This window comes from Cibotium barometz, chromosome 45 (genome assembly GCF_041138505.1).
Source record: "Cibotium barometz isolate CiBa-2024 chromosome 45, ASM4113850v1, whole genome shotgun sequence".
In the NCBI taxonomy this organism is placed as follows: domain Eukaryota; kingdom Viridiplantae; phylum Streptophyta; class Polypodiopsida; order Cyatheales; family Cibotiaceae; genus Cibotium; species Cibotium barometz.
Genome location: NC_141090.1, coordinates 47,881,173 through 48,025,351, shown reverse-complemented (window position 1 = coordinate 48,025,351; position 144,179 = coordinate 47,881,173). Strand labels below are relative to the sequence as shown.

At 43.4% G+C, this 144,179-nt stretch overlaps 1 protein-coding gene across 2 annotated transcripts; it reads right to left on the bottom strand.

The window, feature by feature from the left end:
- Nucleotides 1-66,660: 66,660 nt before the first annotated feature.
- On the bottom strand, nt 66,661-135,026 carry LOC147612835 (calcium-binding EF hand family protein). 2 transcript variants are annotated; one of them, XM_086783480.1, is made up of 5 exons: nt 134,517-135,026; nt 111,703-111,900; nt 67,398-67,591; nt 67,001-67,302; nt 66,661-66,910 (listed from the first exon to the last, which is right to left on the bottom strand). In XM_086783480.1, exons 1-5 carry the CDS (start codon nt 134,842-134,844, stop codon nt 66,901-66,903), a joined length of 1,032 nt encoding a protein of 343 aa, XP_086639606.1. In that variant the 5' UTR covers nt 134,845-135,026; the 3' UTR covers nt 66,661-66,900. The 2 variants fall into 2 exon arrangements, with proteins under 2 accessions (XP_086639606.1, XP_086639607.1); XM_086783481.1 differs by having other exon boundaries at nt 111,703-111,897; nt 134,517-135,025.
- Nucleotides 135,027-144,179: the final 9,153 nt, after the last annotated feature.

Here is a 144,179-nt window from a genome sequence, read left to right as displayed (position 1 = left end):
GATCCATGTCCTTCTTGGCAACCAACCCAAGCACACACTATAAAGTGGTCATCTTGACAACTAGAGAGAATATCTCATCAAAGTCAGCACCTTGTGCGATATAGGATAAAACTTCCTCTTGGTTGTCGCATCCATTCAATTTTTCATGTTAGTAAATTAAAGAAATTCATATCACATGATCACAAGTGGCATGAATGAGTGGCTCTGACTATACAAATTGATGTGACTAAGTCTTCATTTTCCATGTATCTAGAACCCAACGCCATGTCCCGTCTAAAGAAAGGCACCCCCAGGTGTGTCCACACCCATTTGCATATTCTTCCTGTGAACTCTTTAGTTCAAGGACTTTGAGGCTTGTTGCTTCAAATCTCAGCAATTCGATGACAATTGTGACCATCTCCACTCTGATGAGAAGCAAGGGTCAACCATTTTGGGAAACACTTGGAAGTTGTCAAGCCATTGTTGATAGGAGAATCCATTTAATTAAGGAAAATAATAGAATGAATCGCTATTATCACCTAATAAAACTAACTCCACCATTAAGAGGAGAGACCCCACAAGGAGCTCTTAAATGGTGTGAAGCTCGTAGAAGGTGGGGCAACCATAGTACTAATGAGTACTATAGACAAAAGTGCTATTTATGGGAAATAGAAAAAGCTATGCCATCCAGTCCTAGTCAATCTATAGCTTTGGACCTAGTGAGAGAGCAAGACCCATGTAAGGTGCTCAACTAGATCCTTTGGGAACCACCCCATGAAAGTCGTCTTATGCTGATCTTCTTCTGCAATCTTTAACTGAAAATAGCCTGAAAACCCATCACAGACACTATACCTTTCATATCCAGCCAACTGCATCCAAGATCTCATCCAAAAATGGTAGGGGGTAAGGATCCTTTTTCGTAGCAGCATTCAAAGGCTTGAAATCCACGCATATACGCCAGCTTCCATCCTTCTTTGGACTCACCATGTAGGACTTACCCACTCAGCCGTGTCTACCTGTGTAATGAAGCCGATAGCCAATAAGATAGCCTTGAAGGCTTGGCATTGATCTCAGGACTCCATAAGCTGTCGTAGAGTCTCTTTCTATTGTGGTATAATTCTTCTCTCTACATTGTTCAACTGTCGACTAGCATAAGAGATTGGGAAATCCTTATTATGTTCTCCCAGTTGAGCCAAAATACATCCAATTACAAAGTTTGAAGTATCAATATGGACATGAAAGATTTAGTTCCAATCTCGTGCCCGTAAGATGGGTGCAGACACTAATGCTTGCTTCAACTTTTCAAAGGATTCCTCACACTCGTCAGTCCAATTAAACTCTACAAGAAGAGCGTATAATGGTCTGGCCAGAACAGCATACATGTAGATGAATCGATGATAATAGCCACAATGTCCCATGAATATTTGTACCCCTTTAGGGTTGATAGGTCAAGGTAATGAGACAATGACATCAATTTTATCCATATCTGTTGAAATACCATTGCGAGAAACAATATGGCCCAAAATCTTCACGCATGTGGTGGGGACCAATCTAGGTGGCTTGCCTCGAGCCGTGACTTGAATAGGAAATTTCTAACCTTCTCTCCCCCTTTCAAAAATCATTGTCCTAAATGATTAGCTTTGGGAAGTGTTGACATATTAAAGTTTTGAATTCTCAAGTGGCATCCATCAAGGGAAGACCTTTTTGGGCAACTAGAAACTCTCAAAGGATATGATTATGAAGTCATTTCTCTATCACAGATACTTGAAGCTCTCAACCACCCACTTCTAGTGTCTCATTGTTGTACACAATGCATGGATTCTCCTTATGGTTAGTTTTCACAAGCATAACCTTTGTTTTGGATTCATTCATAATCAACCCATGAAATCCTTTATGCCATAGTTTTATCGTATGATAAAACGTAACCTACTTTCAACCCATTCTTGCATATACATGTATTGCAAGCATGTTTAAAGTAGTCTTTTCACAATGGAGACTTTTCTCGAGTAAATGATTCTCTATAGTATATAGTCACCATGAAAGTAAAATCATGATTCAAGTGTACTCATTATAGAGATTCCTTTACGTTCAAACATGCTCTAACAAGTGCTATTATCCATGGGCTTTTCTCACTTCAAAGATAGATTTTTATTCATGGTTAGGACCTTAGATAATAGGAACTCTAATTTGTGAGGAAAGACATGAATGAATCACATGTTTGTTTTACCATATGAAGGGCACATGGAATTCAAGCCATAACAAGCAATAGAATTTGCTTTTTATTGGCCCATGTAATGGTGAAAAGACCCCATGCTCTATAAAAGAGTAAAATCTCCTTGGAAAAGAAATGCTAAGAGGGCCATCTTATCTTCTTATGAGAAGGATTGTTATTCCTTAAAAGCATGAGGTACAACACGTTTGGCCTAGCTACTATGTCTCTTTAGCAACATGAGATACAACACATTTGGCTTAGCTACTACTATGTCTCTTTAGCATGAATTCCTCTAGACTCTCGATTGCAAAGTCTTTACATGCATGGGGCCTATCATAAAAATAAGAAGCAATGTGTAAGACTATATCTAGATGTGTCTGCAAAATCCCTAATGAATCCTGTATGGCTCGTAATGTAGAGCCAAAAGGCCGCTCTCTATGAATGAAGAAGAAGTCTTTGTTCATCCTATCGGCTTTGGTAATCCAATGAGCAACCGAAGCACGATAGGAGAACTCGGACCTCTTCTCCTAGATCCGCACAAGTTCCTCTGTGAGCACAGCCTAGCGGCGGCGGCCGGCTAGGTAAGAGTCCTCTAGATGCTCCTGAAGGAGACGTCTAGTAGAGGCAAGAGGAAGAATCAAGCGGCGATGCTCTGGCCCGGAAACATCTCAACACAGCTAGCTAGAAGCTGCTACACATGATGCCAAAAAGTTTTTGATATTCTCTATGTTTCTTACTCTTTTTGACACTCAAAATAAACATGGAGTACAGGGATCCGTTTTTGTGACCTCTCATAATGACAAGGTTGTTCTTGCGGCGGATCATCCAAGAACCATTACCAGACACTGTAGTGTAGCCCAGTTCATCTAACTGTCCTGCAGAGATCAAATTCTTCATGATCTTTGGCACATGTCTGACATCCTGTAAAAGAAAAGTAGTACCGTTTTGCATCTGAAGCTTCACATCACCAATGCCCTTCTTGTTGTTTACGTGGCTCTTTTGGTCCTTGTAAGGATGCACATTGAATTTATCTTCTTTTCCCAATGGCTTAGGAGCCCCTTTGTTGTTGGTAAAGATCTTCGCAGCAACCATTGAATGATGTATTACCTCAGAAATAGTCTTGGGTTGCTTTTGCACATTAATATATGCCTTCATGTCTTCGGGAAGTCCTGCACAATATTGTTGCTTTTGCTGGGAGAAGTCAATCTTTTCGAAGATTGTAGCCTTGAGATAAAGATCCCAAAACTTATCAATGTACTTTTGCATTGCTTCTCCTCTAAAAATGGCCATTTGGAAAGAGGAAGCATAAGAAAGAACATGTTGTTGTACAATAAGGCATGTATGAAAGTGAAATGAAGGGTAGATAAGTGGAACGAGGTGCTCGTCATCTTCATGGTGCACCTTCTGTGAAGATTGCTCCTCTTGATCACTTTTCTTTGTGATCAGTTCATTCCTTCTTGAAGAGTTATGCTCTCCAAAAGGGCTTCGTTCATGATTACTTGAAGGAATCAATCGATGCATTTGCATAAGCACCATGGGATGCAAAGAGGGATTGCTCGTCATCTTCATGGTGCACCTTCTGAAGATTGCTCCTCTTGATCAGTTTTCTTTGTGATCAGTTCATTCCTTCTTGAAGAGTTATGCTCTCCAAAAGGGCTTCGTTCATGATTACTTGAAGGAATCAATCGATGCATTTGCATAAGCGCTTGCACCACGGGATGCAAAGAGGGATTCTCTTGAGCTTCATGAAGCTTTTGAACCAAGTACCGAAGTGCTTGAGGTCCTTGGTGAGTCCCATTCTTGGGCTACCTCAAGAGGCTAGAGACCCTGATTCTACCTCTCTCTAATCTAAGCATGAATGAATGCAAAGTTGTTCTTTGGATAGTCACTACACAAGCTAAAGACTCCCTAATCTAGGTTGCCATCCTCTATAGAATAGCTACACCAATGTTATTGGGTCACCATGAGATTGGCGATGCAGTATAGCTTGTGAGCGGGTTTTTGTGATGCAACACATGATGAACACCATGTTTGCAAATGTATCTAAATGTGGTGATATGCATAGCATTCACAAGAGTAAAAACTTGCACAAGACACCACATTGAGGGCCGCATTTATGAGATCGGCCCCCCCTCGAAAGCATTTGTATTAATCAAGTCCATTAATCTTACATCAAAGAAAGAATGCATCGATCTAGCTGTGTACCATGCAGATCAACAAAATCAATTACTCCAAGAAGAGATCTACTTCACATGACAAGAACCAAGAAGCTAAAATTGCATTTGATCTAGTTCTACCACGTGGTAGAGCTGTATCCAACCTAGACCACATCATAGAACTAGAATGCTTTGAGGTCTAGCTTTACCACATGGTAGAGCTAGACCTCAACTGTGTACTTCTTGTAACGTGATGGAACACCTAACGATTTTTTCTCTTTTTTGTCGTCTGTGTCATTGTCTACCGTTTCCCATTCTGACACAGACAATCCTTGAACTTGTCCTTGCTTTCGTTGGTTTCTTTTGTTTTCCGTCTCTTCCTCATCAAGTGCCATTGATTTATCTTTTGTTTCTTCTTTGGCTTACAGGTATCAAGCTCAAAAATTTGTGTCTGATACCAACCTGATACCTTATCTTTGATGCAATCGCTAGCACCAACCCATTTCAAATATTGAGACTTCCCTTGGTCCGGCATGTGGTTATTTCCACTCTCGTTCTCTTGTACAGTCTCAATATGATTTATCCCAATGGTTTCAACATCTTGAAGTTTAGTGAATTTGCCCTCTTGTTGTTTGTGACCTAGGTTTAACTCAACGTGAACTTGCTTTCCATTCCTAAGTCTCATCATTGTTTTCTTAGACTTTTTGGCAAATCTTCTCTCTCATTTGTTTTGTTTTCGTCTTTTTAACTCATCTTCGAAGAGAGTTTCATCTCATGAGTCATAAAATTCTATTCCCTTTTCCTCAGCATCAGGCTCCTTGTCATTTAATTCTTCTACCATGTTTTCATCCTGAATGTCTAGAGATCTCCATTTTGATCGGCATGACCGAAGCTTTTAGATTCTCATTGCTTGTACTTCTGTACCATATCCTCAAAGAATCGAAGAATCTGCTCCAGGTCCTTCTAAGACGATCTCCTCATCGTAATTGCCACTAGTGATGTTAGACTCTTCCATCTCTTGAATCACTTGAACCATCCTCACCCACATGATATCATACCCCTCTTCGTTCACAATGTTTGATAGCATGGACATTTGCGCACACATCTAAGGTAGTGAGAATATCACACCAACCATGAGGCTCTAACTCATGTTCTGGGAACGGCTCTGGTATGTAATCTGATGAGCTTGACGTGTCAGCTCCATCACTATTCTCATTTATTCCACACAACCATAATGGCTTTCCTTGTACTAGCCATGATGGCACTGATTCGTCTTGAGCTACAATGGAAATCATATCCTTGATCGGCGTATTAACACCTTGAAGGAATGATCTCTCATGTCTATGCGAGTAGTGGCACTTGGTTGCCATAGGTAGATGTAGTGTCTGTCTGGTCTTTAGACTGGTATAGCCAAAGAGCTATCACCAGAGTTGGCTGACCCGGAGCTCTCCAATCCACTTTAGCCATTGACTCAAGTCAGTCACACTATGCTTGAGCTTGAAGAGCTTGATGAGAGCTTTCACTTGTGATTTTCCTCACTCTAATTGCCTTCTTAATTAAAAATATAATCCTCCTCGAAGTTCACAACTTGATGAGGTGGAAAGTGATGCCATTTTTAGCATCCATGTGGCTAGAGAGTGGTAATGCATGGGCGAGGGTGATAATGTTTCCACTTTCCTAGAAGAGTGGCAACGATTTTTAGATGAGGCATCCACAGTAGACCTCACATTTACTAATGAGCAATCTATTGCCATGTTGCTTGGTGCATTACCACACCTACTTGGAATGCATTTGTTACCACACAAGGAAGCTTCCCAAATCCCGCCATGTTTTGGGCCGTAGACCTTGAGCTCGTAGGCTCGCCCACCATTGACGAGCAAATCTTTGCATATACATGGCAACATGACGAAGCTTGGACTGTTCGGTGAAGTGCTCTCCACCAAAACCCACATCAAGCTGTTGGATAAAGTTAAGGACTTTATGCGTGTTGCCACTTGGAAGGGGGTGCATGAGTGCATGGGGATGAGAGAGAGAGGGAGAGAGAGAGAGAGAGAGAGAGAGAGAGAGAGACTTCTTGCATGCCATTGCCATGGCCTGCTTCACGACCGCATGAGAGAGAGAGATAGAGAGAGGGAGAGAGATAGGCCTTCCTACGCACCATCGTCGCCTATCTCCATCTCCCCACCATGAGAGAGAGACTGAGAGAGAGAGAGGGTGCGTGTGTGTGTGTGCGCTTATGTGTGCATGGGGTAAAGTGAGAGAGTGAGAGAGGCTTCCTAGGTGCCACGCCAGGCATGGATGATCTATTTAGCTACTTAAAGGCTTATCTTACATAGTGCTTCAATTGCCAACATTGTTAGATACCACTTTTTACCTAGGAGAGCTCTAGGATCACAAGGCTGGTAGAACAATTAGGATAGTGGATAAGTCAAAGAAGGGCTTTGACACACCTCCTCCATGCCAAGGGTTGGATTCTATATATATATATATATATGTCTGTGTGTGTGTGTGTGTGTGTGTGTGTGTGTGTGATAGGGGCCTAGGATGAGTACATGAAAATTCGTAGCTTTAGGAAGAGTTGAGCCAAAGATTAGTAATTGTGGTGAGTTTTTTCCATGTAAATCTTGGTTTGAAAACTCACCACAATTACTAATCTTGCGAATCATAGATCTCAAAGGAAATCCCAAGAAACATCATCGAGAGTTTTTTTCTTAGGGGCAAAAATGCAATGGAACACTACGGCCTTCCATTGCATGCCAAAAAGAAGCTAGCCTCCCATTGCATAGTCCTCCCTTTAGCAACACGGTAGGCGAAAAAGGCCGTGGTATATATAGTACCAATATTTTGAAGAGTAAATGATAAAAATAATCTTTTTTTGCTAAAAGTTTAAATAGGTCTATAGGAAAACCTTTAAAATTAAAAATAATAGATATGTCTCCCTGCAAAGTTCATGTAGGAAGCCACATGACATACAGCTTCGTTAACCTTGAGAGAGCATAAAAGCATGGAACTTGTGATACCACTCCATTTGTGCCTGTTTAAGGCCATAGAGGCTCTTCTTTAGCTTACACAAATCCTTCTGGTTGCTGCATGTAAATATCTTCATGAAGATCACCATGCAAGAACACTATCTTTACATCCATTTGGATAAGATCCATGTCCTTCTTGGCAACCAACCCAAGCACACACTATAAAGTGGTCATCTTGACAACTAGAGAGAATATCTCATCAAAGTCAGCACCTTGTGCGATATAGGATAAAACTTCCTCTTGGTTGTCGCATTCATTCAATTTTTCATGTTAGTAAATTAAAGAAATTCATATCACATGATAATAATCTAATTGATGGTATTATTTTTTTATAGGAACAAGATATAGTAAACCATGGTCTAGACAAGATATTATATTGGATAGAGAAATGACTTCATAATCATATCCTTTGAGAGTTTCTAGTTGCCCAAAAAGGTCTTCCCTTGATGGATGCCACTTGAGAATTCAAAACTTTAATATGTCAACACTTCCCAAAGCTAATCATTTAGGACAATGATTTTTGAAAGGGGGAGAGAAGGTTAGAAATTTCCTATTCAAGTCACGGCTCGAGGCAAGCCACCTAGATTGGTCCCCACCACATGAGTGAAGATTTTGGGCCATATTGTTTCTCGCAATGGTATTTCAACAGATATGGATAAAATTGATGTCATTGTCTCATTACCTTGGCCTATCAACCCTAAAGGGGTACAAATATTCATGGGACATTGTGGCTATTATCATCGATTCATCTACATGTATGCTGTCCTGGCCAGACCATTATACGCTCTTCTTATAGAGTTTCATTGGACTGACGAGTGTGAGGAATCCTTTGAAAAGTTGAAGCAAGCATTAGTGTCTGCACCCATCTTACGGGCACGAGATTGGAACCAAATCTTTCATGTCCATATTGATGCTTCAAACTTTGTAATTGGATGTATTTTGGCTCAATCGGGAGAACATAATAAGGATTTCCCAATCTCTTATGCTAGTCGACAGTTGAACAATGTAGAGAGAAGAATTATACCACAACAGAAAGAGACTCTACGACAGCTTATGGAGTCCCGAGATCAATGCCAAGCCTTCAAGGCTATCTTATTGGCTATCGGCTTCATTACACAGGTAGACACGGCTGAGTGGGTAAGTCCTACAGTGGTGAGTCCAAAGAAGGATGGCAGGTGGCGTATATGCGTGGATTTCAAGCCTTTGAATGCTGCTATAAAAAAGGATCCTTAACCCCTACCCTTTTTGGATGAGATCTTGGATGCAGTTGGCTGGATATGAAAGGTATAGTGTCTGTGATGGGTTTTCAGGCTATTTTCAGTTAAAGATTGCAGAAGAAGATCAGCATAAGACAACTTTCATGGGGTGGTTCCCAAAGGATCTAGTTGAGCACCTTACATGGGTCTTGCTCTCTCACTAGGTCCAAAGCTATAGATTGACTAGGACTGGATGGCATAGCTTTTTCTATTTCCCATAAATAGCACTTTTGTCTATAGTACTCATTAGTACTATGGTTGCCCCACCTTCTACGAGCTTCACACCATTTAAGAGCTCCTTGTGGGGTCTCTCCTCTTAATGGTGGAGTTAGTTTTATTAGGTGATAATAGCGCTTCATTCTATTATTTTCCTTGATCAAATGGATTCTCCTATCAACAATGGCTTGACAACTTCCAAGTGTTTCCCAAAATGGTTGACCCTTGCTTCTCATCAGAGTGGAGATGGTCACAATTGTCATCGAATCGCTGAGATTTGAAGCAACAAGCCTCAAAGTCCTTGAACTAAAGAGTTCACAGGAAGAATATGCAAATGGGTGTGGACACACCTGGGGGTGCCTTTCTTTAGACGGGACATGGCGTTGGGTTCTAGATACATGGAAAATGAAGACTTAGTCACATCAATTTGTATAGTCAGAGCCACTCATTCATGCCACTTGTGATTGTCCGCCGGAACCTTAAGGCCAAGATACTTGAAGCTCTCAACCACCCACTTCTAGTGTCTCATTGTTGTACACAATGCATGGATTCTCCTTATGGTTAGTTTTCACAAGCATAACCTTTGTTTTGGATTCATTCATAATCAACCCATGAAATCCTTTATGCCATAGTTTTATCGTATGATAAAACGTAACCTACTTTCAACCCATTCTTGCATATACATGTATTGCAAGCATGTTTAAAGTAGTCTTTTCACAATGAAGACTTTTCTTGAGTAAATGATTCTCTATAGTATATAGTCACCATGAAAGTAAAATCATGATTCAAGTGTACTCATTATAGAGATTCCTTTACGTTCAAACATGCTCTAACAAGTGCTAGCATCCATGGGCTTTTCTCACTTCAAAGATAGATTTTTATTCATGGTTAGGACCTTAGATAATAGGAACTCTAATTTGTGAGGAAAGACATGAATGAATCACATGTTTGTTTTACCATATGAAGGGCACATGGAATTCAAGCCATAACAAGCAATAGAATTTGCTTTTTATTGGCCCACACATGTAATGGTGAAAAGACCCCATGCTCTATAAAAGAGTAAAATCTCCTTGGAAAAGAAATGCTAAGAGGGCCATCTTATCTTCTTATGAGAAGGATTGTTATTCCTTAAAAGCATGAGGTACAACACGTTTGGCCTAGCTACTATGTCTCTTTAGCAACATGAGATACAACACATTTGGCTTAGCTACTACTATGTGTCTTTAGCATGAATTCCTCTAGACTCTCGATTGCAAAGTCTTTACATGCATGGGGCCTATCATAAAAATAAGAAGCAATGTGTAAGACTATATCTAGATGTGTCTGCAAAATCCCTAATGAATCCTGTATGGCTCGTAATGTAGAGCCAAAAGGCCGCTCTCTATGAATGAAGAAGAAGTCTTTGTTCATCCTATCGGCTTTGGTAATCCAATGAGCAACCGAAGCACGATAGGAGAACTCGGACCTCTTCTCCTAGATCTGCACAAGTTCCTCTGTGAGCACAGCCTAGCGGCGGCGGCCGGCTAGGTAAGAGTCCTCTAGATGCTCCTGAAGGAGACGTCTAGTAGAGGCAAGAGGAAGAATCAAGCGGCGATGCTCTGGCCCGGAAACATCTCAACACAGCTAGCTAGAAGCTGCTACACATGATGCCAAAAAGTTTTTGATATTCTCTATGTCTCTTACTCTTTTTGATAACCCTATAGCAGAAAAATGAGAATGCAAAAAACAAGACGCCAAAGGGTAGGTAGGGCCTTTACTATTGGGCACCTTTTTCATTCAAATTTGAGAAGGAATTTTGTAGATATCAACCTTTAAGGCATGAAAATGGTTCATTCTTAAGTACAAGAAAAGGAAAGTTACTAGAAAACTTTGAGAATGACGATGGTAGTTCACATGATTTTCTTTCGGAAAAGCTGGTTAGAAAATTACAATTAGTACAAAAGCTGATGGGGAGAGGGGTTAAGGCCCTCAAGCTATGTACATCAAGGATGCCGATGTGAGGAGTGAAGAATGAACCATGATGGTGGGGAATACTGCCACTGTATGCACCCCTGAGAGTAGGAAAAGAGTAGCTGGGAGCATGACCAACGATGAAGGAATGCAATCCATCTCTTCTCCACTGTCCCAGAGGAGCCAGTTGATGAATCCCATGTGCTTCTCATCATCACTGTCAATCCCACCAATGCATTATCATTCCAATACTTCAGCGTTCTGGCTAATATGCCCTAGCTGGCTATGCCACAACTCAGTAGACGGCAGCTCGGCAACATAGATAGAGTGTTCATCGACACTCGAAATAAACATGGAGTACAGGGATCCGTTTTTGTGACCTCTCATAATGACAAGGTTGTTCTTGCAGCAGATCATCCAAGAACCATTACCAGACACTGTAGTGTAGCCCAGTTCATCTAAGTGTCCTGCAGAGATCAAATTCTTCATGATCTTTGGCACATGTCTGACATCCTGTAAAAGAAAAGTAGTACCGTTTTGCATCTGAAGCTTGACATCACCAATGCCCTTCTTGTTGTTTACGTGGCTCTTTTGGTCCTTGTAAGGATGCGCATTGAATTTATCTTCGTTTCCCAACCGCTTAGGAGCCCCTTTGTTGTTGGTAAAGATCTTCACAGCAACCATTGAATGATGTATTACCTCAGAAATAGTCTTGGGCTGCTTTTGCACATTAATATATGCCTTCATGTCTTCGGGAAGTCCTGCACAATATTGTTGCTTTTGCTGGGAGAAGTCAATCTTTTCAAAGATTGTAGCCTTGAGATAAAGATCCCAAAACTTATCAATGTACTTCGGCATTGCTTCTCCTCTAAAAATGGCCATTTGGGAAAGAGGAAGCATAATAAAGAACATGTTGTTGTACAATAAGGCATGTATGAAAGTGAAATGAAGGGTAGATAAGTGGAACGAGGTGCTCGTCATCTTCATGGTGCACCTTCTGAAGATTGCTCCTCTTGATCACTTTTCTTTGTGATTAGTTCATTCCTTCTTGAAGAGTTATGCTCTCCAAAAGGGCTTCGTTCATGATTACTTGAAGGAATCAATCGATGCATTTGCATAAGCGCTTGCACCACGGGATGCAAAGAGGGATTGCTCGTCATCTTCATGGTGCACCTTCTGAAGATTGCTCCTCTTGATCACTTTTCTTTGTGATCAGTTCATTCCTTCTTGAAGAGTTATGCTCTCCAAAAGGGCTTCGTTCATGATTACTTGAAGGAATCAATCCATGCATTTGCATAAGCGCTTGCACCGTGGGATGCAAAGAGGGATTCTCTTGAGCTTCATGAAGCTTTTGAACCAAGTACCGAAGTGCTTGAGGTCCTTGGTGAGTCCCATTCTTGGGCTACCTCAAGAGGCTAGAGACCCTGATTCTACCTCTCTCTAATCTAAGCATGAATGAATGCAAAGTTGTTCTTTGGATAGTCACTACACAAGCTAAAGACTCCCTAATCTAGGTTGCCATCCTCTATAGAATAGCTACACCAATGTTATTGGGTCACCATGAGATGGGCGATGCAGTATAGCTTGTGAGCGGGTTTTTGTGATGCAACACATGATGAACACCATGTTTGCAAATGTATCTAAATGTGGTGATATGCATAGCATTCACAAGAGTAAAAACTTACACAAGACACCACATTGAGGGCCGCATTTATGAGATCGGCCCCCCCCTCGAAAGCATTTGTATTAATCAAGTCCATTAATCTTACATCAAAGAAAGAATGCATCGATCTAGCTGTGTACCATGCAGATCAACAAAATCAATTACTCCAAGAAGAGATCTACTTCACATGACAAGAACCAAGAAGCTAAAATTGCATTTGATCTAGCTCTACCACGTGGTAGAGCTGTATCCAACCTAGACCACATCATAGAACTAGAATGCTTTGAGGTCTAGCTCTACCACATGGTAGAGCTAGACCTCAACTGTGTACTTCTTGTAATGTGATGGAACACCTAACGATTTTTTCTCTTTTTTGTCGTCTGTGTCACTATCTGCCGTTTCCCATTCTGACAGACAATCCTTGAACTTGTCCTTGCTTTTGTTGGTTTCTTTTGTTTTCCGTCTCTTCCTCATCAAGTGCCATTGATTTATCTTTTGTTTCTTCTTTGGCTTACAAGTATCAAGCTCAAAAATTTGTGTCAGATACCAACCTGATACCTTATCTTTGATGCAATCGCTAGCACCAACCCATTTCAAATATTGAGACTTCCCTTGGTTCGGCATGTGGTTATTTCCACTCTCCTCCTCTTGTACAGTCTCAATATGATTTATCCCAATGGTTTCAACGTCTTGAAGTTCAGTGAATTTGCCCTCTTGTTGTTTGTGACCTAGGTTTAACTCAACGTGAACTTGCTTTCCATTCCTAAGTCTCATCATTGTTTTCTTAGACTTTTTGGCAAATCTTCTCTCTCATTTGTTTTGTTTTCGTCTTTTTAACTCATCTTCAAAGAGAGTTTCATCTGATGAGTCATAAAATTCTGTTTCCTTTTCCTCAGCATCAGGCTCCTTGTCATTTAATTCTTCTAGCATGTTTTCATCCTGAATGTCTAGAGATCTCCATTTTGATTGGCATGACCGAAGCTTTTAGATTCTTATTGCTTGTACTTCTGTACCATATCCTCGAAGAATCAAAGAATCTGCTCCAGGTCCTTCAAAGATGATCTCCTCATCGTAACTGCCACTAGTGATGTTAGACTCTTCCATCTCTTGAATCACTTGAACCATCCTCACCCACATGATGTCATACCCCTCTTCGTTCACAATGTTTGATAGCATGGACATTTGCGCACACATCTAAGGTAGCGAGAATATCACACCAACCATGAGGCTCTAACTCATGTTCTGGGAACGGCTCTGGTATGTAATCTGATGAGCTTGACGTGTCAGCTCCATCACTATTCTCATTTATTCCACACAACCATAATGGCTTTCCTTGTACTAGCCATGATGGCACTGATTCGTCTTGAGCTACAATGGAAATCATTCCACACAACCATAATGGCTTTCCTTGTACTAACCTTGAAGGAATGATCTCTCATATCAATGCGAGTAGTGGCACTTGGTTGCCATAGGTAGATGTAGTGTCTGTCTGGTCTTTAGACTGGTATAGCCAAAGAGCTATCACCAGAGTTGGCTGACCCGGAGCTCTTCAATCCACTTTAGACTGGTATAGCCAAAGTGCTATCACCAGAGTTGGCTGACCCGGAGCTCTCCAATCCACTTTAGTCATTGACTCAAGTCAGTCACACTATGCTTGAGCTTGAAGAGCTTGATAAGAGCTTTCACTTGTGATTTTCCTCACTCTAATTGCCTTCTTAATTAAAAATATAATCCTCCTCGAAGTTCACAACCTAATGAGGTGGAAAGTGATGCCATTTTTAGCATCCATGTGGCTAGAGAGTGGTAATGCATGGGCGAGGGTGATAATGTTTCCACTTTCCTAGAAGAGTGGCAACAATTTTTAGATGAGGCATCCACAGTAGGCCTCACATTTACTAATGAGCAATCTATTGCCATGTTGCTTGGTGCATTACCACACCTACTTGGAATGCATTTGTTACCACACCTACTTGGAATGCATTTGTTACCACACAAGCAAGCTTCCCAAATCCCGCCATGTTTTGGGCCGTAGACCTTGAGCTCGTAGGCTCGCCCACCATTGACGAGCGGATCTTTGCATATACATGGCAACATGACGAAGCTTGGACTGTTCGGTGAAGTGCTCTCCACCAAAAGCCACATCAAGCTGTTGGATAACGTTAAGAACTTTATGCGTGTTGCCACTTGGAAGGGGGTGCATGAGTGCATGGGGATGAGAGAGAGAGAGAGAGAGAGAGAGAGAGAGAGAGAGAGAGAGAGAGAGAGAGAGAGAGAGACTTCTTGCATGCCATTGCCATGGCCTGCTTCACGACCGCATGAGAGAGAGAGATAGAGAGAGGGAGAGAGATAGGCCTTCCTACGCACCATCGTCGCCTATCTCCATCTCCCCACCATGAGAGAGAGACAGAGAGAGAGAGGGTGCATGTGTGTGTGTGCCCTTATGTGTGCATGGGGCAAAGTGAGAGAGTGAGAGAGGCTTCCTAGGTGCCACGACAGGCATGGATGATCTATTTAGCTACTTAAAGGCTTATCTTACATAGTGCTTCAATTGCCAACATTGTTAGATACCACTTTTTACCTAGGAGAGCTCTAGGATCACAAGGCTGGTAGAACAATTAGGATAGTGGATAAGTCAAAGAAGGTCTTTGACACACCTCCTCCATGCCAAGGGTTGGATTCTATATATATATATGTGTGTGTGTGTGTGTGAGATAGGGGCCTAGGATGAGTACATGAAAATTCGTAGCTTTAGGAAGAGTTGAGCCAAAGATTAGTAATTGTGGTGAGTTTTTTCTATGTAAATCTTGGTTTGAAAACTCACCACAATTACTAATCTTGGGAATCATAGATCTCAAAGGAAATCCCAAGAAACATCATCGAGAGTTTTTTTCTTAGGGGCAAAAATGCAATGGAACACTACGGCCTTCCATTGCATGCCAAAAAGAAGCTAGCCTCCCTTTGCATAGTCCTCCCTTTAGCAACACGATAGGCGAAAAAGGCCGTGGTATATATAGTACCAATATTTTGAAGAGTAAATGACAAAAATAATCTTGTTTTGCTAAAAGTTTAAATAGGTCTATAGGAAAACCTTTAAAATTAACAATAATAGATATGTCTCCCTGCAAAGTTCATGTAGGAAGCCACATGACATACAGCTTCGTTAACCTTGAGAGAGCATAAAAGCATGGAACTTGTGATACCACTCCATTTGCGCTTGTTTAAGGCCATAGAGGCTTTTCTTTAGCTTACACACCAACAAGTGATCCTTGCCTTTACCCACAAATCCTTCTGGTTGCTGCATGTAAATATCTTCATGAAGATCACCATGCAAGAACACTATCTTTACATCCATTTGGATAAGATCCATGTCCTTCTTGGCAACCAAGCCAAGCACACATTATAAAGTGGTCATCTTGACAACTAGAGAGAATATCTCATCAAAGTCAGCACCTTGTGCGATATAGGATAAAACTTCCTCTTGGTTGTCGCATCCATTCAATTTTTCATGTTAGTAAATTAAAGAAATTCATATCACATGATAATAATCTAATTGATGGTATTATTTTTTTATAGGAACAAGATATAGTAAACCATGGTCTAGACAAGATATTATATTGGATAGAGAAATGACTTCATAATCATGTCCTTTGAGAGTTTCTAGTTGCCCAAAAAGGTCTTCCCTTGATGGATGCCACTTGAGAATTCAAAACTTTAATATGTCAACACTTCCCAAAGCTAATCATTTAGGACAATGATTTTTGAAAGGGGGAGAGAAGGTTAGAAATTTCCTATTCAAGTCACGGCTCGAGGCAAGCCACCTAGATTGGTCCCCACCACATGAGTGAAGATTTTGGGCCATATTGTTTCTCGCAATGGTATTTCAACAGATATGGATAAAATTGATGTCATTGTCTCATTACCTTGGCCTATCAACCCTAAAGGGGTACAAACATTCATGGGACATTGTGGCTATTATCATCGATTCATCTACATGTATGCTGTCCTGGCCAGACCATTATACGCTCTTCTTGTAGAGTTTAATTGGACTAACGAGTGTGAGGAATCCTTTGAAAAGTTGAAGCAAGCATTAGTGTCTGCACCCATCTTATGGGCACGCATTGGAACCAAATCTTTCATGTCCATATTGATGCTTCAAACTTTGTAATTGGATGTATTTTGGCTCAACCGGGAGAACATAATAAGGATTTCCCAATCTCTTATGCTAGTCGACAGTTGAACAATGTAGAGAGAAGAATTATACCACAACAGAAAGAGACTCTACGACAGCTTATGGAGTCCCGAGATCAATGCCAAGCCTTCAAGGCTATCTTATTGGCTATCGGCTTCATTACACAGGTAGACATGGTTGAGTGGGTAAGTCCTACAGTGGTGAGTCCAAAGAAGGATGGCAGGTGGCGTATATGCGTGGATTTCAAGCCTTTGAATGCTGCTACGAAAAAGGATCCTTACCCCCTACCCTTTTTGGATGAGATCTTGGATGCAGTTGGCTGGATATGAAAGGTATAGTGTCTGTGATGGGTTTTCAGGCTATTTTCAGTTAAAGATTGCAGAAGAAGATCAGCATAAGACGACTTTCATGGGGTGGTTCCCAAAGGATCTAGTTGAGCACCTTACATGGGTCTTGCTCTCTCACTAGGTCCAAAGCTATAGATTGACTAGGATTGGATGGCATAGCTTTTTCTATTTCCCATAAATAGCACTTTTGTCTATAGTACTCATTAGTACTATGGTTGCCCCACCTTCTACGAGCTTCACACCATTTAAGAGCTCCTTGTGGGGTCTCTATGGTGGAGTTAGTTTTATTAGGTGATAATAGCGATTCATTCTATTATTTTCCTTGATTAAATGGATTCTCCTATCAACAATGGCTTGACAACTTCCGAGTGTTTCCCAAAATGGTTGACCCTTGCTTCTCATCAGAGTGGAGATGGTCACAATTGTCATCGAATCGCTGAGATTTGAAGCAACAAGCCTCAAAATCCTTGAACTAAAGAGTTCACAGGAAGAATATGCAAATGGGTGTGGACACACCTGGGGGTGCCTTTCTTTAGACGGGACATGGCGTTGGGTTCTAGATACATGGAAAATGAAGACTTAGTCACATCAATTTGTATAGTCAGAGCCACTCATTCATGCCACTTGTGATTGTCCGTCGGAACCTTAAGGCCAAGATACTTGAAGCTCTCAACCACCCACTTCTAGTGTCTCATTGTTGTACACAATGCATGGATTCTCCTTATGGTTAGTTTTCACAAGCATAACCTTTGTTTTGGATTCATTCATAATCAACCCATGAAATCCTTTATGCCATAGTTTTATCGTATGATAAAACGTAACCTACTTTCAACCCATTCTTGCATATACATGTATTGCAAGCATGTTTAAAGTAGTCTTTTCACAATGGAGACTTTTCTCGAGTAAATGATTCTCTATAGTATATAGTCACCATGAAAGGAAAATCATGATTCAAGTGTACTCATTATAGAGATTCCTTTACGTTCAAACATGCTCTAACAAGTGCTAGCATCCATGGGCTTTTCTCACTTCAAAGATAGATTTTTATTCATGGTTAGGACCTTAGATAATAGGAACTCTAATTTGTGAGGAAAGACATGAATGAATCACATGTTTGTTTTACCATATGAAGGGCACATGGAATTCAAGCCATAACAAGCAATAGAATTTGCTTTTTATTGGCCCAACATGTAATGGTGAAAAGACCCCATGCTCTATAAAAGAGTAAAATCTCCTTGGAAAAGAAATGCTAAGAGGGCCATCTTATCTTCTTATGAGAAGGATTGTTATTCCTTAAAAGCATGAGGTACAACACGTTTGGCCTAGCTACTATGTCTCTTTAGCAACATGAGACAACACATTTGGCTTAGCTACTACTATGTCTCTTTAGCATGAATTCCTCTAGACTCTCGATTGCAAAGTCTTTACATGCATGGGGCCTATCATAAAAATAAGAAGCAATGTGTAAGACTATATCTAGATGTGTCTGCAAAATCCCTAATGAATCCTGTATGGCTCGTAATGTAGAGCCAAAAGGCCGCTCTCTATGAATGAAGAAGAAGTCTTTGTTCATCCTATCGGCTTTGGTAATCCAATGAGCAACCGAAGCACAATAGGAGAACTCGGACCTCTTCTCCTAGGTCCGCACAAGTTCCTCTGTGAGCACAGCCTAGCGGCCTATCATAAAAATAAGAAGCAATGTGTAAGACTATATCTAGATGTGTCTGCAAAATCCCTAATGAATCCTGTATGGCTCGTAATGTAGAGCCAAAAGGCCGCTCTCTATGAATGAAGAAGAAGTCTTTGTTCATCCTATCGGCTTTGGTAATCCAATGAGCAACCGAAGCACGATAGGAGAACTCGGACCTCTTCTCCTAGATCCGCACAAGTTCCTCTGTGAGCACAGCCTAGCGGCGGCGGCCGGCTAGGTAAGAGTCCTCTAGATGCTCCTGAAGGAGACGTCTAGTAGAGGCAAGAGGAAGAATCAAGCGGCGATGCTCTGGCTCGGAAACATCTCAACACAGCTAGCTAGAAGCTGCTACACATGATGCCAAAAAGTTTTTGATATTCTCTATGTTTCTTACTCTTTTTGATAACCCTATAGCAGAAAAATGAGAATGCAAAAAACAAGGCGCCAAAGGGTAGGTACGGCCTTTACTATTGGGCACCTTTTTCATTCAAATTTGAGAAGGAATTTTGTAGATATCAACCTTTAAGGCATGAAAATGGTTCATTCTTAAGTACAAGAAAAGGAAAGTTACTAGAAAACTTTGAGAATGACGATGGTAGTTCACATGATTTTCTTTTGGAAAAGCTGGTTAGAAAATTACAATTAGTACAAAAGCTGATGGGGAGAGGGGTAAAGGCCCTCAAGCTATGTACATCAAGGAGGTCGATGTGAGGAGTGAAGAATGAACCATGATGGTGAGGAATACTGCCACTGTATGCACCCCTGAGAGTAGGAAAAGAGTAGCTGGGAGCATGACCAACGATGAAGGAATGCAATCCATCTCTCCTCCGCTGCCCCAGCGGAGCCAGTTGATGAATCCCATGTGCTTCTCATCATCACTGTCAATCCCACCAATGCATTATCATTCCAATACTTCAGCGTTCTGGCTAATATGCCCTAGCCGGCTATGCCACAACTCAGTAGACGGCAGCTCGGCAACATAGATAGAGTGTTCATCGACACTCGAAATAAACATGGAGTACAGGGATCCGTTTTTGTGACCTCTCATAATGACAAGGTTGTTCTTGCGGCGGATCATCCAAGAACCATTACCAAACACTGTAGTGTAGCCCAGTTCATCTAACTGTCCTGCAGAGATCAAATTCTTCATGATCTTTGGCACATGTCTGACATCTTGTAAAAGAAAAGTAGTACCGTTTTGCATCTGAAGCTTCACATCACCAATGCCCTTCTTGTTGTTTACGTGGCTCTTTTGGTCCTTGTAAGGATGTGCATTGAATTTATCTTCGTTTCCCAACGGCTTAGGAGCCCCTTTGTTGTTGGTAAAGATCTTCACAGCAACCATTGAATGATGTATTACCTCAGAAATAGTCTTGGGCTGCTTTTGCACATTAATATATTCCTTCATGTCTTCGGGAAGTCCTGCACAATATTGTTGCTTTTGCTGGGAGAAAATCTTTTCGAAGATTGTAGCCTTGAGATAAAGATCCCAAAACTTATCAATGTACTTCTGCATTGCTTCTCCTCTAAAAATGGCCATTTGGGAAAGAGGAAGCATAAGAAAGAACATGTTGTTGTACAATAAGGCATGTATGAAAGTGAAATGAAGGGTAGATAAGTGGAACGAGGTGCTCGTCATCTTCATGGTGCACCTTCTGAAGATTGCTCATCTTGATCACTTTTCTTTGTGATCAGTTCATTCCTTCTTGAAGAGTTATGCTCTCCAAAAGGGCTTCGTTCATGATTACTTGAAGGAATCAATCGATGCATTTGCATAAGCGCTTGCACCACGGGATGCAAAGAGGGATTGCTCGTCATCTTCATGGTGCACCTTCTGAAGATTGCTCCTCTTGATCACTTTTCTTTGTGATCAGTTCATTCCTTCTTGAAGAGTTATGCTCTCCAAAAGGGCTTCGTTCATGATTACTTGAAGGAATCAATTGATGCATTTGCATATGCGCTTGCACCATGGGATGTAAAGAGGGATTCTCTTGAGCTTCATGAAGCTTTTGAACCAAGTACCGAAGTGCTTGAGGTCCTTGGTGAGTCCCATTCTTGGGCTACCTCAAGAGGCTAGAGACCCTGATTCTACCTCTCTCTAATCTAAGCATGAATGAATGCAAAGTTGTTCTTTGGATAGTCACTACACAAGCTAAAGACTCCCTAATCTAGGTTGCCATCCTCTATAGAATAGCTACACCAATGTTATCGGGTCACCATGAGATGGGCGATGCAGTATAGCTTGTGAGCGGGTTTTTGTGATGCAACACATGATGAACACCATGTTTGCAAATGTATCTAAATATGGTGATATGCATAGCATTCACAAGAGTAAAAACTTGCACAAGACACCACATTGAGGGCCGCATTTATGAGATCGGCCCCCCCCTCGAAAGCATTTGTATTAATCAAGTCCATTAATCTTACATCAAAGAAAGAATGCATCGATCTAGCTGTGTACCATGCAGATCAACAAAATCAATTACTCCAAGAAGAGATCTACTTCACATGACAAGAACCAAGAAGCTAAAATTGCATTTGATCTAGCTCTACCATGTGGTAGAGCTGTATCCAACCTAGACCACATCATAGAACTAGAATGCTTTGAGGTCTAGCTCTACCACATGGTAGAGCTAGACCTCAACTGTGTACTTCTTGTAATGTGATGGAACACCTAACGATTTTTTCTCTTTTTTGTCGTCTGTGTCATTATCTGCCCTTTCCCATTCTGACAGACAATCCTTGAACTTGTCCTTGCTTTCGTTGGTTTCTTTTGTTTTCCGTCTCTTCCTCATCAAGTGCCATTGATTTATCTTTTGTTTCTTCTTTGGCTTACAGGTATCAAGCTCAAAAATTTGTGTCAGATACCAACCTGATACCTTATCTTTGATGCAATCGCTAGCACCAACCCATTTCAAATATTGTGACTTCCCTTGGTCCGGCATGTGGTTATTTCCACTCTCGTCCTCTTGTACAGTCTCAATATGATTTATCCCAATGGTTTCAACGTCTTGAAGTTCAGTGAATTTGCCCTCTTGTTGTTTGTGACCTAGGTTTAACTCAACGTGAACTTGCTTTCCATTCCTAAGTCTCATCATTGTTTTCTTAGACTTTTTGGCAAATCTTCTCTCTCCTTTGTTTTGTTTTCGTCTTTTTAACTCATCTTTGAAGAGAGTTTCATCTGATGAGTCATAAAATTCTATTCCCTTTTCCTCAGCATCAGGCTCCTTGTCATTTAATTCTTCTACCATGTTTTCATCCTGAATGTCTAGAGATCTCCATTTTGATCGGCATGACCGAAGCTTTTAGATTCTCACTGCTTGTACTTCTGTACCATATCCTCGAAGAATCAAAGAATCTGCTCCAGGTCCTTCAAAGATGATCTCCTCATCGTAACTGCCACTAGTGATGTTAGACTCTTCCATCTCTTGAATCACTTGAACCATCCTCACCCACATGACGTCATACCCCTCTTCGTTCACAATGTTTGATAGCATGGACATTTGCGCACACATCTAAGGTAGCGAGAATATCACACCAACAATGAGGCTCTAACTCATGTTCTGGGAACGGCTCTGGTATGTAATCTGATGAGCTTGACGTGTCAGCTCCATCACTATTCTCATTTATTCCACACAACCATAATGGCTTTCCTTGTACTAGCCATGATGGCACTGATTCGTCTTGAGCTACAATGGAAATCATATCCTTGATCGGCGTATTAACACCTTGAAGGAATGATCTCTCATATCAATGCGAGTAGTGGCACTTGGTTGCCATAGGTAGATGTAGTGTCTGTCTGGTCTTTAGACTGGTATAGCCAAAGAGCTATCACCAGAGTTGGCTGACCCGGAGCTCTCCAATCCACTTTAGTCATTGACTCAAGTCAGTCACACTATGCTTGAGCTTGAAGAGCTTGATGAGAGCTTTCACTTGTGATTTTCCTCACTCTAATTGCCTTCTTAATTAAAAATATAATCCTCCTCGAAGTTCACAACTTGATGAGGTGGAAAGTGATGCCATTTTTAGTATCCATGTGGCTAGAGAGTGATAATGCATGGGCGAGGGTGATAATGTTTCCACTTTCCTAGAAGAGTGGCAATGATTTTTAGATGAGGCATCCACAGTAGGCCTCACATTTACTAATGAGGCATCCACAGTAGGCCTCACATTTACTAATGAGGCACCCACAGTAGGCCTCACATTTACTAATGAGCAATCTATTGCCATGTTGCTTGGTGCATTACCACACCTACTTGGAATGCATTTGTTACCACACCTACTTGGAATGCATTTGTGACCACACAAGGAAGCTTCCCAAATCCCGCCATGTTTTGGGCTGTAGACCTTAAGCTCGTAGGCTCGCCCACCATTGACGAGCGATTGAAGTGGCAAATAATGTCAATTTTTGTCCAACACACTCCACAGCACACATTTTCAGATCTACTAAGTTCTAGAGATGGAAACTCACATCCAACCACATAGGGAGGTAGGCCTAACATAGATGGAAACTCACATCCAACCACATAGGGAGGTAGGCCTAACATAGATGGAGCTCACCATATCAAAATTCTCAGGTTTCCACCTCATAAAAGACCAAAATCTAAGAAAATGGGGAAAATACGCTCGTAAATGCAAAACTGATGTTTGGAAGGGGGAAAAACATCCAAATTTTACCAAACCGGAACCAAAGCTTATAGGCCAAAGAAATACACACAACCAGATTCTCATCTCGCTGACATCTTCACGACAGCAACCGGATGATACGTGGAGATTGGGGCGAGAAAACCTTATTAAAGGATCTTAAAAGAGCAGCATTAACCCAGAAGCTATATGCAAAGACAGGGTATATTGGAAACGGCACAGTTTTGACCCGCATAGCTTACGAAGCACTAGGAATGAGAGAGAGGATATTAAAGAAATCGTGACCAGCGAGATGATCTAGTGCTCTCTGAAGTGCAAGAAAGAAGGCAAGAGCTGCAAAGAAATATTAGGACCAAATCCGCCACAGCAGAGACTTCCCCTCAAAGACAACAAGAACAACCCCACAAGAGGAGGAAAGTCAGCGAGACGACATGTCATGAAAATCGGTAGAAGGCAAGTAGAAGTGGGTTCAACCCCAGAACAGGTAAGAGCTAAAGGGAAAAGTCCTCTTTGAGGAAGAGGAATATCAGAGGATAAGAGAAGCCATTGAGAGGGGTCAACCTACAAAGAAAAGACAAACTGGAGAAGTAGAACAAACTACAGATGCGTACATCCAGTTTGCAAGGCTCCATAACCTGGGAAGAAAAGTGGCACGAGGCGAATTTCACATTGAAGAAGAAGAAGAGGCGACAACGGAAATGAGGACAAAGACTAGAGCTGACAGGCCGTCTGCTCAGCCAGACACCCCGAATTTCGCTGGACCACCTGGATGAAGTGCTCCCAGAACATGAAAGGCTTTCAGGGGAATTCCCTTACCCTGAGTTGGGAATAGAAGTGGAGGAGCCTACTCAAGGAGATGTTCAAATCGAAGAAGCAGTAGAAGAACCAGCTGTTCAGGTAAGGGATGTTCCATCTAGTCCCACAGTGGTGATAAAGCCTACTAACAAAGATATCATGCCACCGCCGACACCAATTCAGAAAAAGATCACTACTTCAACTTCATCCCACGCACAACAGAAACAATGGCCACAGCCTCTTCAAGCACAGCGGTCAAATTCAATCTAGATGCATGGAATACAACCATGCAAGAGTACCTTACTCACATGATGGATGAGTATATGAACCGCAAGAAAGAAAAAGATTTGACAGAGGTAGAACTTCAATATGTAAAAACAGAGTTGGATGTACTTCGCTCCACAGCCGCGAAAGGCTTGTACTAGAGCATGTTTTGAAAATGTCTTTCTTCACACCATGCACCATAGACATTAATGATCTTAAGTTATGGAATTGCTTGAGCTTAAGTGGCTACTTTAGATTGCCATCGTGGGGACCAGATCTCAAGAGGGCATGGGGGGCTTACTACACAATGACCCACTAGTGACTACAAGTGCATATGAAAGTAGATTTTGAGAAAAGACCCAAGACATTGCATCTCAACAGGGCTAGTTTGAAAAGTCCGGATCAACCAGGGATATCACGCCATCCAAATACGCATCTAAACCCACCTCTACATGAGTTATTTTCCGATATGTATTGTGATACTAAAGGAAAAGAGAGAGAGGGGGAGAGCAAGGCCAAAGTGGATAAGGGACTAAAGAGGGAAATTCCGGTCACGAAAGTGTTTCAAGATGACCCAATAAAAGAAGTTTTCTACGATACGGAGGGAACTTACTACATAACCACTAGAGACCCAATTATTGAACTTCCATTGACACATCTAGTCATAGTGGAATGAAGGATGTTGCCCTTTATGTGAGCAGTATTCCTTGGGATAGGTGGGGGAATGACTATAGAATGCCCATCCGCATCCACCGTTTTCCCCATCTCATGAGGGTGGATTCCTAGCTTTGTGGCCAACTCAATGGATATGAAATTGTGAGTTGAGCCAGGATCAAAGAGAATGAGAGCATCATGCTCTCTTACTTTTCCCCAAGCATAAGAAAGTGGGGATCCTTTGCAATGGCCATCCTCTTCTTGAGCTTCAACCGTTGTAGCTCTAGGAAGGTCACTGTGAGTGTTTCTCTTGGGGCAAGTTCTATAGCCATGGCCTTGCTCCCCACATTTGAAACACTTATTTTCTCTCCTAAACTTTTCACGTTCTTCAGGAGAATATATATATATATATATATATATATATATATATATATATAACACAAGGAAACCATGCTTTAATAAATCTAGTACAAAGCTTGAAATAGCTTGAAATGAAGCTAACCTTGTTACCACCAATGTCGGTTTGAAGTAGACTTGTGTAGCTCGTCTCCCTCTTGATGTAGAGCCTCCAAATGATGATAAATCAGCCCTTAATTTACTGTTTTGCTGATTTGAAGCTAGCTCCGTTTTGATGTAGAAATAGCCCCCGAAATGTAGCTAGTCACAGCCGATTTGATGTAGACAATGTTGGCAATTGAAGCACTATGTAAGATAAGCCTTTAAGTAGCTAAATAGATCATCCATGCCTGGCGTGGCACCTAGGAAGCCTCTCTCACTCTCACTTTGCCCCATGCACACATAAGCGCACACACACACACGCACCCTCTCTCTCTCTCTCTTTGTCTCTCTCTCATGGTGGGGAGATGGAGATAGGCGACGATGGTGCGTAGGAAGGCCTATCTCTCTCCCTCTCTCTATCTCTCTCTCTCATGCGGTCGTGAAGCAGGCCATGGCAATGGCATGCAAGAAGTCTCTCTCTCTCTCTCTCTCTCTCTCTCTCTCTCTCTCTCTCTCTCTCTCTCTCATCCCCATGCACTCATGCACCCCCTTCCAAGTGGCAACACGGATAAAGTCGTTAACTTTATCCAACAGCTTGATGTGGCTTTTGGTGGAGAGCACTTCACCGAACAGTCCAAGCTTCGTCATGTTGCCATGTATATGCAAAGATCCGCTCGTCAATGGTGGGCGAGCATACGAGCTCAAGGTCTACAGCCCAAAACATGGCGGGATTTGGGAAGCTTCCTTGTGTGGTAACAAATGCATTCCAAGTAGGTGTGGTAACAAATGCATTCCAAGTAGGTGTGGTAATGCACCAAGCAACATGGCAATAGATCATTAGTAAATGTGAGGCCTACTGTGGATGCCTCATTACTAAATGTGAGGCCTACTGTGGATGCCTCATCTAAAAATCGTTGCCACTCTTCTAGGAAAGTGGAAACATTATCACCCTAGCCCATGCATTATCACTCTCTAGCCACATGGATACTAAAAATGGCATCACTTTCCACCTCATCAAGTTGTGAACTTCGAGGAGGATTATATTTTTAATTAAGAAGGCAATTAGAGTGAGGAAAATCACAAGTGAAAGCTCTCATCAAGCTCTTCAAGCTCAAGCACAGTGTGACAGACTTGAGTCAATGACTAAAGTGGATTGGAGAGCTCCGGGTCAGCCAACTCTGGTGATAGCTCTTTGGCTATACCAGTCTAAAGACCAGACAGACACTACATCTACCTATGGCAACCAAGTGCCACTACTCGCATTGATATGAGAGATCATTCCTTCAAGGTGTTAATACGCCGATCAAGGATATGATTTCCATTGTAGCTCAAGACGAATCAGTGCCATCATGGCTAGTACAAGGAAAGCCATTATGGTTGTGTGGAATAAATGAGAATAGTGATGGAGCTGACACGTCAAGCTCATCAGATTACATACCAGAGCCGTTCCCAGAACATGAGTTAGAGCCTCATTGTTGGTGTGATATTCTCGCTACCTTAGATGTGTGCGCAAATGTCCATGCTATCAAACATTGTGAACGAAGAGGGGTATGACATCATGTGGGTGAGGATGGTTCAAGTGATTCAAGAGATGGAAGAGTCTAACATCACTAGTGGCAGTTACGATGAGGAGATCATCTTTGAAGGACCTGGAGCAGATTCTTTGATTCTTTGAGGATATGGTACAGAAGTACAAGCAGTGAGAATCTAAAAGCTTCGGTCATGCCGATCAAAATGGAGATCTCTAGACATTCAGGATGAAAACATGGTAGAAGAATTAAATGACAAGGAGCCTGATGCTGAGGAAAAGGGAATAGAATTTTATGACTCATCAGATGAAACTCTCTTCGAAGATGAGTTAAAAAGACGAAAACAAAACAAAGGAGAGAGAAGATTTGCCAAAAAGTCTAAGAAAACAATGATGAGACTTAGGAATGGAAAGCAAGTTCACGTTGAGTTAAACCTAGGTCACAAACAACAAGAGGGCAAATTCACTGAACTTCAAGACGTTGAAACCATTGGGATAAATCATATTAAGACTGTACAAGAGGACGAGAGTGGAAATAACCACATGCTGGACCAAGGGAAGTCTCAATATTTGAAATGGGTTGGTGCTAGCGATTGCATCAAAGATAAGGTATCAAGTTGGTATCTGACACAAATTTTTGAGCTTGATACCTGTAAGCCAAAGAAGAAACAAAAGATAAATCAATGGCACTTGATGAGGAAGAGACGGAAAACAAAAGAAACCAACGAAAGCAAGGACAAGTTCAAGGATTGTCTGTCAGAATGGGAAACGGCAGACAATGACACAGACGACAAAAAAGAGAAAAAATCGTTAGGTGTTCCATCACATTACAAGAAGTACACAGTTGAGGTCTAGCTCTACCATGTGGTAGAGCTAGACCTCAAAGCATTCTAGTGCTATGATGTGGTCTAGGTTGGATACAGCTCTACCACGTGGTAGAGCTAGATCAAATGCAATTTTAGCTTCTTGGTTCTTGTCATGTGAAGTAGATCTCTTCTTAGAGTAATTGATTTTGTTGATCTGCATGGTACACAGCTAGATCGATGCATTCTTTCTTTGATGTAAGCTTAATAGACTTGATTAATACAAATGCTTTCGAGGGGGGGCCGATCTCATAAATGCGGCCCTCAATGTGGTGTCTTGTGCAAGTTTTTACTCTTGTGAATGCTATGCATATCACCACATTTAGATACATTTGCAAACATGGTGTTCATCATGTGTTGCATCACAAAAACCCGCTCACAAGCTATACTGCATCGCCCATCTTATGGTGACCCAATAACATTGGTGTAGCTATTCTATAGAGGATGGCAACCTAGATTAGGGAGTCTTTAGCTTGTGTAGTGACTATCCAAAGAACAACTTTGCATTCATTCATGCTTAGATTAGAGAGAGGTAGAATCAGGGTCTCTAGCCTCTTGAGGTAGCCCAAGAATGGGACTCACCAAGGACCTCAAGCACTTCGGTACTTGGTTCAAAAGCTTCATGAAGCTCAAGAGAATCCCTCTTTGCATCCCATGGTGGAAGCTCTTATGCAAATGCATCGATTGATTCCTTCAAGTAATAATGAACGAAGCCCTTTTGGAGAGCATAACTCTTCAAGAAGGAATGAACTGATCACAAAGAAAAGTGATCAAGAGGAGCAATCTTCAGAAGGTGCACCATGAAGATGACGAGCAATCCCTCTTTGCATCCCGTGGTGCAAGCGCTTATGCAAATGCATCGATTGATTCCTTCAAGTAATCATGAACGAAGCCCTTTTGGAGAGCATAACTCTTTAAGAAGGAATGAACTGATCACAAAGAAAAGTGATCAAGAGGAGCAATCTTCAGAAGGTGCACCATGAAGATGACGAGCACCTCGTTCCACTTATCTACCCTTCATTTCACTTTCATACATGCCTTATTGTACAACAACATGTTCTTTCTTATGCTTCCTCTTTCCCAAATGGCCATTTTTAGAGGAGAAGCAATGCAGAAGTACATTGATAAGTTTTGGGATCTTTATCTCAAGGCTACAATCTTCGAAAAGATTTTCTCCCAGCAAAAGCAACAATATTGTCCAGGACTTCCCGAAGACATGAAGGCATATATTAATGTGCAAAAGCAGCCCAAGACTATTTCTGAGGTAATACATCATTCAATGGTTGCTGCGAAGATCTTTACCAACAACAAAGGGGCTCCTAAGCCGTTGGGAAACGAAGATAAATTCAATGCGCATCCTTACAAGGACCAAAAGAGCCACGTAAACAACAAGAAGGGCATTGGTGATGTGAAGCTTCAGATGCAAAACGGTACTACTTTTCTTTTACAGGATGTCAGACATGTGCCAAAGATCATGAAGAATTTGATCTCTGCAGGACAGTTAGATGAACTGGGCTACACTACAGTGTTTGGTAATGGTTCTTGGATGATCCGCCGCAAGAGCAACCTTGTCATTATGAGAGGTCACAAAAATGGATCCCTGTACTCCATGTTTATTTCGAGTGTCGATGAACACTCTATCTATGTTGCCGAGCTGCCGTCTATACTGAGTTGTGGCATAGCCGGCTAGGGCATATTAGCCAGAACGCTGAAGTATTGGAATGATAATGCATTGGTGGGATTGACAGTGATGATGAGAAGCACATGGGATTCATCAACTGGCTCCTCTGGGGCAGCGGAGGAGAGATGGATTGCATTCCTTCATCGTTGGTCATGCTCCCAGCTACTCTTTTCCTACTCTCAGGGGTGCATACAGTGGCAGTATTCCCCACCATCATGGTTCATTCTTCACTCCTCACATCGACCTCCTTGATGTACATAGCTTGAGGGCCTTTACCCCTCTCCCCATCAGCTTTTGTACTAATTGTAATTTTCTAACCAACTTTTCCGAAAGAAAATCATGTGAACTACCATCGTCATTCTCAAAGTTTTCTAGTAACTTTCCTTTTCTTGTACTTAAGAATGAACCATTTTCATGCCTTAAAGGTTGATATCTACAAAATTCCTTCTCAAATTTGAATGAAAAAGGTGCCCAATAGTAAAGGCCCTACCTACCCTTTGGCGCCTTGTTTTTTGCATTCTCATTTTTCTGCTATAGGGTTATCAAAAAGAGTAAGAAACATAGAGAATATCAAAAACTTTTTGGCATCATGTGTAGCAGCTTCTAGCTAGCTGTGTTGAGATGTTTCCGGGCCAGAGCATCGCCGCTTGATTCTTCCTCTTGCCTCTACTAGACGTCTCCTTCAGGAGCATCTAGAGGACTCTTACCTAGCCGGCCGCCGCCGCTAGGCTGTGCTCACAGAGGAACTTGTGCGGATCTAGGAGAAGAGGTCCGAGTTCTCCTATCGTGCTTCGGTTGCTCATTGGATTACCAAAGCCGATAGGATGAACAAAGACTTCTTCTTCATTCATAGAGAGCGGCCTTTTGGCTCTACATTACGAGCCATACAGGATTCATTAGGGATTTTGCAGACACATCTAGATATAGTCTTACACATTGATTCTTATTTTTATGATAGGCCCCATGCATGTAAAGACTTTGCAATCGAGAGTCTAGAGGAATTCATGCTAAAGAGACATAGTAGTAGCTAAGCCAAATGTGTTGTATCTCATGTTGCTAAAGAGACATAGTAGCTAGGCCAAACGTGTTGTACCTCATGCTTTTAAGGAATAACAATCCTTCTCATAAGAAGATAAGATGGCCCTCTCAGCATTTCTTTTCCAAGGAGATTTTACTCTTTTATAGAGCATGGGGTCTTTTCACCATTACATGTTGGGCCAATAAAAAGCAAATTCTATTGCTTGTTATGGCTTGAATTCCATGTGCCCTTCATATGGTAAAACAAACATGTGATTCATTCATGTCTTTCCTCACAAATTAGAGTTCCTATTATCTAAGGTCCTAACCATGAATAAAAATCTATCTTTGAAGTGAGAAAAGCGACATATCGCTCCGTGGAGACGGTTGGGTGAATTAAATTGATAAGTTCTCTCTTTCCCTTTTCTTTCTTTGATTTCGTTCTGGGCACCTTTTTCATTCAAATTTGAGAAGGAATTTTGTAGATATCAACCTTTAAGGCATGAAAATGGTTCATTCTTAAGTACAAGAAAAGGAAAGTTACTAGAAAACTTTGAGAATGACGATGGTAGTTCACATGATTTTCTTTCGGAAAAGCTGGTTAGAAAATTACAATTAGTACAAAAGCTGATGGGGAGAGGGGTAAAGGCCCTCAAGCTATGTACATCAAGGAGGTCGATGTGAGGAGTGAAGAATGAACCATGATGGTGGGGAATACTGCCACTGTATGCACCCCTGAGTAGGAAAAGAGTAGCTGGGAGCATGACCAACGATGAAGGAATGCAATCCATCTCTCCTCCGCTGCCCCAGAGGAGCCAGTTGATGAATCCCATGTGCTTCTCATCATCACTGTCAATCCCACCAATGCATTATCATTCCAATACTTCAGCGTTCTGGCTAATATGCCCTAGCCGGCTATGCCACAACTCAGTAGACGGTAGCTCGGCAACATAGATAGAGTGTTCATCGACACTCGAAATAAACATGGAGTACAGGGATCCGTTTTTGTGACCTCTCATAATGACAAGGTTGTTCTTGTGGCGGATCATCCAAGAACCATTACCAAACACTGTAGTGTAGCCCAGTTCATCTAACTGTCCTGCAGAGATCAAATTCTTCATGATCTTTGGCACATGTCTGACATCCTGTAAAAGAAAAGTAGTACCGTTTTGCATCTGAAGCTTCACATCACCAATGCCCTTCTTGTTGTTTACGTGGCTCTTTTGGTCCTTGTAAGGATGCGCATTGAATTTATCTTCTTTTCCCAACGGCTTAGGAGCCCCTTTGTTGTTGGTAAAGATCTTCGCAGCAACCATTGAATGATGTATTACCTCAGAAATAGTCTTGGGCTGCTTTTGCACATTAATATATGCCTTCATGTCTTCGGGAAGTCCTGCACAATATTGTTGCTTTTGCTGGGAGAAGTCAATCTTTTCGAAGATTGTAGCCTTGAGATAAAGATCCCAAAACTTATCAATGTACTTCTGCATTGCTTCTCCTCTAAAAATGGCCATTTGGGAAAGAGGAAGCATAAGAAAGAACATGTTGTTGTACAATAAGGCATGTATGAAAGTGAAATGAAGGGTAGATAAGTGGAACGAGGTGCTCGTCATCTTCATGGTGCACCTTCTGAAGATTGCTCCTCTTGATCACTTTTCTTTGTGATCAGTTCATTCCTTCTTGAAGAGTTATGCTCTCCAAAAGGGCTTCGTTCATGATTACTTGAAGGAATCAATCGATGCATTTGCATAAGCGCTTGCACCACGGGATACAAAGAGGGATTACTCGTCATCTTTATGGTGCACCTTCTGAAGATTGCTCCTCTTGATCACTTTTCTTTGTGATCAGTTCATTCCTTCTTGAAGAGTTATGCTCTCCAAAAGGGCTTCGTTCATGATTACTTGAAGGAATCAATCGATGCATTTGCATAAGCGCTTGCACCACGGGATGCAAAGAGGGATTCTCTTGAGCTTCATGAAGCTTTTGAACCAAGTACCAAAGTGCTTGAGGTCCTTGGTGAGTCCCATTCTTGGGCTACCTCAAGAGGCTAGAGACCCTGATTCTACCTCTCTCTAATCTAAGCATGAATGAATGCAAAGTTGTTCTTTGGATAGTCACTACACAAGCTAAAGACTCCCTAATCTAGGTTGCCATCCTCTATAGAATAGCTACACCAATGTTATTGGGTCACCATGAGATGGGCGATGCAGTATAGCTTGTGAGCGGGTTTTTGTGATGCAACACATGATGAACACCATGTTTGCAAATGTATCTAAATGTGGTGATATGCATAGCATTCACAAGAGTAAAAACTTGCACAAGACACCACATTGAGGGCCGCATTTATGAGATCGGCCCCCCCTCGAAAGCATTTGTATTAATCAAGTCCATTAATCTTACATCAAAGAAAGAATGCATCGATCTAGCTGTGTACCATGCAGATCAACAAAATCAATTACTCCAAGAAGAGATCTACTTCACATGACAAGAACCAAGAAGCTAAAATTGCATTTGATCTAGTTCTACCACGTGGTAGAGCTGTATCCAACCTAGACCACATCATAGAACTAGAATGCTTTGAGGTCTAGCTCTACCACATGGTAGAGCTAGACCTCAACTGTGTACTTCTTGTAATGTGATGGAACACCTAACGATTTTTTCTCTTTTTTGTCGTCTGTGTCATTGTCTGCCGTTTCCCATTCTGACAGACAATCCTTGAACTTGTCCTTGCTTTCGTTGGTTTCTTTTGTTTTCCGTCTCTTCCTCATCAAGTGCCATTGATTTATCTTTTGTTTCTTCTTTGGCTTACAGGTATCAAGCTCAAAAATTTGTGTCAGATACCAACCTGATACCTTATCTTTGATGCAATCGCTAGCACCAACCCATTTCAAATATTGAGACTTCCCTTGGTCCGGCATGTGGTTATTTCCACTCTCGTTCTCTCGTACAGTCTCAATATGATTTATCCCAATGGTTTCAACGTCTTGAAGTTCAGTGAATTTGCCCTCTTGTTGTTTGTGACCTAGGTTTAACTCAACGTGAACTTGCTTTCCATTCCTAAGTCTCATCATTGTTTTCTTAGACTTTTTGGCAAATCTTCTCTCTCCTTTGTTTTGTTTTCGTCTTTTTAACTCATCTTTGAAGAGAGTTTCATCTGATGAGTCATAAAATTCTATTCCCTTTTCCTCAGCATCAGGCTCCTTGTCATTTAATTCTTCTACCATGTTTTCATCCTGAATGTCTAGAGATCTCCATTTTGATCGGCATGACCGAAGCTTTTAGATTCTCATTGCTTGTACTTCTGTACCATATCCTCGAAGAATCGAAGAATCTGCTCCAGGTCCTTCTAAGATGATCTCCTCATCGTAATTGCCACTAGTGATGTTAGACTCTTCCATCTCTTGAATCACTTGAACTATCCTCACCCACATGATATCATACCCCTCTTCGTTCACAATGTTTGATAGCATGGACATTTGCACACACATCTAAGGTAGTGAGAATATCACACCAACCATGAGGCTCTAACTCATGTTCTGGGAACGGCTCTGGTATGTAATCTGATGAGCTTGATGTGTCAGCTCCATCACTATTCTCATTTATTCCACACAACCATAATGGCTTTCCTTGTACTAGCCATGATGGCACTGATTCGTCTTGAGCTACAATGGAAATCATATCCTTGATCGGCGTATTAACACCTTGAAGGAATGATCTCTCGAGTAGTGGCACTTGGTTGCCATAGGTAGATGTAGTGTCTGTCTGGTCTTTAGACTGGTATAGCCAAAGAGCTATCACCAAAGTTGGCTGACCCGGAGCTCTCCAATCCACTTTAGTCATTGACTCAAGTCAGTCACACTATGATTGAGCTTGAAGAGCTTGACGAGAGCTTTCACTTGTGATTTTCCTCACTCTAATTGCCTTCTTAATTAAAAATATAATCCTCCTCGAAGTTCACAACTTGATGAGGTGGAAAGTGATGCCATTTTTAGCATCCATGTGGCTAGACAGTGGTAATGCATGGGCGAGGGTGATAATGTTTCCACTTTCCTAGAAGAGTGGCAACGATTTTTAGATGAGGCATCCACAGTAGGCCTCACATTTACTAATGAGCAATCTATTGCCATGTTGCTTGGTGCATTACCACACCTACTTGGAATGCATTTGTTACCACACCTTCTTGGAATGCATTTGTTACCACACAAGGAAGCTTCCCAAATCCCGCCATGTTTTGGGCTGTAGACCTTGAGCTCGTAGGCTCGCCCACCATTGACGAGCGGATCTTTGCATATACATGGCAACATGACGAAGCTTGGACTGTTCGGTGAAGTGCTCTCCACCAAAAGCCACATCAAGCTGTTGGATAAAGTTAAGGACTTTATGCGTGTTGCCACTTGGAAGGGGGTGCATGAGTGCATGGGGATGAGAGAGAGAGAGGAGAGAGAGAGAGAGAGAGAGAGAGAGAGAGAGAGAGAGAGAGAGAGAGAGAGAGAGAGAGAGAGAGAGAGAGAGAGAGAGAGAGAGACTTCTTGCATGCCATTGCCATGGCCTGCTTCACGACCGCATGAGAGAGAGAGATAGAGAGAGGGAGAGAGATAGGCCTTCCTACGCACCATCATCGCCTATCTCCATCTCGCCACCATGAGAGAGAGACAGAGAGAGAGAGAGGGTGTGTGTGTGTGTGCGCGCTTATGTGTGCATGGGGCAAAGTGAGAGAGTGAGAGAGGCTTCCTAGGTGCCACACTAGGCATGGATGATCTATTTAGCTACTTAAAGGCTTATCTTACATAGTGCTTCAATTGCCAACATTGTTAGATACCACATTTTACCTAGGAGAGCTCTAGGATCACAAGGCTGGTAGAAAATAGAATAGTGGATAAGTCAAAGAAGGGCTTTGACACACCTCCTCCATGCCAAGGGTTGGATTCTATATATATATGTGTGTGTGTGTGTGTGTGTGTGATAGGGGCCTAGGATGAGTACATGAAAATTCATAGCTTTAGGAAGAGTTGAGCCAAATATTAGTAATTGTGGTGAGTTTTTTCCATGTAAATCTTGGTTTGAAAACTCACCACAATTACTAATCTTGGGAATCATAGATCTCAAAGGAAATCCCAAGAAACATCATCGAGAGTTTTTTTCTTAGGGGCAAAAATGCAATGGAACACTACGGCCTTCCATTGCATGCCAAAAAGAAGCTAGCCTCCCATTGCATAGTCCTCCCTTTAGCAACACGATAGGCGAAAAAGGCCGTGGTATATATAGTACCAATATTTTGAAGAGTAAATGACAAAAATAATCTTTTTTTGCTAAAAGTTTAAATAGGTCTATAGGAAAACCTTTAAAATTAACAAAAAAAAAGAAAATAATCGATATGTCTCCCTGCAAAGTTCATGTAGGAAGCCACATGACATACACCTTCGTTAACCTTGAGAGAGCATAAAAGCATGGAACTTGTGATACCACTCCATTTGTGCCTGTTTAAGGCCATAGAGGCTTTTCTTTAGCTTACACACCAAGTGATCCTTGCCTTTACCCACAAATCTGGTTGCTGCATGTAAATATCTTCATGAAGATCACCATGCAAGAACACTATCTTTACATCCATTTGGATAAGATCCATGTCCTTCTTGGCAACCAACCCAAGCACACACTATAAAGTGGTCATCTTGACAACTAGAGAGAATATCTCATCAAAGTCAGCACCTTGTGCGATATAGGATAAAACTTCCTCTTGGTTGTCGCATCCATTCAATTTTTCATGTTAGTAAATTAAAGGAATTCATATCACATGATAATAATCTAATTGATGGTATTATTTTTTTATAGGAACAAGATATATTAAACCATGGTCTAGACAAGATATTATATTGGATAGAGAAATGACTTCATAATCATATCCTTTGAGAGTTTCTAGTTGCCCAAAAAGGTCTTCCCTTGATGGATGCCACTTGAGAATTCAAAACTTTAATATGTCAACACTTCCCAAAGCTAATCATTTAGGACAATGATTTTTGAAAGGGGGAGAGAAGGTTAGAAATTTCCTATTCAAGTCACGGCTCGAGGCAAACAGCTCGAGGCAAGCCACCTAGATTGGTCCCCACCACATGAGTGAAGATTTTGGGCCATATTGTTTCTCGCAATGGTATTTCAACAGATATGGATAAAATTGATGTCATTGTCTCATTACCTTGGCCTATCAACCCTAAAGGGGTACAAATATTCATGGGACATTGTGGTTATTATCATCGATTCATGTACATGTATGCTGTCCTGGCCAGACCATTATGCGCTCTTCTTGTAGAGTTTAATTGGACTGACGAGTGTGAGGAATCCTTTGAAAAGTTGAAGCAAGCATTGGTGTCTGCACCCATCTTACGGGCACGAGATTGGAACTAAATCTTTCATGTCCATATTGATGCTTCAAACTTTGTAATTGGATGTATTTTGGCTCAACCGGGAGAACATAATAAGGATTTCCTAATCTCTTATGCTAGTCGACAGCTGAACAATGTAGAGATAAGAATTATACCACAACAGAAAGAGACTCTACGACAGCTTATGGAGTCCTGAGATCAATGCCAAGCCTTCAAGGCTATCTTATTGGCTATCGGCTTCATTACACAGGTAGACACGACTGAGTGGGTAAGTCCTATAGTGGTGAGTCCAAAGAAGGATGGCAGGTGGCGTATATGCGTGGATTTCAAGCCTTTGAATGCTGCTACGAAAAAGGATCCTTACCCCCTACCCTTTTTGGATGAGATCTTGGATGCAGTTGGCTGGATATGAAAGGTATAGTGTCCGTGGGTTTTCAAGCTATTTTCAGTTAAAGATTGCAGAAGAAGATCAGCATAAGACGACTTTCATGGGGTGGTTCCCAAAGGATCTAGTTGAGCACCTTACATGGGTCTTGCTCTCTCACTAGGTCCAAAGCTATAGATTGACTAGGACTGGATGGCATAGCTTTTTCTATTTCCCATAAATAGCACTTTTGTCTATAGTACTCATTAGTACTATGGTTGCCCCACCTTCTACGAGCTTCACACCATTTAAGAGCTCCTTGTGGGGTCTCTCCTCTTAATGGTGGAGTTAGTTTTATTAGGTGATAATAGCGATTCATTCTATTATTTTCCTTGATCAAATGGATTCTCCTATCAACAATGGCTTGACAACTTCCAAGTGTTTCCCAAAATGGTTGACCCTTGCTTCTCATCAGAGTGGAGATGGTCACAATTGTCATCGAATCGCTGAGATTTGAAGCAACAAGCCTCAAAGTCCTTGAACTAAAGAGTTCACAGGAAGAATATGCAAATGGGTGTGGACACACCTGGGGGTGCCTTTCTTTAGACGGGACATGGCGTTGGGTTCTAGATACATGGAAAATGAAGACTTAGTCACATCAATTTGTATAGTCAGAGCCACTCATTCATGCCACTTGTGATTGTCCGCCAGAACCTTAAGGCCAAGATACTTGAAGCTCTCAACCACCCACTTCTAGTGTCTCATTGTTGTACACAATGCATGGATTCTCCTTATGGTTAGTTTTCACAAGCATAACCTTTATTTTGGATTCATTCATAATCAACCCATGAAATCCTTTATGCCATAGTTTTATCGTATGATAAAACATAACCTACTTTCAACCCATTCTTGCATATACATGTATTGCAAGCATGTTTAAAGTAGTCTTTTCACAATGGAGACTTTTCTCGAGTAAATGATTCTCTATAGTATATAGTCACCATGAAAGTAAAATCATGATTCAAGTGTACTCATTATAGAGATTCCTTTACGTTCAAACATGCTCTAACAAGTGCTAGCTCTTAGCATTTCTTTTCCAAGGAGATTTTACTCTTTTATAGAGCATGGGGTCTTTTCACCATTACATGTTGGGCCAATAAAAAGCAAATTCTATTGCTTGTTATGGCTTGAATTCCATGTGCCCTTCATATGGTAAAACAAACATGTGATTCATTCATGTCTTTCCTCACAAATTAGAGTTCCTATTATCTAAGGTCCTAACCATGAATAAAAATCTATCTTTGAAGTGAGAAAAGCCCATGGATGCTAGCACTTGTTAGAGCATGTTTGAACGTAAAGGAATCTCTATAATGAGTACACTTGAATCATGATTTTACTTTCATGGTGACTATATACTATAGAGAATCATTTACTTGAGAAAAGTCTCCATTGTGAAAAGACTACTTTAAACATGCTTGCAATACATGTATATGCAAGAATGGGTTGAAAGTAGGTTACGTTTTATCATACGATAAAACTATGGCATAAAGGATTTCATGGGTTGATTATGAATGAATCCAAAACAAAGGTTATGCTTGTGAAAACTAACCATAAGGAGAATCCATGCATTATGTACAACAATGAGACACTAGAAGTGGGTGGTTGAGAGCTTCAAGTATCTTGGCCTTAAGGTTCCGGCGGACAATCACAAGTGGCATGAATGAGTGGCTCTGACTATACAAATTGATGTGACTAAGTCTTCATTTTCCATGTATCTAGAACCCAACACCATGTCTCGTCTAAAGAAAGGCACCCCCAGGTGTGTCCACACCCATTTGCATATTCTTCCTATGAACTCTTTATTTCAAGGACTTTGAGGCTTGTTGCTTCAAATCTCAGCGATTCGATGACAATTGTGACCATCTCCACTCTGATGAGAAGCAAGGGTCAACCATTTTGGGAAACACTTGGAAGTTGTCAAGCCATTGTTGATAGGAGAATCCATTTGATCAAGGAAAATAATAGAATGAATCGCTATTATCACCTAATAAAACTAACTCCACCATTAAGAGGAGAGACCCCACAAGGAGCTCTTAAATGGTGTGAAGCTCGTAGAAGGTGGGGCAACCATAGTACTAATGAGTACTATAGACAAAAGTGCTATTTATGGGAAATAGAAAAAGCTATGCCATCCAGTCCTAGTCAATCTATAGCTTTGGACCTAGTGAGAGAGCAAGACCCATGTAAGGTGCTCAACTAGATCCTTTGGGAACCACCCCATGAAAGTCGTCTTATGCTGATCTTCTTTTGCAATCTTTAACTAAAAATAGCGTGAAAACCCATCACAGACACTATCCCTTTCATATCCAGCCAACTGCATCCAAGATCTCATCCAAAAAGGGTAGGGGGTAAGGATCCTTTTTCGTAGCACCATTCAAAGGCTTGAAATCCACGCATATACGCCATCTGCCATCCTTCTTTGGACTCACCACTATAGGACTTACCCACTCAGCCGTGTCTACCTGTGTAATGAAGCCGATAGCCAATAAGATAGCCTTGAAGGCTTGGCATTAATCTCCGGACTTCATAAGTTGTCGTAGAGTCTCTTTCTGTTGTGGTATAATTCTTCTCTCTACATTGTTCAACTGTCGACTAGCATAAGAGATTGGGAAATCCTTATTATGTTCTCCCGATTGAGCCAAAATACATCCAATTACAAAGTTTGAAGCATGAATATGGACATGAAAGATTTGGTTCCAAACTCGTGCCCGTAAGATGGGTGCAGACACTAATGCTTGCTTCAACTTTTCAAAGGATTCCTCACACTCGTCAGTCCAATTAAACTCTACAAGAAGAGCGTATAATGGTCTGGCCAGGACAGCATACATGTAGATGAATCGATGATAATAGCCACAATGTCCCATGAATATTTGTACCCCTTTAGGGTTGATAGGCCAAGGTAATGAGACAATGACATCAATTTTATCCATATCTATTGAAATACCATTGCGAGAAACAATATGGCCCAAAATCTTTACTCATATGGTGGGGACCAATCTAGGTGGCTTGCCTCGAGCCGTTTGCCTCGAGCCGTGACTTGAATAGGAAATTTCTAACCTTCTCTCCCCCTTTCAAAAATCATTGTCCTAAATGATTAGCTTTGGGAAGTGTTGACATATTAAAGTTTTGAATTCTCAAGTGGCATCCATCAAGGGAAGACCTTTTTGGGCAACTAGAAACTCTCAAAGGATATGATTATGAAGTCATTTCTCTATCCAATATAATATCTTGTCTAGACCATGGTTTACTATATCTTGTTCCTATAAAAAAATAATACCATCAATTAGATTATTATCATGTGATATGAATTCCTTTAATTTACTAACATGAAAAATTGAATGGATGCGACAACCAAGAGGAAGTTTTATCCTATATCGCACAAGGTGCTGACTTTGATGAGATATTCTCTCTAGTTGTCAAGATGACCACTTTATAGTGTGTGCTTGGGTTGGTTGCCAAGAAGGACATGGATCTTATCCAAATGGATGTAAAGATAGTGTTCTTGCATGGTGATCTTCATGAAGATATTTACATGTAGCAACCAGAAGGATTTGTGGGTAAAGGCAAGGATCACTTGGTGTGTAAGCTAAAGAAAAGCCTCTATGGCCTTAAACAGGCACAAATGGAGTGGTATCACAAGTTCCATGCTTTTATGCTCTCTCAAGGTTAACGAAGGTGTATGTCATGTGGCTTCCTACATGAACTTTGCAGGGAGACATATCTATTATTTTCTTTTTTTCTGTTAATTTTAAAGGTTTTCCTATAGACCTATTTAAACTTTTAGCAAAAAAAGATTATTTTTGTCATTTACTCTTCAAAATATTGGTACTATATATACCACGGCCTTTTTCGCCTATCGTGTTGCTAAAGGGAGGACTATGCAATGGGAGGCTAGCTTCTTTTTGGCATGCAATGGAAGGCCGTAGTGTTCCATTGCATTTTTGCCCCTAAGAAAACAACTCTCGATGATGTTTCTTGGGATTTCCTTTGAGATCTATGATTCCCAAGATTAGTAATTGTGGTGAGTTTTCAAACCAAGATTTACATGGAAAAAACTCACCACAATTACTAATCTTTGGCTCAACTCTTCCTAAAGCTACGAATTTTCATGTACTCATCCTAGGCCCTATCACACACACACACACACACACACACACACACACACACATATATATAGAATCCAACCCTTGGCATGGAGGAGGTGTGTCAAAGCCCTTCTTTGACTTATCCACTATCCTAATTGTTCTACCAGCCTTGTGATCCTAGGCCCCTATCACACACACACACACACACACACACACACACACACACACACACATATATATATATATAGAATCCAACCCTTGGCATGGAGGAGGTGTGTCAAAGCCCTTCTTTGACTTATCCACTATCCTAATTGTTCTACCAGCCTTGTGATCCTAGAGCTCTCCTAGGTAAAAAGTGGTATCTAACAATGTTGGCAATTGAAGCACTATGTAAGATAAGCCTTTAAGTAGCTAAATAGATCATCCCTGCCTAGCGTGGCACCTAGGAAGCCTCTCTCACTCTCTCACTTTGCCCCATGCACACATAAGCGCACACACACACACACACACCCTCTCTCTCTCTCTCTGTCTCTCTCTCATGGTGGGGAGATGGAGATAGGCGACGATGGTGCGTAGGAAGGCCTATCTCTCTCCCTCTCTCTATCTCTCTCTCTCATGCGGTCGTGAAGCAGGCCATGGCAATGGAAGGCAAGAAGTCACTCTCGCACCCTCTCTCTCTCTCTCTCACTCTCACTCACTCTCACTCTCGCACCCTCTCTCTCTCTCTCTCTCTCTCTCTCTCTCTCTCTCTCTCTCTCTCTCTCTCTCTCTCTCTCTCTCTCTCTCTCTCTCATCCCCATGCACTCATGCACCCCCTTCCAAGTGGCAACACGCATAAAGTCCTTAACTTTATCCAACAACTTGATGTGGCTTTTGGTGGAGAGCACTTCACTGAATAGTCCAAGCTTCGTCATGTTGCCATGTATATGCAAAGATCCGCTCGTCAATGGTGGGCGAGCCTACGAGCTCAAGGTCTACGGCCCAAAACATGGTGGGATTTGGGAAGCTTCCTTGTGTGGTAACAAATGCATTCCAAGTAGGTGTGGTAACAAATGCATTCCAAGTAGGTGTGGTAATGCACCAAGCAACATGGCAATAGATTGCTCATTAGTAAATGTGAGGCCTACTGTGGATGCCTCATCTAAAAATCGTTGCCACTCTTCTAGGAAAGTGGAAACATTATCACCCTCGCCCATGCATTACCACTCTCTAGCCACATGGATGCTAAAAATGGCATCACTTTCCACCTCATCAAGTTGTGAACTTCGAGGAGGATTATATTTTTAATTAAGAAGGCAATTAGAGTGAGGAAAATCACAAGTGAAAGCTCTCATCAAGCTCTTCAAGCTCAAGCATAGTGTGACTGACTTGAGTCAATGACTAAAGTGGATTGGAGAGCTCCGGGTCAGCCAACTCTGGTGATAGCTCTTTGGCTATACCAGTCTAAAGACCAGACAGACACTACATCTACCTATGGCAACCAAGTGCCACTACTCGCATAGATATGAGAGATCATTCCTTCAAGGTGTTAATACGCCGATTAAGGATATGATTTCCATTGTAGCTCAAGACGAATCAGTGCCATCATGGCTAGTACAAGGAAAGCCATTATGGTTGTGTGGAATAAATGAGAATAGTGATGGAGCTGACACGTCAAGCTCATCAAATTACATACCAGAGCCGTTCCCAGAACATGAGTTAGAGCCTCATGGTTGGTGTGATATTCTCACTACCTTAGATGTGTGCGCAAATGTCCATGCTATCAAACATTGTGAACGAAGAGGGGTATGATATCATGTGGGTGAGGATGGTTCAAGTGATTCAAGAGATGGAAGAGTCTAACATCACTAGTGGCAATTACGATGAGGAGATCATCTTAGAAGGACCTGCAGCAGATTCTTCGATTCTTCGAGGATATGGTACAGAAGTACAAGCAATGAGAATCTAAAATCTTCGGTCATGCCGATCAAAATGGAGATCTCTAGACATTCAGGATGAAAACATGGTAGAAGAATTAAATGACAAGGAGCCTGATGCTGAGGAAAAGGAAATAGAATTTTATGACTCATCAGATGAAACTCTCTTCGAAGATGAGTTAAAAAGACGAAAACAAAACAAATGAGAGAGAAGATTTGCCAAAAAGTCTAAGAAAACAATGATGAGACTTAGGAATGGAAAGCAAGTTCACGTTGAGTTAAACCTAGGTCACAAACAACAAGAGGGCAAATTCACTGAACTTCAAGACGTTGAAACCATTGGGATAAATCATATTGAGACTGTACGAGAGAACGAGAGTGGAAATAACCACATGCCGGACCAAGGGAAGTCTCAATATTTGAAATGGGTTGGTGCTAGCGATTGCATCAAAGATAAGGTATCAGGTTGGTATCTGACACAAATTTTTGAGCTTGATACCTGTAAGCCAAAGAAGAAACAAAAGATAAATCAATGGCACTTGATGAGGAAGAGACGGAAAACAAAAGAAACCAACGAAAGCAAGGACAAGTTCAAGGATTGTCTGTCAGAATGGGAAACGGCAGACAATGACACAGACGACAAAAAAGAGAAAAAATCGTTAGGTGTTCCATCACATTACAAGAAGTACACAGTTGAGGTCTAGCTCTACCATGTGGTAAAGCTAGACCTCAAAGCATTCTAGTGCTATGATGTGGTCTAGGTTGGATACAGCTCTACCACATGGTAGAGCTAGATCAAATGCAATTTTAGCTTCTTGGTTCTTGTCATGTGAAGTAGATCTCTTCTTGGAGTAATTGATTTTGTTGATCTGCATGGTACACAGCTAGATCGATGCATTCTTTCTTTGATGTAAGATTAATGGACTTGATTAATACAAATGCTTTCGAGGGGGGGCCGATCTCATAAATGCGGCCCTCAATGTGGTGTCTTGTGCAAGTTTTTACTCTTGTGAATGCTATGCATATCACCACATTTAGATACATTTGCAAACATGGTGTTCATCATGTGTTGCATCACAAAACCCGCTCACAAGCTATACTGCATCGCCCATCTCATGGTGACCCAATAACATTGGTGTAGCTATTCTATAGAGGATGGCAACCTAGATTAGGGAGTCTTTAGCTTGTGTAGTGACTATCCAAAGAACAACTTTGCATTCATTCATGCTTAGATTAGAGAGAGGTAGAATCAGGGTCTCTAGCCTCTTGAGGTAGCCCAAGAATGGGACTCACCAAGGACCTCAAGCACTTTGGTACTTGGTTCAAAAGCTTCATGAAGCTCAAGAGAATCCCTCTTTGCATCCCGTGGTGCAAGCGCTTATGCAAATGCATCGATTGATTCCTTCAAGTAATCATGAACGAAGCCCTTTTGGAGAGCATAACTCTTCAAGAAGGAATGAACTGATCACAAAGAAAAGTGATCAAGAGGAGCAATCTTCAGAAGGTGCACCATGAAGATGACGAGCAATCCCTCTTTGCATCCCGTGGTGCAAGCGCTTATGCAAATGCATCGATTGATTCCTTCAAGTAATCATGAACGAAGCCCTTTTGGAGAGCATAACTCTTCAAACTGATCACAAAGAAAAGTGATCAAGAGGAGCAATCTTCAGAAGGTGCACCATGAAGATGACGAGCACCTCGTTCCACTTATCTACCCTTCATTTCACTTTCATACATGTCTTATTGTACAACAACATGTTCTTTCTTATGCTTCCTCTTTCCCAAATGGCCATTTTTAGAGGAGAAGCAATGCAGAAGTACATTGATAAGTTTTGGGATCTTTATCTCAAGGCTACAATCTTCGAAAAGATTGACTTCTCCCAGCAAAAGCAACAATATTGTGCAGGACTTCCCGAAGACATGAAGGCATATATTAATGTGCAAAAGCAGCCCAAGACTATTTCTGAGGTAATACATCATTCAATGGTTGCTGCGAAGATCTTTACCAACAACAAAGGGGCTCCTAAGCCGTTGGGAAAAGAAGATAAATTCAATGCGCATCCTTACAAGGACCAAAAGAGCCACATAAACAACAAGAAGGGCATTGGTGATGTGAAGCTTCAGATGCAAAACGGTACTACTTTTCTTTTTACAGGATGTCAGACATGTGCCAAAGATCATGAAGAATTTGATCTCTGCAGGACAGTTAGATGAACTGGGCTACACTACAGTGTTTGGTAATGGTTCTTGGATGATCCGCCCGCAAGAACAACCTTGTCATTATGAGAGGTCACAAAAACGGATCCCTGTACTCCATGTTTATTTCGAGTGTCGATGAACACTCTATCTATGTTGCCGAGCTGCCGTCTACTGAGTTGTGGTATAGCCGGCTAGGGCATATTAGCCAGAACGCTGAAGTATTGGAATGATAATGCATTGGTGGGATTGACAGTGATGATGAGAAGCACATGGGATTCATCAACTGGCTCCTCTGGGGCAGCGGAGGAGAGATGGATTGCATTCCTTCATCGTTGGTCATGCTCCCAGCTACTCTTTTCCTACTCTCAGGTGCATATAGTGGCAGTATTCCCCACCATCATGGTTCATTCTTCACTCCTCACATCGACCTCCTTGATGTACATAGCTTGAGGGCCTTTACCCCTCTCCCCATCAGCTTTTGTACTAATTGTAATTTTCTAACCAGCTTTTCCGAAAGAAAATCATGTGAACTACCATCGTCATTCTCAAAGTTTTCTAGTAACTTTCCTTTTCTTGTACTTAAGAATGAACCATTTTCATGCCTTAAAGGTTGGTATCTACAAAATTCCTTCTCAAATTTGAATGAAAAAGGTGCCCAATAGTAAAGGCCCTACCTACCCTTTGGCGCCTTGTTTTTTGCATTCTCATTTTTCTGCTATAGGGTTATCAAAAAGAGTAAGAAACATAGAGAATATCAAAAACTTTTTGGCATCATGTGTAGCAGCTTCTAGCTAGCTGTGTTGAGATGTTTCCGGGCCAGAGCATCGCCGCTTGATTCTTCCTCTTGCCTCTACTAGACGTCTCCTTCAGGAGCATCTAGAGGACTCTTACCTAGCCGGCCGCCGCCGCCGCTAGGCTGTGCTCACAGAGGAACTTATGCGGATTTAGGAGAAGAGGTCCGAGTTCTCCTATCGTGCTTCGGTTGCTCATTGGATTACCAAAGCCGATAGGATGAACCAAGACTTCTTCTTCATTCATAGAGAGCGGCCTTTTGGCTCTACATTACGAGCCATACAGGATTCATTAGGGATTTTGCAGACACATCTAGATATAGTCTTACACATTGCTTCTTATTTTTATGATAGGCCCCATGCATGTAAAGACTTTGCAATCGAGAGTCTAGAGGAATTCATGCTATAGAGACATAGTAGTAGCTAAGCCAAATGTGTTGTATCTCATGTTGCTAAAGAGACATAGTAGCTAGGCCAAACATGTTGTACCTCATGCTTTAAGGAATAACAATCCTTCTCATAAGACGATAAGATGGCCCTCTTAGCATTTCTTTTCCAAGGAGATTTTACTCTTTTATAGAGCATGGGGTCTTTTCACCATTACATGTTGGGCCAATAAAAAGCAAATTCTATTGCTTGTTATGGCTTGAATTCCATGTGCCCTTCATATGGTAAAACAAACATGTGATTCATTCATGTCTTTCCTCACAAATTAGAGTTCCTATTATCTAAGGTCCTAACCATGAATAAAAATCTATCTTTGAAGTGAGAAAAGCCCATGGATGCTAGCACTTGTTAGAGCATGTTTGAACGTAAAGGAATCTCTATAATGAGTACACTTGAATCATGATTTTACTTTCATGGTGACTATATACTATAGAGAATCATTTACTTGAGAAAAGTCTCCATTGTGAAAAGACTACTTTAAACATGCTTGCAATACATGTATATGCAAGAATGGGTTAAAAGTAGGTTACGTTTTATCATACGATAAAACTATGGCATAAAGGATTTCATGGGTTGATTATGAATGAATCCAAAACAAAGGTTATGCTTGTGAAAACTAACCATAAGGAGAATCCATGCATTATGTACAACAATGAGACACTAGAAGTGGGTGGTTGAGAGCTTCAAGTATCTTGGCCTTAAGGTTCCGGCGGACAATCACAAGTGGCATGAATGAGTGGCTCTGACTATACAAATTGATGTGACTAAGTCTTCATTTTCCATGTATCTAGAACCCAACACCATGTCCCGTCTAAAGAAAGGCACCCCCAGGTGTGTCCACACCCATTTGCATATTCTTCCTGTGAACTCTTTAGTTCAAGGACTTTGAGGCTTGTTGCTTCAAATCTCAGCGATTCGATGACAATTGTGACCATCTCCACTCTGATGAGAAGCAAGGGTCAACCATTTTGGGAAACACTTGGAAGTTGTCAAGCCATTGTTGATAGGAGAATCCATTTGATCAAGGAAAATAATAGAATGAATCGCTATTATCACCTAATAAAACTAACTCCACCATTAAGAGGAGAGACCCCACAAGGAGCTCTTAAATGGTGTGAAGCTCGTAGAAGGTGGGGCAACCATAGTACTAATGAGTACTATAGACAAAAGTGCTATTTATGGGAAATAGAAAAAGCTATGCCATCCAGTCCTAGTCAATCTATAGCTTTGGACCTAGTGAGAGAGCAAGACCCATGTAAGGTGCTCAACTAGATCCTTTGGGAACCACCCCATGAAAGTCATCTTATGCTGATCTTCTTCTGCAATCTTTAACTGAAAATAGCCTGAAAACCCACAGACACTATACCTTTCATATCCAGCCAACTGCATCCAAGATCTCATCCAAAAAGGGTAGGGGGTAAGGATCCTTTTTCGTAGCAGCATTCAAAGGCTTGAAATCCACGCATATACGCCACCTGCCATCCTTCTTTGGACTCACCACTGTAGGACTTACCCACTCAGCCGTGTCTACCTGTGTAATGAAGCCGATAGCTAATAAGATAGCCTTGAAGGCTTGGCATTGATCTCAGGACTCCATAAGCTGTCTCTTTCTGTTGTGGTATAATTCTTCTCTCTACATTGTTCAGCTGTCGACTAGCATAAGAGATTGGGAAATCCTTATTATGTTCTCCCGGTTGAGCCAAAATACATCCAATTACAAAGTTTGAAGCATCAATATGGACATGAAAGATTTAGTTCCAATCTCGTGCCCGTAAGATGGGTGCAGACACCAATGCTTGCTTCAACTTTTCAAAGGATTCCTCACACTCGTCAGTCCAATTAAACTCTACAAGAAGAGCGTACAATGGTCTGGCTAGGACAGCATACATGTACATGAATCGATGATAATAACCACAATGTCCCATGAATATTTGTACCCCTTTAGGGTTGATAGGCCAAGGTAATGAGACAATGACATCAATTTTATCCATATCTGTTGAAATACCATTGCGAGAAACAATATGGCCCAAAATCTTCACTCATGTGGTGGGGACCAATCTAGGTGGCTTGCCTCGAGCTGTTTGCCTCGAGCCGTGACTTGAATAGGAAATTTCTAACCTTCTCTCCCCCTTTCAAAAATCATTGTCCTAAATGATTAGCTTTGGGAAGTGTTGACATATTAAAGTTTTGAATTCTCAAGTGGCATCCATCAAGGGAAGACCTTTTTGGGCAACTAGAAACTCTCAAAGGATATGATTATGAAGTCATTTCTCTATCCAATATAATATCTTGTCTAGACCATGGTTTACTATATCTTGTTCCTATAAAAAAATAATACCATCAATTAGATTATTATCATGTGATATGAATTCCTTTAATTTACTAACATGAAAAATTGAATGGATGCGACAACCAAGAGGAAGTTTTATCCTATATCGCACAAGGTGCTGACTTTGATGAGATATTCTCTCTAGTTGTCAAGATGACCACTTTATAGTGTGTGCTTGGGTTGGTTGCCAAGAAGGACATGGATCTTATCCAAATGGATGTAAAGATAGTGTTCTTGCATGGTGATCTTCATGAAGATATTTACATGCAGCAACCAGAAGGATTTGTGGGTAAAGGCAAGGATCACTTGGTGTGTAAGCTAAAGAAAAGCCTCTATGGCCTTAAACAGGCACAAATGGAGTGGTATCACAAGTTCCATGATTTTATGCTCTCTCAAGGTTAACGAAGGTGTATGTCATGTGGCTTCCTACATGAACTTTGCAGGGAGACATATCTATTATTTTCTTTTTTTCTGTTAATTTTAAAGGTTTTCCTATAGACCTATTTAAACTTTTAGCAAAAAAAGATTATTTTTGTCATTTACTCTTCAAAATATTGGTACTATATATACCACGGCCTTTTTCGCCTATCGTGTTGCTAAAGGGAGGACTATGCAATGGGAGGCTAGCTTCTTTTTGGCATGCAATGGAAGGCCGTAGTGTTCCATTGCATTTTTGCCCCTAAGAAAAAAACTCTCGATGATGTTTCTTGGGATTTCCTTTGAGATCTATGATTCCCAAGATTAGTAATTGTGGTGAGTTTTCAAACCAAGATTTACATGGAAAAAACTCACCACAATTACTAATCTTTGGCTTAACTCTTCCTAAAGCTACGAATTTTCATGTACTCATCCTAGGCCCCTATCACACACACACACACACACACACACACACACACACATATATAGAATCCAACCCTTGGCATGGAGGAGGTGTGTCAAAGCCCTTCTTTGACTTATCCACTATCCTAATTGTTCTACCAGCCTTGTGATCCTAGAGCTCTCCTAGGTAAAAAGTGGTATCTAACCATTGGTCCCTTTCACTACATAGGTTGTCTTACTCTAGTGGCTTGCTACTCAAGATAGTGGTAAATTCCTCACACACGTGGCATAGTTAATGAAGATACCCACATACTACCCACCTCCATGATGGAAAAGCTTGGATTTATCTTGCCAAACCAAATCGTGCAAAAAATCTTGAACTAGAAAATTTAAAACTAATATGTATAAAGATGTAGAACAAAAGATTGTGCAATATCACAAGGTGTGAAAAATTTCCTTCAGTAGCCCACCCCCTTGTGTCTAGATGGCTCATTTATATACCATCCCCTAGGAGGGTGTGGTGCTTTTTGGCCTAAAATTGGTCTTGGCCTTGCCTTTTCACAACTATAATAGACTATTTGACCGCTTTTGGAGTAACCTTATCTATCCACAACCTTATCCTCTTATTTGGGCTATCTTCCCCTACCTCCGAGTGACTTTGGGTCTTTGATTATTCATTTCAAAGTCATTTCAAAAGACGGGCAAGGATTGGCAAGGAAGACCCACAGATTATCAAAAGATATATCCTAAGCTCTCCAAGAGGTATTATGGTCCATTTTAGATTCTTGAGAGAATCAATGAAACGTCTTTTAGACTCAAGCTACCAGAGCATTGGCATATACATAATGCCTTCCATGTGAGTCGTGATTGGTCTAAGAATACCCATTCACCAGAGCATTGGCATATACATAATGCCTTCCATATGAGTCGTGATTGGTCTAAGAATACCCATTCACACAATGCATTGCTTTACACCCTTTCAATGGTTTGAAATCCCATTGCTGGGATTACTGAACTTCCTTGAGCTTGACCTCCTAGAAAACCCTGCTAACCTCCCTCTTTTGCTTGCCATACATAGTAGTTGCTCCTATATTGATGTGCATTCTTAGAAAATTGACAATCTCATATGCACAAGTCAAGAAAACACTATTTTGCTTGAGCTACTCATAGGTCTTAATGACTACACTAGCACCATCATGTTCGCCCCACCCTTTCCATTTCTTGAACAAAGAAATTCCAAGTCATTTCCATGCCAGTAAGGCCCATGTGTGTGTGTGTGTATTGTTTATGTGTGTGTGTGTGTGTGTGTGTGTGTGTGTTGTGTATGTGTGTGTGTGTGTGTGTGTGTGTGTGTGTGTGTGTGTGTGTGTATATATATATATATATATATATATATATATATATATATATATATATATATATATATATATATATATATATATATATGTATATGTATATATATTTATATTTATATTTATATAAAAATATATACATACATACATATATATATATATATATGTGCCTATTGCTAGCAGGGACATTCATGTTGATGCATGTTCAGTATGGCTATCAGGTTTAGCTAGTGTTGCGTCAGCATTTGGTGGTCTCATGTACGAGATGTTGATCTCGAGACCACATATAGCAGCTACAGTTGGAGCATTTGCTGTCAGTCTTTCAGTGTGACTGATGCTGGCATAGCACATGGAAGTGTTATGCAGGTATTGCATACACACTTGGAGGACGTGTGTGGTATGTCTGGTGGTGTATGGACTTACACGGGAGCAGGACAGCCGGATGCAACGTCAACGAGAACACCTGGCGAGAATGTACTACCTGCACCATAGCCTGTGAAGAGAACCTGTCTGCCAAGCACAATGGCAAACCACTGAGAGAACCACCTCAATGCATGCCTGCAAAGAGCTCCGCTGACCCCTCCTCAGCTATAGCCTGCCAGAGAGAAAACAACACCCAAACTGCTCTCGGCCCCCTGACCCAGAAACGTCCCTGTCTCTGGCGCAATGAGAGCGTACCGCAAGACCACTGCCTGCACTCCACCACAATTGGCTGATTTGAAGAGATGAACGAAGGGGTGTCCATGTCCAATCAACCTAATGAGTTCAATCTTAATGAGTTCAACACTACAAGGCATGTATTCTTATGCGGATAGTGCAGTCGTGATGCTTATTTGTGCTGACCAGCCATTGTTGGCATTTTTGCCATATACATGCGTATGCGTTTGACACAGTGGTCAGAGACAGTATTTTGGAGAGAGATTCAGTACTCAGTGAGACATTGATAGTCTATTATATTCTTTTTTGCCAGCTTATCATTCTATCAGCTTTTTCAGTGATTTGTACACATCTGTTTTGTGTTCATAGGTCAGTTTTATATGGGAGACTCTGTTGAAATTTTTCCAGAATCTGGTGATATAATCTGCTATTCAGAAATGGCATCTTCTTCTTCACAGGAGATCTATATCTGGGACATAGCTATTTTGTGCACATTCTCATGCTTCCAACCTAATAGCTTATATCTAAAGGATATATGTAATTTTTAAATGTAACATTTTTTTAATGTGAAATTTTTTGATTGAATGTGGACACATACATGTTCTAATTATAGAAGACTCAATGTAAAATTAGCTATATATAATAATGTTTGTGAGTAGATAAGTAATTTTATGAGTTAGAGTTAGAAATTTTCTACATATAATTAGAAAAAAATTGTATATTACTATATAAAACTCAATAATTCTATATTGATTGGCCTCAAAAAATTCAATGGTGGTTACTTACAGAAACATGGTTTTGTGATTGGTGACGCAGATCACTTCTACTTGTTCTAATGTGGCTTAGGTCCTCTAAGTCTCATTTCTTGATGTCTTGGCATCATCGAGAGCCTATACTACTCACCCTCATCTTATCACATTCTTGGCTTTGGGCTACCAGTTCCTTCTACCCCACTTGTACTTTTTATTGCATTCTTGCTACTTCTTGTGTGGCCCTTGCTTTAAGTTGCTCAAATTTAGCATTTAACTTCTTGTTCTTCTTCATTTCACCCAATGTCTTTTCTTTTGCCAATTTTAATATTTCATTTAGTCTTTGGACTTCTAGCTACTTGTCCTCAAGGGCTTGTTCTAGAGGCCGTCTGCTCCTTAATATATATTATCTAGTTGGGCCCACATATGTATTTGCACAATCTAGCTATATTTGGGTGGATTTATCTATATACTCTATTGATTGTCTCACTTGATACATTTGGGTGTCTCTTGGATAGCCATGCATATATTAAAACTTGATTCAATTTGGCCCATGTCCAAGAGCCTTGCTTGAGGTATCACCCTGCAAATTGTGAGGACACTCTTGTGCTCTTGAGGGATCTCTAGGAGAGACATCTTTGATGTCAATCTCAATTCTCTCAGGCATTTGAGTTGCCACCATGTGGGCCTCTTTGGTTGCTTGGGCTTCATTCTAAGCTTGCTCAATTATGTTGTTTCTTGAGATTCCACAATTGAATATAAAGATAAAGATTATGCCTCACCCTTTTGTATTAAAATTGTCCTTGTTATCATCTTGAGAACCTCTCGCTCTTTCATTTTTACTTTGGTGAATTGTGCGGGGCTCCTCATTCCTGGCTTTCTTTTTCTTTTAATAAGTCATCATGCCTTCCAAACTTTCTTGTCCTAATTCCATCTCAACCAATTGATGGAGGAATGTTATTATTTCGACCTGGGTCACTTGTGCAGGTTGATATGCAGTGGTTCTTTTGGGTTCTATGTATTTCATCTTTGGCTAATGGTGGCATGGGTAGAGTTTCCTATAGATGTGCCCACCTTGGGGCCTTGCACATATCTTTCCTTGGCTCACTCTCCTCTTAGTAGTTTTGTAGATTCATCATCCATTGGAGGAGCAGCATTGGCCAATGCCTTCAAATGGGCATGGATGATTGTCATTCCCCCTCAAGTGAGTGTGAAAATTCCTCTTAAATTTTTGAAATAAATCATTGCCTAATTGATGGGTTGCCCTTTTTCTGTAGTAATAAGCCTATTATAGTTTTTGATAGACAAGTCTTTTGTCTTTGCCATTAGGCTAGATGATTTGTACTATGGGGATGCATCGACAATGCATGCTGCCCACACATGAAAAGAAGCACATGAGCTACTTAAACGTCAAGCTCAAGAAGAAGCTAAAGCTAGAGTTGCAAAAGCCAAGGAGCATATCAAGGCTTTTGTGTTGACCTCCTCGTATCAATGGTCTCCTTTTATAGCTCCGCACGAGGGGTAGGTGTTGGTGCATTCAAAGCATGGGCCACTATAGTGCATTGACATAGCACACAACCCATATATTCAAATAGTAGCTAACCAGTCACCCTAATTGAAATAAGGAGAATGGTACCAGCCGTGTCGACTAGCAGGCACCCTTGAAGAATGTCCCGAAGTTCTTGAGGATTGGGGCGCCCGCTAGATATCTTGAAGATGAGTGAATCTGTCTGCAAACGAGCTATCTCGGCTTGGAAGCTCACTCTCTCTTCATCCATGAGGGGATGGCTTCTGCAGCAGGGGTAGGTGGAGAGGCTGCGGTGGAGTCCTCCTGGTGTTGCAGGGGATCCCCCTGTGTCTACGATTCGGAAGCGGAAGCTATGGAAGCCATACGCGCAGCTAAGAGAAAGAAAGGAGTGAAGGGGGGGGCTAATGAGGTGCTGTGAGTGCAGAGAGCCGGGAAGCCACGGGGGAGGGGGGGCTGCTGCGTCTTCAGCCAAGGCCGCCAGCCACACAACAGGGTGCGGGATTCAAGGTGAAAGGAGAGGATAAAACGAGCGAGTGAGGGGGGGAGTGCGACGACGAGTTGTATATATATATATATACATATACATACATACATACATACATACATACATACATATATATATATATATATATATATATATATATATGTATGTATGTATGTATGTATATTGTCTGGCCGCCCACTTACTTAGGGCTCGCACAATGGGCTTTACCACCCCAACAAAAAATACTTGTTGAATTCGCTAATGGTAAAACAGAGTTCTCTACAAGAAAGGTCAAGCGCATGCACTCGCATACCAAGAAGGTGCAAAAGGACCTATTATGCTTGGAAGAGAGCTCGCGAGCTTCAAACGTTCAAGGAGGGTGGAAATAATGTGACTTTTGTCACATTTGATGGTACATATGGCAACATGGATAAAGTCCTCAACTTTATCCAACAATTTGATGCGGCTTTTGGTGAAGAGCACTTCACCAAACAGTCCAAGCTTCATCATGTGGCCATGTACATGTAAAGATCTTCTCATCAATGGTGGGCGAGTCTTTGAGCTCAAGGTTTGCGGCCTCCATGGTCCAAGAGATGTATTAATCTAAGCTTTCTCTTTGTAAAAGTTCAAGAGCAAAGAATTAATACAAAGCCTTTCGAGGGGGGGTCGGCCTCAAGAATTCCGGCGCTCAATCTTGTTCATTTGTGTTAAGTTCATTAGTTGCATGCTTGTTTTGCATTTGCTACTTGCTAGCATGTGTGTATGAGTAGCTAAATGAATGCATATGTGAGATAATTGAGTGGATGCATTAGCTACTAAGTTATTCCTTTCACACGCCATCTTCACTAAGGGAGGAAATTAAAAGGAACATCAATACTCAAAGAGCTTGAGTAAATATTTGATATTTGCTAATAGGAAGCTTTAGTGAGAGTAGTTACAATTACAACCTCATAACATTAAGTTCACAATGTTTTCATGTCAAGCTACCTAAGAATTATGTACAAGACCCAAATCAGGTATTACTTGATAAAGGTTATTTCAAAATGTGTTAAAAGTGCCAAGTTACAGCTATTCCAAGGGGACCAAGAACTGATCATTTGAAATAGCAAAAGTGATCAATTTTTGAAAAGATTGCAGCTCTAGATATCCCATATACAGTGGAACACAGCAGTGTGATCAAAGTTGTAAAATCATCACTTTTGACCCAGACGTGTCTGTGTCATCCTGGTGTGTTTGGTGAAATCTGTCCTTACATGCATGTTGTACATGTCTTGTATAGCATAAAAATATATTTTTCATCAAGATTGTACTTGTTTTGACATGTCAAATTGTTAGTTTTGATATGCAATGAACGCACACGGCAACTGAGATTTGATATAGCAAAACTGATCCACTTTGGAAAAGAAAGACATCCTGGGAATCTACTGAACATAAGGGATCACTTGGTACCATCAGAGCTGTAAAGTTTGCAGCTTTGACCCTCCAAAGTGATGCCAAAGTCATTAAGCAATTTTTGTAGCCAAACTGCCTCACATGCTGCCAATGCAGCTCCTCGATACTCTGCCTCTGTACTCGACAATGCAACTGTTGGCTGTTTTTTGCTTTGCCAACTCACCATGCTACTACCCAAACCAAATGCATAACCACTGGTTGACCGTCTATCATATGCACAACTAGCCCAATCAGCATCTGTGCATAACCACTGGTTGACCGTCTATCATATGCACAACTAGCCCAATCAACCTGTCATATCGATGGGTTTACCATATGCATAAAACAACCCGTAATCTGTAGTAGCTTTTACATATCTCATAATCCTTCTCATAGCGTGTAAACACATGTTCGTATAAAAACTTTGCAGTGGTCCTAGCATCAATTTTTACTATGGCTTTTGCTTCTACCCACTTCGTAAGATAATCTGTGGCTACAATGATATACTCAACATGTGTATGGCATGCTGGTGGTTTAATCGGTCCCACAAAATCAATTCCCCATTTTGCAAAAGCTCTAACTCCCATAATTGGTCTCAATGGCATGTCCTCATACTTGGTAGGAGGTTTGGCTCTTTGACATTGATCACATCGTTTGACATACTTTGTTGCATCATGAAAAAGCGTAGGCCACCATAGTCATGACCATAGTATAAGTTTGGCAGTTGTTTCTCCACAGAAATGTCCACCCCCCCAACTCCTGAATGTGCATGAGTCAATACGCTAAGGTAGTCACTCTCACAAACACAAGTCCGTAGGTTTCCATCTTTGCCCCTTTTGTACAGCTGGACTTCAATAATCTGAAAACTCGCTGCTTCTACCTCTATGGCTCTCTTTCTATGCCTAGGTCAAATACTTCACAATGTACGAACTCCAATTGGGTGTTGTTGAAATATAAAATAGAGTCACATGAGGAATGGGTTTCCTTTGTTGACAAATTTTACAATTCCATACGTACTCTTCTGTATCAGCATGAAGTGTTGGCCACCAATATCCTTCCCACAAAACTCTTTTAACCGTATCCTTTCCAGAGACATGTCTACCTCCTAAGCTCACGTGGACATATGAGATAATCTCATCATATTGATCAAGGTCAGGGCATAGACGAAGTATTCCATCTTTTCCTAATTTATACAATCGTCCAGAAAGAAGCTTATAAGGAGCACAATGCTCTAAGGTCATTATCTTTTCACTGGTGAGACTAATGGGGTTAACAAATCCTGTCGTTAAAACTTGAATGATGGGTTCTGCCCATCTTGGTGCTGTCTCAACCAAGAATAGAGTAGCATCAGGAATATCATCATCTATACCAATGGGTGCTTCTCCTGAAGTTAGATGATCAGCCCGCTGATGCATTTTTTCCTTCTTTACCACTACTTCAAATTCAAATTCGAGTAGAATAACAAACCAACGTACAATCCTTCCGGTTGCACATGGCTTGTTCACAAGGTAAAGCAAAGCTTGATGATCTACGAAGAATGTAAATTTGTTGGCCAAAAGGTAATGCCGAAACTTCTTCACAGCATAGATCATAGCTAAGCCTTCTCTTTCCGTGGTGGTGTAATTCTTTTCAGCACGCTAGCATATGAGATTGGAAAGTCCATTTTGTTCTCGCGCCTCGTTGAGCTAAAATATAGCCAATTGCAAAAGCCGAAGCATCTATATGTACGTGGAATAAATTATCCCAATCCGGTGGCCTGAGAATAGGTGCCGTCACACTAATGCCTTCTTCAGCTTTTCAAAGGCTTCTTCACAATCCTCTGTCCATTCAAATACAACAAGGAGTGCGTACAATGGCCGTGCTATTTCCGCTTACATGTAGATAAATCTACGATAGTAGCCGCAATGACCCATGAAAACTTGTATCCCTTTTGCATTGTAAGGTCTAGGTAGCTCAACAATAACAGCTATCTTTTCCGCATCCGTGGATATACCATTCCTAGACACAATGTGGCCTAGAATCTTCCCTTGCCTAACCATAAACTTGCATTTAGGTTAAGGCATATGCGATACACTCTACATTTCTCAAAGATTTTTTTGAAATGCTCTATGTGTTCTTCTCTGTTTATGGAATGCACACACAAGTCATCCATGAATATTTCAAGGAATAATCGCAGGTATTCTTTGAACGCATGGCTCATCAGCCTCTGAACGGTGGCTGGAGCGTTAGTCAAACCAAAAGGCATGACTCTATATGCAAACACTCCCCATTCTGTAGCAAATGCGGTTTTGTGTTGATCCTTGGGATCAATAGATACCTGGTTGTAGCCCGAAAATCCATCAAGAAAACTGTATGCCTTCTTACCAGCTACCCTCTCCAATACATGATCAGTGAGTGGAAGCAGATAGTGGTCCCGGACAGTAGCAGCATTTACTTTCTTTAGATTGACACATACTCGTAGTTTTCCATTCTTCTTAGGTACTACTACAATCGGTGAAACCCATTCTGTATGTTCAATCTCATAAATAAATTCAGCCGCTAATAGCTTGTCAATCTCTTCTTTGATCTTTTTGGCAAAATTATCGTTATATGTGTAAGGACGCTGCTTGGACGGCTTGGCATCCTCTCGCATGGGAATTGTACGCTGCTTGGACGGCTTGGCATCCTCTCGCATGGGAATTGTATGCTGGCAGATCTTTGGATCTACCCCCTTAAGGTCTTTGTAACTCCAAGCAAATATATCTCAATACTCTCTCAAAGTAGAGATTAGCAATTCTTCCTCCGCTTGGGTTAAGTCTGTGGCAATCCACACGTTGCGTGGCTCTTCGCTTGGTTCTGCCATGTCTATTTTCTTGGCGTCCTCAGGGCCATCATAGGAAACTCCTGGTTCCTCAGGTTTCTGTCGAATAGGTTGTTGCAAGACTATTTTTCAATCTTGTATGGTGAATTTCTTGAAGTTTCAGGGGATATTTGTGGTATCCTATTCCTCCTTTGAGTCATCACTCATGGAAGACCATGTTGCTTTAAGCATTCTCTTCCTTTCTTGCACTAGAGCTTTACGCTCCACTCTCGTCATGGTACTTTGTTCAGTCTTGACTGAATGCACTGAAGCCTTGGATTTTAGCTTCGGTTTCCTTTTCCTCTTCTTCTTTGGGTTGTCACTCTCCTTCTCGTTTAGCTTTTGCACTAATTGAAAGCCGTATCTCCATTTCATCTCGTCTTTGATGCAATCATCAGCTCCCAAGTAGTACAAGTACTCGTTCTTACCTACAAAGGTTGGAGGTGGAATAAAGCCTTCTTTATCCACATCTTCTCTTTCTTTTTGTTGTTGTTGTCTCTTTTCCTTGACTTTCTGTTTGCGAAACTTCCGATGACTCTTGCAAAACTTACGTTTCGATTTGTCACTAGGAATACTCAGCAAGACCTCTCTGCCCTTTAACAACAATCTTATCTTATCTAACTCTGATTCAGGGACTATGGCATCGTCATCAGAATCCTTCCCACCATCAGAGGATTCTAAGCATCTATCCTCATCTCCTTCGTCAGCTGAGCTATACTCAAGAGGGGATACTTCCTCTATAGATACCATATCTCCTAGCAATAATGATTTGTTTGCTTCATACCTAGGGGCTTCTTGAGGTTCCTCTGCATAGATCGGTCTTAGCATTCTTACGGGAATAATGTCATACCCATCTGGATCACAGAACTGTGTTTGTCTTGGCAATGCACAAGTGTCTATGGTAGCTAAAACATGGTTCCATTCTAAGGGATCTATCAAGTTCTCAAGAAAAGGTATAGGGATATACGCCTCATCCGTCACACTTCTGTCTATGGTAACATTTCCAGGTTGCAAGTCTCAACAAGATGCTCCACAGATCCATAGATCAGTCCTACATCTCCCTTGCTACTGCTTCCTCTATTTCAGGAATTTCATCTCCAAAATCTGCGGTAGTCAATGGTTTTGACTCGTCTGCATTGGTATGAGGTAAATCATCGCCTTGAGGCATTTCTGGGAAATGTAGAGATACAACTTCACTTCCCTTTTCCATGCTTGGCGTGGCTTCTGGTATCGTCTCTAAAGTAGGCTTCAGAGAAGCAGGTCCTCTTGCGTACATAGGTGGTGGGCCGTCTATTAGAGTCTGAGTATCCCTAATCAACTACTTATGGATAGCCAAGTTGATTGTCTCTTCACGAGGGTTGGGATATTCTTGCAGCTTCTTAGGCAGCTCGGCCAAAGCTGTGATCCTACTATTATACGCTTGAAGCACTGCATCTAAAGGCTCATACACCTTGTCCACAAGGACTGATCCTCTTGAGCTTTCCTCAGACTCGGATGCTTTTTCCTTTTGCTCATTTTGAGTTTTCTCTCCGATTTGTTTCGTTTTCAACATTCCTTCTAGCTCTTTTGGGATAGAGTTTCCTCCATCAGAGCTCTTCTGCTCCTTCGACTTCTTACTCCCCTTGCTGCGTGGTTTACATCGAGTTGATTTCTTTCTCTCTTTTCCTTCTTTGGATAGAACCTTACTCTCAGAGGGTTTCTCAACAACCTCTTTGACATTCTTTTGCGCTTGGGCTCTAGTCACTACTCTTAGCGACACTAGTTCGTTCTCCTCCTCAGATGTCGTGGGTGATGGAATCACTTCAATATAGTTGAGGAGTGCTTTAGCTTTTTGTGCTGCCGGATCCGCAGGCTTCAACAAGCAATCCTTTGGTAGATGGTCAATGCTACACCCTTGGCAAAACCTCTCTATAGGTGGAAACGTAGATGTTGTGCCTATGTTAGCTAAGAGGGGTCGTTTCTTGTTTGGACATTCTCTCGCCCAATGTGGTCCACCACATTCGTAGCATGGTCCTGTTTGTTGCGTGGGGTATAGTCTCTTTGCAGGATATGGTCCTGGATAACCTTGAGTCTTGGTTGGCTGAGATCCTATAAGCATCAAAGAGCTTGGGTCTCCATTAAAGTCATGAACTAGGCTTGGTCCGGTTGGGTTCTCAAAGTAGGGTTCGACAAGAGGATGCTCCACTTCGATGTAGCATGGTTGAGAGCTAACCATCTCCATACCTAATTCAGGATTCTCATATTCCACATATCTAAAGGAAGCTATGCCAGGTGGAGAAGGTTGAGCTCCTAGCACCGGCCGTGCTTGCTCTTGAGCAACTAAGGTTCTCTCATGGTTCGCAACTTGCTGTCTAGGTGCAGAGTTGTTTGCTTGTTCCCTTTGTATCCTTGCAATGTGATTGCAGTCCAAAGTCACATGCGTATAGTTCCATTTACAAAGCTGGCACCACTTCTTTGTTGGTTGATTGCCAACCAATGGTGAGAAGGTTGGGCACTGCTCGGTTTTATGGCTCCCTCCACATCCTCCACCCCACAGGCGTAGGGGCCTGTAGGTATAGTATGCATGTATGATGGTTGGGATCGGTATAGGAAGGTTTGTAGTATTGCCCCATCTTTTTCAATACTATCTCGGCAATCTGATCTGGATTAACTAATGGCACACACTAGTCAGAGCCCTTCCCAGCTACGTTTATCATCCGGATGACTATCTTGGTTTCCCATGCCAGTCATGTCAAAGTTATCATCATAATCCATGGCATCCATGCAACACTCATTGAAGATGACATGCTTCTTTGCGTACAAGTGAGCGTGAAGCGTCTTGTTTCATAAGCCTTCCAGGAAGATAGAAATTAATCTTCCTTGGCTTGGCTTCTCATCGTCAGGGCATCGATTGATGTACTGCTTTAGCCTATTTACGCAATCTCGCACCGATTCTTGATCTTTTTGCTTAAAGGCGTAAATTTGACCTACCGCATTGTGCTTAATTCCCATTTTTGAAAATGCAACTATAAAGCTCTTTTCCAGCCCATCGAAAGATCGCTTTGCCTCAGGCTCTAAAGTCTGAAACCATGATAAAGACTTACTTTCTAGCGTCAAGCCAAATCCTTCGATTTGCGTATGCGTATCCGTGACTTGCTCCGCATGTATAGCTTGCTTAAAAGCTGCTATATGGTCATATGGGTCACCGGATCCGTCATACTTCTTGACAAGCTTTTGCAGCGCAGATGGTCTCACTTTTCTAGAATATTCATCGTCCTGTCTCCTATATGAGTCTCGGCCTCTAAATCTAGGCTCTTCAAATGTCAGTTCACTTGGTCTATGGGGTTCTCTTGGAGGTACATATCTACTTGCTTGTGGTCTTTCTTCTCCCCTAGATTCTCTAATAGCCCCGGGTCTCCTCGTAGGATCAATCGTTGGAAAGACTGGTCCTTTTAGCAGTTGTTCGCATGGAAGGTGCTGGTCGAGCCACACTTGGAGTTCTAGCCCATGGTGGTGCTAGTGTTTCTCCTCGAAAGGCAGATTCATCTCGACGTGCCGTGTCTAAGGTAGACACCTCAATGAAAAGGGGCCTTCCTTTCCATGTCATTTCCCTAACCTCTGGCCATTCAAGGGTTCTAAAGTCGTTCCCCCATCTATCATGAACACGCTTAGTGAAACCATCTAGATGCTCTACAGTTATTGTATGCGTGACTGGAAGCTCTAAGCTCGGGTGCTTAGTGGTTGCATAGTAGGTTTCTACCACATCCCTATACACCTCTTTAATTGGGTCGTCTTGATAGATTTTGATTACTGGAATTTCTTTTACTATGTCCCATGGGTTTTTCTTAGTCTCTCAATCAACTCTCCATTTGGGATTTCAAATGGATTAGCAGAATCTGCCATACCAATGGGTGTGGATGGTCTATTTATGCCAAATGACTCGTTTACGTCCATTGAAATATCACTCTCAGTTCTTGAGAGGCTCTCTGTTTGAGACTCCGAAGATGTCTCGAGAATACTCTCCAAGTTGCCAACCACCGATTGAGTGCTGCTCCCTTGAGTGGTTACCCTAGATGGTACACTAGTGTTACGTCCCCCTAGTATTTTCCCGAGCGTAGGTTCATATGCTATTTTTAGCACGTTACAGTGTCCACTTTTTGAAATTATTATTTTTTTGATTATATATATATATATATATATATATATATATATATATATATATATAAACCCTACCTAACCACTAAATGCAACTAACATGAATACCTTTTTTTAAAACTAATTACATAAAAATAAGAATTATGCTAAAAATACTAATTATGCAGATTACACTAATTAGGCAAAAAAATTACAAAAATTTAAAAAAATGTAAAATATGCAAAAAATGTGGACACAAAATAAAACACATAATTTACAGATTTTTTTTTTCTCTTCTTTTTTTTAAAAAAAATTATTTTTATTTATTTTTATTATTTTATTGTTGTTTTTTTAATTATTTTTTATTTTTTTTTAAAAATGCAAAGAACATGAAAATTAACAAAAAATTAAAAATTAAAAAATTAAAAAATTAAAAAAAATACTAACCTTTTTCTTCGTCGCTCTCTGCGGATTCGCCAGCCATGCTCCGTGCTTATCTTCTTCGCTACCACACGTTTCCTTGCGGCCCTTCACAGCCAGGCACCCACTCCACTACCGGCTACCTTATCTTCTTGCCCTTCACGTTCTACTGCGTGGTTTCGTCGACCATCGCCTTCTCTGCCCGGCCTTCGCCTTCACCTCTTTCTTCACCGCCACCTCTGCACTAGTCGCTTCCTCAGCTCCTCGTGGCCTCTCACGTCCACTCCTTAGCTGCAGCCACCTCAGCTGCTGCAGCCCCGCCGCCACAACCTTCTTTTCTTTGCTTTCGGCCTTCAGCGGCCAGTCACCCACCTGACCCCGCCGTCGGCAGCGCCTGGGCCTGCGCCGCTAGCTTCGTGGCCCTTCACGTTCTGCTAGCCTCGCCGCCTTCGCTCGGCAGCCTTGCTTCGCCGGACCTCCTTCCCGTCCTTCACGCCTCCTTCTCGCCTCCCTTCAGCACCTCGCAGCCAGCGTTATGTTGGTGTCCCTCTGCTTGTAGGCTCCATTTTGCAGAAGGTGCAGTGTATGTTGGCCTGCACTGCGAAGCTCCTCGGATTGTCGCTGGGTAGCGCTCGCATGAGCTCGTAGGCCTTGTTGTATTTTTTGATGTTGGCGAATCATAGAGCAAGGCCCCCCGGCGCACTCGTGCCGACGCCCTTCTCCGCAGGGCCTCGTGGAATACAACAAGGACCTGGCCGCCGGCTCACCTTCGCCTCTATTTTGGCTACCTCACCCTCCCGGCCACATTCGCTTCCTTGCGGCCCTTCACAGCTGAGAGCCTATGGAGCTTGCATAAGCTATGGAAGAGCTTAGCAACACACCCAATAGCAATGCTCCATGAGAGCTACAACCCGTCACAATGCATGGTTTCTTTGTGTGTTTTTTAAAAAATATATAACAAAAAATAAAAAAATAAAATTTGCGACCTTATCCGGTCCCTCCTTTGTCTTTGTAATCTACCTTTTTTTTCTTCTAATCACTAGCTCCGAGATTCCACACTTGTGCTAACCCTAAACCTAAAAACAAACAGAAATAGTGGTAGTAATGCAAGCTTCTCAACCGATTTTGAGTCTTTTTTCCGGCAGCGGCGCCAATGGAGAGACGGAAGACTCTCTCACTTGTAGCATGAGTAATATGATCCGTGTGTAGCTCAATCCAATGGGATTTGCATCCCTTTCAGAGCTAGGGATTCAACCCGTACCGGTGCACAAAAGCTTATCCACAAATGGAAAAAATGCTATGAACACCACTACCTTGACATAGACTTTACACACACAAGCTCAATCTTGCCATAACTCATTCACTCATCATCCCACTCATTAATGCATCCAATACAAGAAGAAAGCTAAGCTAATGCATACACAAGCTCAAAGCATACTTCATTCTCAAGCACTTACTTCCCTAGCAGGCACACAAACCTTGAAGCTTAATGGAACTTGAAATAAACATGCATTCTCAATCACTACTCAAGCAATGCCTTGCCCATGGATAAGCTACAAGCTATGGAGAAGCTTAAGCTTGAATCCACTACCACACAAAGCCTAATAGAGAATCCACAAGCATCAACAAAGAAACATGCACACTAGACAATAGAGATGAGAAGAGAGAAAAACATCATCTTTCTGATGTGTTTCGGTTGCCACTTTAGAATGTTTTGAAGACGCATGATGTTTGTTGGCTTTCATGTGGTAGGATAGCTTTGAGACTTGTTAAACTTATATCCGCTCTTTTGAGTATTTGGATGCATGAGAGATGTGACTTGTATGGTTACTTCTTTCAAGATGCAGTTCTTTTTGCATTTGATTGTTGTTTTTCATTACTTGAATATTTTAAACATAAAGTTTCAATGTGAGCATGTCGTTATAACATCCACATAGATACAAATCTTCTTTTTACCATGAAAATCTTATAGACTAGATCCTTTAAGAGATAATTTCGGACTCATTATCAAGTTGACACTCATGCACATGGAGTATATCGTCTACATACTCATAATTTGGGGGGAGAGAAAGATCCATGTAGCAATTTAAACTCTTGGAAAAGTTGCATAGTAGTGAATATGCAATTTGTTGGTAGAGTTACTTTATACCTTCTTAAGTGTTCAATTTTTCAAATTTAAAGCTCTTTGAGGTTTAAAAAAAAGTCTTTAGTCCAAAGGACTATGTACAAGATCACAAGGCAATGGGTAAGATATGGATGCATGTTTCGTTAGAAAAGTTTGCAAACTTAGTAAATGTGAAAGCATGTGAAATGCAATATGAAGACTTTTTTATCAGATTGAAGCAAGTATGCCCAAGAATGAGTACTCATGTAACGTAGCAATTTTGTGGTCATGTGATGAGTGGAATCAAACCTATGGTAAAATGAAGAAGCTTTTTGGCATGCATGCCTAGTCATTGTTACAAGTACAATGGATTGTGAGGGATTTTTCAAAGATGTACAATGGATCCAAAGACCATGTAGTCTTCTTTGGCCAAGAAGTTTGAAATCATGTTTATTGTTTGATGCTTATTGAAACTTTATCCATTATAGTATCATATTTTATTTTTTTGTCTAATTTTCATGAAATACATCTACTCTTTATTAAGACAATTTACTCCGTCTCCACGTAGTCTAGTCAAACGAGAGGGAGAAAAGGAGTCAAGGATTTTTTGGACTTTTGAAATTTGAAATGAAGGCATACTTTTTTTCACGCTGCTTAGGTCACACTTGGCTTGGCTTGGCCTGGCCGCACAAACACATGTGGATCACCTACTTGTATTGGCTTTCTGAAATTTCAGTTTAGGTACGTGAGCTTTGAATGCAATTTTTAAGGAGGGCTTAGGGCCCTTCTTTGAGAAAGGCATCTTTTGTTGTTGCTCACTCTCTGTACAATGGTGCGACCACTTATGTCGAAAGTCAAAATATGAGAGAGAAGGATTGTGATATATCAAAAGAAAGCCATGTGACAGTTTTCGGACCATGACACTTCTGACCTCGGAGGTTCGATCTAGCAGCCTTTCAAATGAAAACAAGAATTTGAATTTGAATTTTAAAAAAAATCAATCACCAAGGCCTTTCAACTCTCAAAAGGACTACTCCTAGTGCCAAAATCAACTGAACATGATAATAGTTCCAAACTTCTACCATGATTGATGGAATCAATTTGGCAAAGGGGATCTTTACTTATGACATAGACAATGAAACTGTTAATTTGTAGCTCGAATTTCTTGTGCACCTGAATATGCTTAGACCTTGTTTTCTGCCATCTCATCCACTTCTAAGCAGAGTATCAACAAAACCACTACTCAGAAGCAATTCCACCAAAATAACATGCACACTGGAATATCCTCCATATGCTGCTTTTTACCTTACAAAAATTGGATTGGACTCCAACTGTACTGCAAATGTTTCAAAAATTTCACGTAAGAGTAACTGGAACTCTTTCTTGTCAATTTCGCCACTGTGGTCTGCATCACAGATTGAGAACAAGTCGTTGTAAAGTTGCCCAACAAGTTCGCTGGACTCTTTTGCAGGCAAACCCCATTCCATGCCTCGGCTCTCAAGAAGGTGTTTCAATTCGTTTCTATCGAGCTTCCCATCTTTTGTGCTGTCAAATTCATCAAACATTCCATCTGCCACCTTGGAAAAGTGTTCGGCGTTGTCTAGCAGCTGGAAATCATTGCAAGTGATTATGAAGTGTATGAACGTAACAATTAAAATGCATTTTGTGAGTCGCAAAATACCGCATAAAAGAACGAACTTGCCTTCCGCAATTGAGAACCATTGTTTACATTCAAATCTAATGTAACAGCCATTGGGTGTAATGCAAGGGACTCCGCGAAATCTTCAAGGATCTCCTGAAGAAGCTTTGCAAATCGTGCTTGACCTATTTCTTCCTCTCCTCCACACTCGTGCTTTCTCAGAATAGATGACATCATGCTTTCTGCTTCTGCGCTAGCTGCAATTCCCACAACAATGCCGATAACATGAAATCGAATCCAGGAACACTACATTCTTTCCTAATTTGCGGGAGTTCAGAACTTTGATTTGAGATGTTAATCATTACCTATCAAGGACAAACTTTGTCACTTCCAAACAGAAATCCATGGACCCCAAATAGATTACTCTCCATTTCAAGTTTAGACCTATCATGATCACGGAATAATGCTGATTTGATATTGCACAAGCACACTCTTTTCATGTCAACACCGTCGACCAACTTGGGTAGCTAAAATGTGCCAATGTCAATGGATGAAACACAACACATTCACAAACTGAAATTATGCAAGAGAGGTGTGGAGTAGAGAGAAATGAAATGAAATGATATATTAACGTCTTCAAAAGGCCAAAATGACCTATGAGACCAAAAAGGTTACAACAATTGGTGGATCTGATACAATGTCTATGTAAGAAAAGCTAAAACAACTAAACAACTAATTGAAACTGAAACAACAACTATGAGGAAAAGTAAGGTACTAGGAGCTCCTAATGGATAACATCTGGGAAGAAAAACTCCAGTAACAAAGGTAAGCATTATATACATCACTATCCAAAGATGTCTCTCATCGGTCGATGGCGGATATCCTCAATGTCCTCCATGGTGAGTACTCTGACTGGACGTCTCCCATTCCGTGCCAGTATGGTCCTGATCTTCTGTTGTAGTCTCCGCCGGTGTCGAGATGGGCCTGTCATCTTGGGGCGCCTGGACCGCCCCAGCTCTATAGCCCGATCAATCAGTGTACCTCTAGTGCGGCAGTACATAGGATTGGGTCCCAATAACCCTTAGAAGGGCTGTATTGCTGTAAATAAATACCAAGACTAACTTCAGGCCTCAACCCTGACTGTCAACTGACCAAGATGCATGCAGAAGATGGTCTGCACGAGGCTGATTTGCAGGCCTGTGGGCTGCCTATAGACCTCCTGCTGCCTGTGTTAAGGGCTTAAGACTGCAACAGACGCTTGTATTCACCCCAGATGTGGGCAAGACTGCCAAGATGGCAGCTATGAGAAGATGTGCATGCTTATATGGAGGTGGCGGAACAGGCCGATTGCTGATTTGTGATGACCGACTTGGCCTAGTGCACACGTCGTGTAGAAAGTTCCCTTTTCTACTTCTTTCCAATGGGCACCTAGGCACCACGGCCTCCATGGCCCCCAATTGTGTGTGCAGACATTAATTTCCTGTGTGACGGTGCAGGATAGTTTGCATACTGAACAGAAATGGCAGCGCCCCCCCAACACACACAACATGCAATGTGAAGGGGGGTGGATTGTTTGTAAAACAGAAAACCATTGTGCAGGAAATGGAAACACGCACTAACGAATCCAAAAATGGAAGCACAGATTAAGAAATCCAAAAATGGATCGGTCTTCACTGCGAACCTGCATACATGCATGATGGCCATTAAAGACATCCTCATAGAGCAGGAGGATGAAATTGAGGCAATGAGACATGAATTTCAAAAAACACAGAGAAAATGCAACTAAGGCCGTAAAACTGGAGCCAATGAGGATATCCATGTACATGTACCTATACTCCAGCCTCATAGAAAAGTCCATAGTGTACTATGGAATTTATGTACCTGAGTATCCTCCTAGCCACGTATCCAAGTGCATAAACTGACTCACCAAGATCAAACTCCCAACATCATGCCTATACTTCTATATCTGTAGCCAATTTTGGATAGCCCAAGTGGTGAAGGTGTTTGCCTAGGAGCAGGAGGTCCTAGGTTCAAAACCCCACAAGGTGCTTCCTCGGCAGCATCACCTACAGGCAGATAAAAAGTGCCTACTAGCGGTGAAAAATGGTAACTATGGGAGGATCTTGGGCCTAAGACCAGTCAAAAAAAAAAAGGCCATAAAACTCGAGCTCCATGCTCAAATGCAGAAAGAGCTAGATGCTTTTAAGGCAGCATGGAGCACACAGAATGCTAAATGTTCAAAAACAGAGAGTGCAAGAGAGAGAGAGAGATATGGAGAAAACTATGCTGAATATACTGAAGCAAAACAATCCCAAGCAAGAGACACTACAAGTCTCATAAGTGAGGGAGCAAAATATGTACAAGACTGAATGAACAATGAGAGGGCAGCACCCACTATTTATAGTAGGGGTAAGCTGGCCGACTGGAGCTACAAAACAGGCCAACTGGAGCTACTGGGCAGGCCGACTGGAAAATGCCAGAAAAGCTAGGAAAAATCCCAAAAAAATACTAGAAAAAGAGGTGGCCAGTCCACAAGCAAGGGCCATGCAAAAGGGACCAAATGGGCACCATAAAAGAGCAGAATATGGGGATGAATGTGCTAACACCCCCTCTTAGCACCAGATGCTGAACAAACTCCGAGAATCCGAAGATGAGGAGTCACGGAAGCCTGAGAAACCGGCTTGGTGAACAAATCTGCAACATTCTCCACGGAAGGACAATACTCCAAATGCAAATCTCCAGCAAGAACCCGTTCACGAACATAGTGATACTGAATATCTCAATGTGTTTCGTACGAGCATGAAACACAGGGTTCTTAGCGATGGCGATGCAACTTTGATTGTCACACCAAAGAAGCGTAGATCCGTGGTAGGAGGACAGCCGAGCTCCTCCAATAATCTTCGCAACCATATCACCTCACATGCAGCATAACAAACTGCACGGTACTCCGCCTCGGTAGAGGAAAGCGCCACAGTAGGCTGCTTTTTACTGCTCCAAGAAATGGCTCCAGACCCAAGTGAAAAAACACAACCAGTGGTCGAAAGCCGTGTAGCTGGATCTCCAACCCAGTCTGAGTCAGACCATCCAACAAGAGTGCGTCCTTGGCGCCAAAATCCAGAGTGCCACGCAAGTACCGAAGAACTCTGAGAGCACACCGCCAATGCTGTTGAAGGGGTTTGGATGAGAAGGAACTCAATAAACTGACTGCAAAGCATATGTCCAATCGGGAGTAGATCAACCATACCAAACAACCGACAAGAACCCGATACTGTCCCTGATCAGTCCCTGGAGAACCATCAAGTGAAGAAAGCTTCTCACCAATATCCATAGGAGAAGATACTGGTTTGCACCCACTCATCTGAAATCTGTCGAGAATCTCCCGAGTGTACTTCTGCTGAGAGAAGAAAATGCCCTTCGAGGTCTGCCAAATCTCAAAGCCAAGAAAATAACGCAAGAGGCCAAGATCCATCATCTCAAACTCTGTCTCCAAAGCATCCATAACAAAACGGATCTGCACAGAATAAGAACCTGTAAAGATGAGGTCATCAACATAGACCACAATGATAACAATCAACCCCCTCTCAAGGAGGATATAAAGGTTCGAATCTGCGTGAGAACGGCGCAGGCCGAGCTTCTGAAAGAACTCATCAATCCGCTGGAACCCAAGTCCGCGGAGCCTACTTTAGACCATATAAAGCCTTCTTCATCGGGTACACATGATCCTGTTTGCCCGGAACAACAAATCCTAGCGGCTGATCAATATAAACCTCCTGTGTGAGCTCTCCATTCAGGAAAGCTGACATGACGTCCATCTGGAAAACAGGACATCTATGATGTCCTGCAAGTCCAAGAACGGTGCAAATGGTAGTCATCCGGGCCGTCAGAGCGAAGGTCTCATCGAAGTCTACTCCAGGGCGCTCCAGGGCGCTGAGCGTAACCCTTGGCAACCAACCTCGCCTTATGCTTGTCCAAGCTACCATTAGCTCGGAACTTTGATTTGAAGATCCAACGCACACCAATCACCTTACGTTGCAGTGGCCGAGGCACCAAAATCCAAGTGCCATTCCGTTCAACAGCATCCAGCTCTGCCTACATAGCACGACGCCAAGGCTCATGTGAAAGAGCCTCGTCTACAGAAGTGGGATCAGAAGGACCATTAATGATAGTAGACATAAGAGCATAATTAACAAACATGTTGCCCTCATGAATTTGTTTCCCTATAACTCTGGAAGAACGCCGAAGAGAACCAGGCGGAGGAGCAGAAGGAAGCTCACGTAACCTAGAATCACAAACTATCTGATAATATCAACCAGGTACAAATCTGCTCGAACTCGCCGGAGGAGGAGCAAGGTCATCATCATCTGACTAGGTATCCTCAGCTGGAGGTGTAACAGAAGCAACGGAAGCAGGAGGAGGAGGAGAAGGAGGCAGAGACAGAGGTGAAGGAAGAAGAAGCTCACCACCCCTCTCTGAAGATGTAGGAATCTCATCGAACACCACATCACGGCTCACAACAACTTTACCGGCCTGAGGATCATAAAGACGACACAGTGCTGTATCCGAGAAAAGTCATGCGCTGAGACTTCGAGTCCAACTTGGAGCGATGCTCCTTAGGCACATGAACATACGCCGTACACCCAAATATCCGAAAATGAACAACGGAGGGCTTCTCACCATGGAAAGCCTCATATGGAGTTTTATCGGAAAGAGCAGCAGTAGGAGACCTGTTCTCAATGTAGACAGCAGTGGAAGCCGCCTCAGCTCAAAAACGTCGAGGTAATGAAGAATGCTCAAGCATAGCACGGGCCATCTCCATAATGGTCCTATTCTTCCTCTCGGCAAATCCATTCTGTGATGGAGTATATGTAGTAAGCTGTCTCCGAATGCCATGTGTCTTGCAATATTGCTTAAACTCCTGGGATGTGAACTCACCCTCTCCGTCGGTCCTGAGAGCCTTGACTGAGTGACCGGTCTCTTTTTCCACCTCAGCCCTCCAATCACAGAAGTGCTGAAAAGTCTCATCCTTGGTCTTCAAAAAGAAAACCCAAGTAAATATGGTAAAATCATCCACCATCACGAGCATGTACAATGCCTTACTCAAAGACGCGGTACTCATAGGACCGCATAAGTCTGCATGAATGAGAGCAAGTGATGTCGAAGATCTGTGTGTTGCCTCCTTCGGAAAGGCAGCTCGGTGTTGCTTCCCCTATAAACAAGAGGAACAAGCAGTAGACGGAGCCTTGATGGTTGGTAATCCCTCAACCAACCCATCCTTCGAAGCTCGCTGCAGAAGCTGATAGCTCAAATGGCCAAACCGAGCATGCCAAAGAGCAGAAGAAGCACCAGAAGAAAGCAGAGCGGTCAACTTGTAGAGACCACTATCTTGGACTCCCTCAGCCAAGATGCTACCAGTCGCCTTAACACGAATGGTAATCTCATAACGAGAAAAGATCACCTCCGCACCCTGAGCTGTAAGAGCACTCACTGACAAAAGGTTAAAAGCCAAATCTAGAATATACAGAACGTCAAAGAAGTACCTCTTGTCCTCGTCAGAACGGAAGATGGGGATAGTGCCATGACCATGCATTGGCACAGAAGAAGAATCACCCAGAGTGATCTCGCCTGATCTGGCAGTGAAGTCCTCGAACCAATCTCGATGGGGTGTCATATGAGCAGTAGCACCACGATCAACAATCCAAGATCGTGACTGAGAAGTCACAAGAGCAAGTATACGCCAAGTACCTGCTAAGAGAAGACATTGGGGTGACTTGTGACCCTTCTTGCCACAATAATGACATTCAATGTCCTTATTCTTTGCAGATTTGTTGTCTTTATCCTTGTCGAAATCCTTGGAGTTCTTGTCAGAACCCCCTTTTCCTTTCTTTTGTTGATTCTTCCCTTTATCTCGTGCTGCCAAAGCTCCATCAGGGCCACCAGAGGTGCCAGTCCGCTCCTCAAAGCGAGACTCAATCTGTATAACGGAGGGGAGAACTTCCTCCCAAGTAACTGGAACAGGACGAGGAGAAGAAACAAGAGACTGAAAGTATGCATCAAACCTCTCTAGAAGTTTGGAGAGCAACCGAATAGCCATGTCCTTTGTGGAGATGTCCTTGCCACAAACAGCAAGCTCATCCCGGAGATCTTTCATCTTCGAGATGAAAGTAGATAAAGATGGAAAGGCAAAAGCTGATAAGTTCATAAGTTGCTTTTCCAACGCCAAAATCCGACCCGGAGACTTAATCTCATAGAGATCTGCAAAAGCCTTCCAAACTTCATGTGCAGCATCTACAGTACGCACATGAGAGAGAACAGAATCCTGACAGTTCAACATCAGAAAGGAGAAACGCGTCAATCATTCGACTGCCAAATATCAATCTGTGCCTGAGTCGCACCACCGGAAGCAAGGGTGGGAGGGGTGGCATTGGCCGGTGTAACAAGCCAATCCCAAAGATCCACGCCACGCAAGGCCGATTTCACCTTCACCTTCCATAGGGTGTAGTTGGAACCATCCAACTTGGCAGACTCAGCAAACATATGTAGAGAAGTCGGTGCAGCCATCACAAAAGCTTGGGCTCAATCTCAAAAAATGCACAAACTCTGAAGAAGAAGTGTCCTCCACAGGTACCAAGGGTGCCACCAAAGCTTGAAACACCACAGACCCACTCTGCAAAGGGGAAAGCCCATTGGAGAGGAAAACGCAGCACACAAAAGGCTGCTCTCCTGAAAAAACAGGCCGCCTATGTCCAATCTCCACGTGGAAAAGAAAACGTCGGTCAACAAGTACCTGATGGCTGTGTTGATGAAGCCTATCTGTAGGCGAAAAGACCAGCAGGTGCTGTCCAGAAAACGCAACAGCAAAGGGCTGCAAATCTGAGAGAAAACGCAGAGGAGAGGGTGCTGAAAACAGTGCTGAATCTGGGGCAGTAAAGAGGTTGCTAAACCAGGAGCGATGATACCATGAAAGAGTGCACAGAGCGGAAGCAGAGTGGCACTAGAATGTGCTGAACAGAGAGTGCAAGAGAGAGAGAGAGAGAGATATGGAGAAAACTATGCTGAATATACTGAAGCAAAACAGTCCCAAGCAAGAGACAATACAAGTCTCATAAGTGAGGGAGCAAAATATGTACAAGACTGAATGAACAATGAGAGGCCAGCACCCACTATTTATAGTAGGGGTAAGCTGGCCGACTGAAGCTGCAAAACAGGCCGACTGGAAAATGCCAGAAAAGCTTGGAAAAATCCCAGAAAAATACTAGAAAAAGGGGTGGCCAGCCCACAAGCAAGGGCCATGCAAAAGGGACCAAATGGGCACCATAAAAGAGCAGAATCCGGGGATGAATGTGCTAACAAGATAGGCTTTAGCAGCTTCAACTCCTTCATTTTTGATGGCTCGATCCTTGATGAAATCACCAAACATTTGAGCCCTTCATTGGTCCTTTTCTTTCTTGGCTCTCCAAGCTAGAAATTCTTCATCTTGGAGAAACTGTCTAAACTGTTGAAAGTCATGGTACTCTTCTGATGCCATGGTTGTGGTCTCATGAGTAATCGATCCACACCCCTCATTTCCATCTTAAAGTCCTATATTGGCCTCATAGTTATTCCCTTTATTAGGCCCTTGGTCTCCCTCTACTCTCGACATGGCTCTCTCTGTCAGAATGCACAGCGGAAATGAACACAACTACTGTAGACAGCAATACATAGATGCAAGAGAGAGAGAAGCCAGTGTAACTCTTCTATATACACCAATAAATCTCGGAATACACAACGGAGAGTGTGGGGGGGGGGAAGGGGCCATTTTATATGGCCCCAGGCTACTGGTCAGCCAGCACAAAAACAGCCGACAGCAGCCCACAACCAGCACAAGCCCAGTCGGCCAGCATGTCGGGTCTCAAACCATCGGTCGGCCAGCAAAAGGAGGCAGCCGACAGCCCTCCCACACCCAAAAAAAATGGGAAAAAATACCTGGAAGTGAGGAAAAATGGGGACACCAAAATTGGGCGGGCACACCCACAACAGAGGCCCTGACATAGTGTACAAACAAGAGATGACTGCTAACCACCCCTCTCAGCTCTTGGATGTGGAACCAACCCTAGTGAGCTGGAGTGCCGCCAGAGCATAGCTTGAGGTAGAGACTTCGTGAAGAGGTCTGTCGCATTGTCCTCCGTCGAACAATAAAGAAGCAAGATGTCACCAGCCAAGATCTTCTCACGAACAAAGTGATATTTTATCTCTATGTGCTTGGTCTGGGCATGGAAGACCGGGTTCCCAGCAATAGCGATACAGCTCTGGGTATCGCACTGGATGACCGTGGGCTCGTTCTGTGGAAACCCAATTTCGCCAAGCAACCTCCGCAACCACACAACCTCGCAAGCAGTACCACAAGCAGCCCGGTACTCTGCCTCTGTAGACGACAAGGCAATAGTTGGCTGCCTCTTACTGCTCCATAAAACTGCTCCTGAGCCGAGGGAAAACTGTAGCCTGATGTAGATCTCCTCGTGTCTAGCTCTCCTCCCCAATCTGAGTCACTCCAACCTTGGAGTCAAACTTGTTCCTTCGTTTCACCTCTAGTGGTGTAGAAAAGTCCAAGATCCTTTGGACCCTACAGATACCACAAGATCCGCAATCCTGCGTCCCAATGAGACTTCAACAGCGTCTGCATAAATGAGCTCAACAGCCCCACAGGAAAGCTCAAGTCCAATCTGGTGTTCAGCAACCAGATCAATGAACCAACCAACTTCCGATACAAAGAGGCATCAACTAGCTCACAAGGATCATTCACTGTAAGCTTCGTATTCGGGTCCATCGACGACGTGATAGGCTTACAATTCTCCATCCCAAGGGCCTCAAGCAACTCATGGACATACCGCTGCTAAGAGACAAAGAACCCCCTCTGGGTCTGCCAGATCTCCAATCCCAAGAAGAAGTGGAGTAAGCCTAAATCGGTCATCTCAAACTCCTTTGACAAGGCAACCTTCATCACGGCAATGTGCTCGCCATCCACATAAAAGGATGATCAACGTGACCATGCCGCGTTCCCAAAAAAGATATGGGTTGGGATCCGCAACGGATCTCTGAAATCCAGTCTGTAGAAAGAAGGAATCAATCTTCTGATTCCAAGCCCTGGGAGCCTGCTTAAGACCATACAACACCTTCCGCAACCTGTAAACCATCCCTTTGATCCTAGAACCTCAAAGCTTGGAGGCTACTCAACATACACCTCCTCCTACAGATCACCATACGGAACGCAGATTTAACATCCATCTGAAATACAGGCCACCGCTGAGAAGAAGCAAGGACAAGAATGGTCCGAATCATGGTCAAGTGTTATTCTTCTCAATGGCATCCAATTCCACCTGCATGGCTTTCCTCCAAGTATCCTATGCAAGGGCTTCCTTGACGGAAGTGGACTCTTTGTCCTGCATGATACGAGACATCAAAGCACAGTTTACCTATAAAATCTCCGCTGAATGACTTTTATCGCGAATTCTATGCGATCTTCAAGGTCTATCCTTTGTGTTCCATTCGTAGAGAAGCTCCGTGACACCTGACTCCCGAAGGGTGTCTACTAACCACCTGGGTACTCGAACAGAACGCGGAACCTCTTGCTGGTGCGGGGGCTCATCTCCAGTTGCGGGCTCAACCTTCTCAACTGACTGAGGCTGTCCAGCTCGAACAATTGACTGGGAATCATCATCAGAATCGTCTCGGGCACTAAGAAGTGGCGGCTCATCAACAGTGGAAACCGGAACATGTTCATCGAAAACCACATCCCTGCTGACGACAACCTCGTTCCTCTCTAGATCATACAACCTGTATCCCTTGGAAAGAGAGTTATATCCCACAAAGACAAGCTTTTGGGACTTTGAGTCCAGCTTCCCCCTTTGCTTCTTTGGAATGTGAACATATGCATCGCTTCGAAACACACGAAAATGGGAGACATCAGGTTTCCTGCCAAAACACGCCTCAAAGGGAGTCATGTTCGGTACTGAAGTCGTCGGAGAACGGTTGAGGATATGGACAGCTATAGCCACAACCTCTTCCCAAAGTGGACGAGGAAGATCACGATGCTCCAGCATCATCCTCGCCATCTCCGCCACAGTCCTATTCTTACGCTCAACTACTCCATTCTCTGATGGCGAACCTGTATTGGCCAGCTCCCGCTTGATACCATGTTCCGCACAAAACCACATGAAAGCATTGGAAGAAAATTCTCCTCCTTTGTCAATCCTAAGAGTCTTTATTTGCAAGCCAGACTCTTTCTCCACCATCACATGCCACTCCTTGAACCGAGCAAAAGCTTGGTCCTTCTGTCAAGGGAAATAAACCCATGTGAATCTAGAACAATCATCAACAAGCAACATAAAGTACAAAGAACCTCCCAAGGATGCTGTCTGCATAGGTCCACACAAGTCAGTGTGTACCAACTCCAAAGGTTTCGAAGCCCGCCTTGAGGCCTGCTTCGGAAAGGATTCCATGTGTTGCCTACCACGAATGCAAGAACTACAGCGTCCTGCCATTTGGTCCCTGAAAGCTCGCCAAAGCGCATCCACATTCAAGTGGCCAAACCGAAAGTGCCACAAATCAGAACCTGTCAAAGAGGAGAGTGCGGAGAGTTTGTATATACCATTCTCCACACCGCCTTCCCAAACAACTTGGCCAGTCTCGCGGTCCTGTAGAGCAACAAAGTGCTCCTCAAACTCCACCCGAAAGCCAGTCTTGCACATCTCATGCACTGACAACAGATGAAAACCAAGTGCGAGGACGTAAAGAACATGAGAGGAATGCTTCCCCCCTCTGCCATCGGGAATGATCTCCATCCGACCCTCACTGTGTATCGGTATGGTGGATTTGTCACCAATGAAAATGCGACCTGACTACCGTTTCAGATCCTGAAAGAAGTCACGGGAAGAAGTCATGTGCCTGGAAGCACCACTATCAAGAATCCATTCCCGAGTATCCTTGGCGGTGAAGCCAACTGCCTCCTCGCTCAAAAAAGATGAAGCATCGGTGTCTAACATCTCCAAGTGCACAAAAGCTGGAGTCTTTGCAGTAGCTGAAGCTGAAGAATCAGCACTCTTCCCAGTCCGCTTGGGACACTTCCTCCAATAGTGGCCTTTCTCGCCACAATCCTTACAGGTCCTCTCGGCCTTCAATTTCTCTCGATCTAAATCGGGCTTCTTCTCAGAAGACTTCTCCGATGAAGACTTCCCTTTGCCCTTGTTGTTGTTGTTACGGCCTTTTGACCGTTGGCCAGTCAAGGCCTCAGAACCTCCGCCTTGTCGAGGGTTCGTGAATCGCTCTTCCTGGTCCAAGACCATGGGCACAAGCTCCTCCCATGTGATGGTGCTGAGCCTGCCACTGGTGATCATATGACAACAAAGAAGAGGAAAAGGCTTAAGTACTGAGAGGACAAATGTGACAACAAAGTTATGGCCATATTGTCTGATGATATCCCTTTCCCTGCCTAGAGAACTTCTTGCTAAAGAGCCTGCAGCTTGTTGATGTGGTCCCGCATCGTCGACGACTTTGCAAGATTCATCACCCGCATCTGAACTTCCAAGGAGATTCTCTTCATGGGTGATACCCTGTTGTAGAGAGAAGCCAAATGCTACCAAAATACCTCTGGCCAGCGTCATATGCTTTATGTGATTGATCACTTGTGGTGTGCAATTGAGGAAGATGAAAGAACGGACTCAAGCATTAACACGATCCCATAACTGTGCTTGTGCCTCCCATTCCTTCCGAATAGAGGGTAACTCCCCTTCCTCCAACTCCGGCCATGGAACCCCAACCACAATGAAATCAGCCAAGTCATAGGACTCCAAAACAAATTCCATCATTACCTTCCATATGCTGTAGTTGTTCCCGTCCAACTGGTGGTCCATCGGGAACGTGGGGAGTGTCGGGATCTTCACGTGCTTCTCAGCCATCTCAAGCAAATCTGCCATCTCAAGAGTTCACAAGGTCTTGTGAAGGGAGAGTGGGTGGGAAAAAAAAAAAAAGAGGCTGCAAAAAGAATGCTAGGTGGCTGTTCAACAATGATGGCCGCCTTCTACCCGATCTCCAAGTCCCATACAGCCCAAAACAGTCTCCAATCAGCACCTAAATCAGCAAACCCTCGACGTCCCACTGTCTCCAAGCTTCAAGCCACCTGGGGCTTTGATACCATGCAGAATGCGCAGTGGAAATGAAGACAACTGCTGTAGAGAGCAATATACAAATGCATAAGAGAGAGAAGCTAGTGTAACTCTGCTATATACACCAATAAATCCCGGAATACACAATGGAGAGTGTGGGGGGGGCAAGGGGCCATTTTATATGGCCCCAGGCTGCTGGTCGGCCAGCACAAAAACAGCCGACAACAGCCCACGACCAGCACAAGCCCAGTCGGCCAACAAAAGGGCAGTTGGCCAGCACATCTGCAGTCGGCCAAGGTTGTACAGCAAGTCGGGTCTCAAACCATCAATCGGCCAACAAAAGGAAGGAGCCGACAGCCCTCCCACACCCAAAAAAAATGGGAAAAAATACATGGAGGAAAAATGGGGACACACCAAAATTGGGCGGACACACCCACAACAAAGGCCCTGACATAGTGTACAGACAGGAGATGACTGCTAACACTCCCACCCCAAGAAAGTTTCTTCAAGAGAAATCTTATTCTGATACCACTGTAAGCCCAGCGGGGGGCGTGCCATGATAGACTCAACCACGTATCCAAGAGATAAAGATATATATATATATATATATATATATATATATATATATATATATATATATATAGAGAGAGAGAGAGAGAGAGAGAGAGAGAGAAGGAATAGGGATCTTGCACAATACACCACACTGAGCGGGGAATAGGCCCCGCCCCCTTTCAGGAATTTATTCACGAACAATCCACAAGCACATTGGCCAGGATCAATACAACCAATGAATACAAAAGCAAACAAATATGCCAATGTAGAATCCCTAAGTCAATTCGGTGTTGAGGCACGAGATCTTTGATGCCGAGCACACATGGGGAGGACCCACAAGAACCTCTCACCGGGCTAGTACCAGATCCAATTTCCAAGTCCAATGAATCCAAATCCAAGTTCATATCCAAGTTCTAGTTCCAAATCCAAAATCCAAGTCTAGATCTAAGTCCAGATTCAAGTCCATATCCATATCCAAGTCCAAGTTCCAAATCCAAATCTAGATCCAAGTCCAGGTTCCAATCCAATGATCAAGTCCAAGCTCTAGTTCCAATCCATTGATCAATTCCAAATCCAAGTCCAAGTTCCAAATCCAAATCCAAGTCCAAGTTCCAAATCCAAATCCAAGTCCAAGTCCAAGTCCAAGTCCAAGTCCAAGTCCAAGTCCAAGTCCAGGTCCAGGTCCAGGTCCAGGTCCAGGAAACACTTGCTCATCCCATGAGTAATCTCCACAACTCCTATAGCCTTGTCGATGAAGAAAACCATGGAAAAGTAGCAAGAAATTTTATATGGCCCCAAGCTACTGGTCGGCCAGCACAAAAACAACCGACAGCAGCCCACGACCAGCACAAGCCCAGTTGGCCAGCAGAAGGGCAGTCGGCCAGCACATCTGCAATAGGCCAGGGCAGTACAGCACGTCGGGTCTCAAACCATCAGTCAGCCAGCAAAAAGAGGCAACCAACAGCCCTCCCACACCCAGAAAAAATGGAAAAAAATACATGGAAGTGAGGAAAAATGGGGACACACCAAAACTGGGCGGGCACACCCACAACAGAGGCCCTGACGTAGTGTACAAACAGGAGATGCCTGCTAACACTCACCCCAAGAAAGTTTCTTCAAGAGAAATCTTGCTCTAATACCACTGTAAGCCCAACGGGGCGTGCCGTGACAAACTCAACCACGTATCCAAGAGATAAAGATATATATATATATATATATATATATATATATATATATATATATATATATAGAGAGAGAGAGAGAGAGAGAGAGAGAGAGAGAGAAAGAAGGGAATAGGGATCTTGCACAATACACCACACTGAGCGGGGAACAGACCCCGCCCCCTTTCAGGAATTTATTCACGAACAATCCACAAGCACGTTGGCCAGGATCAATACAACCAATGAATACAAAAGCAAACAAATATGCCGATGTAGAATCCCTAAGTCAAAGTCGGTGTCAAGGCACGAGATCTCTGATGCCGAGCACACCATGGGGAGGACCCACAAGAACCTCTCATCGGGCTAGTACCAGATCCAATATCCAAGTCCAATGAATCCAAATCCAAGTTCTAGTTCCAAATCCAAAATCCAAGTCCAAATCCAAGTCTAGACCTAAGTCCAAATCCAAGTCCATATCCATATCCAAGTCCAAGTCCAAGTTCATATCCAAGTCCAAGTTCCAGATCCAAATCTAGATCCAAGTCCAGGTTCCAATCCAATGATCAAGTCCAAGCTCTAGTTCCAATCCATTGATCAATTTCAAATCCAAGTCCAAGTTCCAGATCCAAATCCAAGTCCAAGTCCAAGTCCAAGTCTAGGAAACACTTGCTCATCCCATGAGTAATCTCCACAACACCTATAGCCTTGTCGATGAAGAAAACCATGGAAAAGCTCATTCTAGCAAGAAAACTGATATAAAACCTGATTTAATGGTTTTCAAGTGATAAAAACCTCTTTGGAGCAGTTTTAGGGTTTTTGTAATTTTCTATCCATACAGTTCCGTTGGAAAAGCTCTTTCTCGCAAGAAAATTGATATAAAACATATTTCAATGGTTTTCAGGCAATAAAAACCTCCAAAAAGCAATTTTTGGAAGCAGTTTCAGGATTTCTGAAATTTTTAGGGTTTTTGTAATTTTCTAACCGTACAGTTTCGTATGGCTATACGGATCCGTACAGTCGTACAGACAATTGATGACGTGGCACAGTAATTGATAGAGGTGCTTTGAATCAGCGGGCAGCGACGATGAAAAATTCCATGATTTGGTTCATGATCAAGTAGATGATGATGGAGAAAATGATCTCCACACTTCAATGAAGATGGCAACACGATGAAGAGGTTCTTCTTCAACTTAATGCTCAAAAGAGAGGCTCATGCTTCTTTTATACTTGGGGAAGTGTTGCTTTTTACCAAAAAGTAATGCTTTTGTCTTTTACTTTGCTTTTGGTCTTTTTAATACTCAACTTTAGTCAAAAGTTCTTGTTTTGCTTTTCTAGCTTTAGGGCCTTGCTTTTTGGCCTTGGAGTTGCTTTTTGAAAAAGCGGCTTTGAGCATTTTGGTCGGCTTAGTCTCCTCTTTCCAATGGTGCCCTTGGCTCACGGTCAACCTTGTTTGACTTTTTGTGTTTTCTTGCTTTTTGACCAAGAATGGTGCTTTTTCTTAATCAAACCTTATGGACTTTGTCTCGACTCCCCATATCTTCTTCCACCTGTCTGGTGTCCAGGCATGGGTTTCATCATGTAAAATAGAGCTAGGAGGACCAAATAGTTACACTCTATGACTTCTACTTCGATGATCATTATAATGAGACGTGAATTTCGGATCTTTGTCTAATCTGATTGTCCGTGTGGCAAAGCACCAATGGTGTACTAAAACTGAATGAACAAGCAAGCTATGTCCTCAACTGTGCCTGTCTCCTTGAATGGAATGAGCATGCAAAACTTACTGAATTTGTCCACAATAGTCATACACTGTGTATTTCTAGATCCAGATAATGCGAGAAGAGGGCCTACGAAGTTCATATTGATGTTGTGAAAAGGTCCCTTTGGAATAGGCAAAGGCTGAAGTAACCCTCCCTATTTTGTATATGGAACTTTCACTTTTTGACATACCTGGCGTGTTTGGACACGTTGATAGACATCCCATCGCATTTTGGGCCAATAAAATGACCGATCTAACTTCTCGAGTGTACTAATGATACCTCTATGACCTCCAACCAAAGAATCATGGGCATCGTAGAGAAGTACTTGGCTCATTTCTTAGAGTAGACATAGGCGGTTCTTCAAAAATAACCAGCCATCCTGCATATTGTAGTGGCCTGGTTTTGAACTGAGGGCCAATTGATACTGAGTCCCGAATTCGGACACTGTGCCTTCATGCTTTTCAAGTCTTTTCCTTGAATTTCCAATACATTGGACTCCTGCAACGTTTGAATCGTACCTTTACAACTAAGAGCATCGGCAACGGGGTTATTCTTACCAAGGACGTACTCAATCATTCTCCCAAACTGTTGGAATAATTGACTCCATCTGGATTGCATGTCACTCCATTGGGCACTGGGCATGGTTTGCAACCATTTAAGTGCCCAGTGATCTATCTTAACTGTGAAATCTCTCCCGTAGAGGAAATATTTCCAATGGATTGCATGTCACTCCATTGGGCACTACGCATGGTTTGCAACCATTTAAGTACCTAGTGATCTGTCTTAACTGTGAAATCCCTCTTGTAAAGGAAATATTTCCAATGTTTAAGCATTGTCATCACCCCCAAAAGCTCTTTGTCATATACCGAATAATTCTTTTCGGCTATATCCAACTTGCGGCTGTAATAAGCCTATGATGCCAACTTTAAAACTAGGAACTCAAAGACAACTTTCTTCCATGCCTCTAAAGCCTTGCCCGTAACGGACACTTTCTGATACGACGAGTTTTCACGCCCTTAAGCAAGTTGGTGAGAGGTGCTGCAAGGTCAAAAAGCTTGTCCATATGCGTGTTATAGGCTTGACAAATTCCCACAAATGAGCGGATTTCTTGGGCTGTCTTGGACATATCCCAAGTGAGTATGGCTGGTACCTTTTCAAGGTAGAAGCTAGTACCTGATGAGCTAATGATGTACCCTAGGTAATGTATTTTCAATACTCCAAACTCACTTTTCTTAGCATTGATAAACAACTCATTGTCCTGCAAGAGTTGTAAAACTTTTGCCACATCTCGCTCATGCTACTTTGTAGTCCCTGAGAAGATGAGGATATCATCTGGAAAGATGAAGACCCATTTGCCAATAAGATACCAAAAAACCCAAGACATCATCTTGTTGAACGTCGCTGGTGCATTGGTGAGTCCAAAAGGCATCACCACAAACTCATAGTGGCCGCACTCGGTCCTGAAGGCAGCTTTGGGAATGTCGGCCTCAAAGATCCAAACCTAATGGTAGCCACTCTTAAGATCTATCTTAGAGAAAATTTTAGCACCATTGAGTCGCTCGAGGATGTACTCTATTCTGGGCATGGGGAACCTATTCTTAACTGTTAGCTTATTTAACGCCCTGTAATCCACACATAAGCATGCGGTCTTATCCTTCTTTTGGACAAACAGGATGGAAGCGGCAAATGGGGAGGAGAAAGGCTAGATAAATCCAGCCCAGAGTAGCTGGGATAACTCTTTCTCCAGCTCGCTTTCCAACGCCTTAGAAAGGCGGTAGGGAAACTTGTTGGGAGGCTAGGAACTAACTCAATGCGATGGTCCTCCGGTCTACTGGGTCGGAGATTGGGTGGAAGGTCGTCTCACAACATAATGTTGCTGTATTGAGACATGGACCAACCATCCTATGCTCCAATGCGGGTGCTGTCTGAACTCCATTAGACTGAGAGCGGACATAAATCAACGCACGCTCTGCTCCTTTTCTTATGGCTCGTTGGGACTGAATGTGGGAAGTGAGTGGTATTCCAAGAATACTCCTATCCCCGCGAATCATGATAGGCTCTAGAAAACCTTCAACAATAGTGAAAGTGTCCTGCCTCCAATCACGAATGGGTGCATGCTTTCTGAACCACTGGATCCCGAGGATCATGTCACACCCTAAAAGAGAGGAGACAATGAAATCCCACTAGAATGTTGTCTTCTAAACAATAGTGAAAGTGTCCTACCTCCACTCCTTCAACAATAGTGAAAGTGTCTTGCCTCCAATCAAGAATGGGTGCATGCTGTGCGACCACTGGATCTCGGGGATCATGTCACACCCTAAAAGAGGGAAGACAATGAAATCCTGCTTGAATGTTGCCTTCTAAACCTGGAACTCAAAAAGTTGAGCTTTTATGAGAGAGATGTGTACGTAGACCAGGTGTAAACCCATCCATATCTAAACGATAAGGAGCCAAGGTATAGCTCATTTTGTTTGCCAACTGCAAAGAGATGGCATCCTCAGAATTGCCCATGTCGAAGAGGACAATGAATTGTTGTCCCCTCGCAATGCCATAGGCACGGATGAGATCCTTCTTTTATCCCTCCGCCTCACCCTCCTACTTATCATCAAATACCTTTGGTGACACCGAATTCAAAGCGGGCAATAGCTGAACGGCATTAGAGGCTGATGGTAAAGGTGTGGATGTGGACGCTATGGTCACTACTGTGGAAGTGGGTGCCTTTGCAGACTTTTCGGCCTGCCACTTAGTGCAATCCTTTTTCCCGTGTCCCACAGTGTGGCAGAAGAAACAATGATTCTCTGCCTTGTACCGTGTCTCTTCATTCAGTTGGAGGAAACCTCTAGTGTGCCCTCCTTAGATTTTTCCTCAAGAGTCTTCTGGGGCATGGAATAGAGGACTGTTGGGTAAATCATTGTTGCTATTCTAAGCCCCCTTTCCTTGGATAGAGGACTGTTGGGTAAATCATTGTTGCTGGGGCTACTGTACCTACTTGGACTTACCTTCATTCAGCATCAGTTCTTGCTTTGGGTACTCTCGGTCGACTTCTTCTCGATGGCGCTAGACTTCCTCATACTTGTGTGTGGCTTCCTTATTCCTTTGTTCCTCCGCACATCTATTTTCTTCTTAGTTTTTTTCTTCTTCAGCTTTTCTTCTTGCTTCTTCACGTCTTTCGTCGTATTTTCTTCTTTGTTCCTCCAAACCGAAGAACATTTTTGCCACATCTAAGAAACCTTCTTTGGGCTTCTCTTTTTCTATTGCAAGCTGCATCTTCAATGAATTTATTTGATCCATCATTATTCTCAAGAGCTCTTGTATGCTTGGTGGAAGCATACTTTCATTGGGTGTGTCGCTTTGGAGGCTTTCTGCCTCCATAACTTACTCGTGGCTTTCTTCTTGATGAGATGTCTCTCTCGACATGGTGGAGGCCAAGGTGGTTTTTCCGAACAACAGTATTACCTTCCACCAAATGCTCTCACTTCTTTAGGTAGTTGAGTTGGGTCACCAACCTGATGCTCTGATACCAATGTTACATGCACTAAGGTTGATCGTGGTAACACACAACAAGCCTTCTTTAGACCTTTACTTTGGCAAGATCTTTAGCATCCATTCACTAACTAGAGAGAGAGAAGCGAAAGTAGACAACACAATATTGGGTCCCAAATACCCACTAAAGGGCCATCCCTTGCAAGAAGGAATATTTGCTTATATTAATTCTTTGGAAAACTACTGTACAATGCTTTAGAACAAGATCTAAGATTGCCGAACGCAAGGACAAGGAAGACCATACGTCGGCTGATAATCCACCAATCAAGGGCACTGTAGAAGACTCTTCTGGGCCACTTATGCAAGTCCAAGATAGCTATAGGACTACACATATGCTGGCTGAATGCTGAAGAGAACTTTAGGGTTTGACCTGGAGAAGTAGGAGATTGCAGGCTGACTTGATGCCTAAATTCTGCTTGGTTTTGCCTAGAGAGGTAGGAGATTGCAACTTGACTTGATGCCTAAATTTTGCTTGATAGACTTGATTATGAATGATTTAGGCTAAGGACTGGGCACCTGTTTATATATGGTGATATGCCCAACCACGCTGCCAACTGAGGCAATCAGCCATGGGCTGGCCTTTGGCTGGCCGATAGGCATGCCTAGCTAGCCTCTACATATGCTAATGCTTCTGATGTAAAAACCTCGGCTATGGCTGACTGCTATATGCACTTATCTCATGGAGTTCTCCAAGAGGATTAAGAGGACTAACTCCTCACTGACCTCTATGGCTCAGAGACTGACCTATGTAGCTCGTGCCTGATTGTCCCTGGATTGAGGGCTCACAATGGGGTCACGGCCTACGATAAATATTCCTAAAAAGGCTACTTATTTCTGTACAAATATTGCACTGATGATGATGCCAGTGTGTCACTGTGTACCCCAGTGTAGGGTGCACGTGACAATATACATCTATACTATCTAGGCGCATAACAAGGAAAGAAAGGTCTTCTTCATAATCTTGGATCTTCAAAGTGATCCATGGAACCTTCCTTTGCCTTTGTGCCTCAATCCTACACTGATATTCAAGCTGGAAGGTCTCCCTGCTACAGCTGTCTCGTTGGAGTCACGTGACTAGTAAGTTGGGTGATGTTGGTTTGGCGGGATATGTGAGCTAGCATGCCGGGCATTCGCTAGCTGGCAAGTGGACCTCTTAGCTTGGTGTATGCATGGTGCAACCGCCGTCGCGGGAGTGTTGAAATGGTCGTGTCAGCTGTTGACAGGTGACACTCTCTCCTTGGGGATTATTGGCCAAAGTTCTGTGTGCAACCCTATAAAGGGCTAAAAGAGCCTTAGGCCCCCTTATCCCCCCCACATTTTTGTGGGGTTCCACAGGATTAAGGGGTGAGGGTCGCCCTCAAGTTGGGCTTCTTTTGTGACGTCCGGTTGGTGCTCGCTTGCCTTTGTGCCCTAATCCTACAAGTACCCGTATGTACCAAATGAGCGTACAGTGGTGGATGCATTGCTTTGCCACCACCACTCCAAGACTTTTTATTTGTTGGAAATAAGTGCACACTAGGTGTACTATTTCTCTAGTCTAGTTTCAGTTGAGTCTTTGTGTCTTGAGTCTAGTGCCATGTGGCACCTCTATAATTGTCCCATAAGTCAGTCTACTCTATCTTGAAGTATCAATCTTGTGTCTTGTCTACACTCATCTCAAGGTATGTCTAAGCTTTGTGTTTCCTTTTTAGTCTTGCTTTCATTTCAGTTTCAGTTTCAGCTTTGTCTCTACCCCATTTCTCCTACATGGTATCAGAGCAGGTTTATCCTGGCTCCCCTCATCCTTGCCTCAGTCTGCTGTAGCCATAGCTGCGTTTTTTTTTCTGCCCGCCACAGAATTCTGACCGCCCCTGTTTTCATCAAGTTCTGCCTCGCCATACTCCAGTTGAAGGGTTCCTGTTTCTTCCTGACGATGTTCTTCATCTACTCCATCAGTATAAGGCTCTTCATTATGGTGCGAATCTTTTCCTTCAGCTGGGCGACTCTTTCTCTCGATGGCATCTCTCTAGAAGCAGCCCGTGCTGCCCCTACCCTCATCGCTGCCCTGTTTGCCTCTGCTCCGCCTGTTGATTCTGCTCCAGCTTGCAACTCAAGATCTGCGCCAACAACTGCCGTCTCTCTACTTGAGCTTCCCCGCCATATCTCTGTCACCACGACTCAGCTCCAGTCTGCTGCAAATCTGCGCCATCTTCCCCTGGACTGCGCCCCCTTCTACGCCTCTGCCTCTTCATCTCCAGCAAGGCCTGCGCTGCATCTGCTCCGACATCTGCATCTGCTGGAACTGCCCGCTTGTCTCCTCAGCCTCTGGCCGCTCCTATCTGCCACGTCATTCTCTCGTTGCTGTGTGTTCGTGGAGCTGCTGTCTATACCAGGCCGGGTGCTGCTGTTCAGTCAGTTTGTGCCTCATCATCTTCTCCTCCGGCCTCCACTCCAACTTCCATGTCTCCATCTTCTACTCCAGCAACCTCTACAGCAGCAGCTCAAGGCGCTCTCCATCTAAGAAGTATTTTCAATCTACTCTCTATTTCTTTTTTTCTTTTTTTTAAGTTCTGAATTTCATTTACTTCTCTATCTTGTACGGGATTAGACACTGCCAAATCTGGTAAGACCTTCCCATCTCTCTCATAATTGTCTATGTTTTCATGCTATCTACCACCATTGATCACCAATGATGTAGATCATGGGGTAATATCATGTCTATTTGTCTACATGGACTTATCTTTGTCCCTATCCAAGAGGCACCCCTGCATTACCCACTCTAGCAGGAGGATTGACCTTGAGGAGGGGTTATCTATCAAGGTCCATCTCTCTGTCTATCTACAATCAGTCAGTCTCTCTGTCTATGTGTCTATCTTGTGTGATCTTACAGTCATATGTCTCTGACATTCTGTCTATCAGTCTATATGCCTCTCTTTTGTGGATTAGCTACCCACATTCTCTTTGGCATTTTGTCTATGTCCCCATTTTGTCATATGTCTCTGACATTCTGTCTATCAGTCTATATGCCTCTCTTTTGTGGATTAGCTACCCACATTCTCTTTGGCATTTTGTCTATGTCCCCATTTATCTTCTATTTGTCAGTCTCTCTCATGTCTATCTGAAAGTCTCTCTCTCTCTGGGACCACTCTACTGGCTGATTGTCTCTCTCTCTGTCTGTCTATGATCCACTCTTGTCCCTACCCTTGTGGACCCATATGAGGATATCACTTGAGGAGGTGTGTCTCAGGATCTTTTGTCTCTCATGTCTTGTCTCTCAGTCTATCAGTCTTTATGTCTGTCTTCTAGTCTTGTCCATCTGGTCTTCTAGCTTGTCTCTCAATCCTTGTCTAGTCTCCCTGTCTTGGTCTTATCTTTTGTCATGTCATAGTCTTGTCTTTTTGTCTTCCTCCTAGTGTCCACTTAAGGAGGGTGTTGGAAATAAGTGCACACTAGGTGTACTATTTCTCTAGTTTAGTTTCAGTTGTCTTTGTGTCTTGAGTCTAGTGCCATGTGGCACCTTTGTAATTGTCCCATAAGTCAGTCTACTCTATCTTGTACTTCTCACCTATATATTGTGGGTGTCACATCAATGAAAGTATCAATCTTGTGTCTTGTCTACACTCATCTCAAGGTATGTCTAAGCTTTGTGTTTCCTTTTTAGTCTTGCTTTCATTTCAGTTTCAGTTTCAGCTTTGTCTCTACCCCATTTCTCCTACATTATTGAATGGACAGTTATATGAATAGTGGCCTTGTCTGTGACATTTAAAAACATGCCCCCTTGTGAGCATCAAGGATCATGGCAAAATTGAAACGAGGCCTCTTAACAAGAGACTTCGATTTAGATTGCCGATGAGGCCTGCCCAAAAGGATGCCCGCTAGGCCTCAAAGAAGTTGTTGCCCCGCTGCTTGGCGCTTTCTCTTCCCTTTCCTTTTCTTCTTTATGGCACTTCTCTCATTAGAAGAATCAGCAGTGTCCTTCCTCGACTGCTATTGCATCATCATAGATACGTGCAAAGTGCAATGTGTCCTCAAAGGACTTAATTACGTTCAGTCTTATGTAGGCATATGCTCACTTATGGTAGTGCTATGTGTGAACAAGGCTTAACCAAGGGCACTTTTTCCCATGTGGTTTTTCCCCTTGGATATCAAGTGTGAAAGGACACTCTACATATAATATTTTGTACTTCTATATTATATGGATGTGACACACATGCAAGGGTTGACTTGCATTTTGTGGCTACAACACTTTTGGCTCTCTCTCTCTCTCTCTCTCTCTCTCTCTCTCTCTCTCTCTCTCTCTCTCTCTCTCTCTTGCGAGGCATGCGGGACACCCAGTCAGGGTGCTGACCACAGAGGATATTGAGGAGATCCGCCAGTGTTCGATGCGGCACATATTATGAGATGGAGGTACCTCCATAGTGTACCTTCCAGTTCCAGTTTCATTTTCTAGGTGCCAGTAGTATCATCTTTATTTTTCATTTTCTGGGTTTTTTTATCCAGACATTGTATCAGATCCACCATGATGTAACTTTTGGTCTCATAGGTCATTATGGCCTTTTGAAGACGTTAATATAACATTTCATTTCATTTCTCTCTCTCATTTCTGTGTGAGCTTCTCCATCCTGCACCTAACCCTAATGTGCAGGTTTGTGTGTGTGTGTGTGTGTGTGTGTGTGTCCAACACCAACAATTGGTATCAGAGCTCTGGAGATTCAGTCCAAGCCCCTCTGGAAGTTCAGTCTTGGCCCTGCAACTGCCTGCGAAATTCTGTCGGCGCAGTCCGTTCGTTCATCGCCTGCGAATTTCCGTCGACGGACGCAGTCCGTCCATCGCAATTCTGTCCGTCGCTGCTGCTTCCAGCCACCAATAGCCGACGGCACCTCCCACTCCAGCCGGCGGCACTAGTGCGCAGTCCTCCGCCGCGGCCGTTCCGCCCAGCTTGTTCGACGGCGCTAGTGCGCATACGTCCGCCGCCGCTCATTCCACCCAACTCCTTCAGCGGCGTCCGCCCTGCCTCCCCAGCGACGTCCGTGCGCAAACCGCCGCCACCTGGTCCCGGCCGACCTGCTGCGCAGACCTCCGCCTCCTCCTGGCCCAATGGCTGCAGCCGACTGTGCACGCAAAGGCCGTGGGCTGACACACTCGCGCCTGCAGCTCCGTGGTTCCCCGCTCTAGGTACTTTTATTTCAGAAAATAACACAATAAACACACCCCAAAAAAAAAAGAGTTTGCAGGCATTCTGGCGCAGGTTCAGCAATCTTTTGGGGTTTTGCCAAGATTCCCCTTTGCCAGAAAAATTGCAGAGGTGGTGCCATTCATGCTGTTTGGGTTGGAATTTGGGGGTTTTCCAAATTGAGATCAAAATCAGCAAATTGAGTCTCTTTCAGTCACAGAAATTTGGGGCTTTTGTGGAAATTGGCCAATTAACTGCACATTGAAGTGATTGGAGTGCATAAAAATTGGGGCTTTTCAGATTGGAGCATATAATTGGGCATTACAGCTGTGATTTGTCGCATATGTATACACATTGTGTGTAATTGGACAATTTGGTGCAGGTTTACACTTGCTTCAGTTTGCAGGCAAACATTTGCACAGGACATTTGGTTGCCTGGCAGTGCACATTGGTGCTTGGTTTGCTTGCAGGGATATTTTGTTGACAAGGCTCAAAATGCTACAGATGTATTTGGTGTGCTCACCCAGGAGGACAAGTTGGATGGATCTAACTACTCCCTCTGGAGTTTCATGATCTGTAATTTACTGGTAGCCAAAGGGATTTGGGGCATCGTGTGTGGTGATGACACACGCCCACTTACCATACAGCTAGCCACGCCTCAAAGGGGAGGTGCTCAAAGAGCTCCTGAAGTAGAACCTGCTCCCACACAAGAGCAGAAGAGATGGGACTCTAGGGATGCATAGGCAATGTCATTGATAGCCCTTTCAGTGAAAAGGACTATTATTCCACACATTCGTTCTTGCCACACATCGAAGCTTGCATGGGACACATTGGAAGCAATGTATCAGGTACGCAACGAGGCAAGAGTTGCCTACTTGAAGAGGCAATTGGATCTTCTTTCTATGGATGAGGGTGATTCCATGGCAGATAATCTCACCAAAGTGAAAGATTTGCAGGAACAATTGCTGAGGTTATCCCAGAAAGACAGCTAGTCACCAACACTCTTCATTCTTTACCACCTTTCTACTTGGGCTTTCACACCTCTCTCAACCTCTCTATGAGAGGAGGTGGTGATCCCGTCACTTTTGAAGAGCTGGTGGGTTTACTCTTGCAGGAAGAGCAAACAAGAGCAAACTTAGCGAGCAACCGTGGCGGAGACAAGGCATTTACAGCCAAGGATAAGGGTAAAGCAAAGAGCTTTAAGCATGGGGGACAACAGTCTAGCAAGGTTGGTCATGGACAGCCCTCTTTTGGTGGTGAAAAGTCTGACAAAGGGGATGCAGACAAGCCTAAAAAGAAAGGCAAATGTCACTACTGCCATAAGCCTGGACACTACATCAGTGAATGTAGGAAGCGCATTGCAAAAGAGAAAAGGAAAGAAGTAGGCAATGCAGTAGTAGCAGACTCTTCTGATGACAAAGCACAGCAATCAGCTAATGTAATTCAGGAAGAGTACACTTTTTTGGTCACATGCACTAGTGACACACCAAGTGCTTCAAACAATGATATGTCTTGCATTGCATTTGACAGACAGGATGTATCATGGTATTTTGATAGTGGTGCTTCGAGCCACATCGCTTCATGCAAAGATGTATTTCAGCACTTGGTTTATGCTTCAAATGGCCGCACTGTATCATGTGCAGATCATACCACATATCCAGTAAAGGGAATTGGCAATGTCATACTTATTGCAGCCAATGGTGCCAATATATATATGAAAAATGTATTGTATGTTCTAGGCATAAAGAAAAATCTGCTCTCCGTCTCAGCCATAAATGACCAAGGTTTAAAGGTTGAATTTGAAGATGGGAAGTGTTTGGTAAAAGACCCATCAATGGATTATGAAATAGTCACTTCTAGAACACGATACAAAGGCTTGTATAAGCTGGACAGCTATGACAAGCGTACTTATGATGCAAATACAGTGTGGCTGCCCACACTCCTGCTATGCATGATGCAAAGCTATGGCATGCTCGTTTTGGGCATGTAAATTTTCGGAGTTTGATGCTTTTGCAGCAGCATCATGTGGTTAATAATATGCCGCCTCTTGAGTCTCCACCAAGACATGTATGTGAGGGGTGTATTTTGGGAAAGATGCAACGAAAACCATTCCCCAAAGATGGAGCTATTAGAGCTGAAAGTAAATTACAACTCATACATAGTGATGTATGTAGTCCAATGCGGACACCATCCATACGGGGACATCCTTACTTCGTCACATTCATTGATGACTACTCCAGGTTTGCTTGGGTTTACCCTTTGAAAGCGAAAGCAGAGGTGTTTGCATGCTTTCGACACTTTGTAGCAATGGCTGAAAATATGTGTGGATGTAAAGTCTAAACACTCCGCTCACATAGAGGTGGAGAATACATGTCAAATGCACTCAAGGATTATATGCTTCAAAAGGACATCAAACACCAATGTACTGTGCCTTATACACCACAGCAGAATGGTGTAGCTGAAAGAAAAAATAGATCTCTCATGGAGATAACAAGATGCATGGTGAAAGCACAAAAGTTGCCTCACAATTTTTGGATGGAAGCTATAATGTGTGCAACTCATGAGTTGAACAAGTGTCCCCAACAAAAGCTTTGAAAACCATAACACCATTTGAGGCTTGGTATAGCCGAAAGCCAACAGTGGATTATATGCGTACATTTGGGTGTTTGGCATATGCACATGTGCCAAAACAACTCCGAACAAAGCTAGACGACAAAGCAATGAAATGCATTTTTGTGGGCTACAGCAATGAGAGCAAAGGATACCGTCTTTATAATCCAACAACACGAAGGATTTTTGTCAGTAGAGATGTGGTATTTGTTGAAAATTCAGAACAGCCCATGTACAGCTTGTATAAAAGTAATGATACACGCATACAGGACATGTTTGATGAACTATTACCCATTGCAATTAGGGGGAATTTAGATCAGCCAACCCCTACACAAGAAAATCCTCATGTAGAACATGTGGAACAGCCAGCCATTCAACCCCCTTCTATGGAAGAAGTGGAAGATCTTGTCAGGGAAGAGCAAACAAACATAGACACAGCCAAGTCAGTGCCAAGATGGTTGCTAAAAACTTTGCAAGAAAGTAAACTTGCAGCTCCACTCACAGGTAGAACAAGGGCTAGTTCCAGCCATGCATTGAATATACATCGTGGGGAGTCTGCATTATCCATGGGTGGTCTCTTTGATTCAGAAGAGCCTTCTTCTTATGAAGAAGCACATGAGAATGAGCAATGGGTGCAAGCTATGCAAGCTGAAATCTCTTCTATTATGAAGAACAATACTTGGGATCTTGTGGAATTGCCTAAAGGCAAGCATGTCATTGGAACAAAGTGGGTGTAAAGTCTGATGGTACTATTGACAGGTACAAAGCAAGACTTGTGGCTAAAGGCTACTCCCAGAAAAAGGGAATAGATTATGAGGAGACTTTTGCTCCTACTTCGAGAATGACCACAATAAGATCAGTGATTGCATTGGCTGCACATAAAGGATGGAAAGTGCATCAATTGGACATCAAAACTGCATTCTTAAATGGAGATTTACAGGAGGAAGTATATATAAATCAGCCCATTGGTTTTGTAGTTCCTAGTGAAGAACATAAAGTATGTAAATTACACAAAGTATATATAAATCAGCCCATTGGTTTTGTAGTTCCTAGTGAGGAACATAAAGTATGCAAATTACACAAAGCATTGTATGGGTTAAAGCAAGCTCCAAGAGCTTGGTATGATAAAATACATGCTCATCTAACCAGCCAAGGTTATGTGAATAGTCCAGCTGAAAGCACATTGTATGTGAAGAAAACCGGTGCCGATATTCTCATAGTCATCTTGTATGTAGATGACATGCTCATTACAAGTACTAGCAAAGCACAAATTTCAGACTTCAAAGCTGATTTGAAAGCTGAATTTGATATGTCAGATTTGGGGCCTTTATACTACTATCTTGGCATACAATTTATGCATACAGATGATGGCATTGTTATGCAGCAAACTAAGTACATAAAAAGTTTGCTAAAAAGGTTTCACATGGATGAATGTAAGCCCATTTCTACTCCAGTAGAACCAGGTGTACAGCTTACTATGCATGATATTGGAGAGCCTTTTGAGGCCGGCATTTACAGCCACGCAGTGGGATGTCTCATTTACTTGTGTAACACGAGGCCAGACATATCTTTTGGGGTGTCTTTGTTGAGTAAATTCATGCAAAGCCCAAGCACAAAGCATTGGCAAGCAGTCAAACGCATTTTTCGTTATCTTCAGGGTACCCTGGATCTTGGTTTGTTCTATCCCAAGGGGGGCAGCTTGCAGCTTTATGCATACAGTGATTCAGATTGGGCTGGTGATTATGATACCAAGCAATCCACCAGTGGGAATTGTTTTTTTCTTGCCAGTTCATGCATATCTTGGTTGAGTAAAAAGCAAAAGTGTGAAAGGACACTCTACATATAATATTTTGTACTTCTATATTATATGGATGTGACACACATGCAAGGGTTGACTTGCATTTTGTGGCTACCACACTTTTGGCTCTCTCTCTCTCTCTCATTTCTGTGTGAGCTTCTCCATCCTGCACCTAACCCTAATGTGCAGGTTTGTGTGTGTGTGAGTGTGTTGAGTCCAACACCAACATCTTACCTCATTTTTGTAAGCATGAGATAAAGCTTGAAGAAAGAAAAAACAAACAAACGTAACAATCTGGGAGATCTAAGAACTTAGCTATAAGCTCTCAAAACTAAAAGCCTCGAAAGTTCTCCCTACCAGCTCTATCTTCTAAAGTCCGTGAAAATCCACAATTTCATTAGGCTCTCTGATGAAAGTTTCCAATGACACAGTCCCTAGATCCTAGGTGCTATAAGTTTCAACTTCAGATCTTGCCACCAAGTGAAAGCACAACCTCTTAAAAACATTTCTACCGCTATTATTTTGTGCTCCTCTGGGGCCTGGGCAACAAACAATGGCAAAATGTGTCTCCAGAAAACAACTCTGGAGTAAAAGAAGGATATATCCCAAAAGTACCCAATGGCCCAACCTCTGGGGCAACATCGTTGTTCACTTTGTACCACGAGTCTGTAGATTCTAAACTTACTAGAATAAATTCTAAAGTTCATTATCAATAAGAACCATATGTGGTTTTGCAACTGGGTAGCACCCCTTGCACCCATTGTAGCCTGAGAAACTGCCGGAAGAGGACCACTAGTGTCTTGTGCCACTACAACAGGTCTATGACCGAACTGATCAGAAAGAGAAGCTTTCAACTTTTCTACAAAATATTAGCTTTGGTTTATGTGTAATCATCTTCCTTTAACATAGAAAAACTGACAAAGCTTTAGTTTTCCTCACTAACTTTTTAAAATTTTATGCATGAATTTTTGGAAAAAATTTGACGTAACTTTTCAGTATTTCCAAGCATAACAAACTTTTCAAAAAATTAACCGAATCCCATGTGCTTCTCATGGTACAAACCGTGTAAAAATTTATTATATCGACAACACAATTATGCATATACAAAAGCATAATTTCTTCTTGCATATACTTAAATAAATATATTAAATTCAAATTTATGTGACAATAGCAAATCACTTGCATCTATCAAACAATTTACCGAAAAATATGCAAGCAAAAATATACATTTTCACCCTCGAAAAAAAGAAAAAAAATATGTATTTTCATGTATTGAAAAATAATGAATAAAGTGGTTTATTATTGGATTTTAGTTTATTTTTTAAATAAATATTTTAGAAAATTTTAAGAACAAAAAAATTTTTAAAAACTTCTCTTACTTGGAATTCAAAAGCTTCTTTTTATGATTTAAGGATGACAAGAGGTTTGTTGATGGTTGCTTCCGATTTCACACACGGAAGAGAGTTTTTTTATCACTTTGTCCATAGTTGCACCCAGTTCGCGCACCACCCCCCAAGTTCGATGCAATCGGTTCGGTTCGGTACAATACATGCACTGGCGGTTCGATCCGGATCTCAAGCGGCAGTTTTTTTTTGCCCCTTTTTTTGGTCGTTTTTTGACCGTTTTGTTAGCCGTTTTTTGTCCGTTTTTTACCGTTTGAAGAGCCGTTTATTGGGCGTTTTTGGGGGTTGTTCATTGCTTAGCTTTTGCTTGCTGGCCTTGGCCCTTTGGTTGCCATTGGCCAACTTGCCTTTGCTTGAGCCTTGAGCCTCTCCCTATTATCTATATAATAGGCCCTCCACCAAACCCATCCTCACAAGTGCTCATTGCTCAACCCTCCCCTCTCCCTTGAGTCCCCTCTAGGCTCTCTTCCTCTTCCTCAAGGCTCAAGCCTCCCCCTCAAGGCTCAAGGCTCAAGGCTCAAGGCTCAAGGCTCAAGCCTCTCCCTCTTCCTCAACTTTCAAGGCTCTCCCTCTTGAGTCTTCCTAAAGCCTCCCCCTCTTCCTCAAGCCTCTCCCTCCCCCTCTCTCTCCCTCTCTCCCCCTCTTCCTCACGCCTCTCCCTCCTCTCCCTTTCCTTCTCCCGAGACCCTTCTCTCTATATTTATATTTTTTAGTATTTTTTAATGGACCGTACCTCCACCATATTTTTATTTTCAAAATTTAGCGGTGCATTCCAAGACCATGTTTGAACGTACAGTACCGAATCAAACTTTTCGTACCTAACAACTATGACTGTCTTTGCAAACTTGAGAGAAAAGGAGTATTTCATATTGTATTGTTTTAAAGAAAGATTCTCTGTTAACAAAGTCACATTTGCTTTTTGTCGGCTAAAATGACATACAATATATAAATTAAAACTTATATACGCCAAAAAGTATAAAAATGAAAAGCTTACTTTGAATAAAAATTAAATACGTGTAAGATGGATGTTTGGGCAGCATAGTCAAGACTCAAAAGCACGAAAGATACTATCTGCCATAGTCAACACCTATAGTGCATAGATGTCAACGAAGGTTGATCGCCATAAACCAAAGAATGAACGACACATGCTAAGGTTCAGGAAAAGCTAGGTTCGACTTAGCCTAGAACTTGTTCAAATTTGTGTAGAGCTTGCTCAAACTTCTCCCAAATTTGTGAGAGAATCTTGTTGGGGTAAAGGCGTTATGCCCACCCTTATAGTGTGTACAAGCCCATAAGTTATAGTACATAGTACACTTAGTACTTTTAATGTACTAAGTGCACTGTGTGTACTAGTGCAATATACATGTGTGATAGGGGAGTCACACACTCATGCCTCATGAGTTGACTTATCCCCACAACTCTCTCTCTCCCTTGTTCTCTCTCTGTGTATGTCTCCCACATGAATTAACCTAACCCTAATTCTTCTCTCTCCCACACAACTGGTATCAGAGCAAGAAGCGCCTCCCTCCCCTTTTCTGTATCAGATTTCTGTAAGGCGTGGAGTGAGTGAGTGAGGCCGATCTTGTGAGAAACGGAGACAGCACTTACTGGTGAGGCAGAATGAGGTAGTGGGCGCCCAAATTGCTTGCGCAGATGCTGTAGCGCTGCTACTCGGCGAAGGCGAGAACCTACCATAAGGCAACGAAGTGCAGGCGAAGGCGACACACCATGGTGCGGTGAGCAAAGCACTCACGCGGGCTACAGCCGGGCAGAAACCCAACTCGTCACCGGCGCTCAACAGGCAGCAGCCACGCTGCCCAGCTATTCAGGCGCAGCCAGGCGCCTACAGCAGCCAGGCGTCGAGCGTGGAGCGAACACAATCGAAGGCGAGCGTTGGGCGTTCAAAAACAATCGGGCGTCAAATACAACAAGTGCTGGCCGCTATCGCTGGACGTAGGCAACTAAGCGTGGAGCGAAGGCGTTAGTGAACACGTAGAGCCAAGCGGATTGTTCATTATGAAATCACTATGGTGCTGCTGCATAAATCGTGTCCCCGTTGCTGCCTGCTGAGGAGAGCTTCATAGCAGCCAGCCATCTGAGCATCAGCTACAGCAAACATCACCAACAGCTTGTGTCTCCACGAATTCTGCAGCACGCCTGAAGAGCCTTCCAACAGCATCAAATTTCTGCAGAGCAGCACCAAATTCAGCACACCCCCCTTTCCTGCAACAAAATTCAGAAATTACAAGGTATCTTGCTTCATTTTTTTGGGACTTGCAATTGAGCAGGTACAATAATCAATTGAGCAGGTACAGGTGCCCAATTGCTCAATTTTGAGCAAAATTGGCAAAATTGGGTGACATTGGTCACAATCAGGATCAATTTGCAGGAAATTGGTCACAATCATGATCAATTTGCAGGAAATTGGTCACAATCAGGATTAATTTGCAGGAAATTGGATGTCGAAATTTGGGGCTTTTGATGTAATTGTGCAATTAAGCACTCATACATGCTGTATGATGTGAAAAATCGCACATTTGAGCAAAATTGCAGCAAATTGCAGTGCAAATCAAGGGGCTTTTGTGCCGATTGGATTGATTTGCATGCAGGCAATCACATTTGATGCTGTGGATAATGTGTTGATGCCTTACAAGCACTCAATGTGCCTGTAAATCAAGGGGCTTTTATGTACTGGATGTATATGTGACCAGGGGGAAGCATCGTGAACACTCTGGATGCCTTCATGTGCGTCAATGTACCATGTATGATCAGCAATTGATCTTAAATCAAGGGGCTTTTCAAGTTCGTATGCTTGTTGAGCTTGGCAAAGCAACAGGCAAGACATTTATGCCTTGAATCCTCAAAAATCAGCTTGCAGTCAAGGGGCTTTTGCCCAATTTCTGTTCGGGACTGTTGTATGCAGTGTACAGGACTGTAAAAGTCTGATTTTCACTCATTTGGAGTCTGGACAGCCAGGAGAGCATTTATTGCTACTGTACCTGCTGGTACAGATTTGGCACAGCTTTGTGCAAGTTTTGGCATGGCTGTACACTGATTTGAGTGAGCAAAAGGTTCAATTTAAGCTGGTGTACTTGCCGGTACAGGTTTGGTACATCATTTGTAAGCACTTGGTACTGTTGTACAGTACTTTGGAAGGGCAACAGAGCACATTTAAGGTGCTGTCCAAAATCTGCAGCAACCAGATTTTGGTGATTTCATCACAAACATTGGGAGAAAAGTTGCATTTGTGCTTCCGCAGTGGGAGATAAAGCTTGGGAGAAAAACTGTGAGCACTTTGTGTGCTTTTGGTGCAGTGTTTGCACATTTTGCAGGGAGTCAGGCATTGACAGGTTGCATATTGCTATGGCAACCACAGGTGAGAGCTCTTCATTGCTTCACATCAAGAAGCTTGAAGGCTCGCATAATTATGATATTTGGCAAACCCAGTGCTACAATGTGTTGCTCCAGAAAAAGCAGCACAAGCCTATCAAAGAAAGGGGTGTAATGCCCGCTTCTCTTACTCTGCTGAAGAGTGGGAAGATATGGATGAGCTGGCAAGATCTACTATCATGTTGTCTGTGTCAGACTCATTACTTTTCAGCATTCGTGAAGAGAAGACAGCTTGGGGAATGTGGCAGAGATTGCAGGACTTGAATGCCCAACAAAGTGCCTCAAGCAAAGTGTATTGGTTGAAGAAACTCATAGGTCTTCAGATGAAGGAAGGGGCGTCTATGACAGCCCATCTAAATGAGTTTAATGGCATTGTCAGCCAGGTCATTAATCAAAAGTTGGCAATGGACGATGAGTTCAAAGCCACTTTTCTGTTATGCACTTTGCCAGAGAGTTGGGACACATTCAGGACAGCCACTAGCAATTCAAATGCTATGCTGTCATATGCAGATGTTGAGGGTGCTCTTCTTCAAGAAGAGATGAACAGGAAAAACAACTTTGTTGGAAAGTCCAATGCAATGAATGCACGTGGGAGATCCCAACAAAGGGGAAAAAGCCAAGAACGGGGAAGGAGCGAGTCTCGCTCCAAAAAGGATTTGGAATGCCATTATTGTGGCAAAAAGGGACACATTAAAAAGCAATGCTACAAATGGAAAAATGATCAAAAGGAAAAGGGAAAAGGCAAAGACAAAGAGAAAGATGAAGCCAAAGATGTAAAGCCAAAGGGCAAAAGTGGAGTCAAGATTGAAGAAATCAATGTGTCACATGCAGGTGGCAGTGAGGATGAGGTCCTATTTACGTCTTCACTTGATGCCCATTCACTTCTTACAGGTGGTCATGGTATGCACTCATGGATCATTGATTCAGGTGCCTCCTTTCATGTCACAGGTTGCAGAGACTTGTTTGTCAGGTATACTGCTGGCAATGAAGGAGTGGTTTATTTGGGTGCTAACCATGCATGCAAGATTCTTGGCAGAGGTGATGTGAGGCTTGTGTTTTCAGATGGCTCACAGCTTATGCTCCATGATGTCAGACATGTGCCTGAGATCAAGAAGAACCTCCTTTCTACTGGACAGCTTGATGATGCTGATTATGTTACCACATTTGGTCGTGGAGAGTGGAAGATTAGTAAGGGCTCACTGGTTGTTGCCAGAGGCTCTAAGGTGGACACTCTTTATTTCATGCATCCAGGTGTTTGTCACCATGCTAATGTAAATGCAACCGAGCTGCCGGAAATCTCTATGTGGCATAGCCGGTTGGGACACATGAGTGTCAAAGGAATGGAGCAATTGTCTCGTTTGAGTTACTTGCCTTCTCTAAAGTTTTCAAGTTTTCAGTTTTGTGAGCATTGTATATATGGTAGGCAACTACAGTGCCCCCACAAGAAAGCTCTTGGACAGAAAGATGCTCAGTTAGAGCTTGTGCATACAGATGTATGTGAGATGCCTCAGCTTTCTTTGGGAGGGGCAAAATATTTTGTCTTTTATAGATGATGCCACACGCAAGGTGTGGGTTTATCCTCTTCGTTTGAAGAGTGATACATTCTCAGTGTTTCAGAAGTTTGTTGCTCATGTTGAGAATCAAACTGGCAAAACACTGAAGGCTTTGCGTTCCGACAATGGTGGAGAGTATATGTCCAAACAGTTTCAGGACTTTTGTGATGCTAAAGGCATCAACAGGGAGCTCTCTACTCCTTATGATCCTCCACAAAACGGGACAGCAGAGAGGATGAACAGGACCATTCAGGAGAAGGTCCGTTCTATGTTGTCACATGCTGCATTACCTCATGGTTTTTGGGCTGAAGCTGTTATGACAGCCGTTCACCTTATAAACAGGTCACCTAACACGAGGCTTGGTGGGAAAGTGCCAGAGGAAGTATGGACAGGGAAGCCTCCGTCATACAAGCACTTGAGAGTGTTTGGTTGCGTTGCGTACGTGCACATACGCAGGGAAATGCGCACCAAACTTGATCCTAAGTCTCACAAATGCATATTCCTAGGATATGGTGACAGAGGTGAAATGGGGTATAGACTTTGGGATCCCATGAATAGAAAGATCATACGCAGCAATGATGTCATTTTTTATGAAACATGCATGTATAAGGAGCCTGCAAGGCAACAGGAGCCTGGCAAAGTCATCTTTGATGATGATGGACATCATGGACAACCACAAAGGGCTGTAAATCAGCCATTACAGCAGGAAAACCAGCCCTTAAATGGTGCTAAAAATGGTCCAAATGGACAGCCAGAGATGGCAGAAGATATCCCTATGGATATACCACAGTTAGAGGAGATACCGGGCATGATATTTCAATGGGTGATATGCAGGCTGGACAGCAACCTGCAAATGATGGTCATTGGGTACGGAGGTCCACTAGACCCTCCAGAGCCCCTGACAGGTTTGTTCCAGGGGTTGACTACTTGATGCTCACTGACTGTGGGGAGCCCTCATGTTATAAGGAGGCTTTACAGAGGGCAGACAAGGCTCTTTGGGAGCGTGCCATGAAGTCAGAGATGGATTCTCTGCATAAAAATGAAACTTGGAAGTTGGTGCATTTGCCTGCAGGCAAGAAGGTTTTGCCATGCAAGTGGGTTTACAGGCTCAAAGTTGCACCAGATGCAAAGCCAAGATACAAAGCCAGGTTAGTGGCTAAGGGCTTCAAGCAGGAATATGGTGTGGACTTTGAGGAGATCTTCTCTCCAGTGGTCAAAATGACCACACTTAGAGCTGTATTAGCTTTGGTTGCGCATGATGATCTGGACTTGATTCAGATGGATGTGAAGACTGCTTTTTTTCACGGTGATCTCCATGAGGAGATATATATGCAGCAGCCAGAGGGTTATGCAATGAGTGGAAAGGAGAAGCTTGTATGCAAGCTGAAAAAGAGTCTTTATGGGCTCAAACAGGCACCAAGGAAATGGTATCATAAATTTGATACATTCATGAAATCCCAGAAATTCAGGAGAAGTGACATAGATCACTGCTTGTACACCAAGAAAGCTTTGGATGGCAGTCTATTGATCCTCATCTTGTATGTTGATGATATGTTGATTGCCGGGAAATCTCATAAGGAGATGGATGCCTTGAAGCAGAGGCTGCATCAGACCTTTGATATGAAGGATTTGGGTGATGCAAATCACATTTTGGGTATGCGGATACTTCGGGACAGAAATCAGCATGTGTTGTATTTGTCTCAGAAGGAATACATTGGCAAAGTCTTGCAGAGGTTCAATATGGACGGGGGGAAGAAGACTAGTACTCCTTTGCCTCCATATGTGAAACTCAGTGCTATGGACAGCCCACAGTCGGATAGAGACAGGGCTGATATGGCCAAGGTTCCGTATGCTTCAGCTTGTGGCAGTCTCATGTATGCCATGGTTGCTACTAGGCCGGACATTGCATTTGCAGTGGGAGTGGTTTCTAGATACATGGCCAAACCTGGCAAGAAGCATTGGGAAGCAGTGAAAGGTGTCATGAGATACCTGAAGGGCACACAGGATATGTGCATATGTTTTGGCAAACAGGATGCATTAGTGCATGGTTACACGGATTCGGATTATGCCGGTCATCCAGATAACCGGAAGTCTACTACCGGTTATGTGTTTACATTCACAGGAGGTGCTGTGTCATGGATATCCAGGATGCAGAAGTGCACTGCCTTATCTACTACAGAGGCCGAGTATATTGCAGCCACAGAGGCTTGCAAGGAGGCATTATGGCTATCTCGGTTAGTGGTTGATTTGGGTTATACAGGGGATATTCCATTGTTGCATTGTGACAGTCAGAGTGCCATCCAGTTGGCAAAGAACCCTGTCTTTCATGCAAAGACGAAGCATGTGGATGTGAAGTATCACTTCATCAGAGAGGTGATAGAGAACAAGCAAATTCAGCTTGTGAAGATTCATACGGATGACAACCCGGCTGATCTGTTGACAAAGAGTTTGCCTCCGGAGCGGTTTGCTCATTGCAGACACTTGATGGGCATTGGATGAGGCGAGTTTCAGCCTTGATTTGGCCTTGTATATTATCATGTACATGCTGATTTTTCTTTTCCTTTACTTAAGGGCACTTTGCCTTTAAGTGGGAGGTTGTTGGGGTAAAGGCGTTATGCCCACCCTTATAGTGTGTACAAGCCCATAAGTTATAGTACATAGTACACTTAGTACTTTTAATGTACTAAGTGCACTATGTGTACTAGTGCAATATACATGTGTGATAGGGGAGTCACACACTCATGCCTCATGAGTTGACTTATCCCTACAACTCTCTCTCTCTCCCTTGTTCTCTCTCTGTGTATGTCTCCCACATGAATTAACCTAACCCTAATTCTTCTCTCTCCCACACAAATCCTCTTCAAAATTTTCAAGTTTTGGTGAGCTTGCGTGGCTTTGTCTTGCCCACTGTTGCCTCCGCCTGCCCCTCTGCTGCCCTCGCCTGCCCATCTGCAACCCCCCGCCAACCCTTCTGCTGCACCCCCGCCTGCCCCTCTGCTACCTTCGCTTGCCTTTCTTCAGCCCCCACCAGCCCTTTTTATGCCCCTGCCTGCCCCTCTGCTCCCCCGCCTGCCCCATTGCCTTTGCTACCCCAGTTGCTCCCGCCCTTCTCCTCCCACCTCTGCCCCCCCTTCCTCTGCACGCGCCTCTTTTTCAGTTATCTAGATTCAAGTCGGCCGCCCACTTTTCTTGACTGGCTTTATGGCTTCTTTTGCCGTAGCCAATCTTTCGTCAACCCCACTGGCCGGGAGAATCACAATTTTTCACAAGACGAGCTCACCTCTCTTCAGCACGACATTGACCTTGAGGTCCAGACCACCCTTGTTGCGAGAGTTTATGGTTCCCACCCCTCTCGTCCGCCGCAGGCCCGTGAATGACTTCTAGCAGCTCTCCCTTCAAAGCTGATTGTGCACTTTCAGGATACTCATTTGCTTGGTCGAGGCTTCTTCCAGGTGGACTTTCATTCTTCAGAAGCTACTTCTCAGGTTTTGGCTGGCAGCCCCTTCCCTCTTGGTCCTAGGAAGATTTTCTTCTTTCAGTACCAGGTGGGCTTTGATCCAGTGGCGGAGGATCAGCGCCTTACCCCAGTCTCACTACGGTTCCCTGCTATTCCTCGGTCCTATTGGAAGCTTTTAGCTTCCATAGGGGCATCCTTTGGCCAGGTTCTAGAGGTACCAGTCCTTCCGAGCTCTCCCGCCTCAGCTTCCGCGGCCGTTACCGCCAATCTTGATGATGTACCCCGGGTCCTTGTGCTTGTTCCTGATCCATCGATTACTAATGATCATGTTATGCTTCAGAGACCTGACGGATCTCATTTCCGCCAGAGGATGGAGATTGCAAGCAAACCTGACCAATGTCAGATTTGTCGTCGATAGGGTCACATTGCTAGAGATTGTCCCAAATCGAGGGGCTATGCTAGGAGGAGGCGTGGTCCTGCCCATCAGAGGCCTTCTGCAGTTGCCGAGACTCCAGTTGCTCCTTTGCCACAGCAGACCACACAGCGTTGGGTTGTGGTTAGGGATGGCAAGCACCCTCGGACCCCCGTACCTGCCCCTTCACCCACACCCCTTGTGGAGCACCCTAACCCCTATGCAGCTCTTGCCTCACAGGATGTTGATCCTTCTTTGGAGGATGAGGCTTTGTAGGCACATGATCTAGATCCTTCCCAGGAGGATGCTGCATTACAGTTGCAGGATGATGTTGCGCATTTGCATTGTCGTGGTACCTCTCCAGTTTTGAGGACTAGCCCTCGCTTTTCCCCGGAGTGGGAGAGAGAGGTAAGGTTTACATCGTCAGATTTTCCCTCCCTTACCTTTGCGAGACGTACTTCCGCCTCTAAACAGGGTCCTTCGTCGACCACGAGATCTGGTTGTTCCTACTCTGAGTCCTTATGAGGATTGTCTCTTGGAACATTCAGGGTCTTGGGGTTTTTTTTCCACGTCAGAAGAAACAAATTGTAAAAACCCAACTTCATTGTGCAATCACAGGTGGACCTATGGATGTATTGCTCTTGCAAGAGCATAAACTGGATGCTAGCCAGTGTAGGAGATCAGGCAAGCTTCTCTCGGGACACCTTTTGGTCACCGGCTGTTGGTACCAAGGGTGGTGTCTGTATCTCTGTTTCAACTTTGATCTTGCCTTGCATCATTGGACATGGTGTCATTTTGCCTACGAGAGCGCAGTGGATCCTTCTTATGCAAGGTACTACACGCATTGGTATTCTCAACCTCTATGATCCTAACCATAGAGGTGAGAGGATTGCCTTTTGAAAATCTCTCACTACACTGATGCCTCTTGCCGACCATTGGATTATTGGTGGGCATTTTAACATGGTTGAGATGCCAACGGATAAAAGAGATGGACATGAGGGCTTGGTGCATCCTCTTGAAAGAGCGTCTTGGGAGAGGTTTATACTCTCCACTCATGGCAGAGATTGTTGGCATGAGGATGACATTTTGAGGAGTCCATCCACTCTTCTTTATTCATGGTCTAACAAGAGAAGAGATGCAGGATGTATCTATGCATGGTTAGACAGATTTTATGTGGATGATTGGGTGCTTGACAGAGGTGGGCATACTTTTATTGCTACAGGCACCTCTAAATCGGATCATGGCCCAATGGTTTTATGTATTACAGATCCAAATTGCCACGGATCAGCACCCCATGTACACATCCCTGATCATTTGTTTTCAAATGCAGAGCTATCACGTCGTATGCTTGATATTTGGAGATCTCGTGATTTCTTACAGGCCTCTACTCTCTATGATATTAGTGACTTTTATCACACATGTGCCTTGTCTAAGAGGCAAGAGGCCTTGGATTTAGAAAGGGCTATTAGACGTAGATTGGCTGCCTTGCAGAAAGAGCACGAGAAACATCCTCATGCTCAATGGGTTGCAGATTCTTTATGTATTGTTAGGGCAAAACTTCATCACTCTCTTGAGCAGCACACGGAGTACTATTTCCATGCCCAGGAATCCTTTTGGACACAAATGGGTGGCAGATATAACAAACATTTCTTTGCTACTCACGGCCCATCTCATGCCACAGATAGTGTCGGGCAGTTGCAGGATTCACATGGCACTCTTCACTCAGATTCTCTTATGGTTAGACAGATTGCCACTAATTTCTATCGCCAACTTCTTAGTGCTAAGCCGCACTCTGATTTGAGACACAGGGCACAAAGGAAGGTTGGAATGCATTGCCACATTTGATCACTGAGGAGATGTGTGCCGCTCTAGATGCCCCTTATTCTATGTAAGAGTTCAGTCATGCTCTTCATGCCTTACCTCATGGTAAGTGTCCAGGGGAGGATGGCCTCTCCCGTATTTTTTTCATTACTTTTTGGGATGAGATTGGGGCTAAGATCACATCGGCTCTGTAGGAGATGAGGGACACAGGTTCTATGCCTTCTTCTCTCACTGAGGGGCTTATTTATCTTATTCCTAAGAGCGGGGATAAGACATTGATTGGCCAATGGAGACCTATCACCTTACTTGGGACTACCTACAAGATTCTTTATAAGGCAGTGAGCATCAGATTGTAGCCAATTTTGTAGGATGCCATTCATGATACTCAGAATGGATTCTTACACGACAGGAGCATCTTTGATAACATTTTCTCGTTTTGGGAGGCTGTCGAATGGGCTAAAGCGAGCAATCAACCCTTAGTCATTCTGCTCTTGGATTTTGAGAAGACCTATGATAGAGTGGATTGGGACTTCCTTGAGGGTACTCTTAGCCATATGGGCTTCTCTCAGAGATGGATCAAGGGAGTTTCATGCATGTATCGTGATGCCCACAGTAGAGTGCTCGCTTGCGGTGATAGAGGAGAGCGGTTTCAGATTTCTCGCTCAATACGGGAGGGCTGCCCTTTAGCCCCATTATTATATATCATAGTTGCAGACGCCATGAGCATCTTTCTCCGCTCCACTGCTAGTATTTCGGGATTGAGGTTGCCTCTTCGTAGTCGAGAGGAATTGGTTGACTCTGAGTTAGTTGATGGCACAGCCATGTTCTTGGAGGCTTCACATATATCCTTATGTTCCTTCCGGGTAGCACTAGAGGAGTTCTGTTTGGTAGTAGGGGCACTCATTAATTGGCACAAATCTGTTGGTTTTTGGGTTAGTGATTCATCGAGAGTTGCTTGGGGTGCAGAGCTTGGTTTTACTTGGATCGGCAAAGGATGCACTGCTAGATATTTGGGATGCCAAGTTGGGATTGATATTTCTCCTGCACAGCAGTTTGCTCCGGTACTTAGAGTATCCGGAAGAAGCTCCTCCATTGGAGCTCCAAGAGATTAGATTTAGCTTCCAGAGCTTTGGTGGCTAATCAGGTATTGCTTGCCTCAGCTTGGTTTTTTGCCTCTTGTTGGTGCTTCTATCGTGCGTGCATTGGCTAATTGCGGAGATTGATCCGCAATTTTCTCTGGTCGGGTTTGGATGGCACCTCAGACACTCGTGCCAGGGTAGCTTGGCTCATAGTTATTCAGCCCAAACAAGAGGGGGGCTTGAATATTATCGATCTGGATGTTCAGGGGCGTTGCTTTGCAAACTTGTGGTCAGAGGTTTCCTACCAGGCACTGAACCTTGGAAGGATTTTTTCTTGTCTCAGATTTTCGGATGTACACCCAAGGTCAGGAGAGACTGGATGCCCAGCACACGTTTTTTGTTCACAGAGGCTGATATCAGGGCACCATCTTCCCCTCTTATTACAGCCATTGTCAGAGCATGGAGAAGCATGAGATCTTTTTTGCGACAAAGGCTTCCTAGGTCTTTGGATGAGGCTGACCGACAACCTATTATGTGGAACGAGCTCATTAGGGATGAGGCTGGTCGGCCAGTTGGTGCATCTCGTTATATGCAGTGGTCAGGATGGGAGAGATGTGCATACACAGTTCTTGCTTGGAAGACCTTTAAGAGTCTTCCGGAGGATCGAAAAGCTGCATCCATTCAGCATCTTAGGGGCTCTTGCATTCGCATTGATCAGATTGATGCAGCTATTCCGCATGAGTGGCTTTCTGGGACCTTTCACGGAGACTATCATCCGAGTTGGCTGGGAGTTTTTTCGAGGATAGGCATACCTCTGGAGGTCATTGCTCTCCCGGGCCAGGATGCTACAGATTGCATCATTTACTCTATCATGCCTGGAGGGAGATTGAGGAGATGTAGTATGGAGGAGATCATCCCAGATACTAGGCTTAGTCCAGTGAGGATTGTTGGTCGTTCGAGGAAGCATTGGTTCATTGACCCTTATCCTCACATAGTGACTCATGGCTCTTGGTGTTTGTGGTTATATGGTGGCAATCCTATTAGATATCTTCAGTGGGATCCAGGAGAGTGGAAGTGGATTGATGCCTTCGATCCTTTGAAAAGCCTTCCTTTTTTCAGTTTCACTGTCCGAAATGCCAGGCTTCTCCTCACTCGACAGATGCATAGATTCCCTACTCTCAGGCCTCATTGGGAGAGCTATGATATTTCTCCAGTGATGCAGCGCAGATATTGGCATAGACTTTGGCACTCATACAGAAGGAGCCAGATCTCTCATTTCTTTTGGTTATTCTTACATGGTGGTCTCCCCACCAATCAGTGGAGATCGGTTTTTCAGTGTAGCACCTTCCTGTCCTAGGTGTGCGGCAGATTCTAAGACTGTACAACATTGTTTATAGGCATGCAGCACTGCACAGCAGATTTGGGGTTCTGTAGCCCAACTTATGGGCAAATTGAGTGGCCGAGCCATGCATGACTTGGGGGGCAGTTGCTTGGCTCTCCCAATCCAATCCGCAGCTTTTTTCTGAGGACAGTGATAAGGTTTTGTAATAAATTTGTATGCGTATAGAATATAACTTGTTGAAAACAATAGGATGTGCCAAGGAACCATAACCCTTATACGAAGGCAAACCTCTACTGCTTTACAAAAAGTGATACACCTGTATAGACCTATGAGCCCACCACTTCCGCTTGTTTCTCTCCATAGGTGAAAGTATGCCTGCTCAGTCTAACCCTTACAAAGGCAAGCCTCTACTGCTTTACAGAAACCGAAGCATACTTTCACCTATGAGCCCACCACCACTTCCACTTGTATCTCTCTATAGGTGAAAGTATGCCTGCTCATTCTCCCCTTGGAGGTATGAAAGGTAAAAATCCAATCCATTTGTATACTAAAATTCCTCAAGTGCATTGAGTTGTTTCTGTGACCCCTCAGGTGAAAAAGATATGAGCACAATGTCATCTGCATACCAAAGGCGGAACAAAGAGCCAGACCCCCTGGATCTCTCAATGAAATCAGCCACCTCATCAAAGTATAATCCAAAAAGGGTTGAAGATAGTGGATAACCTTGCTTCACCCCAATGTTACTTCTAGTCTCATTGTACATTCCCATTCAAGTTCTAACCCGTCCACTAACATGCTCATATAGTGCCATTATTGCCCTAAGAAGATCTGATGGGAAGTTTAATCTACGAAGCCTATCAAAGAACTTTTTGAATGGGGCCGTGTCAAAAGACTCCCTGAGGTCACTACTAAGCCTATAAATTGCAGAGTCATATAAGCTGAAAATTCAGAAGGTCCCAATACTGCTCCATCATTTGAGTTGCCAGAATTTAGAAGCAGGAAAAATGCATTACTCACAAATGACTTACATCAATACTACGCATGCCATGCCATCAGCAAGCACAAGGCTTATTCTATTGTTATTTGAGCAAAATGAGTACACACATTACACTTCCATTGTGGATTCAGGCCTTACAAAGATCACTATCAGAAGCATAATGTAGCATCACAAAGGAAAGACATAGTAGCAATTTTGTTACCTGATGGCACAGGCACACCCATCTCCAATCCCATCTGTACCAATACCGTGCGGAGCGTATCAGAGCTGACCTTCCCAGTGTCTTCCACATCCAGTTCAGTAAATAAGTTCTCTGCCAACATTGCAAAATCATCCTCGTCCTCTAGCAAAGACTTTATAGCAGCTCCATCCAAAACAGAGACAACCAACGGATTCTCTGCTAAAATCATGGCAACATTCCACACTATCACATGTGTCTCAAATGCTACCCTCAATAATACCCCAAAGAATTAACGATTACAATGAAAATGACAATGATATAAAACCCAATTAACCATTTTAAAAAATGGACCTGAGCTTAAGAGATGTTAAATGAAAACGATGTTCTATTGCAGCTACGGAACCTTTATTCAGGCATTTATTTGGAGACTCTTACAGTTTTGGATTCGGAAGGAGCAAACATCAGGAGAACCTCGCAGCATGTGTTGAACTCTGCCACATGCATCACTGCCTCTTGTACTAATGATTGTGGACCTATTAGGTAGGGCAAAGATATGGAGGTCCTAATGCAAGCCCCAAAATGAGAAAATGGCTGGTATAAAGTGGAAAAGGGATTGAGTAGGTATACATGTGTTGCACACCTAGAAAGGGCATTTCACTATCTTGAGGCAACATGTGTAGACCACAAGAAAAGAGCACAGCAGAACCTTTGCCAACCAAAGAATAGTTCACCAAAGCAGTTGGGCAGGACATAGCCAAGTTGCCTTGCCAAGTCATTCTTCTGTTGTAGCCGGGGAGACAGCCTATGAAAGGTCTCGAACCCTCAAAAGGCGTGTTCATTCTCACACTTACGGACAGGGCTTCCCAGCAGCTCCAAAACACCTTTGCAACAATAAATCTACCTTGCAAACCCCTTTCACTTCTAGATCCACCACCTGCAAGGCGGTGCCCAACAACATCAGTTGGGAGCACAGTGAGGATAATCAAAGCACATACCCTATTATAAAGGGAAAGCGGAAAACTGGGGTGCATTGTATATTCTCATAAACCTAACCTTTCTAAATACTTGTTTTACTCCTGTCTTTGATTGATATGGTTTGCAAACACTATACTTTTGCAAGATTTAGTCATTCTTCCTTTGTAGCCGCCTGACATTGGCATCAGATCCTGCCTAGACACCACGTATTCAGCAATTGACCTGCACTCTTCACCTTGGCTGAGAGTTCCCCTTGGTTGTCCTGGCCCTTGGAATTCAGCAACCCTTTGTGAATTATGAGATACTAGAGTGGATTTATGCTTTGGCTATTTATAGCCTGGTCAGTTTGCTTTACAGCAATCGGCCTGTTTTGTTTTTCTCCACGACCAAGGGAAAAGCCCTTTTTCACCATACGCTTTCACACTATGGCTCTGTTGGCCCTTTGCACATGCTGCTGGCTGTCCGGGCCTGCGTGCCTGGCTGCTGGGCAGCCCCTAGGCCCTGGCCGCCTCGCTGGGCTGGCCTCTAGGGCCTGTCGGCTGGTTGGCCAAGCCCCATTGGCAGGCCAACAGCCTGCCCAGCCCTTGAATGGGCTCGTGGGCAAAGCCATGGGCCTTGTTGGCCCCTTGGGGTGGCCAAAGGCCTACCCCATGCCCAATGCCAAGGGATTCCATCCCTTCTCTGGGGTAGCCCTAAGGGCTGTCCCCTTTCTACACGCAACCTACATGCTTCTAGACAAATGCCTAGAATCTGGTTGCAGACCAAATACTCACGACACCTGACAGCATTCCACAGGGAGACTCACATCACGGACTGGCCTTGCTTCATGTGTAGGACAATGCACACGTGACCAAGACCATGTATGGGACTTGTACACCTGACCTTGGATGCTAAGAGTGGAGCCCTGGCTAACTCATCCCGGATTGGGGCTCACATGGGACCAGTTTCCACTCTAGGTCCTACACCTTCTATTCGCATATGTCCACGTGGCATCCAAGTGCAGGATGCATGTGACATCCCCTTCTGCTTAACTTGACGGAAGCTGCATAGCCTCCAAATAGTCCATCAATAATGCCAGATAGTCTTTAAAGACGTCTTTGTCAAACCAAACCACTTCGTAGGTCCCTTGGCCTTGAAATTTCGTGAGGAATTGTCTTTGTCTTCGGCTTAAGCCATGCTTGAAGCGGTGCAAAAGGATCTAATCAAGAACCATTACTTCACCTTCATCAACTATGTCAGGTTCCGCTTCGTAATCTCTAAAGGGATTGGACCTGCATATGGTTTCAACCAACTGACATGGACCACATCATGCATAGTCTAACTCTGAGGTAGCTTCAACTTCATGGACACCTCATTGATCTTTCTCTCAATGGGAAAAGGTCCAAAGCTCATGAACGATAACTTTGAGTATCGCTTGACCACATGTTTCAATCGTTGCTTCATAATCCGAAGATAAACCCAATCTCCTTCCGAGAACTTCACATCCCTTAGATCTTTATTAGCCTACCGAGTGTAGGCCCCTTGCGCTTTACCCAACCTGTCTTTAACTGATTCCAAAATCTCTTGGTAAGACTCCATCATCATGTTCACTTCAAGTACTAAAGACGAAGTTTAGACGTTGCTTCATAAGGAATCTGAAGGAGCTGAGTTAGATCAGTTGTAGAGTTAGGGTTTTATGTGAGAGACAAACACAGAGAAGAAGAGAGAGAGAGAGAGATAGTTGTGGGGATAAGTCAACTCATCAAGTGTTGGTGTGTGACTCCCCTATCACACATGTATATTTGCTCAAGTACACATAGTGCACTTAGTACATTAAAAGTACTAAGTGTACTATGTACTATAACTTATGGGCTTGTACACACTACAAGGGTGGGCATAATGCCTTTACCCCAACAACCTCCCACTTAAAGGCAAAGTGCCCTTAAATGAAGGAAAAGAAAAATCAGCATGTACATGATAGTATACAAGGCCATATCAAGGCTGAAACTGGCCTCATCCAATGCCCATCAAGTGTCTGCAATGAGCAAACCGCTCTGGAGGCAAACTCTTTGTCAACAGATCAGCCAGGTTGTCATCTGTATGAATTTTGACAAGCTAAATTTGCTTGTTCTCTATCACCTCTCTGATGAAGTGATACTTCACATCCACATGCTTCGTCTTTGCATCAAAGACAGGGTTCTTTGCCAACTAGATGGCACTCTGACTGTCACAATGCAACAATGGAATATCCCCCGTATAACCCAAATCAGCCACTAACCGAGATAGCCATAATGCCTCCTTGCAAGCCTCTCTGGCTGCAATATACTCGGCCTCTGTAGTAGATAAGGCAGTGCACTTCTGCATCCTGCATATCCATGATACAGCACCTCTTGTGAATGTAAACACATAACCGGTAATAGACTTCCGGTTATCTGGATGACCGGCATAATCCGAATACGTGTAACCATGCACTAATGCATCCTGTTTGCCAAAACAAATGCACATATCCTGTGTGCCCTTCAGGTATCTCATGACACCTTTCACTGCTTCCCAATGCTTCTTCCCAGGTTTGGCCATGTATCTAGAAACCACTCCCACTGCAAATGCAATGTCCGGCCTAGTAGCAACCATGGCATACATGAGACTGCCACAAGCTGAAGCATACAGAATCTTGGCCATATCAGCCCTGTCACTATCCAACTGTGGGCTGTCCATAGCACTGAGTTTCACATATGGAGGCAAAGGAAGACTAGTCTTCTTCCCCCCATCCATATTGAACCACTGCAAAACTTTGCCAATGTATTCCTTTTGAGACAAATACAACACATGCTGATTTCTGTCCCGAAGTATCCGCATACCCAAAATGTGATTTGCATCACCCAAATCCTTCATATCAAAGGTTTGATGCAGCCTCTTCTTCAAGACATCCATCTCTTTACGAGATTTCCCGGCAATCAACATATCATCAACATACAAGATGAGGATCAATAGACTGCCATCCAAAGCTTTCTTGGTGTATAAGCAGTGATCTATGTCACTTCTCCTGAAATCCTGGGATTTCATGAATGTATCAAATTTATGATACCATTCCCTTGGTGCCTGTTTGAGGCCATAAAGACTCTTTTTCAGCTTGCATACAAGCTTCTCCTTTCCATTTACTGCATAGCCCTCTGGCTGTTGCATATATATCTCCTCATGGAGATCACCGTGAAGAAAAGCAGTCTTCACATCCATCTGAATCAAATCCAGATCATCATGAGCAACCAAAGCTAATACAGCTCTAAGTGTGGTCATTTTGACCACTGGAGAGAAGATCTCATCAAAGTCCACACCATATTCCTGCTTGAAGCCCTTAGCCACTAACCTGGCTTTGTATCTTGGCTTTGCATCAGGTGCAACTTTGAACCCACTTGCATGGCAAAACCTTCTTGCCTGTAGGCAAATGCACCAACTTCCATGTTCCATTTTTGTGCAGAGAATCCATCTCTGACTTCATAGCACGCTCCCAAAGAGCCTTGTCTGCCCTCTGTAAAGCCTCCTTATAACATGAGGGCTCCCCACAGTCAGTGAGCATCAAGTAGTCAACCCCTAGAACAAACCTGTCAGGGGCTCTGGAGGGTCTTGTGGACCTCCGTACCCAATGACCATCATTTGCAGGTTGCTATCCAGCGTGCATATCACCTATTGGTAGCTCCTGTTCCATGCCATAAGGTTGAAATATCATGCCCGGTATCTCCTCTAACTGTGGTATATCCATAGGGATATCTTCTGCCATCTCTGGCTGTCCATTTGGACCATTTTCAGCACCATTTAAGGGCTGGTTTTGCTGCTGTAATGGCTGATTTACAGCCCTTGGTTGTTGTCCATGATGTCCATCATCATCAAAGATGACTCTGCCAGGCTCCTGTTGCCTTGCAGGCTCCTTATACATGCATGTTTCATCAAAAATGACATCATTGCTACGTATAATCTTTCTATTCACTGGATCCCAAAGTCTATACCCCATTTCACCTCTGTCACCATATCCTAGGAATATGCATTTGTGAGATTTAGGATCAAGTTTGGTGCGCATTTCCCTGCGTATGTGCACCTACGCAACGCAACCAAACACTCTCAAGTGCTTGTAGGACGGAGGCTTCCCTGTCCATACTTCCTCTGGCACTTTCCCACCAAGCCTCGTGTTAGGTGACCTATTTATGAGATGAACGGCTGTCATAACAGCTTCAGCCCAAAAACCATGAGGTAACGCAGCATGTGACAACATAGAACGGACCTTCTCCTGAATGGTCCTGTTCATCCTCTCTACTGTCCCGTTTTGTGGAGGATCATAAGGAGTAGACAGCTCCCTCTTGATGCCTTTAGCATCACAAAAGTCCTGAAACTGTTTGGACATATACTCTCCACCATTGTCAGAACGCAAAGCCTTTAGTGTTTTTCCAGTTTGATTCTCAACATGAGCAACAAACTTCTGAAACACTGAGAATGTATCACTCTTCAAACGAAGAGGATAAACCCACACCTTGCGTGTGGCATCATCCATAAAAGACACAAAATATTTTGCCCCTCCCAAAGAAAGTTGAGGCATCTCACATACATCTGTATGCACAAGCTCTAACTGAGCATCTTTCTGTCCAAGAGCTTTCTTGTGGGGGCACTGGAGTTGCCTGCCATATATACAATGCTCACAAAACTGAAACCTTGAAAACTTTAGAGAAGGCAAGTAACCAAAACGAGACAATTGCTCCATTCCTTTGACACTCATGTGTCCCAACCGGCTATGCCACATAGAGATTTCCGGCAGCTCGGTTGCATTTACATTAGCATGGTGACAAACACCAGCATGCATGAAGTAAAGAGTGTCCACCTTAGAGCCTCTGGCAATAACCAGTGAGCCCTTACTAATCTTCCACTTTCCACGACCAAATGTGGTAGCATAATCAGCATCATCAAGCTGTCCAGTAGAAAGCAGATTCTTCTTGATCTCAGGCACATGCCTGACATCATGGAGCATAAGCTGTGAGCCATCTGAAAACACAAGCCTCACATCACCTCTGCCAAGAATCTTGCATGCATGGTTGTCACCCAAATAAACTACTACTCCATTGCCACAGCAGTATACCTGACAAACAAGTCTCTGCAACCTGTGACATGAAAGGAGGCACCTGAATCAATGATCCATGAGTGCATACCATGACCATCTCCTGCAAGAAGTGAATGGGCATCAAGTGAAGACGTGAATAGGACTTCATCCTCACTGTCACATGCATGTGACACATTGACTTCTTCAATCTTGACTCCACTTTGGCCCTTTGGCTTTGCATCTTTGGCTTCATCTTTGTCTTTTCCTTTGCCTTTTCCTTTTGATCATTCTTCCATTTGTAGCATTGCTTTTTGATATGTCCCTTTTTGCCACAATAATGGCATTCCAAATCCTTTTTGGAGCGGGACTTGCTCCTTCCCCGTTCTTGGCTTTTACCCCTTTGCTGGGATCTCCCACGTGCATTCATTGCATTGGACTTTCCAACAGAGTTATTTTTCCTGTTTATCTCCTCTTGAAGAAGAGCACCCTCAACATCTGCATATGACAGCATAGCATTCGAATTGCTAGTGGCTGTCCTGAATGTGTCCCAACTCTCTGGCAAAGTGCATAAGAGAAAGGTGGCTTTGAACTCATCGTCCATTGCCAACTTTTGATTGATTACCTGGCTGACAACACCATTAAACTCATTTAGATGGGCTGTCATAGACGCCCCTTCCTTTATTTGAAGATCTATGAGTTTCTTCAACCAATACACTTTGCTTGAGGCACTTTGCTGGGCATACAAGTCCTGCAATCTTTGCCACATTCCCCAAGCTCTCTTCTCTTCACGTATGCTGAAAAGTAAAGAGTCTGACACAGACAACATGATGGTAGATCTTGCCAGCTCATCCATATCTTCCCATTCTTCAGCATTAAGAGAAGCGGGCATTACACCTCTTTCTTTGATGGGCTTGTGCTGCTTCTTCTGGAGCAACACATTATAGCACTGGGTTTGCCAAATATCATAATTATGTGAGCCTTCAAGCTTCTTGATGTGAAGCAATGAAGAGCTCTCACCTGTGGTTGCCATAGCAATATGCAACCTTTGTCAATGCCTGACTCCCTGCAAGATGTGCAAACACTGCACCAAAGCACACAAAGTGCTCACAGTTGTTCTCCCAAAGTTTATCTCCCACTGCGGAAGCACGAATGCAACTCTACTCCCACTGTATGTGATAAAATCACCAAAATCTGGTTGCTGCAGATTTAGGACAGCACCTTAAATGTGCTCTGTTCCCCTTCCAAAGTACTGTACCAAGTGCTCACCAATGATGTACCAAATCTGTACCGGCAAGTACAGCAACTGAAAATGAGCCTTTTCCTCACTCAAATCAGTGTGCAGCCATGCCAAAACTTGTACAAAGTTGTACCAAATCTATACCAACAAGTACAGTAGCAATAAATGCTCTCTTGGCTGTCCAAATGAGTGAAAATCAGACTTTTACAGTCCCCACCCCACTGCATACAACAGTCCCGAACAGAAATTGGGCAAAAGCCCCTTGACTGCAAGTGGATTTCTGAGGATTCAAGGCATAAAAGTCTTGCCTGCTGCTTTGCCAAGCTCAACAAGCATAAAATCTTGAAAAGCCCCTTGATTTAAGATCAATTTTTGATCATACATGGTACATTAACGCACATGAAGGCATCCACAGTCTTCACAATGCTTCCCCCTGGCCACAAATACATCCAGTACATAAAAGCCCCTTGATTTACAGGCACATTGAGTGCTTGACAGGCATCAACACATTGCCCAAAGCATCAAATGCGAGTGCCTGCATGCAAATCAATCCAATCGGCATAAAAGCCCTTTGATCTGCACTGCAATTTCCTGCAATTTAGGCCTGAATGTGAGATTGCTCACATCATACAGCATGTATGAATGCCCAATTGCACAATTACATCAAAAGCCCCAAATTTCAACATCCAATTTCCTGCAAATTGACTCTGATTGTGACCAATGTCACCCAATTTTGCCAATTTTGCTCAAAATTTGAGCAATTTGGCACTTGTACCTGCTCAATTGATGATTGTGCCTGCTCAATTGCAAATCCCAAAGAAAAATTGAAGCATATACCTTTGAAATCAGCTGACTTCTGTTGCAATTGCAGGTACAGTATCTGAATTGTGCAAGTGGACGTCGAATTTGCTGATGCTGCTGCTGCTGCCTGCCGTGCAGGTATTGAGAGGGCGGCTGTATTGCTGAAGGCGACCAAGATGCACGCGCATGCGAGGTAGGCGCACGAAAAGCAACAGGCTGAAGAAGCGAGGCAACCAAGGCTACCAAGCGTACTCGACTCAGGTCAGCAACAAGGCGTGGAGTCAAACTGACAGGCGACGGACTCCACCTCCTTCACATACTCGTCAGTGCCGTGTATTCGCGTATCCGCCCAACGCCTGCGTGCGCTGTTGGCGTTGGTGCGTAGCTCTCCTCGTGGGCAACAGGACCTCCACGGGGACACGTAAGCGTGTCTTTGTTACGCCTTGGCCAGCGCTACACGTGACGAGGCTGTTTGTTGACGCCGCCTCCGCCTAGTGGCTTTACGCCTTGTGGCCAGGCATCTAACACCCAACGCTCACACAGACTGCGCCCAGCACACGCCTGCTAACGTTGACTCCTTGCGCTTCTTCTCCAGGCTCACACGCACAGGCTATCGGCTCTGTAAACCAGCCCTCGGCTGCAACTGGCTGACAGCGAAAGCTACTACCTCCACAGTCAGCTACAGTGGTGAAACCGGTGGCCTTTGCAGTTGGCGTCAAAAAAAAATACCTGTGGACACGCATCCCTGCTTCCTCAAGCAAATGCTGCAGTTGCAATCGCCATGGCTCTGATACCAGTTGAAGGAGCTGAGTTAGATCAGCTGTAGAGTTAGGGTTTTATGTGAGAGACAAACACAGAGAAGAAGAGAGAGAGAGAGAGATAGTTGTGGGGATAAGTCAACTCATCAAGTGTGATTGTGTGACTCCCCCCCCTATCACACATGTATATTTGCTCAAGTACACATAGTGCACTTAGTACATTAAAAGTACTAAGTGTACTATGTACTATAACTTATGGGCTTGTACACACTACAAGGGTGGGCATAATGCCTTTACCCCAACAGAATCCTGCCAATAGCTGAAGAAAATGAATCATTCAAAACTGCTTGAACTAAAGGCAAAAATGATTCCCACTTACCTTGTTGATTGTGGACATAATAGGTCAGCATGTCCAAGGCCAACTGGTTTGCAGATTTCTGACTGGCCATTAGTCTATGGGTGAAACACACTGGAAAAGTTTAGTTTAGTACCAAAATTATCAAACAATGCCCTCAAGAAATGATTGGTAAACTAGTCTGACACTATGGTCCTAGGAATCCCACCAATTAGATACCAATGCCGAATGAACAAATGGGCAACATCTTTGGCAATCACATTGGCCCTACATGGAATAAGCATAACAAATTTGCTAAATCTATCACCAATAGTTAAGCACTGAGTATTACGCTTACCCAGAATGAGAGACAGATTTGTGACAAAATCCATCGATATATATTGGAAAGGCCCTTCAGGAATGGGTAAAGGCTGTAACAACTCTATCTTCTTCCCACGAAGAGCTTTCACTTTCTGACAAACATCACAGTGTTGCACATGAGTGAACACATCTCGCCTCATTCTTGGCAAATAATATTGCCTTTCTACCTTCTCCAGAGTTGAATTCATGTCCCTGTGACCGCCAGTGATGATGGCATCATGGGCATCATGAAGAAGAGCTTCTCTGAACAACTTCATGACACACAAGCAACCTTTGTAGAAAACCATCTCGTATCAAAAAGTGGCATGGCCTTGTGGCATCCAATGCTTGCTCCCACTATGTACCGAACTCCTCAGAATCCGCGTACATGTGCTTCATGTTATCGAGTCGTGTACCAATAAGGTTGAGTCTAGTGTTATGAATCAAAGTCACTATTCCCTTCTTGCTCAAAGCATCAGCCAAACTGGGTTGGCCTTTCCTGGAAGGTACTCGATAATACCACCAAATTGCTGGAAAATTTGGCTCCAGCGATGCTGGCGGTCACTCTAATGTGCACTTACAATTGTCTGAATCCAACGTAATGCCCGATGGTCAGTCCAAACCTCAAATTCTGGACCATAAAAGAAGTGCTTCCAATGTTTCAAGGCCTAAATTACTACTAGGAGTTCCCGATCATAGACCGAGTAATTCTTTTCTATGAGCAGTAACTTACGGGACATATAAGCTATTGGATAGCCATTCTATTGTAGCACAGCTCCAATCGCAATACTACTCGCATCGGTGATTACTTGGAACAGCTCGTCCTATGTGGCAAGCGCTAGACAAAAGCCACCTTGAGGTTCCTGATTGCCTCCAAGTTCATGGAGTCATTCAGATCCGTTGCCTTTTGGTCTTGACACTCTTAAGCAGACCGGTGAGATCCGCCGAGAGGTCAGAGAATTTGTCTATGTGGGTGGAATATGTTTGGCATATGCCCACAAAGGATCGGATATCGTATGCGGTTTGTGGTATCTCCCAATTAACTATCTCGACCACCTTGGCCGGATCAAGTTGGATGCCCTCGGCATTGATCATGTATCCAAGGTAATGAACCTCTAACAAATAAAATTCCAACTTCTTCTCATTGACATAAAGCTCGTTGCTTTCCAGCAACTTCAAAACTTTCTCCACATCAATGTCATGCTACTCAGCCATAGCTGAAAATACCAGTATGTTGTCCAAAAATATGAACGCACACTTTTCAATTAAGTTCCTGAATATCCGAATCATCATGCAGTTGAATGTGGCAGGGATATTCGTCAAGCCAAAAGGCATGACCACAAATTCATAGTGAGCCCGTTCCGTATGGAAGGCTGTCTTGGGAATGTCCCCCTCAACAATTCTAACCTGGTGGTACCCACTCTTCAAATCCAATTTCCAAGAACACCTTGACCCCATTCAACCTCTTGAGAATGTAATCTATCTATTCAAGGCATCGGGAACTTACTCTTGATAGTCAGCTTATTGAGTGCACAATAATCGACACACAATCGAGAAGAACCATCTTTTTTCCTGACGAACAGGATCAGGGCTACAAATGGCGACACACTAGGGCATATGAAGCCAGATTCCAATAGTTCTTGGAGTTGGTGGTCCAACTCCGATTCCATTGCCTTGTACATGCGGTATGAAAACTTGCTCGGGAGATCCGAGCTTGGAAGGAGGTCTACATTGTGGACCTCCGATCTAGACGAGGAGACCTGGGGAAGGAGATTATCCCAAATAAAAATCTTCTGGAACTTGTCATGGAGAGCCTGGTACTTCTTGGAAGCACGGGCCACCGTCTAGGTAGTCTGGATCATCGCACATTGTGCGCCTTTCATGATTTCTCATTTAGCCTCCAAGTGGCTTATGAGAGGAAAGTTCAGGATTCCTCGCTCAAACTTAATGGTTCTGGGGCTTTGGACACATTTCGAGTGATCCAAAAAGTGTGTTTGTCCCAATCAACGTCTGGCTAGAACTTGTGAAACCATTGAATTCCTAGAATTATGTGTACTCCTACAAGAGGGGCAACCATCAAGTTGTTAGCAGTCATCTTTTGTCTGTACACTATGTCAGGGCCTCTGTTGTGGGTGTGCCCGCCCGTTTTAGTGTCTTCCCATTTTTCTTCACTCTCCGTATATTTTTCCTATTTTTCGTGGAGGAGTGGATGGGCTGTCGGCTACCCCCAAATGATGGCCAACTGTGTTTTTGCTGCCCGACTCTTGTCCTGCAGTCTTGGCCGACTGCATGCACCTGGCTGACCAGGTATTTGCTGGTCATGAGCTGTCCAGGTGGCAGTCGTGAGCATAGGCTGCTGTCAACCTGTTTATGGGCTGGCCGACCAGCAACCTGGGGCCATATAAAATGGCCCCTTGCCCCCACACTCCATCTTGTATATTTTTGGGATTTTCTATGGTGTATATAGCAGAGTTACACAGCTTCTCTCTCTCTCTCTCTCTCTCTCTCTCTCTCTCTCTCTCTCTCTCTCTCTCTCTCTCTCTCTCTCTCTCTCTCTTTCATCTATGTCTTGCTCTCTACAGCAGTTGTCTTCATTTCCACTATGCATTCTGACATGGAATCAGAGCCCGAGGTGGCTTGAAGCTTGGAGACAGTGGGACGTCGAGGTTTTGCTGATTTGAGGTGCTGATTGGAGACTGTTTGAGCTATACGGGACTTGGAGCTCGGGTAGAAGGCAGCCATCACCATTGGACAGCCACATTGCCTTCTATTTGTAGCCTCTTCTTCTTTTTTCCCACCCACCCTCCCTTCACAAGACCTTGTGAACCCTTGCGATGGCAGATTTGCTTGAGATGGTTGAGAAGCACGTGAAGATCCCAACACTCCCCACATTCCCGGTGGACCAACAATTGGACGGGAACAACTACGGCATATTGAAGGTAATGATGGAGTCTGTTTTGAAGTCTTATGACTTCGCTGATTTCATTGCTGTTGGGATTCCACAACCAAAGTTGGAAGATGGGGAGTTACCCTCTATACAGAAGGAACGGGAGGCATAGGCACAGTTATGGGATCGTGTTAATGCCCGCGTCCATTCTTTCATCTTCCAAAATTCCACCCCACACGTGATCAATCATATAAAGCATATGACGCTAGCCAGAGGGATTTGGCAGCGTTTGGCTTCTCTGTACAACAGAGTATCACCCATGAAGAGGATCTCCTTGGAAGTTGAGATGCGGGTGATGAATCCTACAAAGTTGTCGATGATGCGGGAGCACATCAACAAGTTGCAGGCTCTTCAGCAAGAGGTTCTCCAAGTTGGGAAAGAGATATCGTCAGAGGATATGGCCATCACGTTGTTGTCCCATTTGCCCACTCAGTACTCAGCATTTTACTCCTCTTTGATCACCAGTTTGGCAGGCTGAGCACCATCACATGGGAGGAGCTTGTGCCAATGGTCTTGGACCAGGAAGAGCGATTTACGAACCCTCCACAGGGCGGAGGTTCTAAGGCCTTGACTGACCAACGATCGAAAGGCCGTAACAACAACAAGGACAAAGGGAAGTCTTCATCGGAGAAGTCTTCTTAGAAGAAGCCCGATTCAGACCGTGAGAAACTAAAGGCTGAGAGGACCTATAACGATTGTGGCGAGAAAGGCCACTATTGGAGGAAGTGTCCCAAGCGGACTAGGAAGAGTGTTGATTCTTCAGCTTCAGCTGCAAAGACTCCAGCCTTTGTGCACTTGGAGATGTTGGACACCAGTGCTTCATCTTCTTCGAGCGAGGAGGCAGTTGGCTTCACCGCCAAGGATACTCGAGAGTGGATTCTTGATAGTGGAGCTTCCAGGCACATGACTCCTTCCCGTGACTTCTTTCAAGATCTTAAACGGCAATCCGGTTACATTTTCATTGGCGACAATTCCACCATACTGATTCATAGTGAGGGCCGATGGAGATCATTCCCGATGGCATAGGGGGGAAGCATTTCTTTATGTCCCCTCACTTGGTTTTCATCTGTTGTGCATGAGGTTTGCAAGACTGACTTCAGTGTGGAGTTTGAGAAGCATTCTGTTGCTCTACGAGACCGAGGGACTAGCCAAGTTGTTTGGGAAGGCGGAGTGGAGAATGGTATCTACAAACTCTCAACACTCTCCTCATTGACAGGCTCTCAGATTGGTGACTTGTGGCACTTTCGGTTTGGCCACTTGAATGTGGATGCGCTGCAGCGAGCTTTCCAAGACCAAATGGTGGTTGGCTTGCCAAATGTTGGCAACTGGCAGGGACGTTGTAGTTCTTGCATTCGTGGTAAGTAGCACTAAGAATCTTTTCCGAAGCAGGCTTCCAGGCGGGCTTCGAAACCTTTGGAGTTGGTACACACTACCTTGTGTGGACCTATGCAGACGCCATCCTTGGGAGGTTCTTTTATTTCATGCTGCTGCTTGATGATTATAGCATATTCACTTGGGTTTATTTTCTTTCACAGAAGGACCAAACTTTTGCTCGGTTCCTGGAGCGGCATGTGATGGTGGAAAAAAAGTCTGGCTTGCGAATAAAGATTCTTCGGACTGACACAGGAGGAGAGTTTTCTTCCAATGCATTCGTGTGGTTTTGTGCGGAACATAGCATCAAGCGAGAGCTGGCCAATTCAGGTTCGCCTTCAGAGAATGGAGTAGTTGAGCGTAAGAACAGGACTGTGGTGGAGATGGCGAGGACAATGCTGGAGCATCGTGATCTTCCTCGTCCACTTTGGGGAGAGGCTGTGGCTACGGCTATCCATATCCTCAACCGTTCTCCGACGACTTCAGTACCGAACATGACTCCCTTTTGAATGGGAGAGTTAATTAGGGTTAGAGTTCATGTGGGAGACATACACAGAGAAACAAGGGAGAGAGAGAGAGAGAGAGTTGTAGGGATAAGTCAACTCATCAAGATGAGTGTGTGACTCCCCTATCACACATGTATATTGCACTAGTACACATAGTGCACTTAGTACATTAAAAGTACTAAGTGTACTATGTACTATAACTTATGGGCTTGTACACACTATAAGGGTGGGTATAATGCCTTTACCCCAACAACCTCCCACTTAAAGGCAAAGTGCCCTTAAATGAAGGAAAAGAAAAAATCAGCATGTACATGATAATATACAAGGCCATATCAAGGCTGAAACTGGCCTACCCAATGCCATCAACTGTCTGCAATGAGCAAACCGCTCCGGAGGCAAACTCTTTGTCAACAGATCAGCCGGGTTGTCATCCGTATGAATCTTAACAAGCTGAATTTGCTTGTTCTCTATCACCTCTCTGATGAAGTGATACTTCACATCCACATGCTTCGTCTTTGCATGAAATACAGGGTTCTTTGCCAACTGGATGGCACTCTGACTGTCACAATGCAACAATGGAATATCCCCTATATAACCCAAATCAACCACTAACCGAGATAGCCATAATGCCTCCTTGCAAGCCTTTGTGGCTGCAATATACTCGGCCTCTGTAGTAGATAAGGCTGTGCACTTCTGCATCCTGGATATCCATGACACAACAACTCCTGTGAATGTAAATACATAACCGGTAGTAGACTTCCGGTTATCTGGATGACCGGCATAATCCGAATCCGTGTAACCATGCACTAATGCATCCTGTTTGCCAAAACAAATGCACATATCCTGTGTGCCCTTCAGGTATCTCATGACACCTTTCACTGCTTCCCAATGCTTCTTGCCAGGGTTGGCCATGTATCTAGAAACCACTCCCACTGCAAATGCAATGTCCGGCCTAGTAGCAACCATGGCATACATGAGACTGCCACAAGCTAAAGCATACGAAATCTTGGCCATATCAGCCCTGCCACTATCTGACTGTGGGCTGTCCATAGCACTGAGTTTCACATATGGAGGCAAAGGAGTACTAGTCTTCTTCCCCCTGTCCATATTGAACCTCTGCAAAACTTTGCCAATGTATTCCTTCTGAGACAAATACAACACATGCTGATTTCTGTCCCGAAGTATCCGCATACGCAAAATGTGATTTGCATCACCCAAATCCTTCATATCAAAGGTTTGATGCAATCTCTTCTTCAAGGCATCCATCTCTTTACGAGATTTCCCGGCAATCAACATATCATCAACATACAAGATGAGGATCAATAGACTGCCATCCAAAGCTTTCTTGGTGTATAAGCAGTGATCTATGTCACTTCTCCTGAAATTCTGGGATTTCATGAATGTATCAAATTTATGATACCATTCCCTCGGTGCCTGTTTGAGCCCATAAAGACTCTTTTTCAACTTGCATACAAGCTTCTCCTTTCCATTTACTGCATAACCCTCTGGCTGTTGCATATATATCTCCTCATGGAGATCACCGTGAAGAAAAGCAGTCTTCACATCCATCTGAATCAAGTCCAAATCATCATGTGCAACCAAAGCTAACACAGCTCTAAGTGTGGTCATTTTGACCACTGGAGAGAAGATCTCCTCAAAGTCCACACCATATTCCTGCTTGAAGCCCTTAGCCACTAACCTGGCTTTGTATCTTGGCTTTGCATCTGGTGCAACTTTGAGCCTGTAAACCCATTTGCATGTCAAAACCTTCTTGCCTGCAGGCAAATGCACCAACTTCCATGTTCCATTTTTGTGCAGAGAATCCATCTCTGACTTCATGGCACGCTCCCAAAGAGCCTTGTCTGCCCTCTGTAAAGCCTCCTTATAACATGAGGGCTCCCCACAGTCAGTGAGCATCAAGTAGTCAACCCCTAGAAGAAACCTGTCAGGGACTCTGGAGGGTCTTGTGGACCTCCGTACCCAATGACCATCATTTGCAAGTTGCTGTCCGTAGGGCCCCCACCACGGATGGTGTATTTGCTTTACCAGAATGATGTAAATCTGAAAACAAATACAGAAAACTTGACCTTTTCTTGGCTAGAAAATCCTGCTCTTGACCTTCAATCCTTCACCCCTTTGCGTTAGCAACCTTCTTGGCTGTCCTGGCCCTTGTTTGCTTGAGCACTTGGTGAATTATGAGATGCCTTCATTGTTTCTTGGCTGGAGTATTTATACTCCCCTTATCATCCAGTCGGCCAGCTTTATAAAAGCCTCACGACTAGGTCTTTAGAAATAAAATGCTTTCACATTATGCAAGCTGCTGGCCACTCTGCGCATGCCTGCTGGGACAGTACCAGGCTGCTGGGCACTCTGCGCATGGGTGTGGGACTGCCCCCTACACCTGGCCGACCTGCTGGGTAGGGTTTTTAGCCCTGTCGGCTGCCTGTCCAGAAGCACTAAGGCTGGCCGACAGCCCTTCCAGCCCATGCCATAGCTGGTGGGCACAGCCTGGGCCCTCCTGGCACCTTGGGGGTGGTTCTCCCCCATGCCCACACTAAGGGTGCAAATCTTCGCACTGGGGTAGCCCTATGGCCCCATCTCTACATGCAAACCTACATGCCCACAGAGGTCTGGCATCCGGTTTCAAACTAGATACACAGAACATCTGACATCATTCCAGAGGGAGACTCACAGCGTGGACTGGCACTGTTTCATGTGCAAGACAGTGCACACTTGACCTTGGACTCATGTGCAGGACAATGCACACCTGACCTCGGACGACTGAGATGGATCCCTGGCTGACTCGTCCCGGACTGGGCTCACATGGGACCAGTTCACCATCCCAGGTCCTGCACCTTCTGTACAGAAATGTCTACGTGGCATCCAAGTGCGGGGTGCACGTGACACTGTACTTGCTGTACCAACCCTTGTACTGGCTGTACCAACTTCTGTACTTGCTGTACCACCCACCCATTGTACCAGTTGTACCAGCTTCTGTACCAACCACCGTACCGACTGTACCAACCACTGTACCTACTGTACCAACCACTGTACCGGCTATACTAGCCATTGTACCTACTGTACCGACTGAATGGAGAGTTGTACTTGCTGTACCCTTTCTATTGCATGAAGACCCGTGGTTTTAGGGGAAGAATCAGTACCCACACGGAGGTATATGGATTATATTGTTGGCTCGGCATTTCTACAGCCTATGTTCCGGCTTGGTTGCCTCGTGTTGGGCTGTGTTATGGAATTGTATATGGATAATCCGGCATCTCCCGTGGGGAGAGTAAGGCCCTCAAAGCTTGTACATGATATTATTCTCCTTGGGTAATAAAATACTCCAAGGGGGGGGGGGGTCGGCCCATTCCGGCCTCTATGCGGTGTCACACGTGCAAGCTCCAATTTCAGCATTTGTGGATGTTTTGTCCAGCTTTATGTTTTATGCAAAGTGATGATGGATATGTGTTAAGGCTGTGGCCATGTTTAAATGTTTTAATATGCATTGATGGTATCAACAAGTGTGTCAAAGGCCCTAGTCCCCCGGGCACCCGCCGCGAATTTCATGGGTATCAGAGCTGATGTCACTAGCCTGGACATTTCCCAGTCTGAAAGGGGTCTGGTCGACCCCAGGATGTTTAAATATGTGGAAAGTACAAGCTTTGGGAATGGGGGATTATCCTAGAATACAAAGAACCACACTCCTAAAATTTAGGAGAGTTGCTATTTTTGGCCCGACTCCGATGGAAATTCTGTTCGCGTCATTACATCTGGAATTGAGCAGATACCAAGAGTTGGCAAAGTGCCTATGACGGAATGTCTACCAGTTGGGATATTTTTAGAGGTAAAGATTATGGAAGGACCCATCTCTTAGATTGGGACGTGTGGCAAGAAAGTGGACCAAAGTGAGACAAGTGGCCTGACACTTGTTAGAAAAAGGGATCAAAGTGAGACAAGTGGCCTCACACTTGTCACTTCAGCTATTGTGTGGCTCTCCACTTGTCATCGTAACCTTCTCTTGCCATTTCAGCTCATGGGAGGCCCAAATCTATAAATTGGAGCCCTCTCTCTTCATTAATAGAGGCTCTCTTGCTGCACACTAGCCTCTACCACCGTTACAAGCTGCCCTAATGATGGCTACTCTCTCTCTCTCTCACTTGAAGGCTGCCCATGAAGAATACCGGCTCTTGGGGACTGTTTTGGAGGCTTCCATCGCGAAGAAATACTGAAGGCAAGGATATTTAATCATTTATTATGATTTCAAGCCATTGTACTTGTTGTACCAACATTTGTACTTGCTGTACCAGTCCTTGTACTGGCTGTACCAACTTCTGTACTTGTTGTACCACCCATTGTATCGGCTGTTCCAGCTTTTGTACTTGATGTACCTACTGTACCAACCACCGTACCGGCTGTACCAACCACTGTACCTACTGTACCAGCCACTGTACCTACTGTACCAACCATTGTACCTGCTGTACCGACTGAATGGAGAGTTGTACTTGCTGTACCCTTTCTATTGCATGAAGACCCGTGGTTTTTGGGGAAGAATCAGTACCCACACGGAGGTATATGGATTATATTGTTGGCTCGGCATTTCTACAACCTATGTTCCGGCTTGGTTGCCTCGTGTTGGGCTGTGTTATGGCATTTGTATATGGATAATCCGGCATCTCCCGTGGGGAGAGTAAGGCCCTCAAAGCTTGTACATGATATTATTCTCCTTGGGTAATAAAATACTCCAAGGGGGGGGTCGGCCCATTCCGGCCTCTATGCGGTGTCACACGTGCAAGCTCCATTTTCAGCATTTGTGGATGTTTTGTCCAACTTTATGTTTTATGCAAAGTGATGATGGATATGTGTTAAGGTTGTGGCCATGTTTAAATGTTTTAATATTCATTGATGGTATCAACAAGTGTGTCAAAGGCCCTAGTCCCCCGGGCACCCGCCGCGAGTTTCATGTGCCCGCCCGTTTTAGTGTCTTTCCATTTTTCCTCACTCTCCGTATATTTTTCCTATTTTTTTGGAGGAGTGGATGGGTTGTCGGCTGCCCCCAGATAATGGCCGACTGTGTTTTTGCTGCCCAACTCTTGTCCTACAGTCTTGGCCAACTGCATGCACCAAGCCGACCAAGTATTTGCTAGTCATGAGTTGTCCAAGTGGTAGTCGTGAGCATAGGCTACTGTCGGCCTGTTTATGGACTGGCCGACCAGCAACTTGGGGCCATATAAAATGGCCCCTTGCCCCCACACTCCATCTTGTATATTTCCAAGATTTTATGTGGTGTATATGGCAGAGTTACACAGCTTCTCTCTCTTTCATCTGTCTTGCTCTCTACAACAGTTGTCTTCATTTCCGTTGTGCATTATGACACAAGTCTCGCGCAAACTCTATGGCACTAAAACCCTCAACCTTCTTGTCTACCAAAGTCAAGAGAAACCAAGCTCGCCGAGCGGCCTATTCCGTGACCACATCCTCTGCGCTACCGCTGTAAAACAAGACAATGACTCTCTAGCCACCTATGTAGCCAAAGATCTTGAGCGCGCTCATACTTCTAATCTTGGGCACCCTTCTGCTTATCTTCGAGCTCCCGGCTAATGAATTGCACCAACCGAAGAACTCGGGACGGCCACTGGGGTCTCTATGGGAGTGAGCCTCACCGCCGTGGAGATTGGGGTGGTAGTCTGTGGAGATGTAGTCTTCTTAGGACAATCCTTAGAAGTGTGTCCTTGTGTGTGACAAAAGAAACACCCACCCTCCTTGTATTGAGCTCTTTTCTACACTCAATTTCCCACCGGTCTTGCCTGCGTAAGCTTTTTGGTCTGGAGTAAGCTTGGACACACTAGTCAAGTTCTTGGAGCCAAAGACTTCCGTGCTCTGTCTTGGAGAAGACCCGGTCTAGTTCTGGCCTTTTCCCCCGAGGCGGGTGCCTTGGGAGTGGAAGGCTAGGAAGTCTCGGGCTTTCCACCATTGTTATTCATTTCAACACTCTGCGCAAGCAAGAGTGCATCCTCGAAGATCGCTAGCCGAAACATATGCACTTTCCATTGGATTTGCATGACAAGGCCGTACAAGAACTGCCCTTTCTTGTCCTTATAAGATATGCCTAATTGCAAACATAGGTTGAAATTTTACTGGTAAACTATAGGACTGGTTGCGCGTTTTGACCCGCCTCCCTGAACTCGTCTTCAAGTCGTTCAAGGTAATGGGACGGTAGAAACCACCACCTAAGATCAAGAACAAACTCGTCCCAAACATAAGCAAGCTACCATGCCTAAGCTGGTGTGGGCATGAGCCCATTGGGTCCACCATGGACTAGCCTCACCTTCCAAATACCAACTAGCCAAGGTCACTCTCTCAGTATCATTTTTTCTCATAGCAACAAAATAAGCTTCAAGTTGATCCAACCAGGAATACATGGTTGTGGGATTGAGTTTACCATTATACTTATTGAAGTTCATCCTCTCATGAGGATGACTCGAGGAAGAAGCTGGTGTCACTCTTGCGTCTAAAGCCACAAGAAATCTTTCGTGCTCCATGCATCGCCTAGCGTCTTCTTGTGAAGTAGCACGAGATGCTGCCGCACGGTCTTCCATCAATCGAATCTCCAATGCTCACATATGCAACTCGAGTGTTGAACTCGGCTGCGGTCGTAACCCCTCAGAAGGATTATCCGATAGAGGATCTGCTATCAGAACACCAAACACAATGAAATCAGCCAAGTCATAAGACTCCAAAGACAGACTCCATCATTACCTTCCATATGTTGTAGTTATTCCTGTCCAATTGTCGATCCACCAGGAACGTGGGGAGTGTAGGGATCTTCACGTGCTTCTTAGCCATCTCAAGCAAGTCAGCCATCTCAAGGGTTCACAAGGTCTTGTGAAGGGAAAGAGAAGGGGAGAGAGGAGGAGACAGAGAAAAAGGGGCTGGAAAACGAGTTCTTTCTTTTAGGACAATGTTGCTAGGCGAATCTGAAACGAAAGGTATGAAACGTGTTTCATACGTTTTGAAACATTTCCTAAAAGGTAAGAAACCGGTCGAAAAAGGTTTCAAACAAAATAGAAAAAATATGTATATTTTTAACTTGGAGTATAGACATCCTACAAGATGGGGATCAATGTAGATCCTTAGCCCTGCAAGTGCGACACATAACATAAAGAAATCTCATTTTTTGAATATCAGAGAAGTCTTGGCCCTTATAAAAACGCTCCAAATTCACCCTATATTGCTTAAGACAGGTACCCTTAGGCCTCAATAGAGCAAGGGGAGAAAGATATGCAAGAAATATTGAGCACAAAGTAAAAAATGTGCTTCTCTATGAGCTTTGCAGAGAAAACGTGAATAAAGCACAAAAGGAAATTACCCCTCGAATAGACCTCCATAGGGCCCAAGGACACCAAGGAGAACACAGGGCAGTCACGAGCCCACTATCACTTGCCAACTGGTACACACACCGTCGAGAATCGTGCAGGGAAAACCGCCTTTGGAAAATGTGCACAGAAAAAACGTACGAAACGATGGCGCCGTGGTCTAGGGCATTATTGAAATCGGGCTACAAAAAAATGTGTTTCTTATAGTACGAAACGTTTTGTACCATGCGGAAGCTTCGTGGTCGAATCAATAATTTCAATGCTTTAAGTATATGTGCCATTTCCCACCGGTTTCCGTTTCTGTTTCCTGGGAGGTGCCGTTTCCGTTCTCATTTCCCGTTTCTGGTGACTATGCCACATATGCCTGTCAATGAAGGAATCAAACGAAAGCCCAGGGCTTCCCAGAATCACTACATCAACCTTATAACCACCAGTACCTTTGGACCCTAGTATGATCAGACCAACATTTCCCTGCCTGTTGGCCACCGATGCTTGGTCCTCCCTATGGACACCTCCTTGTGGAGCATACTCCACATAATACACCTTGCGACACAACAAAGAAAACACTCCGTCCTCCAAAGCTCTCCAATAAAATCTCGTCTTCTAGCACGACCTCCTATGGTGAAGATACATACACTCACATGTCTTCATGTAGTGCCATCTGTGCAGAAAACACCTCTTTTACTGAAGAAAGGTAAGACTCTTCAGCCAACTCTCTCGATTCTAAAGAATCCTCCCACGACACTCTCCCATTGAATTGGGCTTACCCATTTCAGGCTGTACGAGGCCTGGGAGAGCACAATCCTTGCCCTTCAGCTTCCAATCTTACCAGGTCATCCCTAACTTGGAACTCTCTCACGCCGTGACTACTCTGTTCAAACAGAGAACACATCTGCCAAAAGAGTTGTTTGTTCCTCCATGAACGGATGTTTGCCTTTACCATATGCTGGAGATTCATAGTTCCTTGTAAAGTCCTTGCATTACTCTTTATGTTTGGATCAGAAGGTGACCTTGCCCAGACTCCATAGTGGTGAACCCAAACAAGGCAAACAAACATCCCAAAACTGTAATGAAACCACCAAAAAAAATACGAGGGGCCTTATGCATTTCCAACCTTGCAGAGCGTTGGCGATGGATTGCAGAAGATCTCGCAGCTTGGAGGCGAAAGCCGCCCGATCCATGATGTGGTGGTCGGAGGGGAAGAGCGCCGCCTGGAGCGCCTGGTCCATAAGCTGCGCCGGCAGCTGCACCCCGCACATCGCCTCGCTTATGAGCGAGAGCGCCACAGACCGGCATTGCTTAGCGCTCACCTCATCAGTCGATGAGGAATGGCGCGCCTGCTCGAACAGCCGCTCCACACGATCCTCATCAGCAGCAGCGTTAAGCGCCTCCGAGATTTGAGAACCGTCCAGGAATCTCGGACCCTCCTCAGATGCAGACATCTCTCTCTCTCTCTCTCTCTCTCTCTCTCTCACAGAATCTCTCCAAACGGCCAGCCGTATGCGCTTCTCTCTTCACAATGGGATGATATTATTCTGCATCTGCAGTACGCACCTACACCCGGACAAGGTCAAGACGCAACGCCGACTACTCTACACACCAACTGGGTTCTGGAGTACGCCGGCCGTGTTTTGAATTTTCAAATTTACCTTTTCTTTTTGAAGGTTTTAGACGGGTTCTTGAGGGCCTTTTGACTATAAACTTGAATTTTCAAATTTACCTTTTCTTTTTGAAGGTTTTAGACGGGTTCTTGAGGGTGTTGGAAAGACTCCCTTTTGACTATAAACTTGAAAGTTTTCGAGTTTATAATATTCATTATAGAAAAAAAAAATTTAGGTGCAGAAGGATCCAGCATTTTCGTGCAAGGGGTAAGGCTTTTAAATTCCCCAATGGGTGCCCACTGCCTAGGTTCTATTGTAAAAACATGGAGGGGTGGGGCCTCGGGGGGGCGACTATCTCTCTCACGGGATGATCAGGAGGGATCTATGGCTGAAATTGATCATGCCCAGAGAATATTTATTCTCTATCTTAGATAAAATATTCTGGACGCGGCAAGGTGGTGGGCTTCCTACTTTAATGCATTTATTTCTTTCTTTTTTTTTCAAAAAAAAGGCAAGATTGATTAGAAAGGAGAATCCGAGATACATGGGCCACGTGTCCATCATGCAGTGGACACGTGGCCAGAGGCAATGACCAACACGTGCTTACACGTGTCGGCACATGCGGTGCAGGCTCCTATTGGCTAACAATCTTTTCGACTCCTGCTCCACTCTGCATGCTTCCTTCTCTTCCGATCAGTCGATCTTGCAGAAAGCTTTGCCCTTTTCGATGCGCAGAGGATAGGCGGGAGGCTTGGTGCGGTGCTCATCCTTGCTATTGAACAGTTATTTGCTTTTCTATCTCCTCTATCCAGTTTTGTAGGTGGAGAAGGTTACAGATGCCCTTGTGGTGGCGACCCGGATAGGGTGAAGGAGGCCTCTCCCCGTGGTGGCTGGAGTCCTTCATCTTCCTTGTTTGGTATTCTCTTTTGTGTTTCCTCCTTGCGGGTTCGAGTCAGGTCTGCTTTTACATTCAGGTAATTCTGCCTTGATGGCATGCAGCAGCTTGTATCTCTTTGGTTGTTATTAACTCCTTTGCTGGAAGAAGTGCCGCTAAATCCCCTTACCAGAAGAAGTGCCGCTTTCCTACTCGTCAACGCCATCTAAATTTGATGAACCTTCTTTTTGTATGCACCCCCACTCAGATGGTGAAGGTGCAGCCTCCTCCCCGCTAAGGTATTGGTTGACCTTGATCACGGCTTCTCTGTTCTGATGCTTTCCCACCGTTCTTGCAGAAGTTAGAGAAGACTTCGCGGCGGGTAGCTGCAACTTCATGTTATGGTGTTTTGATCTCGATTATGGAGAGGGCTTGAAGTCGAAGGGGATTTTGTGGGCAGGTACCTCTCGTGATGCAATTCTGCCTGAGAGGAGGCTCAAAGCAGATGGAAGACGGGGTTTTCCTATTGGGGCATGGTCTAGCACTGGCATGTCTGTCCTGCAGGTCACTTTCCGAGGCTTATCCCTCATTGTCTCTGTCTTCTTGCAGGGATCTGGTTGGCATTTATATTGTACTTTGATAGTGTCCTGAATCAGGTGTCTATTGTAACCTGCTGTGGGGGTTCGCATTGAAAATACTGATTAGAGGCATGATAACTGCATGTAGAACGTCTTTACAGCCTGCAGATTAAGTCAATTAGTGATCTGTCTTTGGTCATGACTAGACTGATTTTTTCTCTGATTGAGTCCAGTTTGAACTTGGTAAAGTCTGAGGCTTTCTTGTTGTATTTGATTTCTAGCTTTTTCTCAGAGCTGATTAGAGAAGGCAATCTTTTAGACCAGTATCTGCTGCATGATGTGCTTAAGCTAACTGAAAGCGGAGGTCCTTTGATTTCTGGATTGTTGAACGTTGCTGCTATTCTCAGCATCCATGCATGCCATAGATATTCGCTTCTAATGACGTTCCATAGCGTATCTGAACATCCTAAGGCTTCTCCCAGTAAAATCTGTTTCCAAGTTAAAGCTTTGCCCCATTTAGATACTATGTTTTGAAGTACTTTGAAAGATTGAGAGATGTGCTGGCACTGTAGGAAAATGTGTATATCATCTTCTGGGAGTCCACATCTGGCACATTGATTAGATGACACATTGAATTTAGCTGCCTTGACTTGGGTCCATAGGGCTCTATAAGCAAAGAGCCATGCTAGGCATGACTTCTTGGGGTCAGTGTGGGGGCTCCAGAGGTTCTTGAGGATGTTGTACCATTTTTTTCGGTCCCATTGAGTGTTCCATCTACGGTTGAGGGGTAGGTGGATGGGTGGAGCTTTAGTCATCTTAGGGATGGGGAGAAGAGGTTTGTTGCCTGTCCATTGGTAAGCACAGATGTTGAAGGCAGAGGGGTTGTTTAGCTTCCAGGTCTCCTGCTGATCCCATTTCGAGGTTCTGCTTTGCACGAGGTCCAGCTTCGGGGTCCTGCAGTCGAATTTAGCCACCAGTTCAGCTCTTGAAAGCCAGGTTCTGAGCTGTTGATCTCTGAGATCTGCCCAGGTTACAATGCCTCTCTTGTGAAGATTTAGCGCTAATTGGGCTTCCTCTGGTTGAAGGGGGGGGGAAAGGGAGACTGGACCACCAGCAGGAGTCCCAGGCCAGAGCGCCTTTTGAAATGCGGAGGTTTGGGGCTGGGTTTAGGAACATTTTGATGTTATTCCAAGCTTTCCATATTGAGGACACTAGTTGACTGCCTTTGGGAGAGATGGGGAACTTGGAGATAACTATGGTTGAGAGGGGTAGGTTATTCCATTTATTGAAGCCCGTGATGACAAACCTGGGGGTATCCTTGAGGAGAAGTTGAGCCCAGTCTTCAGAGGGGTTAGCACATGCTCTTATGATCCACTTGGCTGCCATTCTATTGGCAGTGATCCTGATATCCTGAATGCCTAGCCCTCCCTTTGCTTTAGGGGTGGTGCAGATGTCCCACTTGACTTTGGGTACGCTCTTGTTCCAAGGGTCGCCGCACCAGAGAAAGTTCCTACACAGCTTGGTAAAGTTGTTGAGGTCAGAATTTGGTGGCCTCCAGCAGCAGCTGATAAAATAGATGGTATAGGGCAGAATGAAGTGGTTGAGAACCATGATCCTCCCTGCCAAAGTAAGCTGTCTTCTTTTCCATCTCAGAAGCTTGTTGTCTATCTTTTCCATGACCCACTGCCATCTTTGTTTTAGAGTGACCTTAAAGCCCCTGGTTCTGGAATGGCAGCCAGGATTGAGTACCTGTTAGGCTTTATTATAGGCGCAGAGGCTTTAGGTTTGAAAGCTGGTTTGCGTCTGTTGCCTAATGCAGAATCAGGCTCTTTGAAACTAGTTGGCGGAATAGATGAGGAGGGGGGGACTGGACTAAGGGCTGAGGGGGGGAGCTTTGTTAGCTAGGTGGGGAAGAATGATTTGAGGGTTCTTGATAGGGCAGTTCCTAATGAGATGTCCCTGTTTTCCACAGTGAAAACAGGAGTTTGGTAGGTGCTTGTAGAGAATAGGTTGGGTGAGAGAGAACTCCCCACAACCAATGGAGATCTCTTCCGGGAGGGGGAGAGACAAGTCCAGCTCAACGAGGACTTGGGGGTGCCAAGCAGGATTGTAGTCAGTAAAAGCTTTGGTGCCTAAAACTTGTCCTATGGGAGCTAGGATGGCTTTGATCCAAGGAGTAAGGTGAATGGGTAAGTTAGGGAGCTCTACCCACACAGGGTACACTGAAGATTTTGGGCCATCCGGGTTGAAGTCTTTGGTCCACCTCATAAAGCAGAATGGGAGGTGCCTGAACATCCATTGCCCCGAGCTGATGACTTTCATAGCCATGCTGGCCTCTTTGAACATAAATATGTAGTACCCTTTGGCCAAGGCTTGCGTGAGCGTGACCTCAACCCCTAGAGGTAACCAGCTATCTCGGATCCAGGCTTTCATTGCTTCCTTGGACGGTCGCGGGCCAAAGAGCAAGCCGACCAGACACCTTTCAGAGTACTCTTCTACTTTGTTCCTGACCTGCTCAATAGGAAGACTTACATGAACAGACAGGGGCTGAGGGTTACCTTTTTCAGCTGTGGTGTTAGTTTCTTTCTGTTGGGCGCCATTAGTGTTTTGACTGTCTTCCTTTGGGGGGATGGGGGCTTCTTTGGGTTGATCACCGCTTTTTGTGGATAAAAGCTGCTCTTTAGCTTCCTTGAGTTCTTGCATGAGACGGGAGTTTTCTTCCATTACTGAGTCTATTAAAGAGTCGTCTCCCCAAGGTTTGTCTGGGAGTTGGTTCCTGTGAGATCCCTGTTCCCACCGCGCAACGGATTCGGGGTACTAGCAGCGGAAGTAGCACTTCTTACGCGAGGCAGGGTCCCACACTCGGGGCCTCGTCCACGGATATCCGGACAAAAGACTAATCCGTCGGTTTTTCCAAAACCAGACCCGGAAAAACTTCCCTTATCCGGAAAGCACGGGCGATTCCACCAGGATAATTTTTACTCTAACGTAGTCAAAACTATTACTGATCAAACAGATCCGACTGCATCTATAAAGATACTTGGTCAGATCAAGGAAGAAACTTGCACTTGGATCATTGGGATCAACGCTTTTTTCCCCACCAAGGAGGCACAGCCGTTGATTCCTATCCATAGAACAATTACTATCCGGGATTTACTTTATCTATCGTAATAACAGAAATTGAGTCTCGATTTACGGATCCATCAGTCCAGCCTAACCCCATCCGATCCCATGGGTTAGCCAACCGCCCAACCACTGTAGTGATGGGATCCAATTTGGAATTTGGTTAGGTTTTGTCCCGGGTACCAAGGAAAAGAGTTCCAAGGCCCCCTAGCCGGAATTTCATGCAAACATAAAACTAGCCACACCACTTACACACCCAATATGAAAATTGCCTTTTTCTTAGCATCAGCTAACTTTAAAACAATCCTTTAATGAAACCATAGTACCACTGATCACAATCTCCCAAATTATCCAGTTGATTCATAATTTCCCATCATTTCTTCATCAGAGTATCTATGGCATCATTGGCAACTAGAACGCTCACCACCTGTCCACACAGGGGCCGTTTCAATAGTTCCTAGCCCATAATACTCAACAATATAATCACTTATCAAGATGGACTCTCGTTGAAGATCAGCAAGATCAACCAACAGATCCATATAAAAGAGCCATGGACTCATCCGTTGAGGACCAGCAAGGTCAGTCAACCAGATCCATGCCCGGTTCCAGAAAACAACTCTTACTCCTTGTTCCAATATCTTCCTCGACGCACGCGTGGGTATCCTGGGCGACCCAGAGCCCGAGCACCGTATGGTCAGCACCCTCTAGGATCCTTCGCAGGTGACCTAGCGCTTCACTCATAGGCCGCTTCCTTGGTCCCTCATCCACCGTACCGGAAGCTCACCATTTTAATCGAACCGAGGCTGGTCAAGACCTCGGCCGACCTTGCTACGCGAGACGTCCTCCATTGACTCTCCATCAGCAGTTGCAACTTTATCAGTTAGGTCTCCACGACCTTAATCACAAGACGGTCAAAATGCTTTCCCAGCATTCTTGACATAAAACAGCCATTTACAAACAGCATTTACAAACAGTTTACAAATACAATTTCTATATTAACTCTCATTTTTCCACATTATCCCTCATGCAATCCACATTACTTATTCCACATTTCATTTATATGTGTACTCATCCAATCATATCATTTTCCATCTCTTCACTTCAGATTCCTTCACATCACATATCATATATTCACATCCATATCCACATCCATACATCCACATCCACATCCACATCCACATTCACATCCATACATCCACATCTACATGCTTATCTCCATTTTCACATCCTCATTTATACATCCACATCCCATATCCACATTCATACATACACATCCATATCCACATCCATATCCGCATTCATACGTACACATCCATATCCACATCCACATGCATACATTCATTATCACGTCCTCATTCATACATCCACATCCACATACATACATACATACATCCACATCCACATCCACATTCTCATTCACATCTATACATCCATATCTACATGCACATTCACATCCATACATCCACATCTATATCCTCATTCACATCCATACATCCACATTCATGCATCCACATCTACATGCCTACATCCATACATACACATCCACATTTACATCCATGCATCCACATCCACATCCTCATTCACATCCATACATCCACATTCATACATCCACATCCACATCCACATTCACATCCATACATCCACATCTACATGCTTATCTCCATTTTCACATCCTCATTTATACATCCACATCCCATATCCACATTCATACATACACATCCATATCCACATCTACATGCATATATACATCCACATCCACATTCCCATTCACATATATACATCCATATCTACATGCACATTCACATCCATACATCCACATCTATATCCTCATTCACATCCATACGTCCACATTCATGCATCCACATCTACATGCATACATCCATATATCCACATCCACATTTACATCCATGCATCCACATCTACATCCTCATTCACATCCATACATCCACATTCATACATCCATACATCCACATTCATACATCCACATCCACATCCACATTCATACATCCATACATCCACATTCATACATCCACATCCACATCCACATTCATACATCCATACATCCACATTCATACATCCACATCCACATCCATACATCCACATTCATACATCCACATCCACATCCACATTCACATCCATACATCCACATTCATACATCCACATCCACATCCATACATCCACATTCATACATCCACATCCACATCCACATTCACATCCATACATCCACATTCATACATCCACATCCACATCCACATGCATCTTATCATATCTTATCACTTCCCATATCTTTTATGCATACCTCTATGCATGAAATTCAATTATGCTAAAAGTAACACTTTTATAATAAAATATTCAACTTTTATGCATACCTCTATGCATGAAATCCAATATGATAAAAGTAACACTTTTGATATAAAAAAATTATCCTTTATGCATACTTCTATGCATGAAAATTAAAAATGATAAAAGTAACACTTTTGATATAAAAAATTTTCCTTTATGCATACTTCTATGCATGAGAAATTAAAAAATGATAAAAGTAACACTTTTGATATAAAAGTTTTTCCTTTATGCATACTTCTATGTATGAAAATTAAAAATGATAAAAATAACACTTTTGATATAAAAAAATTATCCTTTATGCATGATATTAAAATTCAATTTCTCCATGATTATAATGAAATTCTTTCAATTAATCTAGGATGATAATTCCTAGAATATGGTAGGAAGTCCTCTTTTTATGCTTTGAATGAAATTATTTTATGCATAATTTTTATAAAAATTTTACCATAGCTCCGCTGCTATGACTGATAAATCTCAATTTTTTCTAAGGGATAAAGCTTATCATTAAGGAAATAATTAAAATGATCTCTAATTGGATCATTAATCTATAGTGGATTGAATCATCAATATGCATAAACTAAAAGCATAGAAAAAAGCCATTAAATTGGCCTCAAGCATAGCTTAATCTTGGGTTAAGGAAAAGCTTTATGAAAAGCTTGATTTGGATTGAGAACGGGTCATGAGTATGACCATTTCTTGAGTGAGAGAGAGAATTTACATAAAAATCATTAGAATTTAAACATAAATAAAAATTAACTTCAATAGCATTTATTAACTTATGTAACTCTTCACTACTATTCAAACTTCAATAGTATTTAAAAAAAAACCATACCAATTAAACTTCTCAAGCTTGAGAGGGGTTGAGAAGAGAGAACATTGAGAAATTATAGAAAGATCAATATTCACTAATTACCTTACAACTTGCTTGATTCTTTGTTCACGGTAGAGGCCCCCAACCAATCAATTGGTTAAGTATGTTGATGGAGCCACTAATGGGGATTGAAGAAAGAGGGAAGCCCAAAAACTAGTGAATTATTAAATGAATTCACAGTTCTTGGCTTAGGTGGAGTAGAGTAACGATGCATAAACACTAACTATTTTTCAACAAGGGGGAGGCTTCTATTTATAGGAAAAATTGAGCTCCTAACCAAACAAACTGATTCTAGAATTTTCTAAATCAGTTTGGTCAATATTTGACCATTTTTAGGTCAGTTAAGCTAACTTTTTGGAACTAGACTTGAATGAGGAGAGAGGAGAGATGAAATATCTCAATTTTTATGAGTTTAAAACTCATTCAAGCATGTGAAATATGCACCTCCTTTAAAGAACTCCCCTTCCTTACATATGTGTCATAATGGAATCATTTTAATATTGCTCATAGTTTTTTTTACTAATAAACCTTGTACATTTTCAACTCTTCACCTTATGTGAGCATTTACTCATTTTTGGGTATCTTCTTTTTTTACAAATTTGGATTTATCTCTTCCCTACACATGGATTGATGCTATTGGCCCATAGGAACCTTAATTGGACCATAGTCTAAAGATTTCTGAAAATCTAGACCCTTAGACTAAGGTTCTTTATACCTATTTCCAATTAATTCCAATTGCACATTGGAAAATTCTTTTTGAATTTCTATTTCAGGGAAACTCATCTGAATTATAAGAGATATTTTTCTATCCAAAAATATTCAAAATCTGAATATTCTCTCTCTAGAATATTTTTCTCTCTCTAGGCTAAAACAGATAGAAACAAGGTCTTTATATTTCTGAAGAGGGTTGATTACAGGGGAAGATACTAGACATCAAAAAGGGGTTGGGGGAGGAATCTTACATTCTACCCCACTTAAAAAACGCGAGATGTCCTCATCTCGCAACTTGTGATAATTTCGCAAGATTCACGAATATGAGACTTAGAGAAAAATTTTAATCAAGATTAACCACCAAGAAACGTCTTAAAGAGAGCAAGATTCAAAATAAGAACAAGATTTAAACTTTATTCATTCTCGGAACTTATACAGTAAAGATAGAGGAACTCTTTACACTTCCATAAGCCCGTCCATCATATGGTCACAAAAGCAGTCCTCACAAGCTGCACAAGTATAAGGTAACTCATCTATGGGAATGATTCTGTGGGTTATTGCTGCGCCTATCTCAGTGGTATGAGGTGTTCTAACAAAAGAACCTCTGAGAGGCAAGCCAAAAACGGGGTAAAGGCATATCTTCTCATGAGGAAGAAAACACGCCAGTAAGAAGACC

Excerpts from the sequence above, each read along its gene's own strand:
- LOC147612835 (XM_086783480.1), bottom strand. The coding sequence starts at position 134,844 with ATGTCTGCATCTGAGGAGGGTCCGAGATTCCTGGACGGTTCTCAAATC. Across the intron at positions 67,592-111,702 it reads GGGTGTGCCTGTGCCATCAG|CTAGCGCAGAAGCAGAAAGC; the intron begins GTAACAAAATTG and ends TGGGAATTGCAG. Across the intron at positions 67,303-67,397 it reads ATGGTTCTCAATTGCGGAAG|CTGCTAGACAACGCCGAACA; the intron begins GCAAGTTCGTTC and ends AATGATTTCCAG.